At 43.2% G+C, this 144179-nt stretch overlaps 1 protein-coding gene and 1 long non-coding RNA gene across 2 annotated transcripts; one reads left to right on the top strand and one right to left on the bottom strand.

The window, feature by feature from the left end:
• Positions 1-26570: 26570 nt before the first annotated feature.
• On the top strand, positions 26571-28502 carry LOC128117321 (uncharacterized). The gene is made up of 2 exons (XR_008220789.1): positions 26571-26883; positions 28304-28502. It is a non-coding gene; the product is annotated as an uncharacterized LOC128117321 (long non-coding RNA).
• Positions 28503-59144: 30642 nt separating this feature from the next.
• On the bottom strand, positions 59145-109896 carry Cpo (carboxypeptidase O). The gene is given in 16 exon segments (XM_052750599.1): positions 59145-60142; positions 72186-72261; positions 72365-72720; positions 75385-75613; positions 75616-75707; positions 76511-76595; positions 83307-83408; positions 83411-83511; positions 85243-85333; positions 86507-86623; positions 88184-88207; positions 88210-88290; positions 90723-90763; positions 90766-90823; positions 93810-93857; positions 109867-109896. Coding segments are annotated over 13 exon segments (1011 nt in total). The 3' UTR covers positions 59145-60142; positions 72186-72261; positions 72365-72720; positions 75385-75472.
• Positions 109897-144179: the final 34283 nt, after the last annotated feature.

Below are 144179 nucleotides of genomic sequence, written 5' to 3'. Positions count from 1 at the left end.
AAGTTGACAAATCTCCAGGTTTATTTGAAATTATCTTCCTTTTTTTCTGATAATATGCAGCATTGTAAATTTACTTTTAAAACCACAGAGAAAATTAAAGTTCTTAGAACCTATCCAGAAACAGCCACAATCCCAAATTATTCTACCTATTTAAAAAAATTAACATATACATTAGCGTACTTGGGATCTTATGTATGGACTGTCTGTAGGATCCTTTTTTAAAACAATGTGTTGACTACATTTCTATGATAATCCATGCTTCATTGACTCAAAGGTGCCTGCAATTTTAAAATTACCTGCCCGCTGAAAAGAAGAAGTACTGCTCATTATCACTGGCAGATTCCTTTAACCATAAGAAACTAGTTTCAGCGGTATTATACTAGTTTATAAAAAATTATCTTATAAATGATAAACTACCTTCCCCCCCAAAAAACGGACATTTCTGTTGGTTCACAAACTTCTTTTTTTGTTTATTTGCTTTGCCTTTTGGTGACAGGTTCTCATGTAGCTTGACCACAAAATACTACGCAGCCAACGCTTTCCTTAATCGCCAATTCTCCTCTGCCTCCCTGGGACTGAGATCGCAGATGTGAGCTACCAGGCCTGGTTCTCATGAACTTTTAAATGTGTGTTATCTTTGCACACTTGTCTTTGTGCTTCCTCGGGTTAAATGCCTGGAAATGTAACTGATGGAGCGCAAATGTGAATCAGCTTTGTTCAGCCATTCTACCATTTATACATATTAAATATAGACAATTTTTGTTGATTAAAAAATTATTTAATCCCAGCACTTGAGAGGCAGAGGCAGGCAGATCTCTGTGAGTTCAAGGATAGCCTAGTCTACAAAATGAGTTCCAGGACAGCCAGGGGTACACAGAGAAACCCTGTCTCAAAAAAAAAATCAAAATAAATAAATAAAAATAATTAAAAAAACTATTGAAAAGCCTGGTAAATTAAAATGATGAATCCTGCCCGTTCTGGGCAACGCACATTTGAATGATTACCAGTTGTATTTTGGAGTGCGTGGCCCCTTAGAGCCCTTTAACAACCAACAGCCCTTTATGTAAATCTAACGTACTCAAGTAGGAGAACTCCCAAACCATTTTTCTCATGCATTGTCCCTACAGTTCTTGTCTTTTGTCTTGGTGTCTCCAGGACTTTGAGACAGTGACGCCTGCAGTGGATTCTCTGATAAAGGTTAAAGTCTGTTCATTTTCAGGGAGGCATCCTTAACAACGGGAGTATTTTTGATAATCAACTTGCCCGCCTTTTATCTTGCTGCCAGTTAAGGACAAGTCTGGGGGGGGGGGTACCATTTGCAGGTGACAACAATCACAGCACCGGGAACTAGGAGATGCTTTGGGGCCACTTTCCTAAGCGCTTTTGTTCATTCGATCTGGGGTTGCTGAAGGCGCCCCGGGTACTGAACTGTGGGAAATGAGGATAGCCATGGACAATCCTGTAATCGGGGGTGGTGGGGGGTAAGATGCGGCCACATATAAAGTCACAGAACAGCAGAAAGTCATGATCTTTGGTTTTAGGAGACAGGTTATGATTTAGTATCAAATGTGTAGACATTAAGTCCAGAATTAGAATATGATCTGGAGACAGAACTCCCTGTCCCTCTGAAAGGGACCAAGACAAATGCTAATTTGCCGTGACCCTCTGGCAGCTCAAAGATGACACATGGTCTGTCCCTTTACAGGGAGCATCTGTGTCCCACAGTGTCCCTCAGGACTCTAAGGCACATCAGCAAATGCTCGATCTTTTCCTGGAGCATCTGAGGCACAGCTGTATCTCTGATGTCCTGTATGTCCTAGAGGGGAGGAGCAGGGCCACTCAACTCTAGTGTGAGGCCCACAGCTCCAGGATGCTGAGAGCAAATGACCTGGGAGCTGCCACTCTAAGAAAGCGGAGATTCAAAGAACACATTTCCGTGTCCGGTGGTGTGAAAACAAAAGTCTCGCCCCCAAAGCAAGCGTCTCTGTGCCTCAGCAATTCAAGCTTGTGGGCATGTGCTTCCCACACCAAATTTTATAAGGAAGGGGGAAAGAGAGATAGAAGGTTCTTTAAAAAATACAGAAACAGTTATTGCAGGCCAATTCACACGGCTTTTTAGAAGCCCCACACTGCTGTCTGGCTGCAGGGCTCTGATCTAATAAGGATGGCAAGAGACAGACCACTCACTTGCCCATCCTGAAGCCGAACACATGCACCTGCCCCCTGGCCCTTCAAGGCAGGGCATATGTTTGTAAATGACAAGCAGGCTGTAAACCCGAGGGTGGAGCCCCCAGATGGGGAGGCAGGAGAGACAACTGGGCCATATGAGTAAATCTTAATCAGAACCATGCACCAGAACACCCCAGGGCATTTCGGTATAGACACGGGTCCCAAATACACCCCAGACTTCCTGAACCCGAATCTTGGGCCGGATTGAGCTTTATTTTTCCAAGATTCTTCTGGTAACTCAAGCACGCTCCTGTGGTTAAGAATCACTAAGCCTGGAAAGGTCAGAGAGGGCCAGGCAGCCTCATTTCTTATGTATCAGGGGCTCTTGCATAATTAAAAAATGAAAAGTGAAAAATAGAGCTTTAAAATTACCCAAGTAGGTAAGCACGTTTTAGATACCGTAACCTGTGCCTACAGTTAGCCAAATCGCACCGACTATAGATTGCAATGCCGTTTAATATCACAGGATAATTAAAAGATTTATGAAAACAATTCTTAGAAACCATCGGTAGCGGGATGCAGAAATGGAATGTAAATTTGAGGCTGCATGTGTACTTGATGGTTTCTTTCAGTCTCACCAGGTCCGACTGAAGGACCACCTCACCTGGAGAAAGGATTAAAATGCAGTGATGACCTTGTCTTTGGCTTTGTTTTTTGTTTGTTTGTTTGAAACATTTTTAAACATCTTTTAATGATTTATTTATTCTTATTTTATGTCTATTAGTGTTTTGCGAGCATGTATGTCTGTATGATGGTGTCTAATCCCCTGGAACTGCAGTTACAGACAGTTGTGAGCTGCCATGTGGGTGCTGGGAATTGAACCCAGGTCCTCTGAGAGAGCAGCCAGTGCTCTCGACCACTGAGTCATCTCACCAACCCCCGGCCCTGTCTTTCCCTTCGTTAATGGGAATCCCAGGCTTAGCGAGGGGGGGCGGTGGGGGTGGGGGGGCCCTTTCCATCCTGACCCCTCAAGCATCCCTGTCTCGAAAGTCCTGGATTTCAGCCGTAGTGATGATGCCAGAGTCTTTGGCTTTAGAGTCAATAGTAATGCTTTTGGAGATGACCATGTTCCTCCATGGGAACATTGTTAATGTGGATTTCAATGAGAGCTGCTCATGTTTGATGTGCTCCTGTTATCTTCCAGGCTCTATGCTAGTGTCAGAGAGTAGATCTTCCCTTCCCACCCCAGTGGTCCAGATGTCTGAGAATACACAACTCAAGAGAAGCAGCTTATCCCCCTGGTACAGGTGTCCTATGATTCCTGTCTCAATGGCGACGATGATGCTTCTCTGCCTGGCTTTTACGTGATCATCACACCTATGTCAAGCACTCACGTACCATCCAGGTCCTAAGCTGATGACACCAGATGAAGTCTTAAGATTTGGTGGGCAGAAGCACACAGAACTGGAGACACAGAACTCTAAAGTGAACAGGGGTTTCAAAATGGGATGAGAATCACAGGCTGGCAGGAAATCTTACAAGTGCGTAGGCTGAGTGGCAGATCTGGTCCTTGTGGGGACAAATCTTTGCCAACTGCTCCTCTGCCTGGAGCCTTTTCTTTCTTTCCACTTTGACCCTTTATGAAGTCAATGCACTTACGTTCTCATTCAAGGATGTCTCCTCTGAAAGGAATCCCTCTGCTGATGAGATGTGTCCCTAGCCACATCCTTCAGACTGTTCAAATTCTCCTCCAGGACCACCCCATGGACACTCACCCTTCAGACCCATGTGAGAGCAGCATTTTTAGCTTTCCACTTCTTTCAGAAGGAGGAAACAAGAAGGCGTCTCTCCCCATTACCTCTGTGTATTTTCACGACATCGGGTGACAATCTGTCTTCTGCTCTCACTGTGCTCTGGCCCTGGCCTCAGCCCTGCCAGCATCCCCTGATGATACCCAGCTCCTCCAGGCTTTGCTGTAGCATGTCTTTCTCTGTCCACCAACCAGCTCCCAAATAATGACACGGAGACTTCTTATTAACTATGAAAGCTTTGCCCTTAGCTTAGGCTTAGCCCACTAGCTCTTATAACTTAAATTAATCCATTTATGTTCATCTACTTTCTATCATGTGGCGTTATTTCTCTTCCATCTTGTACCTCCTGTTTCCTGCCCGTGTCTCACGCAGGCCTAGGTTCCTCCACCTCTTCCTTTCGCTCCCCGGAAATCCTGTCTATACCTCCTGTCTAGGCTATTGGCCGTTCATCTTTTTTATTACACCAGTCACAGCAGTGCATTTCACACAGTGCACCACTATCCCACAACACCTAGCTGTGTATGGGATGTGAGCTGCTGAGTTCCTGGCCTCCTCAGCCTGCCATGTTGGTCTCCTTTCTCTGCTCCACTGCTCCTTTGGATCTATTCCTCTTCCTGGTTTCTAGATATTCCTAGATATCGTGATTTGCAGAAGTTCTTCCCTCTTATCCCCTCTGCTGTCAATTTCACCTACTCCCACCTCTTTCCCACTTGGGCTATAAATGACACCTATATCTGCCCATCTCATCCCGGCTCTGGACCAGTTTTTCCTACCTCCTCTGTAAACTCTTCCCCCAAACCACACCTTCTACTATAGAAAGATCAAACTGATCATTTTTCCCCACCCCGAAACCCAAGCCATTATTTTCTCCCTGAAATTCCCAAATCTTATCCCCTTCTCAATTTTGAAGCAACTTCAGGGAGTTTCAGATGTGCAGGGATGGAGAAGAGCAGACTCAGCTCTGTGCCAATCAGGGACCAGGTCATGGCCAGGTCATGAAGATGCTTCCATCTTGAATGGGTGACATACCAAGAAGTCTCAGATGTTGACATCCCAACGAGGAGATATCTGTACAAAGGCCAGGTTGGACAGCAACACACAGCATTGTGCCTGCATTTCACTGGCTAAATTTGGCCACCCAGCCTAATAGCAAGGAGCTCTCTAATGTTACCTCACTGGGGTTCCAGGAGGGTTTCAATGAGTGACTGCTGGTCTCCAAGTTTCCCTGAAATCTGTATTTAAAGCTATGAAGGGAAGTTCCCTCTCTCTTGAATTCTTCTCCTTTCTGGTTGATCACTAGCTCCTCTACACTAACACTCCCCATATTCAGCCTTATGTTCCCATCCCTTAAGTCATCAGCTCTCAGCATCAGCTCTCAGCATCTCTCAGCATCATCTCTCAGCTCTCAGCATCTCTCACCTCTCAGCATCTCTCAGCTCTCAGCATCTCTCATCAGCATCTCAGCTCTCAGCATCTCTCAGCTCTCAGCATCTCTCAGCATCACCTCTCAGCTCTCATCATCTCTCAGCTCTCATCATCTCTCAGCTCTCATCATCTCTCAGCTCTCATCATCTCTCAGCATCAGCTCTCAGCTCTCAGCATCATCATCTCTCTAACTTGACCACTGTGATGATCTTTGAACTCGAGCCTTTCTCCTTTTAATCTCTCATTTACCAAACAAATACTTCTCAAGTAATGTGTTCTAAACACCAGGTTAAATAGCGAGGAGGAAATGAGGGAATGGATAGATTTATAATCCCGCCTGGAAGGCAGAGGTGTATATGCTCTTATCACTTGCTTCTTGTTGCCTGTGATGGGGAAGGACAGGGCACAAGACATGTAGGGAAAGGCTCCTCCTTCTCTGACTACTCCGTTAAACAGGATACATGCCTGCCCTACTCACTGCCCCTCACTGCCCTTAGGATAAATGCCCCTCACTATTTCCATCACAGTCCCTGCCTCCATGCTGAATTATCACACATGTGTTTGTGCATTCTTGCTGAACTTGTGTGTCGTCCCACCAAACTGGGCGCTCCACAAGTGCAGGGACTGTGTCTCATTTGCCAGCGTGGTCACCCCAGAGTGCAGAACAGTGCTGGCACATGGCAGGAAGGAAGCTAGTCTGGGGGGGTCAGATTAGCTTTCTAAGAGAAAGGAAAATTTCCAAGGCTGTAGCCAGGCTTGTGATGTGGCAAAGGAGATTTGTGGGTTAAGTGCTTATTCGAGGCTAAGAGGGAGTACAGCTGAGGTTCAGGCTTGAGGAGGAAGAGAGTTGGGACTGGAAACTGCATTCTGTAAACTCTGTGTGTGTGTGTGTGTGTGTGTGTGTGTGTGTGTGTGTGTGTGTGTATTGTGGTATGTGTGTGTGTGTGTGTGTGTGTGGTGTGATGTGCACTCGCTCATGCATTTCCTCCAAAGTGATGAGAAGCCACAGGAAGACCCAGTTAAAGTTTTAGATCTGTGCTGCTCTTTCTAGAAGCAGTTGGAGGAGAACAGGTTGAGGCTGGACAGCCTGGGAGAACACAGAACAATCTTGGTAGTGTGAGCAAAACAGTTCCAGTGCGTTCCACCCTGGTTTGTCAAAGGGGCTGGCTCAGGTGATACTGTCCATACAGGGAAAAGTCTCCAAATGGGGAGCAGTACAAGAATTTGGGTGGTTTCTATACCTTTAATGTTTCTATTTTGACTGACTTTCCAAATCAAACCATGCCTCCTCCAAGAGGCTTTCCATGATTGACTCTTACTCCAAATCATTCTAAGTTATCATAGTTAGATAAATCCATTTGGTACAGGTTAATGGTCCTCTATTTCTGTAATGTTCCTTCAACTTCTAACATTGGCAAAAGTGACCCATATATGTTATTTCATTAAAATACTGCTTATGGTGAGCACACTAATTAATACTAGGGTATTTGTCACCGATTATGGGTGCTTTCCTTGTTTCCTGAATCTTAAGGAGCAAGGGAACTTAGCTCAGTCTTCTCGAAAGCATGTCTCCTTGGGCTGTCCCACAGCACACATGTAACCCGTGGCTCTGCTTCAGTTTGACAAATCATTTTTGATGGACTCTCTGGCTGTCTTGGAGAGACCCTTAAGTGAAAGGAGTCGCTGTCTCTCTGCCAACAGTGCCCTCCTGGAGGCCCTGAAGTCAGAGTCCGCTTTCCTGTAGGTCAGGAATTCCCTCTTGCCTGGGGCCTTTTCATGTGTCCACATTCAGGTATTCTAGCAGGTCTGAAACGGCTTCAGGGAGCACGTGGCCCTTTGTCTGGGTCTTTGATTGACAAGGCTCACAGAGCAAGGCAGCAAGGGCCTATGTTTTAGTCCCAGGTGAGGCTGGAGGGCTGCGCAATTCTGAAATGGAAATTTCTCGCTCCCCTCGGCCTCTCTCTTCCTATTTCCCACCTCCAAACTCTGGCCCACCCAGGCCAGCCTGGCGAGGCAGAGGAAGAAGACAGCTGGGGAGGACCCGGTGGGGTTTTATTTCTTAAGTGCTTGTGCCGTGATGGAGAGAGCAGAATTCTGTTTGGAGCAAGCAGAGTAATTGACACCTGGGAAGCCGGTTACTCACAAACTCCAGGAAGTCAAAATGAAAAAGCCCTTTGTATCAAGCCTGAGTCTCCCCTGTCAGGGCAGAATCTGCCCGTGATAATTGCAGCCAAGGTGAGGCTCGCTGGGCTTGAGACATCCTTTATCCCACCCCACCCCCTTCCTTTGTCTTTCAGACCATGCCTCAGAGCCTTCTGTTTTCTCCATCTGCTATTCTTCTTTTTTCTTTTTAATAATAATTAAAATCGCAGGCGCTTCTGTTTCATAGGACTCTTCTTTGAATGGCTTCCCTTTTTCATTTTAGGTGGCTGTGTTTACATGCACGGGCTCCCCTCGTCCTTTTTAATAAAACCTCCGTCCCTGATAGCACTCAGGACCGCAGTATTTGAATCAGGACCACGCCTGTTGGCTTTGGGGTGTAAAAAGATGTGACCATTCGGAGAAGGGTCTTCACCAGTTTGAATGAGAAGATAAATAAGAAGACGCACACCAGCCCCTTTACAGTGCTAAATGGAAATGCCCACCGGTGTCCACCAGACACAGGTGTAAACTGGATTTAATTGGAAAGGTCACCAAATCTCATGATTTTTTTTAATATATTCAAAAGCAGTTTTTTGGTGTACTCCGCGTCAAATGCGGTACAAAAGGGCAATGAGAAGCCGCGTCAGTGCTGATTAGCGAGAAGTAGTACGTTCCACTCCTAAGGCTGGGCTGCTGGGATTCTGATTTCTCTCTCATTGCCCATATCTAGGGATAGGATTGACAGCAGGGAGCAAATCAAAGAATTGTTATCAACCACAAAGTGAGTTGCCCATCCCTGGGGCAATCAATAGTTGGCCATGCTTTCTTTCTAGACACACCTCTAGACTGAAGGAGCAGAAGCCGTTCCCACACTTTCCAGATCCCCGGGATCCTGCAGGATCCCCCTTGTGCCTGTCCCCAGAGGCCCAGGTCGCATGCTAATATACTACATAGCCGTTTTAGATTGTATACTTGGCAGATTGTCATTTTGTTTTCCCAAATCCTGAGAGGAACATGAACTTGAACCGTGCCATAAATCAAGTTCTAATACACGGTGAGAGTCTGAACCCTTCGCCTGTTCTCCCCTGTGGAGCTCTGAGCTCTCTCTTATGCTTCCAATACTATGGAAATGATTCAGACTCAAGCAGAATTTTTTTTTTTTTTAAATCACTGGGTCTCTAAGGCAAACCATAGAGCTCACACCCTATGTTTACATATGGAAAGAGAAAGACCCAGAAAGGGAGAGAGGAATGCTTTGACAAGTCAGTCTTTAAAAAATTAAAATTAAAAAAAAAAAAAAGCTTTTGAGAAAGAAAGGAAAGGGAGGGGGAGCCGGTGGGAAGGATGCCACCGGGGTCTAGAAAAATCTCCTTTTGTCTACAGTTATTCCCCTCCCCCAATTAGAGAGGTTTCTTCTCTTGCTCTTATTACTGTCCTCTGCTGCTCCCCCCTCAGCTTTTAGGTGTGGAGGACCAGGGCCTCCACCTGTTCCAGAGGCTGCCGCTGTCCTGTGGCACCAGCTGACACAGAGCTCTGTGGCCCAGAGTGCACCACGGACCCCAGGCCACACAACCTGTGCAGCAGGCCGAGGGCTGTGTGCCCAAGGGGGTTTGCCGTCCCTCACAGGCTCCCACGAAGGCTGGTTGTCTCCTTAGCAATCAGCATTTGTCCTTTCCTGTGTGTCTTGAAGTGTCGATATTGGGTCCCAAGCTAGATGTAAATTTTAATGCCTCTCAGCAGATAAGATGCCCTCAAAGGACTAGAGTAGGGAGAGCAGTGGTTACTCCAAAGGCCTGGGGTCCTTAATGGCCACTCTCCAAAATTCCTGTCCCTTTTCAACATACTTAGGGGATGTTATCACAATCTTCAGAGTCAGTATGACACAGGTGTGCTGTGTTATGGCTTTCCGTTGTTTGTTTGTTTGTTTGTTTTGTTTTGTCAACTTGACACAAGCTAGAGTCACCTGGAAGACTTCAGGATGTTTAACTCGGTGAACTTTTGTTTAACTCGTGAAGCTGTGTGACCGTGCCTGTCTAAAACACCTGATGGTCTAATAAAGAGCTGAACAGCCAATAGCAAGGCAAGAGGGAGAAATAGGCGGGGCTTGCAGGCAGAGAGAATAAATAGAAGGAGAAATCTGGGAGGAGAAAGGAAAAAGAAGGAGGAGCAAGAGAACAAGGAGAGGAGGATGCTAGGGGCCAGCCACCCAGCCACCCAGCCAGCCACAGAGTAAGAGTGAAAGTAAGATATACAGAAGTAAGAAAAGGAAAAAGCCCAGGGGCAAAAGGTAGACGGGATAATTTAAAGTTAAGAAATTTAAAGTTAAGAAACAAGCCAAGCTAAGGCCTGGCCTTCATAAGAAATAACAAGTCTTCGTGTGTGATTTATTTGGGAGCTGGGTGGTGGGGCCTCCCAAAAGAGCAAAACCAACCAACAGCAAGGGAGCCTTAATTAAGTGATTGCCTCCATAGGGCTGCCAATAGGCAAGTCTGTAGGGCATCCACTGTGGGTAGTTTACCCCTGGGTGGGTGGTCCTGGGTGGCATAAGGAAACAAGGTGAGCAAACTATGGAAAGCAAACAGTAAGCCATGTTCCTCCAGTCTCTGCTTCGGTTCCTGCCTCCAGGTTCTCGCCTTGAACTTTTGACCTGGCTTCTCTTCAGTTATTGACAACAGCCTGTAAGGTGTCATAAACCTATTCCTCCCCAGTTTCTTTTAGTCATGATGTTTTATCACAGCAATTGAAAAGCCAGCTAGAGCGGGTTGGGGGCAGGGCGGGGGCGTCACAAGCTGAGGGCTCTAAACGAATGCACTTTCAAAGGAATGGGCTGACAGTTGTTACCTGTATGACCATGTCCAAGTTATGCAAACGCTCACAGTCTCAGTTCCCCCCCCCCCATTGATTAAAAAAAAAAAAGTAATAAGACAGCAGTGGGGGGAGCTGAGGATAATCAAAGTGCCCTATGCATGGGTCTCAAGATGCTGGAATAAACCCATTCTATTATACAACCAAGCCTCACAAATAAAAGTGAATGGACCCATTATTTTGTACAACCAACATGCAATCAACTTTAAGAAATGAGGATGCTCATAGTGATGCTTAGTTCAGGATGCTTTGGGCAAATGTGAGCAGTGTGCTTAGCTATTGTTACTGGCTGTACCTAAGGATGCTGCAGATCACAGCTGAAGACTGACAGATGCTGTTCCTGTTGTTCCTCTCTTCATAACTTTAATTTTTGATGAGTTGACTTGAAATTTGATTAAAGATTTCATCTGGATCTCTGACGCTGAGATAGCGTCCATTTAGAAAAAAATTGAATCCTCTCGTAGTACTTAGCAGAGGGTAGTTAACAGCAGAATTCACAGTGCACGGGGTGGAAGAAAGGAGAGGCCACACAGGAAGGGGTGTTGTAACTCAGAAATGAACCAGAGCAGAAGGCGCTGCCCTACTTAGGCCCCGAGAAGCCTAGGGAAAGGCAGTGTTAGGGAATCCAGCAAGGGACTTCAGGAAGGCAGCTAGAGCCACAGAGGACACATAGCCATTAATGTAAACTGCTAGCCAAGGCAGGCAGACTTACCCCATTCCTCTGGCCCTGGGAGATCTCTCATGGACGGAACCTGGCCTGCAGTCTGGTGATAGTGAAGCTGGGGAAACCTGCAGCTTCCTCAGCGTCGGCAAACTCAACAGAAGCGGGTTTCTACCTTGAAGCTCTTCATAGCTATGAGGTTGAGTGACTTACTCGATACCATGTGTAAGATGCCAGAAGGAAGCCACTTAGATCTGGGTTTCAGTGTTTCCCTGGACTGTCTGAAGAAATGGAAGCTTGAATCAATGTGATTGTATTTGAGGAAGTATGAACAGCAAAGCTAACAATCCCTTACTTTCTGCGACACTTCTTTTTCTCCCCTTCCTTCTAGAGAGTTCTTATGTACAATTGTTTAAAAAATTCACAGTAATAATTGCTTTTCTGTGACTGAAATCACCGACAGAAACAGCTAAAAAGAGGAGGATTATTTTGGCTCACAGTTTCTATGGTTTTAGCTCATCATGGACGTTCATCTCAGTTCACGGTTGTGAGCATCTTTGGTGGTCCATTCACTTCTCTGGACTCAGAAGCTGAGTAAGGCAGGGACTGGAGGCCAGGGATAACTTTCAAAGAAGCCCTCCCCCAAATTTCCAGATCTTCCCCAAACAGTGGCACCAGCTGAGGAACAAACATTTAAAACATGAATTTGTGCTGGGACATTTCAGATTCCAACCATAGCACTTGCCCAGAGGCTCCATTCTTAACCCATCCATGCTGGCTGTATAAGGTTTTGGTCAAACCATTACTGCCCACAGTGAAAGAAAGTAATTTTGCCTATGTCGAAGTCTAACAGTGAGAAAAATAGCTAGTATCTTTGCTTCTGCAGAGTTGTTTCCATAGAGGGCTGTCTCTTCGAAAATGGTATCGGTCTTAAGAATAAACACGGGCAGTCGATCAAGATTCAAGCTGCTCTCTGCTGTAACTGCCCAACCAGCACCTTGCCTTCATCTCTCTGTCCCAGACCCTAAATAACACTGTTTCTCACAAAGTACTGGGCTCTGGCTCTCTTCCCAGCATAGGATGGGCTCCTTAGCCATTTCATTATCACAAATTACAGCAATCATCTGCCCAACTGGGAACAGCATTATCTGAAACAGGATTGGAAGTAAACTAAAAATGGAGGTGGTCTCGTCCGCGATAGCTAATCAGAAGTGTGACTGGCTGGCACATCACATCACATCTGAGAAATATCACAGGTTGCTCCTATTGGTAGAAACACCCTGATCACCACCCACACAGCTGGAAAGAGTGAAGCAGTTATATTTCCTTCAACATAGGTGTTGATGTGGGGAAGAAGAGGAGGTCTGAAATCATCAGGCCTGAAGACTGTGAGGTTCGTATTTCCTAAGGCCTGTGTGTGCAGCAGTGATTTGGTCTGAATCCAAGTCAAGACAGGAAAATAATCTGAAAAATGGGACTACTCAGGTCCAGAATAATACCTAGTAATTTAATGTGGTAGCAGGACACCTGCTTCAAGGAAATAGAGCTGGAGTAGTTACCCTAGAAGAAGCCAAGCACCAGAGTCCAACTGTTTGTGTACCTGCAAATCAGGTCCCTGCAAATCCAGATGAGTCATGGGGACTGTCCTGGTCTAAGGTCACTGACTCTGACAAGACAAAGTCCCTTCTCATTGAAGCAAAACAAACACATGGGGAAAGGAATCGCACACTTGCTTGCCATGAGAACAAGATTGTCCCGAAGTGCATTGTTGTATGTGGTTATCATTGCAGTAATGAAGCCGTGTGATGGTTGGTAGGAGTTTGAATGGATGCTTTCTTCAAGTGAAATGAGCCAGGACCAAGTGGTGTGGCAGCAAAGTGAACCGTCATATGTTATACACTGAAGGAGGAGGAGGAGGAGGAGGAGAAGGAGGAGGAGGAGGAGGAGGAGAAGGAGGAGGAGGAGGAGGAGAAGGAGGAGGAGAAGGAGGAGAAGAAGAGGAAGAGAAAGAAGAAAGAAGAAGAAGAAGAGGAGGAGGAGGAGGAAGAGGAGAAGGAGGAGGAGGAGGAGGAACCTTGACTGTCAGTGGCCTTTCTTCAGGCTTGTGAGAACCGGTAGAAACTGCACCATGTAGCCGCTGTTGGTTGCAGGAACCAAGAGGAACATTTCTGGACAATGACTGGTAGATGAAGCCAGGCCTGTGACCAGAGGAAGCATGAAGAATAATAAAAAGAAGAATTAGTTTGTATCGACACTCTCCATGCATTAAATATAAGAGCTGTGTCCCCAAATGAATTGCAGCGTTTGACAATGATGTTCTAGGAAAAAGAGCAAATATTGACACTTCAATAATGTTTGCCCAGCAATCAGTGAGTGGTATACAGCTTTCAGGGTATCTATGTTACTGGAATCAATTAGGAAAACAGAGAATTGATATCCTCCAATGAGAAACATATGGTAACTGCTGACATTAGGGATAACATTGGCTCTGCAAATCATTTCTGGTCATAGGACTTTCCACACTGCCATCCATGTGTGTGTAAGGACTCAGGCTGAGAACACAGTCTTCCTTCAGGGCCTACTGCACACTGCACATACCACACACACCCCTCCAGTAGGCAGTTTCCATCCCATGCATGCGCTGCCCATCCCATCTAACTCCTCTGTCCTCCCTCCCCTTCCCCCTTCCTCCTCCTTGCCTTCCTCCTTCCTTTTCTCATTTCCTCGGCCTTCATCCTCTTCGTCTGCCTCATTGGGAGCAGCATTATCTGAAACACAAACTGGAAGTCAACAGAAAGTACAGGTGCCCTGTGACAGCTAACCAGAATCGTGACCTTCTGGTGTCTTCCTTCTGGTCGTCTCCGTTTTCTCCCTTTCCTTCTTCATCGCCATCTTTCTTACCCCTCTCTCTTACTTTCTACCTCTCCCTTCCTTCCCTTCCTCTCTCTTCCTCCTCCCCCTCCCTTTTCCTTCCTTTCCTTCTTCTCTCCCTCTCTTCCTTTATTCCCCTTCCTCCTCCCTTCCTTCTCTCCTCCCTTCTTTTCTCTCTTCCTTTACACATTTGTAGGGACCCCTCTTGGTGCTAGCACTATTATTTTAGAAAGGGCAAAATCTCTGTTGGAAAAGGAAGGAGGTTATGAAAAATAAAAACCACAAAGTAAAACATTTTCATTGAAATTTTTGATAGAGTCTTCCATACAGTAGATCCAAAATGGAAAGACCTGAGATGTGCAAGAGATCCTTCTTATCAAAAGGGATTATTTCAAAATACCCAGGAGGTGCAACCACAGGTAGTACAAAGCCCTATATTATACTATGTCTTTCCTGTACGTGTGTGTGTAACTACTATATATGTGCACATATAAATATATACACTGAATACATAGTATTTAAATATGTGTAGATCTAGTATAAGTTTTAATTCATAAATGAAGCAGAGCAAGAGATTAATGACAGGAGTTAATGATTACAGAATAATTAAAACAATGGGCTGCGGTAGAATTGCCAGCCACATCATTGTAGTTCCGTGTGGCCGTTATTAAATGAAATAAAAGGTTCTTGAACTTAAGTCCTGCGTCACACAGGACAGTCGGCCTGACGACTGGGACAGCTCCCAGGGGACTAACAGGTAGATGGCACACACACCTTTAGGTATGCTGGACCAGAGTGTCATTCAGGTAGGATGAGGCAAGACCGTGTGAGACTTCACACAAACACCATTCAAACATTAATTATTTCCAGAATTTTCCGCTGAATATTTTTGGACTACAGTTGACTGCTGGTACCTGAGGATACAGGGAAGTGGAACCTGGATAATGTCTCTTTAACTGGGCTCTCTGGTTTCTTGGGGAGTTTTAGCTGCTCCTTGGTCTCTATGTCCCTCAGACTGATTGCTTGTGTTTTCTTCCCTTCCTCCTCTCTTCCCGCCCCTCCCCCTGCCTTTCATTTTAATGCTTATCATATAAAGCTTATCTAACTGTCCTGTCCTGGTTTTTCCAGGAAGGCTATAGCCATGAAAACTCCACGTAGAAAAGACTCCTCTCTCATTGAACTTGTATTATTGTTGTTGGTGTCTTCTCTTCTCCCTCGCCCTTCTCCCTTCCTTCCCTCCTACCTTCTTCCCAACTGGATTTCAACTTCCTTGAAAATAAGGATATGCTCATTTGTCTCACATTTTTTTTTAAAATAGATTTCCCCAAATGGTGAACACACCATGGGGCAGGTCGGAAAGGTTTTATGCAGTAAATATTGACCCAAACTGAAATGTTTCTAGCTTAAGTTCCTTGAGCTAAGTTTGCCCACTTACGGGATGTCTTCTTGACTGCTGTCCTGGTTGTCATATTTATTCAGTGTGTCTCCAGGAAGCTGAATTTTCAAGGTACTTTTTAGTCTTGGACATCACCTCCCGTGTATCAAGTCTCATCCTGTGAAGTAACTGTGAACATCCATTGGTAAAGGCAGCCCAGTGACAAGATTTTAAGCAAGGAGTATATATGTACAGTGCAGTCAGGCTGGATGAGGCTTACAGACAAGAGTTCATTAATTCCTCTTGATAAGAGATAACTCTTGGCCGGGCGGTGGTGGTGCACGCCTTTAATCCCAGCACTCGGGAGGCAGAGCCAGGCGGATCTCTGTGAGTTCGAGGCCAGTCTGGGCTACCAAGTGAGTTCCAGGAGAGGCGCAAAGCTACACAGAGAAACCCTGTCTCGAAAAACCAAAAAAAAAAAAAAAAAGAGATAACTCTTATCATGGTATCTATGGAGTCTGGGGGAAGCCCGAGTCCTCAGCTTTTGGTGATGTTGAAGTTTTCTTTTCTTTTCTTTTTTTTTTTTTTTTTCCCCTCGCTCCTCTTTTGTGTTAGAGAAGGGAGTGTCTGGGTGTTACCGGGGTGGGGGTGAGAGGTTAGTGTAATCCTCAGCCTGCAGGGTTCAGGATCACAGCTCCGGCCAGGCACCCTCCACCCCACGTAGATGAAGAGGGTTTTCACAGCAGGGGGTGGCACCAGAGCGATCGCAGGGTTGCTAAGGATGTCATTATCACTCTGATTGCAGGAACCGGTGAGTTAATTGGCATGACCTCATTCAGGTCCTCGGGGCCTACCTGTTCACAAATTATAAAGGAGACAAAAAGTTGATCTTTTTATAGTGTCACGAGGCAGCACCTGTTAGCATTTAGCAGAGCATTTCAAAGAAGCTGGGGTACACAGCACTTACCTACCCGCTAACTTTCTCTCGCCCTGCCTTCTTTCCCTGGCACTGAATAGCCTCCAGACACAGCCTTCCAAAACTTTCTTCCTGGCTTTATTTTCCTTTGTTCCCTCTAGAGGAAGTGGGATTTTTTTTTTTTTTTCTGGTGGGAAAAATCAGCCATTAAACGGAGGAAGGCTTGAGGAAATGAACTGAAATGTCTTGGAGGAAGAAAAATAGCACTATGAAGATGAAAAAGAACCGGAGATAATGGAGATTGATCGCTTGATCTATCTGTGGCCTCAGATAAAACTGATTGGATTTAGCATGTTGGGTTACAGTTAAAAAGCGCCGGTGTTTCGGTTGGGGTAATGTAGTTTCAGATTTTCACAGGGAGCCATTTATTTATTTTTGCATTTGTGAGTCATTTAGTCATTCCCTTGTGAGTGAGAATACATTTATTTCCCTACTCCCTGCTGTTAGGCGTTCTATTAATACCACACTAGTTGAAATAAATGGAGCAGGAGAAACTGTTTGGTGGTGAATTTGTTTTTCGAAAAAATTTTTTTGAACTGCTATTTTGGTAAAGCCGGCTTTCCAACCCTTCCCGTGGATTAAAAAGAGGTAACTTCTCACCCTTTTCGCATCCCCTCCCTCCTCCCGCCCCGCTTCATCTTGGTTTTTTTTTTAATTTTACTTTTTTATTTTTCTTTTTTGCTTTTGTTTCCATATTGACAGCATCAAGGCCCCCCCGCAAAGCCTTGCAACGCGGTCAGTGCATGTAGGAGAACTGACGGGCGAGTGGTAAAACACCCGATCAAGCGGTCGGATTGTCAAAAATTACGAACCAAAGTGGCAGTTTTCTTAAGCACAAGTTTTCTCGCCCTGTCTTTTGAACTGTGCCCCCAAGGAAACTCCAGCTTGAAAAAGCAGGGGCTGGTCCTGTAGGTTGGAGGGAAGTGGCCGGGGTCAAGTCACTGTGACTGAGTTCAGGCACCCTGAGCTGCTTTGCTCATGCGCAGTACACCTGAGCAAAGTAGAACGTCCTTGTTATTCTGGAGGGCTAATTACTATCAGTATTTGTTTGGGGGCAATGAACACAGCGTGGGATAAAGGCACGTTTGGGGTGTGTGTGGGGTGCTGTTGTTGCTACAGCGGGGAGGAGGGAGGGTTGGGACCGCTCTCTGCCCTGAACCACATCAGCCCAGCAGGCTGATTCCCCAGAAGGCCGCTGAGGACGGGTTCGGAAAAAGCCCTGGAGGACTGCAGAGAAGCACGTGAGGCAGGCACTGTCCCTGTCTGAAGAAAGTCAGGCAAACCCTGAAATCTCTCCCTGGGCCTCCGCTTTCACATTCTTGACTGTTCGGATGAGGATGGGGGAGGGGAGAAGACAGGATGGTAGTTGGTGTCCCTCTCTGGCCAGGGGGCGGGGAAAGGGGCTGGCTAAGGACATTCCGTCCATTTGCTCCTTTCCCAGAAACCTTGAGAAGTGACAAAGAAAGAAACGGCATGCTAGAAACACATGTTCTCTCTCTCTCTCTCTCTCTCTCTCTCTCTCTCTCTCTCTCTCTCTCTCTCTCTCTCTCTCTCTCTCCCTCTCTCCTCCCTTTCCCCTCCCTGTACCCTCCCCCCTCTCCTCTCCACCTTGCACTAGAGTCAATAATAGCAAAGATAATTTATGCTTAAACACCAACCCAGGAGTATAACGTAGGTAAGGGACTGAGGAAGGACTGAAGGCAATCCTTTGCATAGCTAAGTATTTGGCTTCCTCCAAGGTTTCAAATTATGTACATCCAAGTTGGTATAAAGGGGGCATCACCCGAAACTGAACAGACAAGGACTCTGAGGCTCAGAGTTCTCCAAGGACATGGGTGGGTCACACATTTAGGGACACAGAGACGAAACCTGAGGTCTGCATCGTGAGCTGATGTGTCCCTGAGGCTACAGGGTGCTGAACAGGTGGCAGTAGATAAGGACAGCCTGCTTCAGGAAGGATGGCAGCCAGGGGCCTGTGCAGCCTCCTCCGCCTCCTTCCTGAAGATGCTTGCCTCCTGGCCAGGGTGGTGAGCTTGCTGATTTCTTACACTTGTTTTATGAAACCAATAAAGCCAAAGGCATGAAACTCTTTCCTGGCAGTTTCTGGGTGTGTTCTAATTGGCCTGTAGATGAGATTCCCATTAATGCCAGGGAGAAATCCAACCACTCCAATGCCCTGAAAGTGACCTAGGGTAGATTTCCGAGGCATAAACAGGAACAGGGGTGGAGGCTTAGCATCCCAAAGCCATTTTCTTTGACTGGGGTGAGGGAATGGAAGAGTTTTTGCCGTTTGTTTTCTACCTACATTCTTAAAACTTTCATCAAATTCCTAGACCTCTCAGGGCCTGTCCCCTTCAGAGGTAAGCTATCACTTTCTGCTCACTCCTCAGGCTGGCTGCTGGCCTGGGGGGCCAGTTCTTACGTTCCCTTGTTTCAGCCTCTCAAGGTTGGTTAATGGAATTGAAACAAAGCTCTAGCCTCATGCCCGAGGCCACGGTGACTCTGCACTGTGCTGGGGACAATGAGGGCAGTGCTGACTGGCAGTGGCTCTCACAAGCAAATGTCACAGAGTACAGTTGGAAGGAGTGTGCTTTGGTGAACGCCGCCACGCTATAGGAACCAAAATTGACTGGGAAAAGGGGAAGAAACAAGAGTTTTCTTTTTTATTGTTCAAGGGCCAGTCTTTGAGTTGGCTCAAATCATAGTGTGTGTAGATTTTTGAATCTTGGTCAAATTATTTCACCTCTTTTGTTCCTTAGTTCCTTCATCTGTAAAAGGAAAGGATACAATTAATACCTAATTTGCAAATTTATTATGAGGACTCTATCATGTTGTTTGTACAACCCATTTGCAGAGCCTGAAATATAATTAGTACTTAACTAATGTTAGTTGAACAGCCTTCCTCTCTACACATCTAGTATTTCAGCTGTCCAGTCATATCATATATGTGATGGGTAGTATTCGTTGTCAACTTGATGAGAATTGGAGTCACCTAGGAGACACACCTCCAGAGAGGTGTACCTGAGAAGGAAGACCCACCTTTAATGTAGATGGCACCACCCTGTGGGCTGTAGTCTCAGACAGAATAAGAAGGAGAAAAAAAAGAGGGAAAGCAACAGAATGCCACCATTCATCTCTCTCTCTCTCTCTCTCTCTCTCTCTCTCTCTCTCTCTCTCTCCTTCCTGGCTGCTGATCTGTAATGATGAGCTGCCTTGCACCATCCCTTCCCAGCCATAATGGACTGTATCCCCTTCAAATGGAAACAAATAAGCCCTTCCTTCCTTAAGTTGCTGTTGTCAAGTGTTTTGTTAGCGCCATGATAAAAGTAAATGGTGCAATATAGGTAGAGTTTGTGAGGAAAATAAGGGCTAAACCATGGTTGAGGTTTTGCTTGTTTTTATGGTGCATGGTTGATGTTTCTTCTGAAGAGCGCCCATGGAAGCTGTAGTGGGAATGGCCAATGCAAACTGAGGTCACTAATGTGAAAGGAGGGGGACTTGCTTGCCAATGTTGACTCCCCGTTCTGTTGAAGATAAAATAAGGTCATATAATGGAATCTAATACAACACAATATGGGTGATGGGCTTGTTGTTATTAAGTAAATATTTTCAAGGACCCTTGTATCCCCACATGTGTTTTGGCAATTTTGTGGTCAAAAATGAAGAAACCCACTTTGATGGGGTCAAGACAGGATGTTGTCCCATAGTTAGAAGCTCCTGGTACTGGAGAGAGCTGGAGCAAAAAAGAAGTGTCAGAGCCTTGCTTGCATATGCCCTAGGTTCAGCTGCTTATATAAAGCCCACCCATTAGAGATGGCTGCAGCAGGTGATTAATTAGCCCTACCACTTGGCCATCACTAGAGAAGTTAAGCCAGAGGGTCAAAGACAACACTCTGAAGGGATGAGGAGACAGCTTACTTGGTAAAGTGTGGGCCATGTAGGCGTGACGACCCAGGTCTGGATTATCATCAAGCATGTAAAAATCCCCAGCTTGTTGGTACACACCTGTAATCCTAGCAGTGAGGAGGTGGACACAGAGCAGCCTTGGAGTCTGTGGTTAGCTAATCTTGCCAAACCAGTGAGCTTCAGGCTCAGTGGAAGACTCTGTCTCAAAAGATAAAATGAAGTGTGATAGAGGAAGAAATTGACATGGGTTCTACATTCACACATGTGCACGTACCACACATGCATGTGCACACACATGGGCCTACATATACCATGAAAGGAGAGGGGAGAGAGGGGAGGAAGGGACACCATGAGAAGGTGGACCCTATAGTGGAAAGTTCAAAGCTTTGCACATTCTGGCAGCTAAACAGCATCAGGTGTGTTTTGGAGAAGAAAGTAGGGCATAGACATAGTTTCCTTCCCTGACGATAAGGGGAGGAGGCACTAAAAGTCCTTGTTCTAGAGAAACTATCAAGCAAGCCATCAAGACAACAGTTTGGACTTTAGGTTAGGAAGCCAGCTGCCCAGACTGGAGAACAGGCGGGGACTAGATCTACAACCCACAGTGGAAGGAAGAGCGGGAGTATGAGACACAGGAAACCATCCATGACTTTAGATACAAGCTCCAGCTTTGGCTAGGTTGGTGCAACAAATCCACTCGACAAGCCTGTAGGTAGAATATGGTTATGCTCATGATCACTTTTCAAAGGAGGAAACCAAGACTTATGGAATACCACGCCCATCTGGCTCCAGAGCCATCCTCAGCCCCTGCCTCAAACAGCTTCTCAGAGCAGAACCTCCCCACAGCATCCTTTAAGGACTCTGGTACCCCAGAACCTGGGCCGTGGCTGATCCCGCAAGAGCGATGGAGAGGTCCCAGCTGTGGGGCAGGAAGGGCCCAGGATTAGGGATTCGACCAGATCTGATACTATGCTCTAGTGTCCCTTGAAGAAGAGCATCTCAGCTCTTCCTAATACATGGCGGGTTCATGCTTCAGTCAGGGGCCACATCTGGTCTAGTTAGGACTTTGGGATTTCGACTCAGCCCTCTGTCTTAACCTGGAGATCCCCCTGGGGACCTGATGAGTTCTGACACTGCCTGTTCCAGAATGATCAACGACCCATCTGCTCAGCGGTGGATCGGAGTGAAGTTCCAGAAAGAAAGTGAACAGGCATTGTCTGGATACCAGTGTGTAACTCCCTCACTGAAAAATGCCATGCACTAATGGAGGGGCTGCTGTGTGCCCTTGAGTCTAATACTGACGGCGCAGCGGTTCCCTCAGCTCACTACAGCCAAGTATTGAAACTAGGTGGCTTAGAACAAACAGATTGGCCTACAGTTGTGAAAACTGGGAGTCTACAGTCAAGAAGATGCCAAGGCTACATTCTTTCTGAAGCCCTTGGGGAAGGACCCTTGCATGCCTCTTTCCAGCTTCTGGTGGCTTGCCAGCAATCTTTGGCATTCTGTGGCTTGTAGAGTCATTCCTTCAACTTTTGTTTCCACAAGATGTCCTTCTGCGGTTCTCTTTCATCTTCCACCCATGCCTGTGTCCAATACTCACCCTATTTATTTGCTTAATTTATTGTGGTGCAGGGTGATGGAACTTAGGTCCCTGTGCTTGCTAGCTAAGCACTCTATCCCTGAGCCATATCCACAGCCTAATTCCTCATTCTTATTGGGACACGAGATACATTAAAATATGACCCACCCAATGACCTTATCTTAATGTACGTAAAGATTTTATTTCCAAATAAGGTCATGCTCTGAGGTTCTGGGGGTTTGGACCTTTGGGGAACTTGAAGTTCTGTACTCCTCAGTTCCCATCACACTGCCTTTTCCACATGGCAAGACGTTTCCTCAGTTTCTTAAATGGTAAGTTACCTTTTTAAGAATGAGTGTGTTTTGCTTGTGACATTCTCAAACTAGCTGCTGGTGCCGCTTCACACCTCTACTTTGAACAATCCTCCTGTTCTTGCTGCTGAATAAACATGATGAGAAACCCACATTCTCCAGGGGAGCCCTACAGAAATGTGTTCTGGGCATCTCTAAGAGTGAGTTTCAGGAGGTCTAGCCTCCTCAGGAGAGGTCTTCATATTGTATGAACAGCGGGTGCCATATGATGTATTTTACCTCAGGAAGGTGTATTTGTTGTGCGAAGAGTCAGTCGTGGAGAGATAATCCCATGTTGGCACCTGGTACCTCAAAATGAAGTATGTGGCCTGAGGCGACTCACTTAACCCCTCAACCTCACCATCTGGGACCTCCAGGAAATGTTGCCCGCTCGCTCTCTGAAAGCACCGTTTTCGTGGCCTTTGAAATACCTTAGAAGGGGTTTGGCAAGTAGATATGCTACTCTGACACCAGTTAACTGAAAATAATTGATGTTCACAGAACAGTATTCTTAGGGAGTCCAAATTTCTCACGGCTTATCTCCATTCCCAAGCCCCTGGAATTGGAAGGATTGACCTGGGAGTGGGCCAAAATTACTTCTTGCCGTTCTTTTTTCAGTGAGAATCTGATTCTACCTGAACCTGAGCACTGGGTTAAGGGAGGCTTAGGGATTAGCTCCCACCAGTCTTTTGAAAGGGAATGTGATCCCTTATCAGCTTTCTCTTTGTATCCCTTCTTTGATAAAATGTAGCACTGCTTCTCAGGTCCTCTCCTTCAGTTTTTCTGCCTCCTCCAAGTTATTTAATTATATTGTTTTCATTATCCTTTCCCGTCTGGCTTTCAGATATCCATGTAATTATCAGATTAAGTCCCATGTAAAATCCTTGTTTGTGGTTTTCCTTCCAATATGCTAAATATACACCTAGTGGCAAAGAGCTGGAACTAGATCATTAAACAGCCCAGGAGAGAGGAAAGCCAGATGTAAAAATCTCCTTGTGTGTTAGAGCAGAGGCTTGCGGGGGGGGGGGGGGGGGGGGGGCACCTCAAAGGTAGAGTGTAACATGAATCTTAAAAGTTCTTATTAATAAAAACAAACCTGGAGCTGGGTATTGGGGTGAACGCTGAAAGATCAGAAAAGCAGAACAAGCCACAGCCACCTCACCTCGCCAATTCCTCAGCTGATCCTATTTCCTCAGACTGGAAGTCTCTGAGTCCTCATGCAGAATGAATCTCAGCTGAACTGCTGCTCAAAAGCCTAAAAGCTTAACCAGGCTCCAGTTCCTGGTTTTCATGCCTTATATACCTTTCTGCTTCCTGCCATCACTTCCTGAGATTAAAGGCATGAGTCACCATGCCTGGCTGTTTCCAGTGTAGCTTTGAACTCACAGAGATCCGTATGGATCTCTGCCTCCCAAGTGATAGGATTACAGGCATGTGTGCCACCATTTTCTGGCCTCTATGTCTATCTAGTGGCTGTTCTGTCCTCTGACCCCAGATAAGTTTATTAGAGTGCACAATATATTGGGGGACACAATATATCACCACAGTAGAGCACTTAGCTAGCTCGTACAGGACCCTGGGGTAAGTCCCTAACCCTGGAGAGAGCACGCAGGAGAGCAAGAGCGAAGAGTGTGAACCCCAAGCTGCAGAGCAGTAGATACTGCCTCTGCTGGATCTCTACTTGGAAGACCCCCACTTCACAGCATGACTTCGCACAACCAGTCCTATTGACCTATAATTGCAAGCAGCGCAGTGACAGGTTTAGAATCAGGAGGAATCTGTGAGCCCCGTTTTCTCTAACGCGTAGGAAAATGACTCCGTACAATTAGTTGAGGTGCCACCTCTGATGCCCTGCCTGAGCTTACTACTCGCCGAAGGGTCGTGCCCTCTTTAATACATCTATTGCTTTAAAAAGGAGATGGAGAGAGCTCTGGAGCGGCCTGACTTGTGTAAGAACGTTTTGAAGCTGCTCATTTCCTGGCAATCAGCTATTTGGCCAGAAACGGAGCCATTTGATAGAGTGTTTAATCCTCACATCATGGCCACTGAACGAGAACAAAGGGAAAACAATTTCACTTACACAAATACCATTGTTCAATCGCTCATCTGCAGCAGACTCCTTCAAACCACTAGAACAGGCTTCTAGATCAGCACTTTCCCCCTGCTGCATATAAATGCACAACAAGCCAAGAAAAAAATCTATAAATGGTCTTGTTTTCCTCAATTCTGTGTGCTCGCTGCTGCTGTTGGACTTCTTTGGGACCTTGAAAACAAAGTTTCTAATCACGGCACTTTTCAAAGTCGGAGAGAGAATTGTTTGAGAGACACAAACAGTTGTTTATCAGTATACGCACCTGGGAGCCGTGGTTTGTGGAACGCTGCTCTGCTTGGAAGGTGCTGATTGTTGTTTATTTGTTTTGTTTTCTGGTTACTGGATTAGGAGTTTCCTCATTGATGTGACCTAGAACCCAGGGAAAAGCAACTTAGTGGAGGATTGTTTTGACTCAGAGTTTGGAGTTTGGCTCATCAGGGCAGGGAAGCCATGGTACCAAGTACAGCCGGAGCTGTGAACGCTTGATCTTGAGAGAGCTTGTAATATCGTGTCCTTAGTCTGGACACAGTGGGTAGGAAGTGGGTGGACTATAAAACTTCGAGATTATCCCCAGTGACCAACCCACTTCAAAACAAGGCTCTAAGAAGGTGCCACAACTTTCCAAAACTACCATCATTTGGGAGCCATGAGGCTATGGGGATATTTCACATTAAAACATGTTTCTTGGTTGGTCACTACCCTCAATACTCTCTGGCAATTCCATCAATAATGTTTCATAGATCTTTTCAAATCACCTCCAGTGCATTTATTTAGTGTATATAGAAAATGTACACTTTTTTTTATATGTTTCATAAAGTTTTGAAGATAGGGATTTGGGAGATGGCTTGGTAGGTAAGAGCGTTTGCTGGGAAAACCAGACCTGAATTCAAATCCCCAGAACTCGCATAAAACCTGGCACTGGCGTGGGTGTCAGTAGCCAAAGCCTTGTGGGGAAGGGCCAGGAAGGTCCTAGGAGTCTGATGGCTACCCAGACTAGCTGAAGCAGTGAACTTCAGGTTCAGTGAGAGACTGCCTCAAAAAAAAAAAAAAAAAGTGGAGAATGTTGATACTTAACATCTTGCTTTGGCTTACACAGACACACACACACAGAGACAGAGGGAGGGAGGGAGGGAGGGAGGGAGAGAGAGAGAGAGAGAGAGAGAGAGAGCTATGAAAAGGGTAATATACTAGAATTCTCATTCTTTTTCTTACTTTTTATCTACAATCATACTTATGAGATCGATACATTTTTCTCAGTGAAATTTAGTGTACTGCTCTGAGTCTTGCAGACTGATGCAATATGTATATAATGTTTCTGACTTTCCCATGTAGCACATTTCATATATTCACCACCCTAGTGGATATCTAAGGTTACCCAGATTCTCTAGTGGGTACTTAGCTGCTTCCCGAGTGTGGTGCCTTGATCATGTTATAATCATCCTCTCTGGCTATGCTTCCTGGTGGATCTGAGAAGTCTCTAGAACATACTCCCTGGAGAATTTCTGAGTCATAAGGGTGTACTCATATTTCATTTCACTAAATGCTCTACAGGATGTTTTCACCCATTTATAATTCACCACCACTGAAGATGAAAACTTCCCCACAACTCTGTCAGTACTTTCGGAGTTTTATCCATTGGGTGAGTGCATTCTGCAAAAAAAAAAAAAAAACAAAAACAAAAACCGGTATCTCATTTTGTGAAAAACAAACAACACCCTTGTGAGTCTCTGATTACTAATGCGCATGCGTATCTGTTGTGTGTATGGTAGCTGTTTCGATTTCCCCAGCTGTCAGTTGCCTGTTCCTGTTCTTTGCCCATGTTTGTTGTTGTTGTTGTTGTCTGGATTTCCTGTCCTTTTCTTGCTTGTTTGCAAAGTTCCCCGTGTGTTTCAGAGATCAGTTCCACATTGCTTTGTTAAGATCTTGACCTAACGTTTTGCTGATTTCTCTATGAATAAATAAAAGTCCTTTGTCTAGATGGGTCCCCAAACCACTACTTTTCTTACTTATCCACGGCATGCACACTCCTTGTGTGACTTTTCTTCTGGTACTACCTATACTGCTAGTATCAAAGGAAAGGCATTAGTACGTTAAGACGTGTAGCACAAAGGCAACAATAGCAAACAGCCTATGTTGTTTGGGGGGTTCTCTTAGACTTCCCTGACCAGCTCATGAAAAGAGGTGCTTCATGCCAGCTGCTGTGTTTCTGTTAAATGGCCCATGGCTCTTGGGGAAAACAGTCATCCCAAGCTCCATAACTTTATTTCAGCTCTATCTACATATGTGTATGTACATTTATATGTGTTATATGTAATTTTAGGTAAATACAAAAGAGTATGTTTCTTTAAGGTTTTTCCAAATATCCTTAGTGTTATTCATCCCTCCTCCCCCTCCTCCCATGGTGACTTTCCTCTCCTGCTTCCAGTTAAAGCCTTCTCCCAGTTTCCCCCATTTTCTTCTTCATATCACTAATATCTTGCTATTCGCCTCTCTACTGCTGCCTCCTGCTATGGTTCTGTTTTTACTTCCCTGGTTTCTTTGTTTGCTCCAGGTTATGTACTCACGCTGGAAGGTTTGGAGCTAGGAACCTAAACGAGAGAGAACATGCGGTATTTGTCTTTCTGGTCTGGGTTGCCTCACTCAGTACAGTAGAGGTTGAAGGTAAGTCCTTATTGCTGAAGACACCGGGCACTTCAGACACAGATTTCATTGGCCTCGACCTGGAAATACCTGCGGGCCTCCTTCCTGAGGACGGTCTTTCATGGCACCAGAAGGTGCTATGTAAGCTCCCAAAAGGAGAAGCAGTCAATAGTACTACCCAGATGTGATGCCTATGACACACAGCAATAACAGACATGGCAGGATATATCTAAAGGTACAACAGTGGTGCTCACATCTTGAGAGAAACTGACAATTATCTAATTTAGACTTAAGGCCCACAACACAAGAAGGGAATACACCCTGTAATGGAAACACAGCCACCTACCCCAGGCTAGTGAGTTTATGCATCTTATGGGAGAACCTGCAACTCCTTCTTTACCAGATTCGCATAATTCCTAACCACATCCTAAATACTTACCTTTATACCCACAGATAAGTGTAGCACTCACCACCCTCACCCCCATCAAAGACGCTTCTTTTTGCAGCAAACTGAGACTATTACAGAAAACTACAACTGGCCATACACAAAACAAATGATTGTGGGGTGCCTGGCTCCAAGGGATATGTCTAGAACTTCTTCACTTAAGGCTCAGGGGACACTGAAGAAGAGGGGCTGGAAAGATACTAAGAGTCAGAGGACTGGGGAGTTTGCCATGAGAATGTGTCCCCTAGAAATGACAGTGAAGCTCTACCCATGATACTGCAGTAATATGGCTGCCTTAAGGAGACCCTAATAGCGACAATACCAATAAATTTGCTAATGTGGAAGGTGGAAATCTCAAAGGACCCGAACCCTAGACAAAGATGTATAGACAACCAATGATTGCTGAGAGAGAGAGAGAGAGAGAGAGAGAGAGAGAGAGAGAGAGAGAGAGAGAGAACACGTCTTTCTCTGGGATGAGCTCCTAATTTGTTATACCATAGAAAGTGGTCAGTCCTGAAATCATATACACATAAGCAACACTAAAAAAGATGCAGGAGGTTGTATTCACATATTTATGCATACATATATGTAACAATAATTATCAAAGAAAAAAGAGGCCGTAACTTTGAAAGGGAGTGTGGGGGGGGAACATGGGAACGGTTAGAGGGAGGAGATGGAAGGGGGAAAATGATGTAATTATACTCTAATTAAAATTTAAAAATATTAAGAAAAGAAAAAACCGTGGCACACACAGTGAAGAGCGGGACTGGGTTTCATCCCCCTTCGTTTTAGACTGTAGCGCGTTGACATTATTGACCACGCCGCAGTGTTACTAAGAGGAGAAGCCCTTTATGGCTCACTTGCACTGTGGGTTTCGCTTCTCTTTGTTTAAAAAAGAAATAAACAAAAACTCTATACTATAGTGGGTAGCCATTCCAGCTTTGATCTGGAAGTTCTAACCCCCGTTGAGGCTTCGGTAACTGTCACTCCTACAAGGCGAGGCCGAGAGAGGACCCTGAAGACCTGAGATCTGGATACGCCGTCTCTCTTGGTTCCTGGATCCTGGATGCTGGAGGTAGACCGAGCAGAGTTCTCCAGAGAACACCGCCGGCCTGCGCTACACCTTTCCCAGACCCTGTAACCTATCCCTTCACTTGTAAGTTACCCCACAAAATAAACCTCCCTTTTAACTATGTGGAGTGGCCTTAATAATTTCACCAATACTATACACTGATGAGTTTTCAATAAAGAGGGAAATACGTTCTTTTTGTACTCCTGTTCTCTATAATGAATATGGACATGGCTAATTACAATTATTCATGGTGGCACTCCAACTCTCTGCTTGCTTGTGTGTGATCGGTCCCCTTCTATTCCTACTGTTGTCTGCCCTTGTTTCCTTTAGGAGTTTAGATATGCAAGATTGCTTAATTGTACTTCTCACTTTATTTTATTGCCAATATCCACTTCTGCACTTGCTCCTTACTTTTACAACTCTATGTGTCTATCTAGTTATTTGCATATGCACACAAGACATCTGTATCTATCTACCTACTGTTATTGTAGATGGAGATATTGATGACAAATATTTAACTTTTCTGTAGTGATGTTATATATTGTATATCCATGCTCATGCCGTAGTCCTCTGGTGGGGAGACATTCTTTGACTTTGGGCTTGGCCATACAGCTTGTTTTGGCCAGTAGGACATTGATACCATTCCAACAGCATAGTTGGGATCATTCATTTGAGCTCCTGTTCACTGCAGAGCATACCTGTGTTGGCTTCTTCTGGTCTAAGAAGAATGAGAAACAGAACTCTCCTGGAGCCAACTATAGCTTATAAAAAATCCTCAGACTAGATAAGCCCATTCTGAGACAGCCTACAGATGTGTGAGGAATAGACTTTTGCATTGTAAATCACTGAAATTCTGAAGATTATTAGTTAACAATAGTTACCTAATGCTCCTTCTTCCTCTCTTGCTTCCTTACTTCTTTTCTTCCTTGCTTCCTTCATTCTTTCTACTGTGTCCCCTGCTTTATTTTATCTTGGTATCCTTCATAATATCACTGTCATGTTCCTCTAGCCAGGCTAATGTGCTTTATGTCTCTCTTTTTACATGAATAGATTATTGAAATAGATATAAATATTACTCTTTTTTGTATGATTATTGTGACGGTTTGGGTCTGGAATCTTCCCCCAAAGACTCCTGTGTTGAAGGCTTGGTCCCCAGGGTAGCAGTATTCAGAGATGGTTGGATCATGAAGGCTCTAAACTCATCAAGAGATTGATCGGCTGATAGACTCATTGTCAAGAGACCTGCTAGGAGACAGAAGGGACTGTAAGAGGCTGGCTTCACCGAGGGACATAGATCACTGAGGGTATGTCCTTCAAAAGCATATTCTCTTTCCTGTTTTCTCTATCCTTCCTAGCCACCATGATGTGAACAATTTTGCTTCACCATGATCTCTCTACCATGATGGCTTGTCTTTCTACAGGACCTCAACAACGGGGGGAAAGCAACTGTGGACTAGAGTCTCTGCCCCCTATTAAATTGTTTTTCTCAGGTATTTTGTTACAGTGACAAAAAGCTAGTTAATACAATGATATTGTATTATACATCTCCTATTTATTTACAATCTTCTAAAAAAATCAAGTGTAAATCTAATTATTTTTTTACTTTAAAATTCTATTATTTTTAATTGAAAATTCTATTAATTTAAAAGTAACTGAAAACAAATGTGTAGATAAAGCACCCATTGCTTTGGTTCGTGATAAAACATTGGAGAAACTTGGTATAGTGGATACACTGAGACATATTAATTACAGTCTGAGCTCCATGAATAAATGTGCTTGGCTTTAATTCATAGTTCTGCTATTTATTGTAACAGCTTAGTCATCTTTGTATTTCCAGGGTGTAGCCCAGGTTTTGGTACATAGTTAATTTTCAATAAATGTGTAGTAAATAAAAGTTATTTAGCATCCCCAAACATTAGTTTATTTCTCTTAAAATAGGGATGATAAATCCCTAGCATAATGCTTGACAGAGTTTATATTCAATAAATATCAATTGCCGTTCTTCCTTTCCATTCCTTGATTCAAGTAGTTCGTGTTGGGCAGATGAGAAAGCCTGTGTTAACTTGCTGTCGTGATCTCAGTTCTTAGAACAATGCAGACAGTAATGATCTTTCCCAGCTGTTATTCATACAATAATTTCTTGAAGAGTAAATTATGAATGAATCCAAATTACAAAATGCAGTCTAGAGTCTGAATCAGGTTAGAAAACACATTAAAGCTAATAAAATATCTAATTTGGAAACAGATTTGGGGTCTGCAAAGCTAAGGAACTGACATGGTCTGACACAGAATTCAAAATTTATTTCATTCATGATTTCCCAGACTTTCCTTTGTAAGGGGACAGTGATAGGAAATGTCAATAGGAAATATGATCTAGGCTTCATTTTTGATGTTAGTGATAAACATTACTTACTTTTTAACAACAGAATTGGCTGGGATACGGAGACTGCCATTCAGGGCACAGAACACAAAAAGGCCAGTACTAGAGAGGGTTAAACATTGAATCCTTCTTCGAGGGACTGGGAGACTAATTGAGAGATTCCATGACTCTGTTTATTTTCTCCCCCTGGATGCTTCTGAAAACAACGCAAAGGAGAAATGAAATCAATGTCTGATTAGTTCATCCCTCACACCACATGGCTGCTGCCCTCCAACCTCAGTCTTAACACTTCTGCTTCCTGTTCATCTTAGCGTCTTTAGAAGAGAAACTCAGGGTACTTGGTTGCAAGAATGGGGGCTGGATTTGACTTTGAGAGTTTGTGAAGGAGGGAGGGGTGTATGGCTGGGAGGGAAGGAGCAGGGTTGATGCAAAGACATGAAGTAAAGAGCAGGGAACAGAACTAAAGACAATAAGACAAGTAGACTGTTTTAGATTCTTCATTTGCTGTATTTGGAGGTGGATCTAGGCTCTCACCAGACTCTGCTGGGAACATGCATGAGCAGCCTGCCCAAGCATACAGGAAGGACTGGCGGAGTTCTTTACACTTACCCAGCGAGGGGGGAATAGTTCCATGTATAACCCCCACCTGAATTTATATATATAGGGGAAGTATGCTTTCCCTAAAGAAAATTTTGAGAGCTGGGTGGCAGCGATGGTGCATGCCTTTAATCCCAGCACTCAGGAGGCAGAGCCAGGCAGATCTTTGTGAGTTCGACTTCAGCCTGGTCTATAGAGCAAGATCCAGGACAGGCACCAAAACTACACAGGGAAACCCTGTCTTGGGGGGAAAAAAATTTTTTTTTGATTCTCTTACCAAAAGAAGATTCTTTACCAGATGAATTTTGGGTAATCACAAAATTGTCCACCATATTGTATATCATTCTAAAATAGATTTAAAGAAGACAAATTTTTTCACCAAAATGCTTCATAATGCATCCATGGTCATGGTTTAGATCTAACATCAATGAGTCATGACTTAAATTTAGTATCCTTTTATTTGAGTTATTGGGAATAATTTGGGAAAGCGTCATAGTATTTATAGATTGGATAAAAGATGGGAGCAATTCCTCTGAAAACTAATTTCCGGTGGAGCTAAAAAATAGTGGTTACAACGGTGAAGGAGTTGATCTTCTGGGCTTCTCCATTAACCAATTTCATAATTAACACTACATAATTCAAATTTCCCAGTTTTCCAATCACAAATAGTCAATAAACAAACAGGTCCCCAGAAAGTCTGCCTGTCCTGTAAAATATGCTTGTTATCATTGACTCTTACCAATACTCCTCTAGGTCCCCAAGGTTTTTCTTACGGATAAACTAAGAAGACACATGTGTTAAGATATGTAAGAAGCATGACTCAAACATATCTCTATCGTGGCTGCACTAGAAGTGAGGTCCTTTCCAATACACAACAGAAATGCTTAGATCTGGGAAGGAGGCAACTGTTTTCTCATAAGGCTTAACATAATTTCTTCCCCAAGCAGATGGCAAGAGGTGATTTTTCCAAATAAATTAATCTTTGCGTTCTTTGGGGTCCATAATATGTTCTCATTTTACTGGGGCATTTGCATTATTGATCATCTTGTGTCTTCAGCCCCTAGGAGGCAGATTGGAGGGATTAATGTTTTTGAAGTAGTTTTTTTAAAAAAAATCACTTTGTGTGTGTCCTTCTACCAATTAGTATTACTAGTTGTTTTCTTAATCTTGACTATTCTGCCACATGACATAGTGACCAGAATGACAAGTTACACTTTCTCGGAGGGCTAAAGGCTTTCTAGGAAAGACAGATAAGGGGCTCTCAATGTCACAGAGTAAGCCAGTTTCAACATGTTCAGAGAACCTTGAGCACAGGCAGCATAGACAGTGCCCACTAGCTGAACGTCCTCCAGCAGTTCCGTGTTCAAACCTTTGGAGAGATTCCATCCCATTTGCCACCCAGGCACGGGGGCCCATTGGAACTAGGCAAGCCTTTAGAACTAACTTAAATATTTAAGAGGAGAAGGCGGTTGATGGTATAGCAGTCTTCTCTGAGAACCATGGAAGCCATGTAAGTTATGAAAAGTCTAATGTGGAAGGCTGTGTCTGCATTCTTTTTGTTGTTTGTTTTGTTGAAAGCCGAGTCACGCTCTGTAGCCCAGGCTAGCCTTGGACTTGGGGCAATCTCTTCTGTCAGCTTCCTAAATGCAAGGATTATAGACGTAAGCCTGGCCACCGTGCTTTTGTTTTGTTTCCATTTTGTTCAGTGCCGAGGCTTGAACCAAGGGCTTTGTGTACACTAGGCTCAGACATTAACCCTCAACTACATTCCTAACCGCCCTCCCTCCACATTCTTTATTAAAACATCAGCGTCACCAATGAAGTATCTCCACAGTTGTTGAAAGTATCTGGGGATGTGGGAGGAAAAGTGGAATGCTTAGAAACGCCAGATTAAAAACTCCTTCTCTGTGTTTGTATATCTGAGAACAGATTACACATTTCTTCTTAAAGCCCTAGTTCTTTTCATCTAGAAAACAAGGGAAATGTATATTTCAGGCATTCTGGTAAAAATTAAATGACTCAAAGGCTTGTGAACTTCTCAGCACGTCACATGAGTTCAGGATGTTATAGCTAGTAGGAAAGAGATGGCAGGATGAAGATTAGGCCTCTATTTACCTTTTTCCACAGGCAGATCCCAGCCTCCTCTTTTCTCCATGGAAAGCAGAATAGGTTCTCGTTCATCATGCACCCTAAGCCAGCTCTCCTGCAAAGATGTTTCCCTTTCATTGCAAAATCACCCTTTTCTTCCTTTCCTAGCCCCTCATCCTCCTCCATCCCTCTCTCCACTGCATATTTAATTACCTCATAGCTTTACTCTGTTGTCTGCCTCTCTTTGTAGTTAGTACCATCCAAGAGAGACAGTGTATTTGATGATGTTTCTCATTCACTGACGTGTTGATTCAAATGGCTACAAGGTCTGAAGAGGTGGTACTCTTCTCGTCTGGATCACCAATGGCTAACAGCCATTACGCTAACTTCAAGTATAGATTACTATTATTATTGAGTGCACAGCACCTTGGCTGTTTGCCCAGCATGTCCTTGCAAACTCAGGGTCACACACACACACACACACACACACACACACACACACACACACACGATAATTTTCTGCCACAATTCAATAAGACATGGGATCTGCATGATTAAAATGACCTTAGCATTTGGAATCCTGAAATAATGGTACTCCAAATTAAATTAAAAATGGGTTAGGTTGCTAGCAGTGAGTAATTGCTATTACCACATAACATTCTTCTTACCTCCCTCCAAAGTCCTTATTGATTTCGTTGTTGCTCAGATGCTGAGGATGTCTACCCTATTGTTTGGGAGAATTTAAGACTCTGATAGAGACTCACAAAATTAATGAATTAATGGGAACGAGGTAAAGGAGTATAGAAAATGGACACACACACACAAACACACACACACACACACACACACACACACACACACACACACACACACACACTTCCGAAAGAGCTGCTGTGATAAACATTTTCTTTGATAAAGGCACAGCAGAATTCTTTGTTCCACATTCTCTTTCTGGGTGGATGTGCTTACTCAGGACACGAGGCCGCTGGCCCTTGGACAACTCCGTTATTTGCCCCATAGCCATAGTAGTACCATGCAGACCATTTTGATAATTAAATTCCCAGAAAACCTGTTCCGAATCACCCAATAATTAACTAAATTTGTATTTGGACCCTGCTGCCGCTGAGGCTAAAGCAGCATGCGATAATGCTTTCAGTTTCACCAGGGTTTTATTACCTTCTTGGACCACCAGGGACCTTGCACATCCCTGGAGGGACACTTTTCAATTTAATTAACCTGTGGTCATTTAACCTAAAGAATAGTAAATAAAAGACAAATACTCCCCTTCCCCCCATTTGTCTCTTATGCAGCATTACTATTACTAATAACACAATAATTAAAATCCAAAATAAAACCGCCTAGCTTGGGGGAGGAGGAGGCTCGTCCGTGAGGAAGGGAGAAAGAAGCGTGAGAGCTGCCTGGGAACACGTGCACACTGGGTGTCGTGAAACAGTGTTCTCCTTGGCTTCCGGCCGCGGGCTCAGAGGCCTACGTGGGTAGGATTTCATCAGCCCCAGGAAGGGCCCTCACGTGCACCCGCCTCCGTCTAACAAGCTCACAAAGCCCGCAATCAAAGCCATTCTTCTGTTGTTACAGAGAAGGCTTGGAGTGTGAAGTCCCCCCCAGGCAGGCAAAGAAGGGGGATGATGTAAACTCATTAACGGAGAGACTCCACGGACCGATGTCACATCCTCTCCTGAGAGCACATTTGATGATGAAAAAAGAGAAGGCTTGGGCTTTAAAGAGAGCAAGGAGGGAAACAGAGTCCAGGGTTTGCTGTTTTATTCAGGATTTTACCGAGTACTGTTTAGCTCGTGAAACTCCCCCCCGCCCTTCATCATCTGAAAACCAGGCTACTGATGTAGACTATTAAGCACTTAGTACATTTTGGGTTCTCTCTGATAGAGTATCCCACAACACTGGTATAGACAGGATGGCTTCCAAATGGCAGAGCAAGGATTAGAATTAAGGTCAACCTGATCACCAGCTCACAGGCTCTTTCATCCCTCCATGACCAGGCATGATGGAGCGTGTGCTTAGGAATGGCCAGTTTCAAAGTGCCAACCAAGTCACAGTTTTGAAACTTACTTTGAAATTTAAGGAAGGGGTCAGAAGAAATGAGTCAATTTTGTGGATAAGGCTGAAAAAAGGGAAAACACACAGGAACCAAGCCCAGTTTCTCCTACAGTCCAGAAGGGAAGTTAGATTCAGTGATCTGAATAGTATTCTCCAATGCCTATTTGAACTCGCTTTCTGGGCTCATGTAGGTGCCTTGAGTCCATTTGTGCACAAAAGAAGTCATTGTGGTGATGTATTGTGTACCCTAATAAACTTGCTGAGGATCAGAGGACAGAGCCAGCCACTAGATTAGACATAGAGGTCAGGCAGTTGGTAGCACACACCCTTAATCCTATCACTCAGGAGGCAGAGATCTGTCTGGATCTCTGTGAGTTCAAGGCTACACTGGAAACAGAGCCAGGCAATAGTGGCACATACCTTTAATCCCAGTACCGGGAGGCACATACACCTTTAATCCCAGGAAGTGACGGCAGGGCAGAGAAAGGTATATAAGACACAGGAAACAGGAACTAAGGCAGTTCAGCTGAGACCCTTTTGGGTGAAGACTCAGGATTTCAGTCAGAGGATTCGTGGAGTTGGTGAGGTAATAGATGGTGGCTGTGGCTTGCTCTGCTTCTCTGATCCTTCAGCTTTTACCCCAACACCTGGTACTGGGCTTTTTATTAAAAGACTATCTAAGATTTGAACAACAAGTTGTCATCTTCAATTGGCTATATCACCTGCACTCCATTCCTGCACTAACGTATGCCCTCTTGTATGTCTTCCCTGATTAATGGACATCATCTTTCAGTTCCTCACTTAAGACGGTGTTGAACACAACAGCAGACCCCAGAGGATGGCTCTTCGTCACGTTGAGTATCATGAGCATGCAATGGCGGAAACATAAACAACATGTTTATGTCTCTCCTCAATGTCACAATTTACTAAACAATGGGGAATTCACAAGGTCCCATGGTTTTATTAGCAGCAGTTTGACAAAGAGACCCATTTTCCTTGGTAGTACTGGCTGAGGCAGGCACACATTCTTTTCTTTCCATCTTGATTACTGATCTCAACTCTCAGATCACACAGTGCATGTGTGTGCGTGTATGTGCATGCATGCATGTGCGCGCATGTGAGTTTGTGTGTTTATATGACTCCGTGGCAGGCAGGAGCATGCAATACATGGTTAGAGAGACAGGTTTTCAAAGAAGCCTTAGAGGCCAAATAGCGAAGCTGAAAGAAAGCTAGGGAGGTCTTTAGGGTGAGGCAGTGAACCGTGCTGGAGGTTTACTACTGTGAGTCAGACCATGGAAGGTCACAGTTTTGAGCTGAGTTCCAGTGTGGAGTTCAACTACAGAAGTGAACGGGAAGGACCCGATCCAGACAAATGGTCAGGTAGATGGATGGCAGGCCCAGACAGGCAAATAGGAAGACAGGCTGGCGGCAAGGCCCTGGAAGAGTTAGAGATTCTCTGTCTCTTGGTCCTTGATGTACATACTGGGAGGTCAAATACGGGGCAGAAGGGGCTGTCATGACTGTAGGTTTAGATGTATATCTCTTTAAGGGACAAATTGGGGAGTTGTACCCTTTCTCTGGTCTGCTATGTCTGATGAGTTCTCAAGCCTTGTTCTCCTGGTATGGTTTTAATATTCCTAGGTACTCTTATGGTCTTAACAAATGAATAGGATGGCCATCTTTTACTTCTAGGAAGATGTTAGTTATCGGTCTGTACCTCATGGGTGGTGCCAGTCAAATGGTGCTGGATTGTGTGTCTAGCAAGGTGCACAGTCATCCTCCATTCTTAAAAAGGAATTAAAAACTGCTTGTGAAGTGGGGCCTCTCAGAGCAAAGCAAGGTCTGAGAACCAAGAAACTGTTCTACACAATACAGAATAATTAGGTCAGGGCACAGCCCAGCCTCAGTACTTTCGAGGGAGTAGGCAGTATGGTCCTGCTGGCTTTCTCCCCTGCCTGTCTGTCTCCTATCCCTTTTTCCTGTCTGTCATAGGAACCAGAATTCTGCTTCTCTGAGGCAGGACCTAGAAAATCGAACTCTTTCTTCCCAACGCAAACTATGAACCCTGGAGAATGTACTCTCTTTTCTCGAAGACTCTTGTTCCAGAGAGCCCTATGCCATACCCAGGAGGAAGGAAGGCTGAAAAGAACCCCAACAGACAGGACTTTCTAGATTTCCCTCCTAGCCAGTTACCCTTAAATCATATTCTCTTTGCACACTTATGTTTCCACACAACTGACCGTTGAACCGAAACATAAAAATGGCCAGTATTCCCCGGGCCATTGGCTCTTCATCTCTGAAGGCTCCATTGTCTTAAAGCTTTGATTCAGTAGGTCTGCTACCCTTTTCTTATTAACCTGTCTTTTGTTATAAGAGTGTCAGTGTGACCCTTAAGATGAGTGACACAGATTGCCAGGCCTTTTCTGTCTCTGCAGTGGGAGCCTGGAAGTACTTTCTTGTTTCTCCCCCTGTGGGTCCTCCTCTACCTCAGCTGTATCTAATCAGCCCTGCTCTGTTAGCATCCCACGAATTTCTCCAGAGCCCAAAGCATTGTGTGCAGTAATGAATGAACAAGGGAATGAACGAGCAAGGGAATGAACAAAAGGCCAATGGCCAAATGATCAACAACTTAAAGACAAATGGACTCTCAAGAACAGCTAACCACGTAGTAAGAAACCACCAAGAAGAAGGCAAGTTGCATATGCACCTTTCAAGTTTTGTAACATACACCCACAATGAGATCTAAGTCTCGAGGAGAAAGGGTGGTGAATTTTGCCAACTGGCACACACATGTAGATGACACCCCCAGCCAGACTGAGAACAGTTCTTTTGTCCTGGACATTTCTTCGGTGCCTTTACTTGGTGACGAAGGATATTAATCATTTTCCCACATTCTTGTTGGCCATCATCATCATCTCCTTTCATGAAATGTCTGTTTTAAATCTATTTTAAAATGGAGTCATCTCTTCGTTGTGAATTGGTAGGAGTTCTTTTTAAACGACGAATTTGAACTTTGTGAAATGAACTAATGTGAGTATGTTTTCTGAGCTTTGCCTTTCCATTTACTTAATTGTATTTTTGGAGGAAGAGAAAACTATGAATTTAATGATTTCCATTTTGAAATGATTTTTCTGAGTGATACTTTTGAGTTGTGTCTCAAAAATCTTAGGCAATTCCAAGACTGATTCTTTTTTGTTTTCTTCTAGAATGATGTAGAGTAAGCCCTTTAAATTGGATACTGAGGTTGTTTTGAGTTAATTTTTTGTATATTGAGAGCAAAGTTCATAGTGTTTTGATTTTTTGTCAGCAATATTTTTTTTTTAAAAATATCTTTTCCTTATGAAATCAGAGAAGAAAATCAGTTGACTCTGTATGTGTCCGTTCCTGAATTCCCTTTGACATGGCTCCTCCTTTGTCTATCCCGATGACAGCTCCGTGTTGATCATCGCACCTGGACGGCAAAGTTTGAAAACAGGCCCTCCAAGTGTCCCAGCTTTCTCAAAAATTGTTTTATCCCAGACTTTTTTTTGTCTTTCTAGCATTTTATAAACTGTTGATTTTCACAAAGAGAAGTCAGTTGGGATTCTGACTGTCTGCATGTAGCATCCTCACAAGTTTATGAAGAGTTATCGAATTAATAGCGATTTTTCTAGCATGGTGTAAACTTGGTATGTTTGTCCATGTCTTCAGACAAATTTCATTTATTTTCCAGTATAATTTTAGTTATATTTATTTTTGTATTCTTGATGAGTTTTGAAGCAGTGACAACTATTTAATTTTTTTAGTTTTTATTTTCTGCTAGTATATAAAAATATATTGAGAATCTTATACACAATCATGTACATATATGAATAAAATTGCTTTTGACTTTCTTCCTTTCCCAGTTTTTATGTTCCTTATTTTTTTTTTCTTGTTTTAAGACTCCCAGTACGATTTAAATGTAAGTGGTGGGAATCTGCAATGCTCATAATACCAGATAGAGAGAGCCAGCCATTCATGCTGAGTATTATAGAAACCGAGTTTTTGTAGATCTCACTTACTGTGTTGAGACAAATTTCCATGTATTTTTAGCTTACTGAAAATGCTTATCACAAACGAATGCTGAATTTTGTCAAATATTTTTCCTACATCTTAAAATGATCATATTTATTCTCTTCTTTGATAATGTGCTGTTACATTGGTGTGTTTTTTCAATATTCCTGGGCTAAACCATGATAGACTTCTTTATGTTTCACTGAATTCAGTTTGCTAATATTCTGTTAAGGGTTTTTGAGATGTTGACCCATAATTGTCTTATAACTAAGATCTTTCGATAGATTTTCTGTATGAGGGCTATGCTGGGACCTTAAAGTGGGTTGAGAATTTGTGCCTCTTAGCTTCCTGATCACTGCCATTTTGAAATATGTCTTCACCAGTTTGTGGTGTGTTTATTATCGCTCTGAGCTAGCGATTCGGAAGCCATCTGAAGTCAAAGTTAGTGGGCCTCTTCCCCAGAGCTACTGACCTAATACGTCTGGGAACAGACCAATAATTTGCATTTTGAAAAGAGTCATTTATTTTATTTTTAAAATTAGCATGCAGGATATTAAAAACCATGACAGCATTTTTCCAACAGGGTGTCTTCACGATTCCCCTTCCCCCTCATCTCCCCTGTCCCCTACACCCCCCACCCCTGCCGGAACCCCTCTCCCACTCTCCTCCCTGATCTCATGTCATACATATCCTTTTGATGGCCCCTCTTAAGTGAGGCAACCCCAAATCAGGAAGATAAAAACAGCACGTTCTCTCTCATAGGTGGATGCTAGCGTATAATACATACATGCATAGCTACACATGGGTATAAATGTGGGTGAGGCCTTGAAAGCCAGACAGGAAATAATTTGTGTTTCAGTGAGTTATTATGTGGTACCATTGCTTTTAATCCATGGTCTGAACTTGGAGGGCTACTTTTGCAGAGGTGAAAACATGTATCCTTAGTTCATCATAACCTATTTAGAATTAATACTCTACTTCTCCTCATAAGGTTTGTGAGCACCACGACAATAAAGTTCTGCATCGACCACGTTTTTCTCTGCTGCTGTTTCCATATGCACCCTGGTGCTGAAAGTTTAAAAGTCTGTTTCTATTTTGAGGATCCTGCTTGCAACAAAGTTAAGAAGTGAAAATATATTTTATAATTGATACCATATATGATTTTATATTTTCTCTCATCTTCCTGTAGATACGGATTTTTAGCTGCTATTGCTTCACTCAAATTTTAAAAAAATGAATTCTTTGTCAGTTCTTAGAGTGTCCATATGTTGGAGTTCTCTCAGCTTCACTTGTCTGAAAACATGTATTTTAGCCCCATTTCGAAGAATGACATTTCACAGTGTGCAGACTTGGTGGAAAGCATCATTCTACTTGTCTGGAGCACTTTAAACATGGCCTCACATTGTCTTTTACCCAAGTTGTGTCTGGCAACCAATATACCATTTTCCCATTTGCCTTTTCTTCCTTTGGCCTTTTAAAAGTTTTTTTCTTGGTCATTTGGTCTCAGTCATTTGCTGTGACGTATTTATGTATTTATGTGATAATAATTATACATATTTATGAGGCACAATGTGATATCTTGGACTCTAGTGATTAGTTATCAGCCCAAGATAATAAACAGATCCACTAACCTTCAAGTTTCATAATTTCCTCATGGTGAGTAAATTCAAATTCCTTTCTTGTATTTTGAGTTCTACAATGTGTTGTTATTAAATTCATGTATTGCATCATAGGATACCAGTATAATCCAATGCTCAAACAGTGATATCACCCACTGTTTGATACTCTCCCATCTCAGATAGTCACGGGTCTGTGTAGCACAAATCCTAATTGGTCTTAATAATAAAAATCTGGAGCCAGATATCGAATAAATGCTGAAAGATCAGAGAGACAAAGGAGCAAGCCACAGCCACCTCTCGCCACACCAACTCCTCAGCCGAAAGGGGGAAATCCTGTCTCTTCGAATCCTCAGACTGAATGGGCTGAGATCCTGTCTCCACCAGCCTTATATTTCTGTCTCCACATCCCTAGTGCTGGGATTAAAGGTGGGAACCACCACCGCCACCACCACCACCACCACCACCTGGCTCTATTTCTCTTTTAGACAATCTTTTGTAGCCCAGGGTGACCTTGAACTCCTGATCTTCCTAATTCCTCCTCCCAAGTGCTGGGATTAAAGGTGTGTGCCACCACTGCCTGGCCTCTAGCGGCTGGCTCTGCCCTCTGATCTTCAGGTAAGCTTTATTTGTTAGAGCACCAACAAAACCTCACCACAGTTCTGGGCTCAGCTTCTAAGCAAATAGCATTCGAAAGAGTCCACTGATGTGTTAGATCACATGGTGTTTGTCTTTCTTGAGTTTGTCAAGCTTCTTAGCTTCTGTATTTATTGATACGTTTATCCAAATTGAGGTCACTTTTGGTATGAACTCTTTATGCACATTTTTTTTCTTCCTTATTCTTTCCTTTGCTGCTACCTCTCAATTTACACATATCCCATGGACTACATGATGCCCTCCAAACCGAAAAGCTTTGCTCGTCTTTACCCCGTTTCCTAGGTTCTTGTCTCTTGACCTGTCTTGAGAGCCAGTCTCTCCTCTACAGTCCTCAATGTGCTATTCAGCCTAACCAGTGACCATTTCGTTTCCTCTTGCACTTTCCACCTGCAGAATTCCATTCATTCTTTTTTACAGTTTTCACCTTTCTGCTGATATTTTCCAACAGCCCAGTCATTATGGCCACATTTTCTTTTATGTCTCTGAGCATAGTTATGATAGCCGCTTTCATGTCCCTGTCTCTCTTGTCTAAGCTAATTATCATTTTTGCCCTTTATTGTGAGTCACGTTTTCCTGTCTTTTCCAGGGTCTATTAAATGTCTTTCGCATGGTGGGCCTTGTGAATGATGGGATAGCAGACCAGAATTATATCATCTTACAAGTGTGTTGAAATTCGTTCTGAGAAACAGTTATGTAACTAGAGAGTGGGTGAGGTTCCATCAGGATTATTGACTGATTGACTGTTGACTTAGTTGACTTAAGACAGGTATATTTTAGTTTCAACCTTAATCTTGTGGTGCGGTCCTTTCTCTAGGATGAGGTCTTTGCTCCCTTAGTGTGGCCTTTTAGGGTTCTCAGCTTGAGTGTCCAAATGCCCTGTGAGTCCTTTCTAGGTGGTCCAAGCTTCCAGTATTTCCTAGCTCAGCTTCCTTCCTAGCAGTTCTATTTAGCTCTCAGAACTTCTCCTGGATCCTGTCGTGAAAAATGCCAGCCTAATCCACCGAGGGTCAACAGTCAATCCCTACAGAGATTTAGGGGCGACACCTTTTAGAAGTCCCTCTCACTGCCTGTTTAATGCCTGACACCAGAGGCCTTCTATGGACTTATCACCATTGTCCTTGATTGTGGAGATGAGCTGGTTTACTATCAGATATTCTCTAGAAAGTCTTTGTACCTGTCAGATGCACTGGACACTGAAGTTTGCCGCTGCCTCTCCTTTTCCACCTTCTCCCAAGCCAACCATCTTCAAGTCCTAAGCCCTCGTTACAACGGAGGGCCCCTGAGGCTTGGACTCTATGGTGTCTTCGTTTTTGTTTTTGTTTTATTAACTCAAATTTCCACTGATAAAAAAGCTGAAACATTGCAGCTAAAAGCCTATACTTTATACTTCTTTTGTAACATGGGAAGATGTAGTGCAATGGATGTGTGTGACACTGGTCGCTAAAGTCCAAGGCAGTCCATTTGCTTTGAATGTGTTGCCTGTCTGATTCTAATCGCCACTTGCATCTGTGACCCCTGTATGTAGGCTAATATTCTCATACCTAGGGAGCGCGCCTATAATGTAAAAATGATGGATTCATCGCAATTACATTCCCCATCATTGCTTCCTTCTACAGCAGCACCCAGTTTCCCCACGTTCCTTCTGGGAATGCAGATGTCTCATTAAGGAAGAGGTAAAGAAACAGAGAGCAGAGACAAGGAATGAAGCTAAATTTGACCAGTGCTTCCTGTCCTCATGCAGGCGGAGGTTCTCTAATCAGTGGTCAGAGGCCAGCCATGCTGTCTGATTCCATTCTGTTGCCGAGGGTAAGATGTGTTTATGCCTTTGAGCCGACAAACCTCTCCCTTGCTTAAAAGCTTCTTAGCTATTACTTTCCTGGAAATTCAATTTGGCTCTGCTCTGAATTTTATACCCATATTTTTGCTTGAAAACTCAAGGAAATGGAAAACCATAATTGTTTTGTTTATGTAATAGGGATGTTGGCCTTTGTGTTTTACAATCAAAACTGCTTTTTAAAAAATTTACTGTGTGTGGGCTGGAGAGATGGCTCAGAGGTTAAGAGCACTGACTGCTCTTCCAGAGGTCCTGAGTTCAATTCCCAGCAACCACATGGTGGCTCACAACCATCTGTAATGAGATCTGGTGCCCTCTTCTGGCCTGCAGGCACACATGCTGTATACCTAATAAATAAATAAATCTTTAAAAAAAAAAAAAAATTTACTGTGTGTATGTGAACAAATATTTGGAGGAATAATGATATCAGCTTCCATATTTTGACTATTTGCTCTGAATAAGGCACCCTGTTCGGCATTTTATGTGAACAGTGCCATTTAACTGTAGCTACTACCCTATGAAGCAGAAATGAATTTTTTTCCTTTTGTTACAGATGAGAAAGTGAGGCCCATAGGGGTTCAAAACATTGTCCAGGATCAAATGGCCAATGAGGAGTGGAGCAGGAATCTCAAATATCTGAGCTGAAAATTCCTGAACCATGTGCTGGCCAGGTTGCGTCCTCTGATGCCTGGAGCGTAATGAGGACAGAGGCTATATCAGAATCAGCTGCAGGCTGCCCACCTACTGGTGCTCCAGCCTGCAGGATCTCAAAGTCCTTCATATCCGGAGCTGCAGAGCAATGCAGGCCCTGCTCACTCAAGCACTCACTATGAGAAGGGGAGCCCTCACGTGTCATGTCTTTTTAGAGTGGAAGTCAGGAAAACATTCAGAACAAGCCACCAAATGTCACAGTGGAATGTGCAAAGCACGTGGGAAGTGGGTCTTCGTGGCTGTGTTCTCCCTGACTCTGCAGCTCTCGCTGTGTATTAACCTCGCATCTGTTAGCCCTAGAAAGCAGGAAAGACTGGGGCTGACAAAAACCCTTTTTAGTGTTCTCTCTGCCAAAAAGCCATGGAAAGGCTTAGATGAAAAGACTGGGTGAACCTGGAGAAGTGGTGTCTCTTCGCGCTCTGGGGGATGAGCATTAGAGCCGGAAAGGGCCCAGTGGACATTTTTCTCCAGCCCTGTCATATTATAGATAGGGCAGCTGAAGGCCAGAGATGACGTGTATCCCTTAGCTACTACCTGGGTGACAGCACAATCAAGACCCCACCATCAGTCTTGAGCCCTATGTTCTTCGTATGACACAGGGATGCTTTGGATGCGGGGTGGGGGGGGGGTCTACTCGGAAGGTGACCCCGCACTACCTTCTGGCTGCGGAAACTGGGTAGAGTCGGGGCACACAGGAGGTAGGAGCTGGCAGTGGGAGGGCGATGATGAGTCAATTGTGAGCCAAAATACCAGCCATTAAAAATAGAGCCAACTCGCCCTTCTGTGTCAACCAAACTTTCATTGACATTTCCAAGCTGTCTTTAGGGATTGGAAGTCAAAGGAAACAAGATCTTACTTTACTTTGTGGGTTAATTCTCTAATGATTAACGGCAGAACGTAAGGAAAGTTAAACATACCGGGTTCGATCCGTGTAATCCCTCTCACTTGCCTTGGTGGTTTGGCATGAAGCCTCTGGCCAGAAACTCTTTTTATGTGTGGTACCCCATCACGGGCAGTGAGGAAAATGGCCACACACAGGTGACTCCCGAAGATGGTAGATCTACTCGGTCCAGAGATAAGATCATGAACTTGCATGCATCTACCATTCTTTCTATGAGCCTCAGCCATCAAACCAAGCACCATATACCTGCATTTAATGGGAATATCAATTTGAGGGCAAATTTTGAGGAGTCGGCCGAGCTGGGTAATTATATTCATAGGCTCACTAACTGTGTGTGTGTGTGTATGTGTGTGTGTGTGTGTGTGTGTGTGTGTGTGTGGCTGGCCACATAACTTCCCTAGGCTTTAATTTTTCCACTTGCAAAATAATAGTGATACTTGACTCGAGAGATGAGTCTTGTGTAATATTAGCAGGACCAGCTTTAATATTATACATCCCAGGGGCTCAGGAGAGAGAACTACTAACGGCGAGGACTATTTTCAGGAAATAGAATCTCAGCACACTGAGCTCTATAGTTCACTTGCTTTAATTCCTCTGGTATAACATCCTATATACACAGCTTCAGTTCTATTCTTGTGCCTAGCTCCTTTCTTGCCTGATTTCCCTATCTATTACTCCCTCTAAGTTCTATCTTAATTTTCTCATCTTAATTCTGCCTCACCTAGGTCCTTTTTATCTTGTTCTTACCCAGCTAGTACTTCCCCATCTGGCTCTTCCTCATCTTCCATCTCATTCCTCTAGTACTCTCTTCTAGCCCTTCAATCTAGTTCTTCCCCATCTCAGTTTGTTCTTCTCAAGTTCTTATCCATCTAGTTCTTCTATTCTCTTTTCTCTTCTCTGTCCCCTCATGCTCTGGGAGTCCCGGTATATATACACTTACAAGCAGTAATCCCTTGGCAGTGCAAAGCCAGGCTTCCAGGGTCAAACGGAGGGGTGATAAGAATCACAAAGAGAGGCAATAACCGTTAATTATCATTTGCAACCCCAAAGGGAAGTGACCAATGGGGAAATGAATTAACTAAAGGCTAAATTCAGGTAATATCCAAGAAGAGGGCTCTTATGTGCTCAACTATAATCTTAAACGTGATTGGTAGAAAATGTTAAGAATCTATAAGTTGCTAGGTCAATGGGAGAAAATAAAACTGTCTTCTTTTTTCCTGTGGCTCCTATCTGTCCAAGCTATCTGCCATTTTTCTGCAGGATGGGGGAAAGTGTGCTCAGTCACTAGGCAACCTGTGTACAGCTAGATGCTTCTGGTGATAGTTAAAGGGAGATCTGGAACTAGAGGTAAGGTTTGGGAAAGAAGGAAGTAAAGCTTAATTGGCACATCCACCAGGCCTTCTCAAACAGGTAGCCTGAATGCTTAAGTCTGTTCTTAGAGAGTACAGAGGTATCTCTGATAAAGTACTTTCCTCCATCTGGGGATGGACCTGGCCGGATGCTGCCAATGATGATAATTACAGGGAGGCTTGAACTGGGGTTCTGGCTGAGCATAGCTGTCAGCACAGAAGATTATCTAAATATTCCTAGAAGTGGTTAGGTAAGGAGTTAAAGGTCTATAAAGTTAGTAAGGCTGTAAGAAAGGAGGGTCTGAGCTAAATTGTGTAAAGCTATTACTTAACATCCACCTGACCTAGGAGGTGTCTCCTTGTGGAGACCTTCATGTGAAGTGTTATTACTGTTAGTCCTTGAAAGTGGCTAAGGTAGATATCTGATTCCAGAGAAAGCCTTTCCTGAGGCTGTTCTCCAAATACCTGGAATGTGTATATCCAGAGAGAAATCAGTCCACACTGCTAGCCCTTCTTAGGGAAAAATCAATTGGGAAAACTATGAAGGCACACATGATTTTCATAACAGAAGACAGCTGATATACAACAAGCCAAATAACGCCAGAAGCTCCTTGGAATTTGGCTTCCTCTGGAGGAATTCCCTGATCCCTCCAGGTAGTGACTTTGCCATAACCAGCTGAGTTCTTATGATATATTCCTGCGGCCCGCAGCAGATGAGTGCAAGGATTAAATGGTTATCTTTACATCTTACAGAATGATTTGCACATATTAAATGTTTATGAAATAGATTCTACTAATTCCTCATATTAGCACTCAAAATGTTCAACAGAAGCAAAAATAAAAGACCTATAATGGTGTGATCCAGGCATCAGTAGGAATTCCTCATCCCGACTGCAGTGTGCTTTGAGTCAGGCTTCTTCATGGCATGATTAATCATTCCATTTTCAAATGATGCTGCAGGTATTCACCTTGGCATGCAACAGGTATAACACGGCTCTTCAACCTTTCCCAAGCTTCTTTGTTTATCCAGAATTAGAAATTCTCCAGGTAAAGCCACATCCCTGCTGATTTTGGTATGGTGTTAGTACGTGAATGGGCCTCAAAGAGAAAAGGGTCAAAAAGAATAAAGATTATCAGTAGACCACTTCCCCGCTCCCGCCCCAGGATATAAGCTTTCTGATATACTTCTGTCAGTCATGCCTTCAAGTTTTGGAAAAGAGAAAGATAAATCATGGAGAAAAGGATAAAGATAAAGTTTATGGTTTTTAATCACAGAAATGATCAGAAGTAAAAAAAAAATCAGCAAATGGGAATATCATGAACTAATTGAAGCAAGTTCTCCCTCTCCCTCCCCACGCCCCCACCACCCCGCCAGACAGGGTCTCTCTATGCAGTTCTGACTGTCCGAGAGCTTGCTATGTAGACCAGGCTGGACTGGAACTCACAAAGATTCACCTGCTCCTGAGTGCTGGGATTAAAGGTGTGTGCCACCACATCAAGTTTATCAAAAAAAAAAGACATATCATGCCTTTTCTGAGAACGCTCCACCTGTTCAAATGGGTGAACTTTTGGTATTGTATTACAATAATTAATGATCCCTGTACTTGTCAGAGATGGATAGCTGGCCCAATCTGAGGGACTCTGCTGGGATGTTGGACCCAGGGTGATAATCAGTTCCTTGAGAATTTCCATTTGGGGAAAGGACATGGCTTTAAGGCTACCATGGGAAGTGAGAGAAAGGGAAAGTTGGTGCCTGGAAGGAGAGAGGAGGAGACCAGTGACCCGCAGCCTCAGGAAGCCTGGTTGGGATTCTGCAGGTTCTTACTGAGCTTCGAGTCTCTGTTTCCTCTCTTCCAAAAGTGCCGGGCTGTCTAAGAGAAAAGCATGGACGCTTCCAACAAATCCTCATTTTCCCACATCTGAATCTGTGGGTTGCTTGTATTTTAAAAATCCCTTTCCTGAGACAGCACCTGTGAGGATTAAGTGTTGGAGGCTGTTTCCAACCACTCTGTATTGAAAATGGCTGGCTGAGAGGAATGCATTTCAGATGTGGCAACACGGAACACAGGGCCGTAGCCAGAACACAGCTGTGATGTCTCCATTCAAGGTCACCTGGGGTGCAGCTCCAGTTCCTCTTCACCAGTGTGGCTCCTGCCCCACTACTCTGGAAGCTTCTTTGAGACGATGACTCTGCATCCATTTTTTTTTTTCACTCACTATAGCACCTACATTGCAGTATTGACTTTTCTGATGGTGTTTATATAAAGATAGAAAGGAAAAACCTTTTCTACCTCAATAATTTTCTATTCGGGTAAAACTTCCCTTGCCTTGATTTAGGAAATAATTGCATTTCTTTCTCTTTTTGCTGTAACCTGGGTCCCTTCTCAGCTTTGTGTCAACGAGAAGATAGGTTTATTTAGCCAGTAATTTCCACTGCAGAAAATCTTGGGCCCAGATTGCCCTGCAAAAGCAATATGTTCTGTTTTATTTTTATATTACATTATATTTATTTTAATTGCATTCTCCATCTGGTCAAAGATGGCATTAGGCACTGTAAATGAAGAGAAGAAACAAAGAGAAAGCTAACCACGATAATAATCAAGATTATTCTTTCTAAAAAGAAATCCATGTGGGGCACAGTAACCTCCATGAGTGGGCAGGTTCCATGGCCCTCTTAGAAGAGAGCTCTGGGGGAATTGTTAGGAAGAAGGAAGATGAAGATAAATCGATTAAATGGTTCCTGGTGTTTTTGCATGGCCTGGGATGGGTTCTTGCACTCTGCCCCTTCCTAGGTCAGTTCTTAGACAATTTGTGTGTAAGTGTGTGTGTGTGTGTGTGTGTGTGTGTGTGTGTGTGTGTGTGTGTGTGTGTGAGTGAGAGAGAGAGAGAGAGAGAGAGAGAGAGAGAGAGAGAGAGAGAGAGAATCATAAAATGACATGAGTAACTCCTAAGCTATCTTAGATGCTTTGATTATTTTCAAAAGAGTTCAGAAGGATGTAAATGCAGTTTCAACAAATTATTTTTAATATAAACTTTAGAAAGGACACACACACACACACACACACACACACACACACACACACACACGAGAGTTCATTTTCTGTTCAATGTCAGGAGATGTCTCTGCTGCCAGTAGGACTGCAGCAACCAGTGTTCCAGACTCCAAATTCTTACATCAGACACACCCCGTGGAAGGCAAGGCCCTAAAAGCCAGGCCAGGATGCTGCTCAAGCGATGATCACGGATGCTGGATCGTCTGTTCCTGTTTTTGAACGTGAACAAATGACAGGGCTCCAGGGGAGGGTTTGCACATGAAAGTTTGCCAAAAACAAGTGGGTGGTGACATTCCCAGGCTGTAATCCATTCCTTCTCCCACTCCCGGTAGTCTATCACTTAGGATAGTTTATGTTTCAAAAAACAAAGCCTTATTTGAAATGGATAAGGCAAATAGTGTACTCTTTTTTGGTTCATGCACAGATGGATTCAAGAGACTATGACTTTAGATATGGCTGAAGGCAGAGACCTACCATATTCTGAGGGGTGACATGGCTATGAGGGCCTTTTGTCTCCCTGAGTAGACTTGATACCCTATTCGCATATCTTTCCTCCAAGGCTAGTCTCAGGCTCGGGTTCCAGAAATGGCTTCACAACTCTGATATCACCAATGCCAGTCAGAAGAGAGAAGAAGGTGGAGGGAGAGGGTGGAGACAGATGGGAATCTTTCTCAGTCTTTAAAGAGGCCAAGGAAGCATTTTCCACTGGGTCCCCTAGCAAGAGTCTCCCTGTGTTTATGGCTCCAAATCGGATCGTGTGTGTTCACTTCAAAGGCAATCCTTGTAAGTGTGCAAGTGTGGGCAGCTGGAAGTGATAGGACTCCATCCTGGAGCGGGACGGCATCTGTGCCAGGGATCAGGGCCCTTCCCAATGGGAAATCGAGCGCGCAGTCAGGGAAGAAGAAGAAATGGACACAGGCAGCAAAATTGTAGGTCCCCAGGACAAGATGAGAAGCATGGCGGACGCCATCACTTCCCGGGGTCTTATGTAGACTCCTCTTATCTTCAGTGTGTTCTACAGAGCAATAAAAGGATTGATGTCATTACCAAAGTCAGAAAAGGGCAACTGGTATTTATCAGGTCCTCTGTGTTTTGAGAGATTTGATAGGCTCTGTCCTTGAAAGAGCATGTTACAATGAGGAAGAAAGTTATCATTACAAGAAATAACTCTGGTGTAGACCATCTTGGTACCCTATTCACAACCTTTTACCTCGTTCCAAAGTCCTCCCCCAGCTTCCGGTCACACCGGTGGCTCACAACTTAAAGCGTCACTCTTTCTCTAGGGTGATGTGAAGTGGCTGGTCCCGGCTTCCTCTCTGCCCTGGCCATAAAACTGGGACACCAAATCCCATTCCCCTCTCTTCATTCTAAAACAAATCGATGATGTAGTTTATCTCTAGAGCATCCTGTACCTTAGACCAACTTAAGACCACCTAAAACTAACTCTTTGTTCAGATTCCTCTTCCTCTTCATTGTTTCTTCCTAGACAACTTCTTCTTGAATTCACATCTCCTCAAACAAATGCATTGCTGAATCTCTACCATGGCTTCAAGCTCTACAAATACCTGACTCAAAACAGAGGCCCCTGGGTAGAGAGGAGTAAAACACAAACTAATAAACAGATGGAGCAGGAGTTAAGAGGGAGTCACCTTGGTTCAAGGTGGCTTTGATGAACCAAGGGGTTATGAAAACTAGAAAGTACTTGAACTGATTTGGGCTTTTTGTCTTCAGGTCATGACAGTTCCCACCAAGGTGACTTAATATAAAATAGAGGCTGTGTTACAAAGCCTGAGGATGCCACAAAGGACTAAGGCCATCTATGCGCACAGACTCTTCCCATTTCATCTCTGTGTCTCTTTGTGGTTTCTTCTCTACTCTTTAGGCTTTGGGAAAGAAGACTCATAAATCCAGTGTTCTTAATCATTGTGCATATTAAGCCCCTCTTTCACTCAGAAGACTAGACCGGACTCCAGCATCCCATTTTTTTTTTTTGTTCAGGAGAAGGAATTTTGATTGATTCACTTGTGCCAAGGAGACTTTGAGCCAATCAATTTTAGGCAATAAGCAAATATTTAGCGTTCACATAGCATCATAAAACTGCATTCCAGAGGCAAAGCCGTTGTGTTCTCATAATAGTGTAGAGATGGTTCTCTAAATACCTTATAAGTGTTCACCACAGTAATGAATGCAACATGCTCTGGGAGTCTACACAACTCTACCGCCCTGAAGGTGATTTCCACCTCTCTTTTAGCCATCATATTTGGTAATGATGGAGGCAGCATATGGATCACTTCTTCACACTGACGCTTCAGTTGGAAGGAATAGCTAATGTACTAGAGGACAGAGCAAGGGCACGGAAAAACTTCAGTGGACTTAGTGCCCTAAGCTATAAGATCACATGTAACAGGATTAATAAAGACTCTTTAACTAGATTAACACTGAATTGCTAATAACAGCTTGAAAAAAAAACATGACTTGACAATAGTCAGTTACAAAAACAAAATCTGGGGATTTCACAAGCTGATTGTTCAGTGACTTGGTTCAATGGTAAAGGTTTGTCATTCCAGTTGCATTTGTGAGTATGGCATCCAGGTCAGAGGAGGAGGCACGGAGGCTGGAGAAGGTCATTGTCATTTTTCAGGGTTCTGCACTTGTCAAGCCATAGGTATGTTCAGCTATAGAAACTGTACTTTAAAGACCAAAGAGACATGAACTCAAGAATGTCTGTTCATGTCATGCCTACTTGTTGCTAGACACTGTTGACAGAAAGATTTGAAAATACAGGCCATGGTTAGATGGATTACCTGGAAATACATTTTTAGGGAAACAAACCTGGAAGTGTCTGGTTAGTGATTTCTAGAAGCCACGGAGTTGCTGTGTTCTGGTATATGGTGAGTTGTCATGTGAGGGAAGAAATGAGACTGGTCTTGGCTGTTTAAGGGAGTGAACACATGAACATGGCCTACCAGATGTCTAGAAGAGAGAGACTGAGATGGTGTTTGCCTGGAGCTAAGCTGTGTGGTGTTATTGTGTTCCCCAAAATATTGTGCACCCTAATAAACTTATCTTGGTTCAGAGAACAGAACAGCCACTAGACATAGAGGCCAGAAAATGGTGGCACCACACGCCTTTAATCCCAGCATTCCAGAGGCAGAGATCCCCTGGATCTCTGTGAGTTCAAAGCCACACTGGAAACAGCTAGGCATGGTAACAAGAGCCTTTAATCCCAGGAAGTGATGTCAGAAAGCAGAAAGGTATATAAGCCATGAAAACCAGGAACTAGAGCTGGTTAAGCTTTAAGGCTTTTTAGCAGCACAGTTCAGCTGAGATCCATTCAGATGAGGACATAGAGGCTTCCAGTCTGAGGAAACAGGATCAGCTGAGGAACTGGCGAGGTGAGGTGGCTGTGGCTTGTTCTGCTTCTCTGATCTTCCAGCGTTCACCCCAATAACTGGCCAGGTTTGTTTTTATTAATAAGACCTGTTAAGATTCATGCTACAAAGCTGGCCACCGTTCACGGTGCTAAAAGGAGCTCTGTTGGCTCCTGGGTAAGAAAAAAACATCAAGGTCTTTCTCACTCAGCTGTGGATCCCATGTCCCACAATGCTAGTGGATCCGCCCTAGTGCAAGATGCTCTCCCTGGTGCAACAGTGGTATGACTGTTTTGAGGTAACCAACCACTTTATGATTAGATTTTAGACCTGCTCTGCAGGAAGAAATATGGACGTAGTAATATAAATCTGACAAAAGCCTATGTCTGGAGATGTTGCAGTAAAATGGATATGGAGTCAAACTATCTAGTAAATACTTCAATTTACACCTTTAGACCAGCACTGCTACCACCATATATTATAAACATATATGAAATTATCAAAAACTTGTTTGAAAAAAGTACAACTGGGAGGGGGAAGGAAGGAAGGAAGGAAGGAAGGAAGGAAAGAAGGAAAGAAGGAAGGAAGGGAAGGAGGGAGGAAGGAAGGAAGGAAGGGAAGGAGGGAGGAAGGAAGGAAGGAAGGAAGGAAAGAAGGAAGGAAGGAAGGAAGATTGGAGAGGTCATTTGTGATAGAATAAGCTTTCTCCCTAAGAAATTGGCCTACAGTCTCTGGAAGTACCAGGAGTTCACAAACAGCGAGCAGCAAAACTCAGTACCGTGAGCTGAACAGCCCCTATAACTCAGGCTCCATGGCGAGTGAACATTCCCTACAGCTCAGGCTCCATGGCGGGTGAACATTCCCTACAGCTCAGGCTCCATGGCGAGTGATATACATTCAATATCTTCAATTCTCACAGCAATCTTGCAAGACTGGAAACAAATTATTACCCCTGTTTTACAGAGAGGGCTTTGATTCTGAAGATGATCTCATTATGTATAAGTTGAAGCACCTGAATTTGAACATGTGCCTATAATTCCGGTAGGAATGTAGCTAAGTAAATTCTTGCCTTAGAAGATTTACTTAGATAATTATAAAGGATTGCTATTATATCAGTGTTACTAATTTACTGAGTCTCATTTTCGGCCCAGTTAAGTCCATGAACTTTGGAGTTTTTGCCAAACATAGCATACCGTAATTCTAGGTAGGACTGTTTGGAAGGGTTAAGGGGATAATAGACTAGCTATGCTTCTTCCACGGTGTCAGAACAAAAGAAAACAGCTGTATTAGCAAGGCTCAGCTAGGTTAGACAGAGGAAATGAACAACATCCAAATCGATGTGGCTTAACTCAACAACTCCAGCAGGACTGGCAAGGGAGTTGTCCTGCCATACTCAGGGACCCTTGCTGACCGAAGTTCTGACCCATCCCCTCAATGGGAGGGCAAGGTCCTTCGGCAGTAGAAAAGTCAGGTTGACTTACACTGGTTCTTACACTTTCTAGCCGGGGTGATGTACATCCTGCCCACACTGCTAGCTCCACTCATACTTCACAGATGAGGAGCAATGTCTGAACACTCTCTAGTAGAATGTCCTTCAGATTTGGGATACACTAGTATCTTCTAAGATAGGATTTTGATGGCAATAAAGAGTCAGGGTTGGTCTCCGAGTTAAAAGTGTGATTGACCATCAAGAATTCCTGGAAGCGGCCAAGTATGGAGGTACACCTTTATGATCCCAATATAAAGAAGATTGAGGTAGGAGAATTTTGAGTTCAAGATAATCTTGGGGCTACATAGTAAGACTTCTTAAAAACAACAACAGCAACAAAAATCCAAAAGGAATTGTGGCATTTATTTTCCTAAACTTTAAGAGATCAATAAATTTGATGTCCCCATATCAAATTCCCAGAAGATGAACTAAGTTAGTGGGTCTTCTGCTTGTGGGAATCCCTCCAATGCTGTTATAAGAACAGAGGGGGCTCTGGGGCCAATCATTCTTTTGTCCTCTACTTCTTTTATATGATTTATGTGGTGGTGATTTGTGTGTGTGTGTGTGTGTGTGTGTGTGTGTGTGTGTGTGTGTATTCATGTATTTTGTGCCTGTGTCTGAGCAGCTTGTGTGTCTGTGTGTACATGCATGCGTGTCTGAGGGCTACGTGTGTGTGTATATATGTGTGTGTCTGAGTGCTGTGTGGCTGTGTGTGTACATGCATATGTGTCTGTGTGTGGATGTATAGAAAATCCCCTCTTCTGTGACTATTTCATTAGCTTTTTTTTTTTTTTTTTTTTGCCTATAACCTGATAACCCAAGTTTATGACGTAGCACTGCACTTTGTCCCACTGCTGAAAAACTAAGGTTTGGGACAGGATGAATTCAGATGCTTCCCATAGTCCTGTGCTTTTAAGCTTAGAAAGCACCATGGAAATGCTTCTACAGATCTGGAAGTTAACATAGCACACAGATTACCAACAGGAAACATGGAGAGACCAAGATGAGTGATACACTTGATCTAAAAGCATCCCAGTGTCCTTCAGCAATCTTCCTGTACTGTCCTGTAAACAGAACTCTTTCTCAATATCCAAGCATTTAAAAGCTCCAGGTTTGCTCATATGCTGAAGCTCCATTATCTAGGATTCCCATACTTGAGGCTTCTCTCTGTGATGGAGAAGAGGGACATTGTCACATGTACTAATTGACTTTAAATGAGATGCTTTTTAGGTTTGTGCCCTTTCTGGACAATGGGGACACCATTTTCCATGAATAATTTCTACCATCCTGGCACCTCCTCAATCTTCCTGGCTGATATTTATGAGTTTAAATATAGCTAATGATATCACATGCCTGCCAGATGGTCAATAGGAACTACCTGGGATATTTGAGCATCAGGCACATGTTTGATTTCTTGAATTAGGACTCAAGTATGAAGCCATTTTTGGAAGATAATTTAATTGCAAGGATTTATAAACCTTGTAAGAGGTAAACAGAAGCGGCCAACACAGATGAATAAATCAAGAAGTCTCTGAAGATGGACTGTGTATCCTTCTCACTGGGATGTGTAGATCTGTCACACTAATGCAGGCTCCTGTCCTACTGCTCAGCTTGTGTGTTTTAGGACTCCTGGTACCACGTAGGCTGAGAGCTAGCGTGCTTTCTTCTGTGACCTATCGTCTATCAATTTCCCTTGCTCAGAGGGCCTTGTTATCTCTCCACAATGTCCATGGATTTCCCCCAATCATTTTCTTCCATAATTTGTACTGCATTCCTGCTGATCGTTATTCTTTGAAGTGGTCTAGATGTTCTGTGTTCTGGGCTACCCAAAGGACTCTTCTTGGTCCATCCGCTTTCCATGGCAACTCCACATGGAATGTCTGCCTGTCTGGGTAACTGTTCCCCTCTCCCTTACTTGACTATTGATGGCCTTCTTTGAGCTGCCACTAACTGCATTCTACAGCCGTGTCTACAGTTGGCAAATTGTTTCTCATGCCCTGCCAACTGAGTGCTCCTTCCTGCTTACCGAGGATACAGTCTGATTTCTGTAAAGTAAGATTGGTCTCTTGGTGGAAGACGTTGAAAGAGTGTCACTCAGCCCTCAAAACCAATTTTCTCCTTTTAATTGCATGTGCATTTGCTTTGTCTCCCGACTTGAACATTTGCCTGGTGGGTGTGGCAGCCTACTTGTGATGCTAGCATTTGAAATCTGGAGATGGATTCTCTGGAGCCAGCTGGTTAGCCAGACTAGCCACATAGGTCAACTCTAGGCTCAGTTGAGAGACCCTGCTTCAGGGAATAAGGTGGAGTACTCAAGGAAAACTCCAAGTATCAACCTTGGCCCTTCACATGGACCCACATATGCATACACATGTGTGTCTACACACATACAAGAGTGCATACCAAATAAAACAAAAGACGGTCATGAAAAGGTAGGTGTATTTCAAGGGCTACGGGCAGAGCATACAAACGGTCCTTTGTGCATTGTAAGTTGGTTATTCTTAGAACTACGGATGGGTATGCTGTAGGGAATGTTTTCCAGAAGAAGATCTCTACAGAGAATACAGAACAAGGTTCCAAAGGGAGAGGGTCAGGGAAGACAGAAAGCAGCTTGAACAATGCAGTCTCTGGTTGTGTCTTGGACCGGTAAAGGCTAAGCCCTTTTTCTTTAAATATCAGTCTCCTGTGTGGATTTCCCAAGCAGTTCACCTGGCTGGCCTTATTGTTCTCTATTTCATATCAGGGTCTCTGACAGAGTTCAGAGAGCTATAAGCAAACAAGTACACAAACAAACACAAGAAATTTGAAAAGAGGAAGTCAACCTCCCTAGCTGTGAACACCCCCCAGACCCCCCCCACACACACACCCTTCCCACTCCAGAAGCTACATGGAGACATGAAGGGTCATGACAATGTCCCTTGCTCTGGTCTTAACAGGCTCATTCATTCTTATCGTTGTATCCATGAAAACCAGGACCTCCACCAATAGGCCGAAGCTGGGCAAAGCCCTCTCCACCCTTCCTTGTTTCTCTCCCTGGATTGGCCCTGAGATGTCACCCCCAGGCACTGGTAATCACAGAGGAGAGATGCCTCACAGGCAAAGCTCTTCCCTCTCTCATCACTCTGCTTCCTACATCTCAGGGTGAGACAGGTTCACCGTGCTCTTCACCCTGGACCAGGAGCCAATTCACTTAAAATGGAAGGCTGCTGGGTCTCTGAATTAGGGTAATGAAATCTTTCTTGTAAACCTAGAATTAAGATGCAGACAATACAAGAGTCCTTCAGCTTCCTTTTATTGGTCTTCAGATGGGAACCTGAGAAGAGCTGTAAATATGTATCAGGGGGAGCCCCTGGCTTTTCGGAATTGAAATTCCGTTCACAATAAAGCCAAGCGTCCCTGATTTGTCTCCCGGAGCCCCCTCCCACTTCTGCCTGGTGTCGCCCAGGCTTCCATCTCCCTACCCTGGTTGCAGTGACTTTGAGACTGGCAAGAAGCATTCTGAGGTGACACTCACAGCTGTGTGGTCTGGAATGCATTATGATGCTACGTCTCAATGACAATATTCTTTGGGTGATGGAGGAGGCAGGCACAGCCAGCCTTAGAGCGTACTGCCACCTCCTGGAAAACCCCTGCTTCGTGTCTCCTCTAATACCACCACCGGGGGGAAAAAATGGGAACTCAGACATGGCCTCCTATCTTTAGAAGCAAAGATCTGGGTGCACAGAGCCATGTTCTGCAGCCCCTTTCAAATGGGAACACGGCAGTCCCTGAAGGAGATGAAAAGGCCTTGCATTGCATCTTAATTAAAAATAAGTAACTAGGTCGGGGAGGCCACTGGCGTGGAGAGCTATCATTATGCTTGCCTTCTGCTCCCGAGGCGGGCAACAGACGCTCCTGACTGTAATGAGTACCTGGCACCAGTAGGATTCTACCCTTGGGATCTCGGGAAGAGGCGCCAACCTTATTTACACCAGGAAGGACTGGACGGAGGACAGAGGACAGAAGCTGAATGCACAGGCAGAGAGCATCGGAGTGAAGACAGCCCTGAGTCCATCGGTCCTTAGAGCCACTGTGCATGGGGAGTCCACCTGATGGGCTTGTTGGGATAAATAATGATCTATTTCCAGCAAACACTGAGGACAGATGAGTGACAAAGGTTTCCAATTAAACTCACATCAACGGAAGGCCAGCTTCTGTCCCTGAAGAGAACCTTTAAGGATTGCAGAGGGTTAGAGGCTAGGATTGGGCCAAAAGAGTGAACTCATTTGAGAAGTTTGACTGGTCGGTGTGAAAAACAGTGGGGTAACAGATTTCTCTATCAACAGTTTTCCTTGGAAATAACAACAGCAAAAAAAAAATTACATAAAGACAAAATATTCTCATTAAATGAATTAAACTCAGCTAATGAGGCAAATTGCTTAAATTCACCTAGTGTCCCTCTGAGTCATTAGTTCCTGCCTTTTGAATAGAAGGGTGTAGATCCTTTGAAAAAAGATAAAAACCTGAAAATTATTCTTTCTCTAGAGAAGTGCATTCCCATTTTCCTTGTTATTTAAAAAGGTGGGTTGGCAAGATGGCCCAGACAGTGAAAACGTTCGCTGCCAAGCCCAATGTTCTGAAAGTTGAATCCTTGGAATCCACGTAGCCAGAGAGAATCAGCTCCCCCAGGCTGTCCTCTGACCTCCATGCATGTGCTGTGACCTGTGTGTCATGCATATGCTCGCCCCCAAATAAATAAATAAGTGTAGAAGTTCTGTGGTACCACATTGCAGCCTCGCCCAAACCAAAGCGACTGGAATGACATTTAATTAAAGATGCCCTTTGCAGGCAGTGTCCTTTGGAAGCCCGGGTTTAACTTTGGGGTCTCCTGGTTGCCTGGTGCAGGGAGGGAGAAGCCAGGGGAATATTTGCAAATGAGTGCAGTTCTACTTTTGGCAGCACCCAAGAGTGGCTAGGGTATTTCTACGACTCTTCCCTGGCCTCATATTAAAGCAGTTACGTTTTCATCCTTTAAAAACCCTGGACTTTCTCAGAGGTGCGCGTCTGAACAGCTCTGATAACACCTGGCTTCCGCCTGGCCCCAGACAAACAAAGCGGAATCAGAGCCCTGCCTTGGCACCTGTTTGGATGTGCTCTTTGTCTTCGCCCCTGGAGAGAAACCTTAATGAAAGCTTTTTGGGAACGCAGCCTTGCTTCCTCGTGGCGGGAGGATCACACACAGCCTATTCTGACAATGTCATGGCGATAGCCCCACAGCTCTCGCAGGGACTCCAGGAATGATAAAAAGTATGAGATGAATCACAAGGACTACATTAAAATAGCAGGAAAAGGCAGGCACGGGGGATTTATTCCAAGACTGAACCCGTTCCTCTCGGACCCAGGTTCCTAACAAATGTCTTTTCTTGCTTTTGGTTCTGAGCATCTTAATCATCAATTCCTGGAAGGAAGCCTTTTGTCTTCCCCAGCTAATCTGTTGAAAGAGGCCACATGGTCACACAGATAGTTCCTCATGTGAGCTTCTGAAGAAGCAGTAGCCCCCCCCCCCAGCTTCTGTTCTTCCTCAGCCACTTCAGAATGTCCTTGAGACTAACTCATTCTTGTTTCTCTCCCTGAAAATAATGGAAATGACAGTCTCAAATTCACATGGTACTTTTCACACATACACACATATGCATACATACATACATACACACACATATATACACACATGTACACACATACATATATACACACATGTACACACACACACACACACACACACACACACACACACACACACCAAATCTCCCATTCAACCTCATCTCTGCACTTAGCAGATGGGAAAGCTGAAACACACATAGATGATGATAATAAACCCAAACTTCCAGCACACAGAAATGATAACAGCAGATAAGCAGTGATTTGGTCTTGGGCTCTGCACTTCTCAACCATTGTCTTATTTCTCCCCCAAACCTCTCTTAAAAGGATACAATGTGGACTGGTGAGACAGAGAAGCAGCTAAGGGCATTTTCTCCCAAGCCTAATGACCTCACTTTGATCACCAGAGCCCACACAGCAGAAGGACAGAAGTGACTCTTCAAAGTTGTCCTCCGAACTCCATACTTGTACCGTGACACATGAGCATGTGCCCATACGTACACAATCAGGATAAATAAATGAAATAATAAAGTGTCTAAATGGCTACAATTTGGGCTCCTTACCTTTCAAGTTAGAAAACTGGGGACATTTTAGTTTGCTGATGTTGCCATAATGCTGCTTAACAAATGACCACAGAGTCTCAAAGACATACAAGTGAAGCGATTATTGTGGTCACAGAGGTCCATGCGTTTCTAGGAGGTTGGCTACACTAAGTTATTTTCACATGTGGTGGCTCCATCCTGTGCCTCTTTCATCCTCATTGGACTGTGGTCTAGCCGAGGTGTGTTCTCCCATGATGGCAAAGAGGATACCCAGGAAGCCACGGACACTTAGAACTAGTATAGGAACACATGCACCCATGCAAAACCAGCCAGCCAAGTCATGTGGCATCTGAAAATTAAAGAACGAGGGTGCTTAAGATGGAGCTTGGCAAAGGGGGGTGTTGGCGAGGGTTACTAAAATCCAAGCTGGCTAAGGATAGGGTCTGGTTTTTGTAGCAAGGTCACCTGGCTTTAAAATCCAAGTTCTTAGCTGCAGTTACATCCAGGGAGACTTCACAAGGGGCTGTTATTGTTATTTAGGAAACTCAGATGGATCAATGGAGATGAGCAAATGAGAGTGGGCAAGGATATGTGGAGGAATAGAAAGTGGGGGATAAGTTGAGGCTGTCACTCCAGGTGCCCAGTGTCCACTGTTACGGTAGCTGGTCATCTTTTACTTCTCTGTTTCAGCCCAAATGAACAAAATGCCCCATTTCATCTTCTGAGATGTTGATAGTGACACACACCAAATCACTCGTAGTGATAAACGGGGAGATGGGTGTTGTTATAATATTGTGTCTGACTTTAGTGTTAGGGATGCTGCTCTCCCGAAAGACTGAAGACACCTCAAGGCCATGCTCCAGTTGAGCCAGCCTCAGGAAACAAAGTCAGCCCCACAAAGCAGGGAAAGACTTGCTGAAGGGACCGGAATGACATTTCAAAGTGACCTTTGAGGATAAATGGATTTGCAGAGAAATAACAGAGGCAAATGGAGAAACAGTGGGTGCCCGGACACACTGAAAGCGTTCACCTGCCGGGGGACGGATAATCTATTTTCTATTTCAGGAAACTAAAAGACAGTTTAGTTAGTAGTGATTGGGGTAGCATTTTGCACCTGTAACTTTGGACCTCAACCTGGAGCAAGATTGCTGGTGTCTGCCAACCATAATTTCACTGGATAGTGACCTGTATCAAGATGAGCCTCCAAAGGTCATCCTCCAGCAAGAAGCTGGTAAAGATGTGAAAGCACCCTTCCAAAAGAGAGATGACTGACTCCAGGCCGTCTAGTGCCTTCCGGCTGGATTATGACTTGTGACTTTTGTTCTCTCTTTGGCTGTGACTTATTTGGATAACTTCAAACAGTGATCCTATCAACTGTGTCTTTTTTTCTCTTTATCTGAAATAACATTTAAGAAGCCACTGATAACCCACTCTTGATTTATACTAGATGTGCATGTGTGATCCAGAAACCCAGTTTACTGAGAGAAATGGAGAGCTAGCTTGCCAAACACCAGAGATAACTGTGGGATAATCCCAGTAGAGGCAACAAATGGGGCAAGGTCAATAGTGGTTCTTTTGGGAGGAGAGAGACAAGTTATCTCTCTCTGGTGACATCAGTGAAGAATGAGTGGGAATGTGAGTGCAGAGGCTGAGCAGGTAGCAGGGATGCGGAGGAGCACTGTGATGTTTGGGGAGATTCCTTCATCTGCACTTGGTCATTTTTCCTTATACCACTCAGCCTTCCATTTCATGTGTCTTTCTTGAGGGGCAAAGTCCTTTTTAGTGATACCTTATGTATTCCAGAATAAGAGTATTGGAGCCTAGGAGGTAAAGGAGGGAATATTGGGAATATGTGGTCCTTGAGAATCCCATCACACACAACAAAGCATGCACCATAAGTGAGGATTGTAAGTAGTTGGGTGTCCCGAGATGCTTTTATTTCTACTCTTAAATAACTATGAGAATTCACTTCCTGGATTGCACCTTCCCTATGAAAACTAGGGAGGAGGAAATAAAAATCATAGTCTTTTTTTTTTTTTTTTTTTTTTTTTTTTTTGGTTTTTCGAGACAGGGTTTCTCTGTGTAGCTTTGCGCCTTTCCTGGGACTCACTTGGTAGCCCAGGCTGGCCTCGAACTCACAGAGATCCGCCTGGCTCTGCCTCCCGAGTGCTGGGATTAAAGGCGTGAGCCACCACCGCCCGGCAAAATCATAGTCTTAATGACCAATATTTGCTGTACCCTTATTCTAGGATGGGAGAGGTGGGCCAGGATGCTTCAGTAGCTCTGCCCTGAAATATCAACATCACTGAAAGTATTTTCCAAGACCAGATCAGCAGGTGAAGGTGTTTGCAATCAAGCCTGACAAACTGAGTTTGGTCCCTCAGGACTCACATGGTAGAAGAGCAACACACACACACACACACACACACACACACACACACACACACACAAAAAAAAAAAAAAAAAAAAACTTTATAAACATTAATTGGTTTAATCTCCTACAAAGCTGTTTAAGGAAAAAGTTCTCCTCAGAATTTTGCCCTTTACACTTCTTGAAAGCATCCCCCACATACATGAAACCCAAGCATTGTCCATGAATCTGTGTCAGAGTACACTATGAGCAGAGGACTCTGTCTTACCTTCAGGGGACTCTGAATCTGATTTTGGGTGTATGCCCAGCACACATTGAAAAGCAAATTAGGTTTTTGTTTTTTCCTTTGAGAAAATGTGATACTCTGAATCTGGAGGTGTGGATTCTGAGGCTGTGGAAAGCCCTGTTCTTTTCCTGTTTCATTTTGATTAGCCAGTATATTCCCACTCTTTTTCCAATAAGAACACCCATGACATCATTTCCTGTCTCAGTCTGTGGGTCAGAGAGCTGGTCTATGAATGAGCATGTGACCTAGGTACAGACAGTTGCATATTCCAGCATTGTACTTGAACCCGGGAAGATGATGCAGTCCATCTTTGAGGATTGTATCAGAACAGTGAAAAAGAGAAAGAAGCACCTTCTTCCATGGGCCATACTGAGGACGAGATGAAGGCCCAAAGTTGCTGAAGGGGTCACTACCTTGTTTCCACAAAGAAAAAAACACTTTGAAATAAAACCTTCAGGAAAAAAAAGCCATTACAAAGTTAAATATGGAAACCTGCTAAATCTTATAAGACCTCTAGACTCCGTGGATCCTTCTGTTCTGGGATTTCCTCCAAGTTTGTTTTAGTTCATTGGACCAAGCCCATTCTTCTTTCTGTTTAAACCATGTTGTTTTGAGTCCCAACTCATTATACCCCAAACCCTTCTCTTCTGTTATATCTATGGATCTGTAGAAGAAGGCACATCCCTCAATGCACGGCTAAGAACTCAGTTTTCTAAGAGCGGGGATGTGCAAATTTCTCCCTCTAATGGGAACAGCAGCTGCTTGACTTCATCAGAAGCAGAGAGTCAAAGACAACCATGTGTTTCTGGGTCCAGTTCTAACTCCCTGGCTAGGAAAGTTATTCCGGGCTCATCTTCTCCTCCCCTGCTCTGCCAACAAGCCCCCGGACTCCCAACTCTCCCTATCCTACCGACCTCAGGTATTTGAAATTACAAAATAACTGTGATTACATTGAGAGCCCATGGCTATTAACAGAACCCCAAACTATGGATTCTTGCATGGATCATAGGTCATTTTGGCAGTCAGAACACCTTCAGATTCTGCTGAAGTTTTAACACAACCAGGAGACTCCCTTTCTATCTCCCTCCTATCCAGCCCACCTGAAGTAAGTCAACAGCTCCTGTCAGTCCCTTATGTGTGGTCTCCATTTCAGTATTTATCATTATGCTGTTTTGTTTTTCTTTACTTTGGGCTAGATTCTGAGATAAGAGACTCTTCTTCTTGTATTTTATCCCATTTTACTCGAATACATAAATAATAAATAAATGTACCCCTGTACACCTAGTGGCAGCTTTATGCTGATTGTGAACCAGTTTCTCCAGTTCTGACACCACATTCTCTGAGGAAATTGTATTGGCCTCATCTAGGAACTTGTTAGCAATACAGATTCTCAGGTCCCATCCACTGAAAATGGGGCATAGCACATTGAACAAACCTTCCAGATAATTCTGATGCCTACTAATGTTAGAAATTCATTGCTCCAGCTTCCCGCTACTTGATGCATAGGCGTCTAAGGACCACAAACATCAGCATCTCTTAGGAGCTTGTCAAACACTTGAAATCTCAGACTTCACCACTGACCTATTGATGTAGCCAAGAATCGGTGTCTTAACAAGTTTTCCAGGTCATTTATGTACTCTGAAAACCACTGAAGCGATCTAAATTATCAAGCACATCCAAAAAAAAAAAAAAAAAAAAAAATCTTTTTTTTCTTTTTTAGAAAACTAATGCTTAAGAATCCAGCTCACTGTACGCTAAGACCAGTGCTATCAGTCCATGTACCACATCATAAGTGAGTGTAAATTCTCCAGGACTGCAGAAAAATTAGGGAGGGAGGGTCACTCCAGACTCACCATCAAGCCTTTACCCCCAAATCAGACAAGACAGCTGTGTTCTCTGACTTACATGCTGTGCTTCAAGGTAAAAATTTATTTCAAATGAGAATTCTCTACTAAACAAATCTTTTAAGTAACAGCCTTAGAGAAAATAGTCAACCTTTAAAGTGATAGACTTGCAGACCTAATTATAAAGTAAATGTTATAGGGTAAATTAGCGTGTGTGCGAGAAGAAGCTGGTGGTGACTGGAGATGTTAAATTTTTTAAAAAGTTTTATTTTATTTTATTTTTTTTGCCAAGTCTCCATATTGAATACAATTTGGAATACAGGGTTGAAATGAAAACCACTTATGACTGATTTAGAAATCACTTGATCTCTAAAAGAAAGCCAACACTGGATCTCAATTGGCACTTCAACTGGACAATCTGCACTTCCTACTTCCTGTCTCAAGCCAAATGGCTCCTCATGTTTACCTGTTGCTCTCCTCTGGCTTCTGTGCATGTAGAAGTCAAGTTTAAGCATTTTCACATCTTCCCAGGCAGAGATGGAACACAGCTCTCTTGGTCTTGCTTTTTTGTTTGTTTGTTTGTTTGTTTTGTTTTTTTCGAGACAGGGTTTCTCTGTAGTTTTGGTGCCTTTCCTGGATCTCGCTCTGTAGCCCAGGCTGGCTTTGAACTCACAGAGATCTGCCTGCCTCTACATCCCAAGTGCTGGGATTAAAGGTGTGCTCCACCGCTGCCTGGCCTCTCCTGGTCTTGTAACAGCACAGTTTTCCTAGTGACATCGACTCCTCTTTTCTCACATCTCCATTTCAGATGGGTGCCACATCTTTTTGAATAATACCTCTGGTTCTCTCTCTTTGTTTTTATTTTTATGGCCATCAGCTCAACTCATACCTTCCTCGGTTTATGTGGGCAGGGTATAACATTTAACTCTTTGCACTCCCTTTTCCCTTACAACTATTTGACTTTAGTTCATTTTTCCACGTTAATCTCTCTGCAAAATATGCCACACCCCCGCCCCTTGTCAAGTGTGTTGGGGATCTCCAGCGCCTGCAGAGGTATGTAGATTCCTGGCTGGTGTTGGCACTTCCAATTTTACAAAACAAACACTAAAAGACATAAAAGGTCAGAGAGGTCCTGATATAATGATGGTGGGAGACTTGACTGCCCCTCACTCATCTTTATCTGCTGACTTATTTTTTCATTTATTTATGTAGCGTATGATTTGTGGCATATGGATGTTCATGAGAGTGTATGCAAATATGTGTAGGTGCACATCCACACATGCGCAGGTGTATATTGAAGTCAGGTCAATGTCAGATGTCCTCCTCAATTGCTCTCCAGCATAACTTTTTGAAATATGATCTCTCACTGAATATAACCTAGCTGAACAGTGAGTTCCAAGATTCCATTTGTCTCTGGCCCTCTAGTGTTGGTATTACAGACATGTATGGCCACACCAAATTCTTTTTATGGGGGTGCTGGGGATCTGAACTCAGGTCTTTGCATGGTAAGCACTTTATTGCCTGGGCCATCTCCCCAGGTCCCCACTGGCATCTTTAGATAGGTCTCCTAAGCTAGAATTCAGCAAAGAAACCGGAGCTCAATTAGACTTAACAGATAAGTATGGAAGGTTTGACTCCACATTCTCTTCAGTGATGCGTGGAACTTTCTATAAACTTGATCACTAGGCCACAAAATAATTGAAATAGTTGCACCCTGTCAGATCATAGCAGAATAAACCTGGGAATCCTAAAGGAAAATGATAGAAACTGCACAAATACTTGGAAACTCAACGGTACACTTCTAGTCATTTAAGATATTGAGGAGGAAATTTTAAAAATTCCTAGTATCAAATGAGAAAGATAGTACAACTTACAAGAGTCTTTGGAATACAGCTAATGCAGTTCAAAGGGGAGGATTAACAGCTGCATGTGCTTCAACTTAATAATCAGAGAGATCACAAGTAAGTGTCTCATGATGCACTTCGACGTTCTAGGAAAACAAGAAAAAGCCAACTCCAAAGGCAATACTTGGCAAAAGAATCATAACACTCAGGGCAGAAGCTAATGAAACAGGCTAAAAGAATAATACATAGAAGCAATTAAACAGAGAGTTAGCTCTTTGAAAAGACAAACAAGATTGATACATTCCTAGGCAACCTAACCAAAATGAAGACTCAAATTAAAATTAAAACTTAGTGATGTAAGGGGAGTTGTTACAACAGACTCTAAAGAAATCCAGAAAATCACTAGGAATACTTTGAACATTTCTATTCCCAAAAGGTGGAAAACCTGGAGAAAATCGATAAACTTCTAAATACATGTGACCTACCAAAATTAAATCAAGGGGCTACAAACACTTAGACACAGACCAAGCAGCAATGTCTAAGAGGTGATTAAAGGGGTCCCCATGAAAACTGAGGACAGAGGGGTTCATTACTGAATACTATCAGACTTTTAAGGGAGATCAAACACAAATTCTTCTCAAACTGTTCTGAAAAAGAAAAGAAACACTACTCTATTGGTTAGGGTTTTTAATTGCTGTGACAAAAACAACATGACAGAAAAGCAAGTTGAGAAAGAAAAGGTTTATTTGGCTTACACTTCCATATCACTGTTCATTGGTGGAGGAAGTCAGGACAGAAATTTAAAAAGGTCAGGAACCTGGAGGGAGGAGCTGAGGCAGAGACAATTGAGGGGTGCTGCTTACTGGCTTGCTCCTCATGGCTTGCTCAGCCTGCTTTCTTAGAGAACCCAGGACCACCAGCCCAGGGATGGCACCACCACAATGGGCTGGGTCCTTCCCCATCAATCACTAATTAAGAAAATGCCCTACAGGCTTGCCTCCAGCCTGATCTTATGGAGGCATTTTCTCAATTGAGGCTCCCTCCTAGCTGATGATACTACCTTGTGTCAAGTTGACATAAAACTAGCCACTACTACTACCAAAGTCACTCTATGAAGCCAGCAAAACTCTGAAAACAAAAATAAATGAGAACTCATTCCATCCTGTAAATAAAAAGAAACAAAAGAAAACTATAGACTGATTTTCTTGATATCCATGAATACTAGAATTCTCAACAAAATATTAGCAAACTGAATTAAAAAAAATTACAAAGGTCATACATCATGACCAATTTGATTTCATACCAAATGAAAGGTTGGCATAAATCAGTAAATGTAATATGTTGCTTGAATAGATATAATGACAGAAATCACATAAGTATCTCAATAGACACATAAAGGACAACTGAAAAAATTCAGTGTGCCTTCTTGATTAAAGTCCTGAAGAAATTAGAAATAGAGGGACACAACTCAACATAATAAAGGATACATACGACAAACCTATAACCAACATCACGCTAAATGGAAAAAAACTCAAGACCTTCCCACTAAGTTCAGTAACAAGATGAAAGTGCTCACTTTTCATCCAATGTAGAGCTGGAAGTTGTAGCTAGAGCAATGAGACAAGAGAAGGATAGAAAATAAATACAAACAGAAAGGGGAGTAGTCAATATAGCCCTATTTGCAGATGATATGATTCTATACATAAGATACCCTAAAGATTCCACCAGAAAACTCCCTAGAGCTGATAAACACATTTAGAACAGTGGCAGGACACAAAATTAACAGATGGAAAGCAGTAGCTTTCCTGTATACCAGTGGCAAACGTGCTGAGAAGGAAATCAGGGCCACCATCCCGTTCACAATAGTCTAAAAAAGAAAAAGTTCTTTGGATTAAACTTAACTGGGGAACTGAAGGCCCTTTACAATGAAAACAGGGAAGCACTGAAGAGATTGAGGCAGACACTAGACAGTGAAAAACTTCTGGATACTCCATGGACAGAAGATTCAATCTTATAAAAATGGCCATCTTTACAAGGACCATCTACAGAGTCAGCATGATCACAGCAAAACTTCAAAGAAATTAAAAAAAAAAAACCTTTCAGAATTAATGTGGAAACACAAAAGACACCACCAAGTCAAAGTGATCCTGAGCAAAGAGAGTAACATTAGATGCACTGAAAGACCTAATTTCAAGTTATGTTACAGAGCCGTAATAATTAAAACAGAATGGCACTGTCACAAAATCAGGTAAGTGAATAAATGGGTTAGAATTGAGGATCCAGATAAAACTCCACACAACTACAGACACCAGATTGTTGACCAAGAGGCCAAAAGTGCACACTGGAGAAAAGATAGTGTCATCAAGAAATGGTGCTCAGAACACTGGATATCTACCTGTGGAGGGATGAAACTAGATCCTTATTTCTCATCCTGCACAGAAATCAACTGCAAATGGATCAAAGACCTCAACATAAGACCTGAAGCACTAGAGGAAAAAGTTTAAGTAGTACATATCAAGATATAAGCATGGGTGCAGAGTTTCTGAACAGGACTCCAGTCAGCAGGAAATGAGATCAACAATTGACTAATGGGAACTCATAAAATGAAAAAGCTTCTGTGTTACAAAGAAAAGTGTCGAGTGAAGAGGCCACCTGCCCAATGAGAAAAAAACCTTCAAGAGCGACTCATCTGACAGAGGATTAATAGGTGGCACATACAGAGAATTAAAAGAATAACAACCAATGTAAAAACCAATACTAGAGAGACTTCCCCAAGAGAAACAACAGAAATGGGTACATTTTTTTTAAATTTTTCAACACCTTTAGCTATGTAGGCCAATTAAAACTACTTTGAGATTTCATTTTTTATCATTGTCCCAATGGTTATCATCAAGAAAACAAACGACAACAAATGCTGGTGAGGTGTGAGGAAAAGGGACCCCATATTCACTGTTGGTGGGAGTCTATACTGGTGCAGCCATCGTGGAGATCAATATAGAGGCTTCTTAAAAAGGAAAAATAGAATTTCCAAATGACCCATCAATCACACTCCTTGGCATCTATCCAAAACACTCTAGACCACTGCAGAGAGATACTTGCACACCCGCAGTCATTCTTGCTCTACTCACAATATGTAGGGCATGGAACCAGCCTAGATATCACCAACCAATCAATGGATAATGAGATTGTAGTATGTATATACAGTGGAATTTTATTTAGCTATAAAGACAAATAAAATCATTACATTTGTGAGAAAATGGATGGAATGGGAGAACATTATACTGAGTGAAGTAATGTGCCCAGAAAGCCAAAAACAACATGTTGTCTTTCATATGCAGATTCTAGCTTCAAATTCTTAGATTGGTATGTTTAACTTGAAATTCCTATAGCCAGGAAGCTTAGGAAGGAACTACTAGGGGAAGAAGGGAAAAAAGAGGCCTTAAGTGGGGACATAGTAGAATATATGTATATGAAAGTCGAGGGAAAATATTAAGGATGGAAAGGTTTAAGTGGAGATTGGGGTGGAAGAGGAGAGGAGAGGAAAGCGTGGAGTAAGGTTAGTCAAAACTAAGTATACTCAAAAAATGTCATATGGAAATTTATTATTTGGTGAATCTATTTTAAATTATACTTTTTTTAAAGTTTAAATGAAGGTGCTTTAAATGGGTGGGTGATGCCCTGCCTGAAGCCACAGATTGCTGAACAAAACTCCCAGTGATGGATAGGAGACACTTCACTAGGAGCTGTTGGTCATTAGAGGTCCCAGAGGACACAGAGTTCCCTCTCAACAAGGTGAGTGCCATTGCTCTTGGTTGCCCACCACAAGTAGATGGTAAGCCCCATCTGCTCACGCCATCACACACTTGGTTTTAGGAAGTAGAGAGGTCTGGCTGGAACTGAGCTGGAAGGCTATGTTCTAGCTCCCATGGTGCCAGAACTATGTCAGATGCTGGGGAAGAGGTCATCAATAGTCTTACATAGCTCTAATCTCTGAAAATGCAACATCAACCTTTCAAGCCAACGGATGCACTGGTGCGATAGTGGTATGACTATTATGGGGTTAACCAACCCACTATATGACTGAATTTAAGACTCACTCCCTGGGAGGGAACTTATATCTGATATTGTAAACCTAGTCAAAAACTTGTGACTGGAGAGGTCATATACCCCAAGGCCCATGGAATTAATAGCATCGGTCTTAGCTTATAGTGTGTTGAGTTGTTCATTTGCTAAATGATAATGTGTTTGTATCCATAGATTAGTGCTGTTCTTGGACTTGGTCAAAGAAGCTTCTTTTTTACGGTGGGCATTGGTTAATGTAAACACTAATAATTGGTCACTGTGCTGAGAATAAGTCATTCGTAGTGTTCAGCCCTAAATGTTACAACTATATCACTCCTTCCAAGGCTCAGTGAACATTGTGGAAGAGGAAGCAGAAAGAATGTAAGAGCTGGAGGACAGAAATGCGCCACAAACAATGGCTTCTAGATACGTCATGCCATCTCACTCATGAACTCACCAGAACTGTGGTTACCTGCACAAGACTGGGCCTGTCAACATTTAATCATGTGTAGAGGAAGGGCTTGTGATGTCCCCTGGGGAACTATTAGTGGTTACCAGTCGCTGGGAGAAGGTATCATTTTTCTTTAGTAGTGTGACTGCTGATAAGTTGCCCATGCTTCAGTAAATAACCACTCCACCCATGCTCATGCAAGCAATCCTAATTAAACTCAGTGGGCCGCAAAAAAAAATTAAGTTTAAAGAAAAAAAGATAACCATGGAAGTAGGAGGGAACTTGTTGAGGATACTTTGAGAGGGAGAGGAGGGAGGATGAAAAGGGGGCATTAGGGAGTTAGAAAAAGAATAATAAAAGAAAGAAGGAAACGAAACAAAATCCTTGTTGGGAGGAGGGATTCTTCCGGAAAGGAACGTGTTGACAAGATGGGAATGAACACATCCATAACTAAAGATTTCTTTACATTATTTTAAATGAATTAATCCTTAGAAATAAAATTCCCTCTTCAGAAGAGTAAGAAAATACTACACAATCTCAATTACAGGGGAGCAGAAAACTGTGTCTGTGGCTATTATTGTCACATAATACCAATTACTTCAAAAATTCACTAACCTGTAAATGTGAACCTTTCTTCCTGACAGTTTGGTGGGGAGAAATAGAAACAGGAAGCATGGTACAGTCAAACATCCTAAAAAGAGGGAAGAAAAGTCATTAAGGAAATGGTTTTATTAGCATGGACATGACATTAAGTTGAAATGTATTCAATTATCAATGCTCAAGTTTTTAAAAACCTTTGAAAGCAGTAATTTCCTGTGATTCCATCTGCTGCAGGAAGCCTCTTGGGAGACAGTCCTCTACTGACCTCCTTTTCTCGGACATCCTGTTGATGATGCTAAGAATGCTGGGAAGACCACTCCTTACGGGGTCAGCTGTCTGTCTTCAGCAAGCAAGCAACCCGGTGGTTAGTGTAATGAGCAAGGATCTGTGAGATGGAGATCAGGCTCACTGGCTGCTTGGACCCAAGCTCAGTGCTCAGAGAGAGAGCAAATCTCTCTGTATATGGCACTGGGCTTCACGGCATCATCTTGTTGAGACTAGAGTGCAAGACATGGATGTAAATATGCCCGAGTCTGTGTTCATGGATGTCCTGTGAGAAAGAAAAAATGGCCTTGGCTTTGACTTTGACCCAGGAATTTCATGGCCTCTAACACCCATGAAAATAACAAAATAATTTAACTTTAAAGAAGGGTCAAAATCAAATCCCAGCATAAAAAAAAAAAAAACATAGTACAGGCTACTCTCAAGATTATAGATTATAGGCATTGAACTATTATATAGATCTCTCAGTGATTATTTAGAACCAGGAGTCTGAAAATAACCTTAAGAAAAACTTTCCATCATCTCTCCAACCTTATCCTTTAGGATCCTTTCACAAGAAGTGAAAAGCTGCAGGGAGAGACAAAAAACAGGCCATGGCCCCTGAGCTTCTCTCTTAGACACCATTTCATTTTTCTAGGCAAGGGATCCTACAGTACGCAGACATCCAAATCATTTTATTTTTAAAAATCACAGGCACTAACGCATGGGGGCTACATCTCAGGCAATGACCTGAGATTCTAAGCATGACTGCCTGCTTGCCTCTTGAGTGTAGCATCGAGTGGGTCACATCAGCTTCCTTCTTTTCTAGGCTGACCATTGATGAAAACTAACTGGTCCTCCCATCCATCCCCACCCCCTAACAATGCCACCATTGTGGAGTTGGCATTTTTATGTAAATCTCCGCTCCTTGATTCATGCAACGCCATTGCCCTTGACATTTCCTTTCTGACCCTTATCAGCCGCACACCAGGAAAACATGGAGAAGTAAAGGGGACAAAGAAGGGCAACAAAGACGTTACAACCAGGAAGTGGATTGTGACTGTGGCCAACAAGGAAATTTGGAAACGGGTGACTAAACACGGAGGCCATCCTGTCAGCCTGTCACAGCTGCATTTACTTGTTCAAAGCCTGTCAAATGCTTAGCACCATTTCAAGGTGTCACTCCGAGATACATAGGGAATGACAGTCTTGGAGGCTGCTTAAAGAGCACTTGAAATTTAATGGACGAGCCAAGGTAGTTAAGTGCCTAGATAGCCTCAAACATACAAGCTGGCCCTTTTCGCTCTCCACTCTGTTTCTTCATAGCACGTGGAATATTTAGTTTACTTCTTTGTGTTTTTGCTGTATTGCTTCCACTAAGCTGGGATTTGCCCTGGATGAGACAGTGTGTCCGTTCCAATTACTCATGGCTGCTATTTGGATCTCACTCACTGTAATATGAAATCCAAACGCGTGTGGATCATGCCTATCTTAGCCACCATTGTGAACTCCTAGCCATTCAAAACACACCTAGGAGATTCTAAAATAATAATAATAATTAATTAATAAACAGAACAATTAGATAAATATTTAAAGCTAGAAGCAACTCTAGAGACAAATTATATAATCCATTTTCTAGATGCTGCTACTAACCCATGGATAAAAAGGATCAAAGGCACAAGCAGATTTCTAAAGCACTGAGATGGTACCGACTAAAACCAGGCCCAAGGAACTTACTTGTGCTTCCTTTCCTTAGTGAATATTGAGATCATAAATTCAAAATAATAAGTAGAACACAGACCCTGGTCAGCTGGTTTCTAATTAGATTCCGAGCACAGTGGGGTTCTTCTGCACAACACACAGAATCGTAAAACTCGGAGTTGAATGTGTGTCCCTGCTGAGCTGTCTCACCTCCAAAGCTAAACCATGAAGCTCAGGGCTGTGACACTCAGCACCAAGTAGAGTGCTTTCAATGAAGACCCCAGGTTTTCAGCATGCCTCACATTGCGCTTGGCCCCACCCATTGACTCTTACTCAGACAAGTAAAGTCCTTCATTCAATGGTGTCATGGTTAGGTTTCTATTGCTGTGATAAAACACACGAGTCGAAGCAACTTGGGGAGGAAAAGGCTTATTTCCCTCCTCATACTTCCATGTCACAGTCCATCACCAAAGGAAGTCAGAGCAGGAACTCAGGGCAGCAATCTGGAGGCAAGGGCTGGAGCAGAGAGCATAGAGGCATGCTGTTGACTGTCTTGCTTCTCCTAGTTTATATCTATATCTATATCTATCTATCTATCTATCTATCTATCTATCTATCTATCTATCTATCTATATATTCCTATAGGACCACCTGCCCCAGGACAGCACTGCTCACAATGTGCTGGGCCATCCCCCTCAGTCATCAATCAAGAAAATGCCCTACAGACTTACCTACAGGCCGATCATACAGAGACATTTTCTCGACTAAGATTCCATCTTCCCAGATGACCCTACCATGTGTCTAGTTAACATAAAAATCTAGCCAGCACAAATAGGCTGTTAACAAGTGTGATGTAGTCAGAGGTTTGAATAGTATCTGTAGGCTGGGGCTTGATCCCCTCCTGCAGGTCAGGCCAAACTGGCTGAAAGAAATAGGGAGTATGAATATAGCCCTCATCCAAGTTCAGACTGAGCCTGATCAACCAGCTGCCTGCCACTTAGCTCAGATGCATCAGTGAGCACCACCAGATCAGCAGAATTTTCTCACTGGTGTCCAGGTGCATGCACCACTGAATTTTAAAAGGGTTTAGTTTATAGCTTTGTGCTTGTAATAGCTAAGTAGTACAATATTCTTCTAGAGCAATAAAAATTAATTACCAGCAAAACAAATGTTTAAAATGCTAACATGACCCTTTATTAGAATAGAGAGTATTTTTAATTTCATGGTTTGGTTTCTGTACAACAACACGTACCTTCACCTCAACCATATTCCCATCACCGAGATGAAGCAGGCCAAGGCAGGCGGCACTTGGGGGAGAGCTGTGAGGAAGCACACCGTGGTCAGTGCCAAGATTGTGGTTGTCGCCTCCCTGGCACTGTGGGTGAGTCAGTAGCTCTCACACACACACCATCACGGAGTGTGAGCATAGCTTCCATGGTCTCCTCACGTGTGGGCTGGATCAGAGCTTCAGGCAGGAAAAAAACCCCTGGGTCCCATTGTCCCTCAGCTCAAATGTGCGTGCGAAGGGGATCCCAATGTCTCGAGCCCAGTCTTCTGAGGATCCTGACGTAGCATCTGTAGATGAAGAAAAGGAGAGAAATGGAGAAATCAGGCTTTGAAAGTGGGGGTTCCATCGCCATTCCAGGGAATAAAGGGGTCTTCGTAAAATGAAGGCATTGTCCCTGATCGGGACCCCTCTGTCCTGGGTAAACAGCCTGTATTGTATTTGGCGCCTTGCTTTTCCGTGTGCCTGGAACATAGCGAAGACTTAAAGTTTCTCAACAGATTAAAAAAAAAAATATATGAAGCAGCCTCAAACTGCAAGGCAAGAATGAATGGGCTAATTCTCAGAAAGGAATTTCAAAAGAAAAACAAATCTCAAATGAATCACAGGAAAATTAGGACACAAATATTAGGTAGGTGGGCCCCAGGGGCTCCGGGGGTGGGGGGCATGCTCTAGGCTGGGAGAAGTACTGCGCCCTCCTTCAGCTGAACTTTTCCTTTTGACTCTTTCCCTAGTCTTGCCCTGATGTGCCTTCCTGGCAGGTGGATCCTCTGGGACTGTAATCAACTGACCAAGACTTAAAGGACAATACCCTTCCTGTTAACTCCTGTGCCTTCTAACTAGCCAGCTCTTTTTAACTCAAGCCAGGGAAAACTCTGGTTTGAGCCAGTGTATCAATTGTTTTTCCTTTGCACTCATACTTTATCCCTAGAGAGTACAGTACTGAATCACACAGTCTTCCTTTGATCCTTGGTCCTTTCGATTCGTCCAGCTCTCTGTGGGTCGCAGGAACTCCTGCTCTTGGGCCCATCTCGCCATCTCGGCTTCATTGATTTCTTCTGTGCCTTAGATACCATTAAAAAAGTAGTCTTACATAAAATATCTGCACTCGATCCAGCTCTATAATTGGTTCCATGCTTTGCTTTCAATACATCTGCCGCCTTCTGTCCAACTTGAATCTGTAGGTGGGAGATGCCAAGAGAGTCGGTTTTATTTTAAAATAAACCCGACGATCCCAGGGTTTTGTGTCTCGTACAGATCTATCCCCGAGGTTTTTAGACTGTCTCTCTAACCTCCCATTGGGCATTCATGTCCAGGTGGCCTGTTGGTACCCCCACACTAACCATACCCCCATTGCTTTCCCTTATGTCTTCCATCAATGAGGCTGTTGCTATTTCTGGTCTTGCATATGACTACAGCACACATGTAAAGTCCTGTAGATATCTTTAGCTCCTTTATTTTCCCCTTCAAAGTCACCAACGTGGATTTTCATTGCTGTTACTCCTTGTCAGACTCATTACCTCGGAATTGCGGTAATGTTGTGTCTTCTAACACACTTCCCTTCCTCCCACCAGTCTTTATCCCAGTTGATCCCACATGGCTTCCAGATGCATCTGTGTTCACGGTCCTGATGAAAAGCTTTCAGTATCTACTCATGGCCCTCAGAATGAAATACAGGCTGCCTAGCCTAGATTTTGAGATTCTCTATAATGTGGTCCTAATCTACCTTTCCAATACTGTAATCTACCTTTCCAATACTGTAATCTATCTCTCCAATACTGTATCCTGTCCCCTTACCCTACATTGTAATGAAACAGGAGCCTCCTAACTGTTCTTTGGATGCGCACCATGTTCCCCAGCTTCCCGCTCTGTCTCAAGATCTTCCCTCGACCTAGAATCTCCACCTATTGACCGAACCTTGAGGGACTTGCCCAAATGGTTTTTCTCCAACTTCTCCATCCATCCGTCCTTTCCTGATGTCTCTCTACTGGATTCTCTTTCCTCCCGCCTTGTCTCTTTCACGGCCCTTTGTTCATTGCCTCTTACGGTTTTACCTCTTTGTTTTTCTTACAGATTTTTGATACATCTCTGTATTTTCATGTCTCCTGATTCTACAGGAAATCTCTCCAAACTAGAAGATCTGTCAGGTCTCAGTCTTCCTTTCTGTGAATTCTTTCCTGAGACCAGTCATGATTGAAGGCCAACACTTATTGGACTTCTGCTAAGTCCTGTGTTTACTGACCTCCTGATAAATCTTTTTAAATAGTCTGTTGATAGACCTAAGTATTTCTGATTCCAGACATCCCAACATGACAGTCTGTCCTCCAGGTACCACATCCCACAGCATCTCCTCTGAGTCTACCCAGACACCACCAAAACCTCTTGTCCCCTGACAGCACTATGGCATTGGTCCTAGATATCAGGCTGCACTTAGAGGTGTATCATGTCCCCTGACTCTCTCAGCTAGTAATGGCCTAATTTTAGACACCCTCTTTCTCCTTTCCTTTTCTGTAATTCACAGCTGAGTGCTAAAATGCAACAGAGAGGTGTTTGAATAGAGGTGGGAGGAGCCCAGAGAAATTCCAAGGAATTAAGCAGGCAGCAAGTGGTGGTAGTGAGGTCACCAGCAGTATCCTTTAGGTACTTGAGACTTTCTGCATGTGCTACACACACACACACACACACACACACACACACACACACACACACACACACACCACGCACACACACTTGAACACATTTGCAAGCTTCTTACTTCTCTCCCCTCACTGCTGGGAATTCTGCCTTTTTTCACTCACCGATTCTTTCTCTTTTCACTTAAAAACGGTTCTGAGTCTGTCTCAGTTCCTGACTTTGTGTGGCCGAGAACAGAGAAAGGGGTAGGAAAACGCCGACAAAATGCAAGGCGTAAAGCAGTCGCATCATTGACACTGGGAAGAGGACGTCGTGAGAGGAAAAGTTCTGCTAAGAAAATGAGAGTGGCCAGGGGAAGGACTCAGGGAGCCGCCGTGTGTCATCCAGGAAGCTGAGAGCGGTTCTGGGGACAGGGACTTAGCGGCTACACTCACTTGTGAAAATCATCTAGCAAAGAAATAAATTGTTCCTAATCACTTTCAATTCACATGTGCCCCTGTCCTTCCCTGGATGGAATTCCATGCCAACTGGTCTGAGAGGGTCCTATTCGCTATTTATGTCACGTGAATCAGCTTTAAGCCACATTTTTCATCCAAATTACTCCTCAATTTTTTTTTTTTTAATTTCCGAAGCTCACCCCAAACAACTATCTCATGACCAGCCTTTACTTATCATATTCTCTTCAAATCTGAGCTGTGGGATAGCAAACTCATTTTCCCTAGGATTTTTCCTCATTATTAATTACTGTGAAGAAGTAGAAAAACAGAATTTTGATTCTCTCTCATAGACAGATTTGGTCCTTTCTGAGAAGACAAAACAGAAACGCCACAGATTTCTTTGTATTGTTTTGTTTAATTTTTGTTTTTATTTTTGTGTGTTTGTTTTCATCTTTTTAAACTTTTTTTTATTTGTTCTTTGTGTCTTTCAAATCGTTCATCTCCCTGTCCTCTTGTATCCATCCTCTGCCCTGGCAACCTCTCCCCCAAAATAAAATAAATAAAATTTAAGAGAAAAAAAAAAGAAAAATCTCATCATGGAAGCTGCCGTGTGACATATTGACTCATGCAGTATACCCTTATATTCATATATCTTCACTTGCAAGTGTTCATTGCAAAGGGTCGTTGGTCTATTTGAGGCCTCTGGTTTCTGCTACGCTATCCATACTGGGTCCTCACTGGGACTCCTCTTGGACATCCTGTTGTTGTCCTGTGTCATGGAGGGAGACCCTGCAGCTCTGGGTCTGCAGGACCGGCCCCTTCACATTTAATATTTCTTTGAGACAGGGTCTTACTGTGTAACTCTAGTTGGCCTGGACTTGATTTATAAACCAAGCTGGCCTTGAACTCACAGAGATCCACCTGGCTCTGCCGCCTGAGTGTTAGAATTAAAGGTGTGTGCCACCAGACCCAACCCTCCTTGGATTGCTTCATCTCAGGGTGGAGCTCCGGACTAGACTTTTCTCTTGAACTGCACTGAGGGGCCAGAGAAAGCTGTTATGTTTGTGTCCATCTTTGCTACTTAAAGATGCTTGTAGCATGAATCTTAAAGAGTCTTATTAATAAAATCAAACCTGAGGCCAGTTATTGGGGTGAATACTGGAAGATCAGAGAGACAGAACAAGCCACAGCTAACCTCACCTGGCCAACTTCTCAGCTGGTCTTGTTTCCTCAGACTGGAAGCCTCTGAGTCCTCATCCAGAATGGGTCTCAGCTGAACTGCTGCTAGAAGCCTGAAAGCTTAACCAGGCATGCTTAACCAGGCCAAATGCTTCTAGTTTCTGGTCCTCACGCCTTATATACCTTTCTGCTTTCTACCATCACTCCCTGGGATTAAAGGCTCACTTTCTGGGATTAAAGGCGTGTGTCACCATGCCTGGCCGTTTCCAATGTGACCTTGAACTCACAGAGATCCAGAGGGATTTCTACCTCTGGAGTGCTAGGATTAAAGGTGTGAGTGCCATTTTCTAGCCTTTGTATCTAGTGGCTGTTCTGTCTCTGACCCCAGATAAGTTTATTAGGGTGCACAATATTTTGGGGAATACAATACCACCACAGATGCTCTCTAGAAAAAATGATAAAACCTACTTTCCAGTGGAACATGATATATTGCTAAAGCCCTCTAGACCGCTCAACAGCTCTTTCCTTGGGCTGTAAGGACATATTTACAAGCAGACGCACAAATTCTTTGATGGAAGGCCCTGACGTGTGGAAGAAGAGACAGCTTGAGATGGAGTACGACTGTAAATAGTTCCAGCATGTAAAACATTAAAATTCTGATAGGTGTTCTAATTTCAAAAGCAGTTTATAAAGTGGATGCACACACACACACACACACACACACACACACACACACACACACACACACACATACACACACTCCTGCTTCTTCTAAGTAGTGACTGCCAAGGTGTCCCTCATGCAGTATTATATTTACCATGGCTCTAAAAAGCTTTGGTTTTGTAAATATAGAGTCACTGTAAATAGTTCTAGAAATGGAAATCTCCTTGGATCAAGGGGCTTGGTTCAGTGTAGCGCACAGTGGTACAGCTTCTCCCCAGGAACCCGAAAACACTGCCAAGATTCAGTAAGATTAACACAGAGTGCAAAATTTTCATATTTCCTATCAAAAAGTTTGAAGATGAATGCTTATGCTTACTCTTCAGCACCTAAGACTGCGAAAGACACAGGAAAAGTTTACTGGTTTCTGTGTGTGGAACCAATGCTTTACCAATATTTTCATGTTAGAATCACTTTCCAGCAGTTCCTAGGCTACTGATCCAAGCCTCTCTCTCATACCCTCTTAGCCTGTGGCCACAGGGCTCTAACATGGGCCATCCACAAGAGAGCCTCTGACTTTTGGGTACAGATCATCTAATATGTGTATTCCTGCACCAAAGGGAATGACGTTCCCATGAAAAAATATTGAGGTATTATATTGAAAGATGATACCATCCATGAAGACCTTTCCATTGGTGGAAGACACCTTCCCACTGAAGATTTACAATGTCCCAATGTCCCTGGAGATTCATCTGGCTTTGTGACAGTTCTCTCAAAGAGAGAAGAAGTCTATAATGACTATCACAGAAGCTGGGGAATGAGACTAGCTCTGGGCTTCATAACTAACATCCACATCTCTGCAAATTTCTCTATCAAAGGAAAAAGTGCCAGGGATTATGACTGAGGACGAAAGAGCACATGGTTGACTGGAAATCTAAATTGATTAATGGCTTCAGAAAGTCAAAAATCCTTTCTAAGCAGAGAGAGGCTTTGTGGGGATGATAGGAATGCTTCAAGCATGTGGAGGACCAACCCAGAATCCACCATGCTCTCTCTGGGGGGTTTCTGGGAATGTAGCTAACTCAAGCTCTATTTATATATTCCCAAAGTGAGTGTATTACATCATCACAAGAATCAAATGAGATAATGGCTTTAAAATCCCTTTGTGAGTTGTAATAATCCAAGCAAATGTTAGGTATTTCTACATATTTCAAAATGACCGTATAGTATGAATTTTTGTAACCGCGGAAGGAGAAAATGACTTTGAGAAAGGTATTTAGGCATTGCTGGGTATTTTTGACTACTGGGGACTCTCTTCAGCAAAGGTCTTTAGGGGGTTATCTTTTAGTTCTTGCCTGTACCGTATGGATTGTGCTCCAGTGGGAAAAGGATAGGAGATGTAAAATAACCAAGAGGTCACCTGGCCTCTTTAATAACAACAGGGTATGACTTGCCCTCATCTACCCTGTCATCTGCACATGATGAGGACCCTCTTTTTAAAAATTAAGTTTTTTCTTTAAATAATAATAACAGACATTGGCAAGACTATGGAGCAGTGTGAGCTTGTGCACTGTAGGTAGATATTTTAAATAGTACAACCAATATGGAAAGCAGTAGATCAAACTTCAAAATCAAAAGTAGAATTACCATGTAAGCCAGAAACTATACTTCTAGGTATGTCCAGAAGAAATGACAGAGGTATCTTGTTGAGAAACCTGTGCAGCTATATTCTTAGCAGCCCTGGGCAGAAAGGTAGGACAAACCCAAATGCCCACTGATGGGTAGACAAACAGAACATGATATATACACACAGTGGAATATTACTTGCTCTTAAAAATGAAGGAAATGCTGATCTGGAGAGATGGTTTGGCGGTTAAAGGCTTACAACCAAAAGGACAAGAAAGGAAATTCTGACATATCCTACAGGAGATGCACACCAAGGATATTGCGCTGAAGTGAATAAGCTAGCCCTAAAAAGACAAATCCTTTACTATTCCACTGATGTGAGGCATCTAACGAGTCACATTCACAGGTTCGGAAAGAAAACTGGTGTTTGCCACAACTGGGCATAGAGGGAAATGGGGGATGTCATGTGATGGGTACCAGGTATGTGCAATAAGACAGTCCTGGGGGTTGGTACCCAACGCTGAAGATTCTGAACTCCACACCTCAAAATGGTTGCCATTGTATGTTTATGCTAAGTGTATTTTACCATAATTAAAATAGAAAAAAACACCTCAGTTAATATTACTCAATATTACAACAATTCTGCACTCGCTCTCCCTTCGATATGTGACTCTGGTCCTCAGATTCACAAAAGGGCAAAGAGCCTAGTTCCTTGCAGCGAGCCTGCCCACCTGAGTTTGAGTAAGCACAGCTTCAGGGAAGAACCTGGAAAAAAACAAAAACAAAAAACAGAGCACAAGCTCCTTGCCCTGGCTTGCATCCGCACGGCACTTCCTCTTACAAATATTCCTGGGCAAATGGCGCAAGAAGAGTCGAGAAGAAAACACAGCACTGTGCTTAGTAGAAAAGAGAGCAGATATTATTTAGCCGTGTTATTTTAGACATGCCATATTCCACTAACAGCTGGCAAGCTGTTTAGGCATGGTTCAAAAGCTGTAATAGCTGAATGGAGCTTCGACATAACGCACAGAAAGGAGAGCGCATTTCTGCAGATTATTAACATAATCATCTCATTTATATTATAGCCAAACACCTAAGATGTCTCCCAACTTGACACTTCATGAAACAGGTAGTTAATTAGCGTAGGTAAAGCAGCATTTAACCTAGAGTCTTCCCGGCAGGCATCTGGCAAGGTATAAAAAGCAGGAAAAAGAAAATAAGGATGGCGGGGGGGGGGGGGGGGGGGGGGGGGGATGAAGAATGGAGCCAAAATCCCTTGGAAATGAAAATCAGAGGAAGGAAGGCAGTGGCCCTGTGGAGGTTTGTCTAGAGGCCTTGGCACTTTGGACTCACGAGTTCTTCGTAGTTACTTGGTTTATTTTTGGTGTAGCCATATGGTGTGAGGATGAGCTGCCCATAAGAGTGCACGGTCAGGAAGCACGGGATGTCTCTTTTTCCTTGCTTTCTCTACGGCTTGAGACTGTTTTAGTCTCTAGTTGTGACACCAGTTCTATCCCACAGAACGTTAAATCTTGGCAGTTTGTTATTGCGCCCATACCTGGGAAATACAGGAGGTCACGGAAACACGTCGTAATCTCAGTTTACAAATGAGCCAGGGTGAATAGCAAACCTTGCTCAGGGTATGCCAGGCCTGTCCGTGGCTGTCAAGTCCGTCCCATAAGTTAATCAACTGCATAGTCACTAAAGTGGCCACCTGATGAGGAGCTTAGAAAGGCATGAGGGCTGGCCTGAAGAGCTAGACTTCAACTGCGCAAACTCCATCCTTTTGTGGCTCAGAAGGGAAAATGCAAAATGAAATGGCAGTGTGCTAATCTATTCTTAAACCTGTGGTGAACCGGGGGCGTCAGGGGCAGGGCGACTGGGAATCAAATATTAGACTTCTGCAGGGCGGTGGTGGCGCACGCCTTTAATCCCAGCACTTGGGAGGCAGAGCCAGGTGGATCTCTGTGAGTTCGAGGCCAGCCTGGTCTACAGAGCGAGATCCAGGACAGGCACCAAAGCTACACAGAGAAACTCTGTCTCGAAAAAACAAAACAAAACAAAAATCAGATTTCTATGGCAGCTTCTCACAGATTTGTCAGCCACATCTTGCTTACCGGTTTCTGTCCTATCAGAGCTATTTTGTAAGTACCCAGGCAGTCTGCCCACAATAAAAATAGTAAAGTCCCCTACATGTTAGACCAGTGACCCTCCTATGTGGCATCAGATTTAACCCACATCATGGACTTTGGTTAAAATGGGATTATGTGACCAATGTTCTAAATACAAAAAACAAACAAACAAACAAACAAACAAAACTCCACTGAGATGAAGCATTTTTTCTTTCAAGACCACCAAGCAATGAGGACCGCATCTTAATCCTTGCCGTTCAGAGAGAGCCAGTGTTCTTACCCACCCCTGATTCTTCATCTGCTTCCAGTGCTTTGAGTGTATCTAGATTTGCAGACACAGAAGTGCTGTAAGGAGAAGGAAATATTTACTCTGCTTGCTGTCTGCCTCCTCCTGCTGTAAAAAAAATACCCAAAGACAGCACTCTGGCTTTAATCTGCTTGATGGTGAGCTATATATCTTAAAACCAAGTGATGGCTTAAAACATACCCTGACTGTTTATGCTGGCTAGTTTTATGTCAATTTGATACAAGCTAAAGTCATCTGAGAAGAGGGAACCTCAATTAAGAAAATGTCACCACAGGCTGGAGAGATGGCTCAGCGGTTAAGAAAATGCCTCAGTAAGATCGGGCTGTAAGCAGTCCTGTCGGGTATTTTCTTAATTAGTGATGGATGTAGGAGGACCCAGCCCATTGTGGATGGTGCCATCCCTGGGCTGGTGGTCCTGGGTTCTATAAGAAAGCAGGCTGAGCAAGCCAGTAAGCAGCACCCCTCTATGGCCTCTGCATCAGCTCCTGTTTGAGTTCCTGTTCTGACTTTCTTCCATGATGAACAGTGATATGGGAGCATAAGCCAAATAAACCCTTTCCTCTCCAACTTGCTTTTTAGTCATGGTATTTCACCACAGCACTAGAAATAGACCTAAGACCTAAGACATTGGTTTAGGTCTATTCTGTCCTGGTTTAGCCAATCTCATTTGAAGAGAGTTCTGCCCTTGAATACTGTATAGATGATACCATCTCTTTAAAGGAAATAAAAGTAGTCAGAATGCTCAAGAAGCTATATGGGTTTTTCAAAGATGGTTATGTTTAGTAAGCCACCATGCTTCTCAGCCCTTGGTCGTAGTTATCATCAGTTTATCTACTGAGCAGGTATTTACCACACCAGGAGACACTGAGATTTCAATTGAGATTTGTTCCAAAGCATGTGCCATTATTACGGAATGAGCAGGGCTTCCTCCAGAGAGGATCCTGAAACAGAGGCACTGAGAGATGTTGACACGCAGAGGCTTCATAAATCAGTGTCAGTGAGGACAGGTGGCCCTCGAACATAGAAAACACTTCCTAGAACTATCTGAAAAAAAAAAAAAAGCCTTTATCGTTGTAAAATTTGTGTGTAGGTGAATTTTAGTTTTGCAGAGAGGCCAGCAACACCCAATATTAGGAACATCTGTGCAAACTAAAGTGAACAGATGTGTAAGCCATCCAATTGAGGGCTAGTTTGCCCTTTCATTTCTGAGTAGATAAGCTAGGTCTATGGACACGATCTTACTCATAGAAGCTTTGGTTACATTTTGAGATTGAGTTATTCCAAATGTCAGGCAAACAGCTTGACCAATGGGAAAGGCATTCCAGGTATAGCAGAAATGTTTTTGTTTGTTTGTCTTGTTTTTTTTTTTTTGTTTTTGTTGTTGTTTTTTGCTTTGTTTGCATTTTTTTAAGAAGACTGCTAAGTGGAAATGCAGGTAAAGACAAGTGTCACCAGGAAAGTTTATGGGGGTGGGGGGAGACTTAATTCACACACAAGGCCAGAATGACTGAAGGGGTCTAGAGAGCTTTGGAGAGGGATGGAGGAGGGGAAAGAGGGAGTGATTTCTAGAAAGGGGGAACTCTGAGACGTGATGGAGGAGAGGAAGAAAGTGTTCTCTAGAAAAGTGCTCTCATTCAGAGAGTAATGTGCTTTATCAATGCTGTATGGAGAAACTTTTCCGCTATTTACTACATTACAAGCCTGAGACATTTAACCTTCTGAATGATCACATTGAAAATCAGGTTAGTTTAGTACTTAGATGCTGTTTGTTCCCTGCCTCATGCTTCTAGAACTGATCTGAGGTATGTGATTTATATATCAATACAATACTAATCAGGTAGTAGGCAAATCATAAACACTAAGAAGATGCCAGAAGGAAGTCCAAATGGAGAACTGGGTAGATGGAAAACCATAAATGAGACCCACCCTAGACTCTAATGCTAAGGAGGAATTAGGCTTCCACATCCTAACATTGACTTTGATTTAAAAATGATCAGATGGGGCTTCTTTCTTTACATGGCTATAAAAGATTTTCATAGCTAGAATGGCTGACATCAGAAGAACAACCATAGTAGGGCTTCAGTACCTGAACACAGCTTCTGGCCCACACACACTGTTCACCCTGTTGTCCAAGTGTAGATGTAACTGTCAATGTTGAGGAGTGGAGGCACATAGAAGTCCAACTCCTTAAGGGGCCTGAGCCTTGTGTTGTCTTTATCATTCTGTAGAATCTGGAAGTTAAAACAGAAACATCTAGAATGACTCTTGTTGTGGGATAATCTTTTTGTACACTGTGAAGATGTATCTCTGCTAAGGCATCTTCTGATTGGTTTGATAAAGAGCTGAATGGCCAATAGCTAGGCAGGAGAAGATAGACACAGGACTTCCAGGAAGAGATAGGAACTCTGGGAAGTAGAGAGGTAGAAAATTCGACAGCTAGACACAGGGAAGTTGGATGTACAGTATGGAGTAGAGGTAACAGCAGAATGTAAATTAATATAAATGGGTTAATTTAAGTTATAAGAGCTAGTTGGGAACATGCCTAAACTAAGGCCAAGCTTTCATAATTAATAAGAAGTCTCCATGTCATTATTTGGGAGCTGGCAGTCCAAAGAAAGTCCTGAGGGAAAAATCTTTCTTTTCTAATTTTCTATAAATTTCAACTAAATTACAATAGATGACTGCCATCACAATTTCAGCCTCCAGCTCCTCCTTAACTGTCTTAGTCTTTTATAGTAGTGGCTCTCAAATTTGACTGCAAACAGAATCACCTGACAGACCTGTTGACGCACTGGTGTGGGTGTGGAGGTACACCTGTAACCCCAGCACTCTGGAGACAGAACAAGGCTTTTTAAGACCTCAAGTTCATGGACTACATAGTGAGTTTGGAATCACCCTGGGCTAAATAGTGAGACGTTGTCTCAAAACAGCAACAAAACACTGACGGCCCTACTCCTCTGTCCTCCTCCCTGGCTCCTTGAAAGTTTATAATTCACTAGGGGTGAGATGGAGTTAATTTGTATTTCTCCCAGTTGACATTTCGGCTGTCGGTCTTAGGAATGACTCCTCCCGGGTTATTTTTTTTTTGTATTTGTGTTTCTCAAAAGATTAACAAAAATATATCGTTTTAAACGTTGTCTTATTCCCTAAAGGGGAGAGAAGAAATATAGGAAAACTCAAAAACTCACCACACTACGTGTTTCCCATATGGGAAATCTCTTGCCCCACACAGCAGACACCTGGGTGATTATTTCCAAGCTCCCTTAATAGAAGAGAAACTTGGTGAAATGTTTCTCTCAGTGTTGGAAATTTTTTTGCCAATAGTATTTGACAGGATTCAATATTATCTCTGATTTCCAATATGCGTCTTCTTCTCTACACTTAGGTAGGTTTACCTTCCAATAAAAATAATTTTGGAGCCAGGCAGTGGTGGCACACGCCTTTAATCCCAGCACTTGGGAGGCAGAGCCAGGCGGATCTCTGTGAGTTTGAGGCCAGCCTGGGCTACAGAGTGAGTTCCAGGAAAGGCGCAAAGCTACACAGAGAAACCTTGTCTTGAAAAATAAAATAAAATAAATAAAAAATAAAAATAAAAAAATTGGGTGCAGTGGAATGGAGTTAAGATATTCAGTTTTTGGCAAGGCTACTCACTAATTCCATTTCACTCAAAGTAAGGGACGAATTCAGTACAGTCAACGGTTAATGGGAAAGAAGCGCTCTGCTAAGGAGCTTGGCAGTGACAGGTACTCAATGACGTGATTTAGCGTTATGAGGAAACTGAAGACACTTACCTCTTTCACAAACCATTGGCAAAAAAGCAAAGGGCAATCCATTCTCTGGCATGAATTCCACAGTCCATCCAAATGATCTTCTTGGGACTGTTGGATGGTTTGCTGATCTGGGGTGTGGGGGGGACATTCAGGCTCCATAACCAAATGCTCGCTATTGTAAGAAACTGCAAAGCCACCATGTTTCATTCCCCCACAGTGCCCTTTCTTACTTCCCACTGGGGTTCGGGGATGGTGGCAAGGATTCTAGTGAAGATACCCACCAGTGTGGTCCTTTCCTCTCCTACCTTGTTCTCCTGCCCACTGCCTTGATGGTTGTTCTTAGGACTGGACACTGATTCCCCATTCAAAGAGTCATTCCCCCCTGCATCCTAAAGCAAATAAAAGCGAAGTCAATAGTGGCTTTCACCTGACAGACACGTTCAACACTGGGTATGGTGACACATGCCCCTAATCCCAGCACTCTGGAGAAAGGCGAGGCAAAAGGACCTCAAGTTTAAGTCAACTGCACTACAAGCTAAGAGGCTAAATGTATACACGGCTTCTATGTTTCTAGGCTTTATACACATAGCTCACCCAGAGAGGCAAAGCATGTATCAGCTGTGATGTTCAAGAATCAAAAGTATTTCTAAATGAATCAAACCTTCACTCAAACTTCCCCAAACTATAAGTAGATCAAAGTTCGTACCCTGTGCTGTGCTTATTAAATTCTCCAGCTCCTCCTCCACCCATAGCCACCCCCATCTTCTTCCTTCCCTGCCCATCTGCCCTCTTCCTAGAAGTGGGTGGGGATTACACTATTTTAAGTTCTCTCTGGTGGAGAAGGGCTCTAAACAGTCCCAGGCTATAACAGCTGTATCTGTCTTGGATCTGTTAATGGCCTACCCCAGGCTATATGTCAGTCTTGGAAACTGAACTGACTTTCCCTCTGTCTGGTGGAAGATCCACCTCAACTCCCCTCCCCTATCTCTTTCCCTAAACCCGCCCCTTCAAAGCCTGCCAAACACAGCTCTTCCCCAGAGAGGCTCAAGACCACTCCCACAGGGTATATAAGCTGCATCCCAGAAAACAGACACGTGGTTCTTCCAGTCTCTCGTCCGGTCTCCTCCCTGCAGGCCCAGGATCACCTGGGAACGCTTTACACATTAAACCGGGCCTTTTCCTAATTTGGTCTGATTTGGATTGTTGCTTTGGCAGAGAGGCCTATCAGGGTGCAAAAACCTGTCACCCTCCACATAAGATACTTACAAGCTGAGGCAAAGGCATGGCTGGGGTTGTCAGAGTCAAGGGACTTTCTTCTTGCAGCTTCCCCTGTCCCTCAAGGTTTCCAGGACAGTTCCTGACGGCCCCCTCACCCCCAATTTTCTTCTAAAATTACCCTTTGAAGACCATTGTTTTGTCGGGGATGACGGCATAGGCATATATTCCAAGTTATTTGTGAGAATATGTCTGACATAAAACATAGTCAAAAGGGATGGGGATGCAGCTCGGTGGTAGACAGCTTGCTTAGTGTGTGAAAGATGGCAGCTGTGTCCCCTGTACGACAGAAATGGGGGAGGGGAATAAGGAGAGAAGGGGGAAAGAAAGGTTACTGTTTTAGTGCAGTTAGGCTGACCTGGGAGCTTTCAAGGCATGTCATGCCCTATCTTAGAACAATCAGGCCATCTCCTTGCGAGGGACTGAGATAGAGGGGTCATTTGGCCGCACTCCACAGGTGATTTTAATGTCCAGTCAGGATAGAAATTCCCTGATCTGGACCTAAAAGCTTAGAAATTCTGGCCCTATGGAAGAGTGACAGACCCCAGACATTATTTATTTATTTATTTATTTATTTATTTTTACCACACAAAGAAGTAAGAGAACTGGGGCACTAACTACCTCTTTGGTTATACGATTATCTGGTTACGGGACCTTGACCTTGTATTAATCACCTTACTTCTGTAGGGTTGTTTCCTCTGTGGTAAAGCCACAGAATAATAAATGAAGGCTTTCTGTGTTTTAAAACAATTTTAGGAGTGTGTGTGTCGGGGGTTCTCTTTCTAAAACAAAACATTTGGACTAACAAGATGGCTCTGCAGGAAAAGATACTTGCCCCCCACCCTGTTAACCTGAGTCTGATCTCCAAAACTTACATACATAGAGGAAGAAGAGAACCAGCTCCTGGAAGTTGTCCTTGGTGGTCTACAAGCATGCCCAGGCACATGAAGGGGAGGGGAGGGGAGAGGAGGGGAAGGGAGGGGAAGAGAGGGGAGAGGAGAGGAGGGGAGAAGATAAAGAAAAAACCACCAACAATAACAAAGAACAGAGGAGATGAAAAATGAGCCAATTCTAACGAATCCTTATGGAGTGATCCACTCATGGGTTCTCCTTCGTTTGGATCCTGTCATGCCTCAGAACCCTAGCTCTATGAAGCGGGTGTGGGCAAAAGCCCAGTTTGGTGGAAAAGGCTCTTTGAACTCTCCTGCAGTTCTGACAGAGCCCCTGCAGTGCCTTCTGACTGGGCAGATTCTGCCCTAAGGTCAGGCTCAGTCTCGGCACTCACCTTCAGGTAGGACGTGGGCCAGGTCTCAGAGGTCATTCCCGGAAACGCTGTGTCGCCACTTCCGCATACTTCTTGCTGACCTGGTTCATCCACTGATAGATCTAAACTGATCCAAAGGACCACGCTGTGACCAGGCTCACGAGGCAGGTGATCAGGCTCACGAGGCAGGTTGCTTGATTGTCTCCAGTTGAGATAAACGTTCTTTCACTCTGACCCAGAACTCTGCACGCTGCTCTAGACTGCGAAAGTCACGTGACAAGCAAACCAGAGAACTAAAGCCATGATTTATGATCTCGCACCTATCACTTCCTTTCAAGACCTCCTGGGCCACCAAGGACCCCCCCCCCAACCCACCCCATGGACCTTTACAAACAAGTAATTGAGGATGAACAGTTTTGATAATCCACCAGTGACCCTTCAGAGGCTGTGTACAATAGCACACCCTTCACACAGCCATCAGAATTAGCCTTCCTGTGCCACACACAATTTTTTTTTTTAAAGTAGGATCATCTTTCCTCCTTAGGAGCATAAGAGCTATGGACGGATGTTCTTTCTGCCATAGAGGTTCATTTGGCTTGGCCCCTAGTATAGCAATGTGGACGGTTACAGAACCTTGAAGAAGTGTGTGTGTGTGTGTGTGTGTGTGTGTGTGTGTGTGTGTGTGTGTGGTGGTGGTGGTGGTGGTGGTGGTGGTGGTGGTAGGTCCTTAGGTCATTTGAATCCCTGTCTTACACAGGGAATACTGGTCTCCTGGAGTAAGTGTTCTTGAGAGTGAACTGAGATAAGGTTTGGAGCCTGACGCCAGCAGTTCCCTCTGGCTTCCTGATTGATGATATTTTTGCCATCCACCCTGAGTCGATGCAGCTGAGGTAGGTGGTCCTCACCAGAGGGTGACCCAAACTGTTTGGACTTTCAGCTTCCCAAACTGTGAGTTAATTAAAGCACTTTTGCTTATAAAGTTGTCCTGCTTTGGGTATTTCATTAGAGCAATGAAAAGTAGATTAATAGACCAATAGCATCCTTTGCTAATGTTCTAAGATTGGACAACACCCATGTATGCCCTTCCCAGAACCTGCTTACTGAAGTTTCTAAGTCAGACCCATGTTAATAATTTTGATTAAACTTAATAGCCCTGAATAGATCTGATTTAATTATAGATCATATATATCAAGCTTTGAAGGAATCTTATACCATGACTAATAAATCTATAACTGGGATTCCATAAGAGCAAATGCAGTAAAAAATGAAGACAAATGAAGGCAGCCATTAGCATGTCTCAGGACACATGACACCTGAGTTTCTATGTAGCTGACCTTGGACAATTCAGAACTACAGGAAATAGTAGTTCACTGGAGAAAACACATTATTTTTAAAATTTAAATCTTAATTGGCATAGAGACTATGGAGAAAACTTGTTAGTACCTTAATAAATACTTGACTAAGGGCAGTTTCAGTTCAATCTGTCCACTATGGAAGAATAGTACTTCATGGCACAGGTACTGTAAGCATCTGTGATGGGCCAGAGAAGGACACAGATAGCCAAATCTCAATAAAGCTACAAACGGCAACAACGGGAAGTGGCAGGTGTATGATTACTTATTGCCTAGTCGGTGGTAATGCAATCAACTTTATGTATCATTGTCACAATGCTTTAAGATAGACGTTACTATTCCAGTCTCAAAGATGAAGAAACTAAGAATTAAAGAGATTAAGTAAGTGCCTTTATCAAGGTCCCATAGTCAGCAAGTAGCCGAGCCAGTGTGATCCTATCATGGAAACCAGATGTCTTCATTACTCTTCCTGTTGCTGTGATAAAAACAAACAAACAAACAAACACCACTCAGACAAAAGCAATTTAACGGAGAAAGGACTTATTTGGGTCACAGTTTGAAGTACATTCGATGGTGACAGAGAAATACTGAAGGTAGGGCTTGGTATCTGGCTACCTTGTGTCCACAATCAGGAGGAAGAGAGTGATAAATCCTGTGCTCCTGTTCCATGCACTCCAGGACTCAAGACCAGGGACTGCTGTCTTCCCTTAGGGTGGATCCTCCCACCTCAGTTAATCTAATCAAGACCCTCAGGCATGCCCAGAGGCTAACCTAATCTAAATAACCCCTCACAGGCATGCCCAGGGGCTAACCTAATCTAAATAACCCCTCACAGGCATGCCCAGAGACTAACCTAGTCTTAATAACCCTCACAGGTATGCTGGCAGCTTGTCTCCCAGGTGATTCCTATCAAGTTGTCAACACTGACCGTCACACCAGATCATCAGGTTTCCGTGGGCATACAGCATCTTGTTCAAAGCCCCAGAGCCAACAGTTCTTTGAGGTAATGTCTACAGGGGAAAGTGTAAATTCTTTTCAGGATTCTGAACAATTATTCTGGAAAAAATAATATTATATCCTCAAATGCAGAGAGTATAAATTGGTAAAATCTATTTGGAAGGCAGTTTGTGCATTTATGTACACCTTTTAGATATGTGTATCGTTTGATCCAACCACTCTATACCAAAAAAAAAAAGTGTGTGGTATCATTATAGGCATACACACAAAAGCCATTTCTTTTCCACTATCTACTCTCGGAAGTCACTAAGCATCTTCACAGCATTACAAATGCGTCTTTGCAGAAGGCTTTTGCTCTGAGAACTACTGTGGAACCCCTGGATCCAGCAAGGAAAAACAACATTTTCAGCTAAACAGGAGCCACTGAGGACCCATCTCTCCTTGTGTTCCACACTCACACAGGTGCCATCTCTGTGCTTCTCAAATCTGCTAAGGACACAGCAAACCCAAAAAAGTGTTCATTACCTTTCATGTTCAAATTAGGCACCTGGGACTGTTCCCTTCCCTTTTCTTTGTGTTATTAATTTGTCTTTTTATTTCATTTACCAGGTTTTGTAGTTTCTGTGGTGGCGCTAATGGTGGAGGGAGCGATGTTTGGAAATCCCTTCAACTTAGCAAACAGGCAAATCGTCAGCTCACAGTTTGAGCCAATCTAGTTTGTGAATATTAATATTAAAAGTAATCCATCCTGATATATCCTAAAGCAACATCATCCTTCATACTGTGTGTCCTCACTCACCTCTCCCATGGGGAGATATCTCTCATAAAAATAGGTCTCAAGGCTCCTCTGTGGACGGACAACCTCTTATCTGTGCTGTGCTGAGGATCTTGAATAGAAAGAAAGATATGAAATAGTGAAGACATCAGGACTTCCTGAGGAATAGAAGACTGATTTAAAAGGTCACAAAGAGGCTGGAGAGATGGCTATAAGGTCAGAAGCATTTAATTCTCTAGCAAAAGACCAGAGTTCAATGCCCAGCACTCACATCAGATAGCTCACAATTGACTTATAACTTCAGCGCTAGGTGATCTGACTCTCTCTTCTGGCTTCCATGAGCACTTACACACACGCATGTGTGCATGCATGCATATACACACACAAATATTTTTTAAAAATATAAAACTTCAAATGTCATAGAAGGCAGTGCACACAGGATTTGTAGTTCCAAAGCCAATGTTGAAATTATAGCTCTGTGATTTACCTGCTATGATATCTCAGGCAACTATTTAGCCACTGTGAAATGCAGTTTCTCTGTCTGCAGAGTGAGGACAATCATGTCAACCTTGCAGGGAGGCTAGAATAACTCAATAAGGCATTGAAGATAAAAAGCACTTGTAAGTTTGTAAAAGATGTAATAGCTAAGATTTATTGAGCTGAAACTTTTTATGAGACAAGCACCACTCTACATAATTTAATTACCATTTACTCCTCTCTAAAATGTTGAGATAGATTTCTTTTTAACCTCTGTTTCAGAGATAAGGAAACCAGATCCCAAGGAAAGTGTTAACTGGACCCGAACCCTGGCAAGCTGATTTAAGAGCCTCTAATATTAACCACTGCTGTACATGTGTGGGGAGAATGAACCCCTATGCAGCAGCTGCAGCCAATGACTCTCCATTGAGACATCATCACCCAAAGTCATATTAGGATTCATTCTTAGTGTTGTATATTCTATGGGGGTTGACAGGTGTTTGATGTCCAGTGTAAACCAGTCTAGTATCATACAGAGTGATTTTAGTTCCTAACTGTCCTCTGGACTTTGCTCATCCATCCTTCCATTTTCCAACCCTTGGTAATTACTTCTCATCACTTAATCTGCATCATTCTACATTTCCCAGAATATTTATAGCTGGGGTCACACTGTGCAGGCTTTCCCGACTGATTTTTTTTTTGCTTACTAATATGTGTCTTAGTTACTTTTCTATTGTGATGAGACACTGTGACCATGGCAACTTATAAAAGGAAGCATTTAATTGGGTGCTTGTTTACAGTTTCAGAGGATGAGTCCATGACCATCATGGCATCAGGCAGGCAGGCCTGGTGCTGGAGCAGTAGCTGAGAGTTTACATGTTGTGACAACAACCATGAGGCAGAGAGTAAGCCAACTAGAATGGTGTGGTCTTTTTGAAGCCCAAAGCCTACCCCTTCTGACACACCTCCTCCAATAAGGCCACACCTCCCAATCCTTCTCAAACAGTTCCACCAACCAGGAAACAAGCATTCACATATATGAGCCTTTGGGGCCTTTCTCATTCAAACCACCACAATATGCTTAAGTTTCTTCTGTATCTTTTCACAGCTTTGGTAGCTCCTTTCTCAGTGCTGGACAACATTCTTTTCTCTGGATATGCCACAGTTTGCCCATTCATATGTTGAAAGACACCATGGTAACTTCCTATATTAGCAGTTATGAACAAAGCTGCCATAAACACACACGTGACTGATTTTGTGCAGATGTGTTCCTAGTTCATTTGGGTAAAAACTAAGGAGTACAATTGTTGAACCATATGATAAACATATTTTTTTTTTTCTGTAAGAAACTGATAAACCACTGTCCAAAATTGGTGGAGATAGTTTTGCATTTCCATCAGCAACAAGTGAGTTCTGGTTATTCTACATCCTCACTAGCCTTTGATGCTGGCCTTCTAGATGTGGGCTGCTGTAGCAGACTGTAGTGCATCTGGTAGTTTGAATTTGCAATTTTCTGGTGACAGACAAGATAGAGCATCTTTTCCTAGGTTCCTCAACTCATTGTGTTTTCTTTGATGAGGCATCATTAGGGCCACATTATACTTACATGTCCTTTTATTAATGTTTGAGTTTCAGTGTTCTTTATATATTTTGGATCACATTCTTTCTTCAGATGTCTCTTTCATAAATATTTTATCTCAGTTTCTGTCTTCTGGTTTTCTTGACACTTTCTTTCAAAGAGTTAGAAGCTTATACATTTATTAAAGTTTGGCTTATCAATTTTTTTCATGGGTTGAGCCTTCCCTGGTGTGTCTAAAATGTCAACGTCATACTTAGAGACATCTAAACTTTCTAGTCCATCTTCTAGAATTTTATAGTTTTGTATTTAAAAGTTAAGTAGAGTACTTTGCGTGTGTGTGCGCGCGCGCGCGCGCACACACACACGCACGCACGCGCGCGCACATACACATGTAGATGAAATGAGAGTGCATGTGTGTGTATACATGTGCATGAAGACCAGAGGTCAACTTTGGCTGTCATCCTCAATAATATTGTCCTCCACCTTGGAGATGAGATAAGGTCTGTCATTGGCCTAGAGATTTCCAGTTAGGATAGATAGGCAAGCGAGGCCCAGGGACCTGTCTGTCTCTGTCTTCCCAGAGCTGGGATGGCAGGGGCTTGCCACCATCCAGCATTTTGGGCTAGGTTCTGAGGATCAAACTAAGGTCCTCATGCGTGGCAAGCACTTACAGACTGAGCCACCCTCCCGTCCTGGTGACATATTTTTGAGTTACTCTCTCTGCTCTCTCTGTTCTGTATGTGAGTGCCTGGTTCTTCTAGCACTCTCTGTTGCAAAGAGTTTTTGCTCTGTTGCATTATCTTTCTCCTATGTCCAGATCAATTGGCTATGTGCATGTGGGCCTGTGTCTGGGCTCCCTGTTCTCTTCTCCTGATCTATTTGTTTATTCTTTCGTCAATACCACACTGTCTGACGACTGTAAGGTTACAGTAAATCTGAACGAAGGTAAAGTCAGGCTTCTGACTTCATTCTCCTGCAATACTGGGTTGGCTATTCAGTGTCTTTTATTTGTCCACAAATCTTTAGAATCAGTTTGTCAATAATCACAAAATAATTCCCTAAGATTTTGTTTGGGGTTGCATGGTGTATATAAATAAAATTCGGAAGAGTTGATATCCAGACAATACTGAGTCTTCCTTCACGTGACCATAAATATTCTCCCATTCATTTACTTCCTTGGTGCCTTTCGTTTAAGTTCCTTACATTTCCCTGAAGAGATGTATCACAAATATTTCATTCTGGGCACACTAGTATGTGGTTTTTTTTTTTTTTTTTTTTTTTTTTCTGATTTCAAGTTCTACTCGCTCTTTACTATGTATAGGAAATCAATGGGCTTTCCTATGTCAGCCAGCTGGCTCTGATGGGTTCTTGGTTCCAGGATGATTGTTGTTGATTCTGTTTTTCTACCTGTCTATTCACGTTCCCTTTAAACACGTGCAGTTTTATGTATACCTTCCTAAGCTATATGCCATTTGCTGCCTTTTCCTGTTATATTGCTTTAGCTAGACCTGCAGGAGCTCTATTGGAAAAGAGCAGTGAGTGTAGACCCTGTGCAGAAAGGACTGATCTCTCTGTGAAAGCTTCCAGGTCCTTGCCTTTAAGGATAACATTAGCTGCAGATGTGTGCTGGGTGCTGTGAAAACCTTTTGTAGACCTACTGATAAGATGCTATGACTCCCCTTCCTCAGCCTGTGGAGGTGATGGAATGTTGAACCAGCTCTGTATGATTGGGCTAAACCCCCTTCAGCCAGGATATACAGTTGTTTTTATCCAAAGGTAGGCTGCATTGGTTGGTATTTTTTGAGGAGTCTTCTGAGTTTATGAAGGCTATCAGTCTGTACTTTTCTTTCCTTGCAAGGTCTTTGTCTGACTTGGGGTATTAGATAAATGCTGTCCTGTAGGCTGGGTTAGGAAGTTTTCTCTCTACCCCTAACTTCTAGAAATAATTGTGGATAACTGGTATAACTTCTGCTTAAATGTTTGATAGGAACCAGTAAGCCAGCCAGGGCTGTTGTTTTCTGCTGTGGGTTAATCATAGCTTCAGGGGTTTTTGTTGTTGTTGCTTTGTGTATTTTTTGTTGTATTCTTTTTGTTTTGTTTTGTTTAAACAGCTACAGTATTGTTTTAACTGTCTACTTAGGATTTATCTTTCAGCAAACAGTTTATTAACCCCGTTCGGTGCTCACTTTATTTCAGGCATTAGGCTAGCACCTACAAAACCAAACACTTGTACAGTTTATAATTCAGTTCTCATTTTAACCCTATGAAGTGTGATCCGTAGCAAACAAGAAAACAGAGCAGGAGAAGAAAGTAAGTCACTTGCAAAGTGACTCATTAGCTAATAAGGAGCTGGTAAGTCATGGAGTTAGTCATTTGGTGAATGTTCCTAGCTAAAAGGCTTTATTGAACAAAGACCAGGGGTTTGACTGTTCATTGGAGATCACACTGATAATCCATTTACTTAATAAATATGTATGGGACAAATACTTTGTTGATAGCACTGATGTGTCAGCTTTAGGAGAAGCTGTGATGCAAATTTCTGCCTAGGGATGGCTCGTGCAGGGGAACTTGGACAGCTAATTAACCAGTGTTCTGGTGACTTTCATCTTTTCCCCACATTTTTGAGCTTCTATCTTATTGTGTCTCTTCCTTCTTGAGCCTTTGTTTCTTTCTCTGTAAAGTGATAAGAATAATAGCGCTTTTTCAAAGGGCTCTTATGAGAAGTACATAAGTTAATCCGTGTTTAGCAATGAGAACCCTCTCTTGTTGTGGGACACCCCTAACAACCAAGCGGTAAGCACACAGGAGTTCGAATGAAACACAGCACACACTGTATTTAGCTGCCATAATATTAAAAGCAAAAAGCACAAAGATTAATTTAGCCATTCAATAGGTAGTCTTCTTTTTATAAAATGTTTTTAATTGAAATAGAATTACATCACTTCCTCCTCCCTTTCCCTTTCGTCCCTCTAGCTCTCCCTCCTCCCTTTCCTCCCTCTAGCTCTTCCTCCTCCCTCTCCCTTTCGTCCCTCTAGCTCTCCCTCCTCCCTTTCCTCCCTCTAGCTCTTCCTCCTCCCTTTCCTCCCTCTAGCTCTCCCTCCTCCCTTTCGTCCCTCTAGCTCTCCCTCCTCCCTTTCGTCCCTCTAGCTCTTCTTTGTTGCCCTACCTTGAATCTCTCCCATGCCCCCCACTCTCAAGTTGATAGCCTCTTTTTCTCTGGTTGTATTTGTTGCATTTATGTATGCATACACACACACACACACACACACACACACACACACACACACATACATAATACACACACACACACACATACCTATATACAAACAGAACCTGCTGAATCCATTTTTGTTGTTTGTGTGTATATTATTTCAAGGCTGACTTCTCTGCACTGGACAACCACATCACAGATCAAAACTTTTCTCCTAGACTCATGGGGATGCAGGAGAGTGCTGCATGTCCTCACTACACCATTGTCAGATCCTCACATTCTGTTCTTTTCTTTCTCTCTTATCAGTATTGGGGGTTTGCTGGTATTCTTAAACAATGAAAAAAAACAATGCTTCTCTAAATAACTTTAGCTGTCCTGGAACTCACTATGTAGACCAGGCTGGATTTGAACTTATAGAGATCTGCCTGCCCCAAATGCTGGGATCAAAGGCGTGTGCCACCACCATCACCCTGCTACAAAATATCTTGGTATGATTAATTAAAGCACAAATTTCAAGCTGGTACATTTTTTGCTAGGTTCTGAGGGTCAAATTGGTGAGCATACACCTATGATTCCAGAACTCAAGAGACTGAGGCAGGAGGATCACAAGTTCAAGGCCAGCCTGTGTTACCCAGCAAGAGACTGCATAAAAATAAAAAGCAACAAAGATAAATAGACAAATACAACAAAGGTCCACTGCTATTTAGAATCATGTACTAAAAATCAACTACCAAATAGAATTCAGTTTCTGCACCTAATTATACTACTCAAAAATGTAGTTACATTTATTACCATTAATTATTATCAATACAACTATTAATAGTTTGAATTTAGCAGCTCCTTATCTTCAAAATTATAAATGTTTTATCAGATGTTGAGTGAATTTTGTCATATTTAGCTTGAACAAGTGAGAAGCCTGTAAGACTGTTTAAAGAATTACCCAAAATAAAGCGGTAGTGGTGCACCTTTAATCCCAGCACTTGGGAGGCAGAGCCAGGCAGATTTCTGTGAGTTCGAGGCCAGCCTGGTCTACAGATTGAGATCCAGGACAGGCTCCAAAGCTACACAAAGAAATCCTGTCTTGAAAAACCAAAAAAAAAAAGAAAAAATACCCAAAATAATGGAAAGGAGGTTCAAAAGTAGATTAAAAGAAACAAATGTTATTTAAATTGTAGTAGATGAAGACCAATATATCTCTTCAAGTTATCTTAGAATATCTACCATGCGTTGTGTTTTTTTTTATAAGCAATAATGCCTCAGAGTGAAAATTTTCAATGTAAAATGTATATTGGTATAAGTAATATATGGAAGTTGAATGCTTTATGGAACATACTGTCAGTTTATAAAGAAAAAGACAAATATCTCGTAGTGTGTTTAAATTCATATAAATACATTTTCAGAAACACATTCTATGTTGTTATTAACAAGTCCGTAAATAGCTTCTGCAAGAGCACTAGTTAATCCTCATTGAACAGTCCATGCTCGAATCTCCCAGTGCTTGATGTATCTATACAACGGCCCAGCATGTATGCATTCTAACCACTTTATACAAAGCAGCGACAGGTAATAGTAATACGAAGATTTATTTATTTATTTTCTTGATTTAAAAAATCTCCTTAATACATGAACATATGAAAAGCCAAACGGCACAGCCTTGAAATAGCAAAGTGTGAGGTGTGGTGATCTTGTGGCTGACTACCAGTCTAATGGCATGCAAAGTATATCAAAGCCCGGAAAAGGAGAATTTGAACTCACATCTGGCTAGCAATAACCAATACTCCATTAGCAATTGTGTAGGCTGGGACCGTTTTAAGACTTCCATATTCATATGCATACTGTTGCTTTCCTTGTAATAACAATGGTCTTTAGAACAAACGCTATCGATGCTTTATTTCCCTGAAGACTTAGTTACATAGATTAAACATTTTTAAGTAGCTGCTGCTGATTTGAACAACAAAGACATTAGCCATAAAGATCAGTATCAAGGAAGTTATTTAAAAAATGTAATTATTCTTTTGCAAGGGGAGGAGAGGGGCAAATGAAGAGAAAGCCTTCTGGGTCTCCTCTCATGTTTCCTCACATCGTTCATTCTGCCTGTGGAGGCCCCACCGGGAAAGGAGGCCTCTGAGGTTGTTTTTAAAGCAGCAGCAGGGATATGGGTTGTGGATGGCCATCCTCCCTTCAGGTAGTTCAGTAAATGTTTAGGCTTTGCCTCGTCAGTCATCTGTTTGGGAGTAGGACACAAATCCATCCCTGGGTATCCATGGAGATTAGTTCTAGAAGCACCACATGCAGTGCTATTGTGCTTTCATATAACCTACCCACCTCCTCCTGAACACTTTAACTCATCTTTAGATTACCCCTAACACCAAACACAATGTTAAAAGAGTTTATATGGAGCTGTTTATGTTTTTAGACCTGCTCAGTATAAAAGAAATTCTATTTTATGGATATTTTAGCTAGAGTTTCTATTGTTGCGAGAAAACACCCTGACCAAAAGCAACTTGAGGAGGAAAGGTTTATTTCATCTTGTAGTTTATAGTTCATCATTCAGGATGCCAGGACAGGAACTCAGGGCAGGCACCTGGAGGCAGGAGCTGATGCCGAGGCTATAGAGAGGAGCTGCTTACTGGCTTGCTCCCCATGACTTGCTCAGCCTGCTTTCTTACAGACCCCAGGACTACCAGCCCAGTGGTGGCCACAGCTACTGGGAACTGGGCCCTCCCCCATCAATCATCAATCAAGAAAATGCACCACAGGTTTTCCCACAGGCCAATCTTGAGGGCGTCTTTTCTCAATTGAGGTTCCCTCTTCCAAATGACTCTAGCCTGTGTCATGTTGACATAAAACTAGTCAGCACACTGGATATTTTCAATCCAGGGTTAGGAGTCTCACTGGGTGTATCCACGGGTACACTAAAGAGCAGGACTCCCATTGTTAATGTGCTGTGCTTTGAGTGGCTGTAATCCTCTAAAAAATGTCACAGCACACACAATCAATCACTTGAATAAAGGCAAACAAACCCCTCCAGCCCCAACATTCAGTTTTTCACCAACTGAAGTCAGCAAATACCTATTGCTTCTGGAATCCAGCACTTAATAGGGGGGTTCATCTAATATGTAAAACATAATGGTCTGGAATTTCAATGACAGCCTCTGATGAATAGTTATTATGATTTTTATGTAAAAGAAACAAAAACTCCGGACTTAGAACTCAAAATATTTAACAGTGAGTTTAAGCGAATGTTTACCGAGTTTCTTGCATGACACATAACACATGTCAACAGAGAAAGGAAAAGTTGATTACCAACCCCCCCTCCCCCTACCCCCCCTACCCCCCACCCCCCCTGCTCACAAGTTATCTCCACTTTCCTCTCACTGAGCAAATGAAAAGGTAATTGTCCTTTATGTACTTTATGTATTCTTTTTGAGGAGACATTCACCAAATGCTTAACAGAGACAACGCTCCTTTGGGGTACATTATTAGTAAGCACTGAATCAAAGAAGGGGCTGGTGGAATTTCAACTGGAATGTATAAAGAGGTAAAAATAACAAATGTTGAGGCAAATTTCATACTTTAAATACTTAGTGAAGAAACAGTAGCATGAATATTTCATGTAGTAAAGTATTTTCAGGTTTTTTCCTTATAAAATTAACATATATTAAAATGGAAAAATTAGAAAGTATGGAGAAAAAGGAGCAGGAAAAAAATTGTAAAAATGTTAGAATAAATCTCAATACTCCCATGCTCCCAAACTAAATAATGTTGACCCTTTTGGCACATTTCCTGTCAACCTTTGGTCTATGCACCTATTTCAACTGGTTATATTTATGTATGACATGTATACTCACTCCATTATATTCTATATCCTACCAGAAGCATTTCTTCACATTGACAACTCTTTTAAAATATTATTTTCAGTGGCCATATAACGCTTGAAAGTAAATATCTATTGTGTGCTATTGTTTATTGAAATTCTTTCTTCTGTGCAGGATAGAACCGTTTCTCATTGTAGGGGTGGTGGGTGAGTGGGAGCTATTGTAAGTAGTCCTGTGGCGAATAAGTTATGCAAATTTCTGCTCTCGTTTCTGATGATTTCCTTGAGTACATCCCAAGAAGAGGAGTGAGGTCAAATAGGAAGAATACTTTCAAGCCATTTGGTTTAAATCACAAAATTCCAATGATTTTTACAGAGTTATACTTTAGAGAGGAAGTGTATGTGTGTGTGTGTGTGTGTGTGTGTGTGTGTGTGTGTGTGTGTGTATAATAATTTAATGTTAGGGTTTTTAAACTGTTGTTTAGTGTATTCTAGAGAAGAGAGTTTCAAAAGTTATACTCATCTATGTTTAAAGTAGGGAAGTAAAAAAAAAGCCAATTTTAAAAGATTAAAAAATTTTTAGACAAAAAACACACATCTAGTTGAATATCCCAACTAGATACCACATATTAACAGATAAAAACTCCAGTACCAGGAATGGGTTATCTCTTTTTGAGTTGTCCAGTGTGGTTCCACAGACACCCAAACATTATAGGCTATTGTCAATGTTATTGATTACTCTGAAGAACCTGAGCCTATTGCTGAAGATACCACCTACTTGGGTCAAAGAATACGAAAACATCTGAAACTCACCTGGAAGTTTCATGCCTACTGGCTAGATTTCATGGTGTTGGAAGGTGCTCTGCATGCTACGGAAGGAGAAAAGCAATCAACAGTCTCACTCAGCTATGAAAACTGTAAGCTACAACAGTGACCGGTCTGACAAAATATGCCCACTGGTGAAATAGTGGCACAAATATGGAAGAAACCAACCACTTCCTGGTTGACTCTATGACCTGGTCCGTGAGATGAAATCCATTCTTGGCACTGCTAATAGGGCCAAGAACCTGTAGCTAGACAGGTCATAGTCCCTAATACTATTATTCCGCTAAATTAGTCTAGTGTGAAAATGACTCTTAATGATTTATGGCTATACTCATAGATCAATATATTTCTTAACTATCTTCAGAAAGGCTTCTTTTTATAGTAGATGGCAAATGTGGGTTTGAAAGAAAAAGGCCCCCAAAGGGAGTGGCACTAATGGGAGGTGTGGCCTTGTTGGAGCAAGTGTGGTCTTGTTAGAGGAAGTGTTTCACTGTGGGGGCAGGCTTTGAGATCCCCGATGCTCAAGATACTGCCCTGTGTCTATGACAGTTCACTTCCTCTTGCTTTCGAATCAAGATATAGGACTCTCAGCTCCTTCTCCAGCACCATGTCTGCCTGCATGCCGCCATGTTGCTCTATGATGATAATGGATTGACCATCTGAAAATGTAAGCCAATTCCATTAAATGCTTTTCCTCTATGAGAGTTGCTGTGGTCATGATGTCTCTTCACGACAACAGAAACCCCAACTACAACATCAACTAACACAGAGACCTTCAACTAGCCAATATGCAAGGAGTAAAAGACTGAAAGGTGCTTGACCCTAAATGGGTCATCTGTGTCATACCTTCCAAAGCTCTGCAACCTCACAAAGAGGGGCCAGGAATATTGTAAGAGCCAGAGGCGGTATATAATTTCAAACCAACAGTAGCTGCACATATAAATTCACAGTGATTATGGCAGGATGCGTGATGCTTGGGCAAGCTCAAGCCAGATAAAACCCCAGCATCGATGGGGGAAGGTAAGCATGGAATCCTGCTACTAGCTGAGGAGATGCTGGCATTTGATAGCATTTGGAGAGTTAGTTTTCTTGAATGATGTGAGTCCTGGTAGACTGACCACATGCTAGGATAGGTTCTGCTCCCAAGACTAGTTAGTTGAGCACCCCAAATTGAACTCAATGGAAAAAAAAATTGGGGACTAAACCTAAAAGTTGGGTGGGTGGTGAGGTGAGGGTAGATATGGGAGAAGGTTAGGGGAGGGGCAGATACGATCAAAATATGTTACATGAAAGTCTCAAAGATTTAGTGAAAGTGTTATTAGACATTTTTTTTCCCAGACAGGGTTTTACATGTGGCCCAGGCTGACCTCAAACATGTGACTCCCTAGCCTCAGTCTCTTAAACGTTGGTGTGACAGGAGTACACCATCATGTCCAGTTTGAGTATTAGTTTAGCACAGCAAGTACTAATGAAAATAAAAACACCCCAAAGGACAAGGTCAAGGAGCTTTGAACTGCTTTCCTCATATGCCGTCTGCCACTGGCTGGCCTATTCTCTAAGGTCGCTACCTGAGCCTATTCACTTCCAAATGGACCCTGGGCACAGCAGGCAATCTTTCCCTTTTATATATGTTATATATATAAGTGCTATATATGTCATAAGTGTTGTAAGTTTTATAAGTGTTATATGTGTTATTGTAGAATATTTGCAAGATGAAAAATAGCAGACAAAAGAGGAAAAGAAACCATTAACCAAAGGTTGTTTTTGCCGCCATTTTGGTATAATTTTTTCCTCTTATTTTTTTACGTGTGCCATTATCTTTTATATTATGCATTTATCCTGTAGTATGAAACATGATTTTTCAATGTTACTGAATGTTTTTCACAGTTACTGTTTTAATGAGTGAACACCCGTCTTAGTTGCCTTTCTTATTGCTGCATCAAAATGCCTGACAACCCAACTGGAAGAAAAACAGTTTTCTTTCAATCCAGAGTTTGAGCATGTATTCCATTCACATACACAGAAACAGATACAGACACCCCCATTTACCTCTACATTACAAATATATAGATATGAGAGAGAGAGAGAGAGAGAGAGAGAGAGAGAGAGAGAGAGAGAGAGAGAGAGAGAGATTCCATCCATTGAGCATGATGGAGAATGTGAGATGGTAGAGAGCAAGGTGGCAGGTCACATCGCAACCACACTCAGGAAGCAGACACAGATGAGTGCTAGTGCTTAGGGGGGTCCTCCCTTTATATGTTCCAGGACCCCAGGTATGGTATCCTAGCACTCATGTTCAGAGGGGAAACCACTCCTTCATTAAACATTTCTGAAAGCACCTCCATAAACACATCCAGAAATGTGTTTCCATGGTGATTTTAATTCAGGCAAGTTAATTAAAAATTAACTAATTCAATATCCAAGTGTCATACATTACCCATGAAATTTACATAGCCTAATATGGGACATTGATTTCCTAATACTATAATATTTATATTGTAAATAAAGCTGTATCCCGATGCATAAAACTATTCCACACTCCATTTTCTCAGTAAAGATTTCCAGAGGCAGGGATTCTGTGTCAAAAGATGTGTAAGAGCCAAGACTCTCTATCATTTATCTATCATGTATCAATCAATCTATCTATGTATCTATCTATCTATCATTTATCTATATATTTGTAATATAGAGGTAAATGGGGGTGTATGTATCTGTTTCTGTGTATATGAAGATATGCATGTAGATGTATATAAGTCCATGTGTATGTGTGTCTAGAGGTCAGAGATTGATATCTAGTGTCTTCAATATCTTTCCACCTTATTTTTTTTAAATTTTTGAGATTATAGTATAATTACATCATTTTTCTCCTTCCCTTTCTTTCCTCTTAACCCTCTCAAACCTATGGCTTCATTTTTCATTAATTGTTTTTACATGCATATATGTATACACTTAGGTTACTCGTATGTACATTTTCATGGCTGAGTATTTGGAACTGGGTAATCAGTTGGTGTGCTCTTCTCTGGAGAAGACTATTTCTCCCGCTCTCAGAATCTCTTAGTTGTGTATAGCTCTTTGTGTAGGGTTGAGGCCTCATGGGCTTTCCCTTGTCTGCTTCAGCATGCCTTTTGGTGTTGTTATTGTTCAGCTCACGTGTAGGCAGTCATGTTGGGGAACTTGTATGCGTGTAGCTTTTAACATTACTGGAAGACACGATCTCACAGCAAAATCCCTTCTCCTTTCTGAACCTTACAATCTTTCTGCCTCCTCTTCCTCAGTGTTCCCTGAACCTTAGGTGTGAGAGCATTTTGGAGATGTATCCCGTGGGACTTTGCATTTGATTGGTTGTGATTTTCTGGAATGGTCTCCATCTGTTACACCAAGAATTTTCCTTGATATGAGGTGAGGACTACACTTATTTTTTGAGATAGGCTCTCACAGAACCTGGAGCTTGCCGACTCAGCTAGGCTTGGTGACTGGTGACATCCAGAGATCCACCTCTCATCACCTCTTAGCACAGGGATCACAAACACATGCCACCACACCCACACGCCTCCACATCCAGCTTTTTACATGAGTCCTGGGTATCCTTAACTCAAGTCCTCATGCTGAAGCAGCAAGCACTTTACCTACTAAGCCATCTCCCCAGTCCTACCACTTGATGTTTTTAAGCAGCCTCTTCAATTCCATATTTTCCCTGTGAGATATGTATGTGTCGTCTCTAATTTATGGATGAGGAATCTCAGAAATGAAGATAAATGAACTGTTTGTATTAAGCCACACAAATAAAAGGTAAGAATAAGAAAGAAAATTCTACATGGTTTCACAGGTTGTTTAACAGTGTTCAGATTCCAGTAGTGAAACTCAAGGCGGATCTTTCTAGTCAGTGAGAGCAGACTTGTTGCTCAACTGGTTTAACCATGAAGCAAAAGAGGAAACAGCAGTTAAACCGTACATATTTCACAAAAATACACCAAGGATGGAAATAATGAGCTAGGCATGATCAAGGTTGATTTATATCTTATAAGACAACTGCACACAAACACACACAGTTGAATGTATATTGTAAGTTTAGAGAAATTATGATCCTCTGAGAATAGGAAAAATCACCAAAATGTGGGTAAATGAACAGGCAATATACAAAAATATTAAACTGAGTACAAAGGGAGATAAACTGTTTAACCTTATCATAAACCACTGAAATGCAAAGACTGTGAATAGTGAGGAGTTTTTACATATCAAGTTGGAAATACTTAAATAAAATGCTTTCATACCTGGCTGTTGAATGCATGAACTGGCACAGCCTTTAGTCAAGCCACTTTAGAGCAAGATGCTTAAACGTATTTTCCTAACCCAGTAATTGCACTTCCTATAACTTATACTGGAGTATGCTATTCAAAGATGTGAAAGAAATTGGCTGGCTGTTCATCATAATATTATTTGTAAAATTGTGAAAATAAAAGTTAACTAAACGATGGAATGTTATTAAGAATTGCAATATGCTTTAAATGGATCGTGACTGCCATAGGAAAATTACTGTGATTTAACTGAAAAGTCTCAGCAATAGTATTCTAAACATAATTAGCTATCTATCAGAAACATTAACAATGACTATCACTAAGTGAAATTATTTGACAATTTTAAACATTTTCCTCATAACTAGAGCCATGTGATTTACTAATTAAGAAACTATGAAAATAAGAGAGAGAAAAATTTTAATATAATTTCCTTTTCCTACTCATAAAATAGTGGTATTTGTGGTATTTGGTCACAAATTATACTAGGAAATGCTTGTTAGAAATTTATTCAAGGATTCTAAGGGTAATGCTCAATGATAAACCTTTAGTGCTCTTAGCTAGTCCCATCTCAAGGTGATATACATGGGTAGGAACTAGCTCTGATGATCATGAAGTAAATATTCCATTTAAGTAACTGAAATCACAAGTTGGCCCATCTTCCCACTTCCCATTCACCTATCACATCCTAGTCTGCCAGGAACCAGCAGTCCTAAAAGATAAAGGTATACTCACCCCTCCAAAGTCCATTGCTTTCTCTGAGCCTCATACTTTTCCTTGCTGTGATGTATCACATCATTTTCTTAAACCCAGCTCTTTTCATATCTGAGCATTGGAAATGTCCCTTTCTAAATGGGTTTCCCCCAACACCTGGTCTCATATAAATGACTAGCTCAAGACCTAAGGATTTAGCTTAGTGGAAGAGCACTTGCCTAGCATACAGGAGGTTCCAAGGTCCCCAGAACCGACAAATGGAACAAAATCCTATCAGACACCCTACCATGTTTCCCGACCTAGAGACCATAGCAGAGTCTCAGTGACCAGTAAAAGTAAAGTGTCTACTACAGGTCAAATTAAGCAAGACTAAGATGAGTATGAAACACAGAGAGGATTGAAGGAGCTATTACACAAGAAGCTGTGTTAGGAAAACATTTTCAGACTGTGGGACTTAATAACTGGGTCAAACATTTAAAAAGTAGAGTCAGACAAAGACTGGATAAGAAAAAAACCTTCAGATCCACGTTGTTGGTTGTTTTTTATTCTTTTGGGGGGTCTCCCATCCAGCTCCCAAATAAATCACACACGGAGGTTTATTATTACTTACAAATGCCTGGCCTTAACTTAGCTTGTTTCTTGCCAGCTTTCCTTAACTTAATTTAGCCTGTCTACCTTCTGCCTCTGGGCTTTTCCCATTCTCTTACTTCTGTAACTCTTACTCTTACTCCTTGGCTTGCTGTGTGGCTGTGTGGTTGACCCCTGGAGTCCTCTTCTCCTTCTCTGGCTCCTCCTTTCTCCTCCCAGATTTCTCCTTCTATTTATCTTCTCTGCCTGCCAGCCCCGCCTATTTCTCTCTCAAGCCTTGCCATTGGCCATTCAGCTCTTTATTAGACCATTAGGTGTTTTTAGACAGGCACGGTAACGCAGCTTCACAAAGTTAAACAAATGCAACATAATATTCCCCAACAGATCCAATGAGAGGAGGGTCCTGGGAAGAGTAAGGTTTGGGCAGCGGCAAAAGCCTAACCTTAAAGGACTAATGGGCTCTGTGTGGTGACGATCTTCCACATTTCCTTAGTACAGTTAACTCAAAAGTCTGGGATCTAAATTTTGACACTCAGAACAAGGATAAAATGGACCACCCACAGCATTCCTGCCCTCACCTGAGGAAAGACACGGTTGGACAGGACCATTGGTGTTGCGAATGCTGGAGTACATGTTTTAATGGGGCTGTCAGCTTCACAGACGATTGGGCCCAGAACCTGAGGGTCTTCTTTTCATTCTGTGCACACTTGGATGGGATGAAGATGAACACAGGGCAAAAAGGTGCACGGGCATTTTATATAAAAAGCAAGCTCACAGCGCTCCCCTGCCCCCACAATGCAATTCTACTCAGTCATTCTGAAATAATATAAATAAAACATTTTAAATACATGAAAACACGGAGTCAAATAATACAGAAAGACTGTCAGTAGAAACCTGTAAACATTTCTTTTTCAAGTGCCTTGTGAGGCCATTTGGCATTACTACACAGGGTTTTCCTAACACTTGCTGATAATTGGATTTTCCCCAATCCCCATGTCCAATTTTACTTTAATATGTGGGCTCCTGCCAACCCCACTGGCCAAAGATTATCTTTCTGTAACATTATGGAATGTGGGCAGTAACCCAGAGCCTCAAGGCCAGTGAGCTGGAACCCCAGGCTTCTTGCTAACAGGGGTGAATTATTATCACGTCTTTCCTGGTGATTAGATTATCCCTTATTGTCGTGTTTTATAGCTTTCTAGTTAGTCATCTCAATACAATTTATTCACAATAATAGTGTTTTTATTATTGCTGTTTTATAGTTCCTATAGCAGTAAAATTTATTCTCAACTCTATTATCACAATATTCAACTACTAATGGAATTCTTGCTTTTATTTGATTGTATTTTAAAGCCATAACAATAAAATTTACTCCCAAAATTATGACTGCAAGTTTTATGCTCTTTAAACCACTTGATAAAATGCCTACAAACACATGTGATTCCTTAAGCCCCATGAGAGAAAGCCTGCCAAAAAAATAAACACTGTTGGGAAGTGGATATGTGTGTCACAGGAGAATTGGTTCCTACTGTGCCGATATGTGTTCTTTGATTGATTAAATAATGGGATGAAAAAAAGACCTTACAAACACCTTATTTAAAGGACTACTAAATTCTAGTTGGCAGAAATATTTGTTAATACTCCTAATAAAAAATAATAACTATTTTTTTATTTATTATTATTTTATTTATTATTATTTTTATTACCTGCCAAACCCTACACATAGCTAACATCTTTATTCTCCAAAATTATGTGCTCTCAAAATACTGTTTGTGATTTCCCTGAACTCCACAATGCATGGCAGGTTGCCATATAGTTGGAGAAAAGTGGTTATGAAATATCACCAAAGGCCAGGGTCACTTTGAAAGCAAACAGCTTCAGTGGCTTAGGAATTGGAAGGCACGTGGCCAAGTCAGCGGGCCACTTCTGCCACAACTTAGTTGCTATTTTGACCCTGAACACAAGGACATTATAGTAAACCTCATCAGTTACTGTGCCTGGACCATGGAATCAAAGAGGTTAGAACATGGATTTGACAGTAATGTAAAGCACTAGCAAGAATCAAGCAAGAGCTATGGCAGGCTCGTGGCAGTCCAGGTGTGGTTAGGGGTTTGGATGAATGAGCTCACTTCAACGGATATGCTACTATCATCTAAAGCAGCAACTGAATCGATGAGTGGATGGACAGATGGATGCATGGAGAAATCTGTATCTCTGCTCTTGTCAGAGAGGCTTGACCCTCTCCAAACACATGTAAAGGTAAGGGTGCACCTTATTGTGAGAGACCACATTCTTCTTCCCACTGCTAAGCAAGTGCATAACTCAGATCTTCATTCAAGAGAGAAACTGTTTCTGGTCTCTGGCGATGGAAGTCTTGAGAATCTGCAACAGAACTAAGATATAACGTTACGAAGGGCTCCCATCTGTGGCTTGGCTCTGACAAGATGCTCCTAGAGGCAGCCTGCCTTGGTAGCTTCAATGGTGAGCCCTGTTCCACGCTGTGCTTGGTCATTGTTGGGGGCTCTTCATGTGGTTCACTGTCTCAGCCTGAATACTGACTCAGATTCTCAAGACTTCCATCGCCAGAGACCAGAAACAGTTTCTCTCTTGAATGAAGATCTGAGTTATGCACTTGCTTAGCAGTGGGAAGAAGAATGTGGTCTCTCACAATAAGGTGCACTCTTACCTTTACATGTGTTTGGAGAGGGTCAAGCCTCTCTGACAAGAGCAGAGATACAGATTTCTCCATGCATCCATCTGTCCATCTACTCATAACCAAAATCAACTTAGAGAGGAATGGGTTTATTTCACCTTACACTTTCCTGTCCCAGTCCATCACTAAGGGAAGTCACAGGGAGAACTCAAGACTAGAACCTGGAAGCAGAAACTGAAGATGAAGACACAGGAACTCTGCTTACTGGCTTGCTCAGCTACCTTTGTTAGATAATCTAGAACTACCTTCCCAGGGGTGGAATTGCCCCAGTGGGCTGTGCTCTCACATATTCATCATTAATCAAGAAAATACCTCCACAGACTTGCCCACAGGCCAATCTGATAGAGGCATGACTTAGGGTTTCTACTGCTGCAATGAAACACCGTGACCAAAAAGCAAGTTGGGGAGGAAAGGGTTTATTTGGCTTACACTTCCATATCGCTGTTCATCATGGAAGTTAGGACAGGAACTCAAACAGGGCAGGAACCCAGAGGCAGAAGCTGAGGCAGAGGCCACTTGCAGGGGCTGTTTTCTGGCTTGCTCAGCCTGCTTTCTTATAGAACCCAAGACCACCAGCCTAGGGATGGCACTACCCACATTGGGCTGGGCCCTCTCCACCAATCACTAATTAAGAAAATGCCCTACAGGCTTGCCTCCAGCCTGATCTTATGGAGGCTTTTTCTCAGCTGAGGCTCCTTTCTCTCTGATGACTCTAGCTGTCATCAAGTTGACAGACAACCAGCCAGCACAAGGCATTTCTCAATTGAGGTTCCTTTCCCCAGATGATTCTGACTTATTGACAAAAAACACTAGCCAGGACACTTACTATCCAATTCTCCTTTCTTCTTCCCGTTCACATCTGACACATCTGCATGGTGGATAGAAGGTTCCCTTTACCACACTCTGCTTTCTGTCTGTTCATTGTCTTTTATAATGATTTTAACCCACTTCCCACTCTAAGTCTTTTCCACGTTTAATACTATCTTGCCATCTGATTCTCCCATGATCTAATCAACACATCAACCAGATTCTAGGACAAGGGGAAAAAAATTAATGAATACAATTCACCAGGAGCCACAGAGGCCTTTGTGGACTGTGTAGGTAATTACATGCAGAAACAAAAGTGAAGTTTGGGAATCACTGAGGTTATTCTACATGGCCAAACAAGCTACAGAAAGTCATATACTAACTAGGTAGAACAGCACACTAGTTGGTTTAAGAAAAGGTAAGACAAGAAAGAAAATGTGTTCCCCAAGTCATTTTCTCACTTGCCCTATTTTTTTCCAGTTTACTATGTGGCACTGGCAAAGCCATCAACCTTTTATGAAGACAGACTTGGCTCCCTATTGGCCTTGACATATCTTCTATTCGGATCATCAGAAAGAAGGAGGTGCAGGGAAGAAGTGTGGGCTCTCCAGAGCTAACAATGGAGAGACAGGAGCTCAGGAGGAAGATGTGAGGCTGGGGAGATTCCCAGAGGAGCTTGGCTGTCTGCAGGCCCCTCGGCAACCTGCCTGGGCATGGAGTGGCAATAACGGCAAACACTTGGGAACCAGCCACTGGGTGTGTTTCCGTTGCTTTCCCAGCCGGGCAGTATTTCAGTCAGTATCAGACATCACCTACTTTTCCAACAGAACCTTCTGCTCTACCACCCAAGGTGGAGCTTGATAAAGATTATCATTCCAGGGCTCTGTTTCTGTCCATCGTTTAGCCAATTAACAGAAAGACATCCCAACTACAAATTCCCTTCCTTCCTTTTGCCTTAGGTTCATTGTCCCGTATCAGGTCTGTTGATATATTCAGCGGGGTCATTACAGATTATGACAGACAGGCATGGTCATATACGTGCACCATCCAGTATTAGAGAGGTCAGGTACAGAGCCCCAGGCTAGGAATCACGAGCCTTGGGTTCTGGTTCCACTATTTTACCAGCCATGCGATGTATGGCAAGCTTCACCTGTCTTCCTTTGTAAAGAAAAGGAAAATGATTCTTGTCTTGCTTCACACTTGTATTCGCGGAGCAAATTATAAGGAGTAATACAGGGGAAAGCCCTCCAAAGACTGGAAAACCATCAACATGCATGGTGTTATTATCCCCGACACTAATAACAATGGGCCGCAATTGGATTATGGGTCCATGCAGGGTAATTCCAACAGGAGGCCTCACAATACAGAAGAGAAAAAGCAAACTCCCACGGGCAGATTTCCTGGAACTGCTTTCTCTTTCACCACAATGGAGCTTATTTCCTAAAAAAGGGAGAATGGGTGGGGGCTCCCAAACACACACAGACACACAACACATACACAGAAAGAGTGGGGGAAGGGGGGGGAGAGGGAGAGTGGGGGGAGGGAGACAGAGAGGGAGGCGGAGATTTTAAATGCAGTGTGTATTTGGAATGAGCCAGACATTGGCTACTAAAATCAGCCATGTATGCTCTGCTTCATCTTAGCTCTGTTTAGAAAGTAACAGCGCTCCAGCATAATTGACTTTTTCTACAAAAATATCCTTAATCTGATGTAATTCATATACTCCTTTTTCTGTGAATTTACCCTATAATCGCTAAAATGATTTCTATAAAAGGAGAGAAAATGAGACTCCTACTTTATCCGATAAATTGAGAATTAATTTTATACACAGAAAAATAACTGCTGTTGAAACCATTATGGGTTCTAATAAACACACACTCAAGAAGTTCAACTCCACACCCGGAGACAACACAGATCCCACAAGCTTCGGGCTTGCTGCCTGTATTTCTGGCCGTCGGGGAGTGACCATCCTCTGCTTGTCCCTATGCCCGGCTTGCTTCAGTTTACACCCCTGAGCTCCCTTCATTTAAAAGAACCCACAGCGTTCTAAAAGGCTGGTAGCCTTGCTACGGAGCAGGCACTGACTATTATGTTTGTTCCTCCAACTCCCAAATTCCTATCCTAAAAATCCTCAGTGTAAAGATCCTGGGAAATGAGATGTTTGGCAGGGGGAGGATCGGGTCATGAAGAGAGAACCTTCTGGAATGTGATTACTGATCTTATAAATCAGTTCGAGGAAATGAGTTTGCTTCATCTGCCGTGCGTGGACTCGGCAGGAAAGCACTGTCTGTGAAGCAGAGGGTCTCAGCCATCCACATGTGGAATCTGCTGGTGCTCTGGTCTTGGACTTGCCAGTAAACTCCTGGTGTCTGTAAGTCACCTAGTTTGAGGTATTTTCTCACAGCAATAGGGAGGCAGCGAGCAAACAACTGAGCTATAGAATTCACACATGGATTGAGAGAGAATTCACACACGGACTAGCTGCAACCGTAGGTCCTGGGTGGACTCTCAGACTTCACCCCCAGATTTAACATTGTGTGTGTGTATATGCAAGTGTGCATGTGTGCATGTGTGCACATGTTCCGGTGTGTGTGTGTGTGTGTGTGTGTGTGTGTGTGTGTGCAGGCACCCATGTGTGAATGTGTGTGTGTGTGTGTGTGTGTGTGCGCGTGTGTGCATGTGTGCACATGTTCCGGTGTGTGTGTGTGTGTGTGTGTGTGTGTGTGTGTGTGCGCGTGCGCGCGCGTGTGTGTGTGCAGGCACCCATGTGTGAGTGTGGTGGCCTGAGGACAACCTCAGCTGTCAATTCTCAAATGCCATATACCTTGTGATCTTTTTTTTTTTAAGAAAAAGTCTTTTTATTAATTAAATTTATTCATCTATTTTACATCCGGACCACAGTTTCCCTTCCCCACTCTCCTCACAAGCCCTCCCCTCAACTCCCCTCTGCACTCCCCGCACCCCCAAATCTCTTCCTCCTGTGTCTGTTCAGAAACGGGCAGGCCTCTCATGGGTATCAACCAAGCGTGGTGTATAAAGTTGCAGTAGGCCGAAGCTCCGCCCTTCGTATTAAGGCTGACGGGGTCTCTCATGGTCCTGGGACTTCCTGAGTTGGTTAGGCTCGCTGACCAGGGAGTCCCCAGCAACTCTCCCTCCCTGGCTCCCTAACACGAGGATTACAAAGCATACACCCGCTGCACCTGGTTTTTTTGTTTGTTTGTTTGTTTTGTTTTTTAATGTGCTTTCTGGAGGACTCCAACTCGGATTCTCATGCTTATGGACTGAGGCACCACTCCAGCCTCAGTTTCATCATTTTAACATGACCCTTGGACCGCTTCCCTTTTGTTAGTGTATACTGCTGCTTCTGTGGGTCCTATTTGGTCTCATTAACAGTTCATTTCCTCTGCACTCACTGGTCTCAGCCTCTTCTCTCTTTCCTTTCCACTGTTTTCCCTCTATCATTTTTTTTTTCAGTACCGGGGATAGAACCCAGGCTCCCCCACTGAATGACACCCCTAGTTACACATTTCTTTGTTGAGGAAGCAGAGCCCCCCCCCCGTGTGCCTGAGTTCATCAGAAGGAGGCTGGAGGCTTTGGAGCACCATTTTAATTCTCAGTCCCTAGGACAGAGTGTGGCATGGCAGGCACCTGGTAAACATTTGCTGCATGAGTGAACTCTATTTCCATAATCATAATGTCACTGTTAAAAATTACCCCCAAACCCTTCAGCACTAATCCAGCTTTCCCTCCTTTGAATATTCCCACCAGCAAGTCACAGAAGCCCCTCTAGAGAAATCACCCGCTCTCACTAAGCCTTTGTGCCCTCATCTGTAAAACATGGGTGGGACAATTCTCTCACAGGGCTACCAAGAGGCCTAAATTAAGCCAGAATACATACATTGCACAGCTCAGTAGTTCACTAACTTGCTTCGTTTTAGAGTCGTGTGAGGAGCTTTCCCTGTCTCCCTGCTCCTCAGACCAATTATAGCGGAGTTGCTTGGGTTGGAGCCCTGGAATCGGTGTTTCTGATATCTCCGTAGCTGTTTCTAATGTGTGATTGGGTACAAGAACCATTGGCATCCGTTGCATTGTGCTGCGCATGCCAGATAAAGTTTAATCGTGGTGTTTTTCTCATCCAGGCTTTGTTGACGAGTAAACCACTCTGAGTGAGCCATGCTGACTCCCACCAGTTTTCCTCAGATTCAATCCCTCCCGTAGACAGCGTAAGTTCTGGTTCTTTTCCCCCGGGTTCTCTGGAGTTGTAGCTGAGAAGTTAACGCATCCCTGTCCATCATCCCAACCCTGATTTCCTTTCCAATGCAATGGCCACCTGAAGATGCTGATATGAAATCCACCCACTGGCCTGATTCATATGTAGCTTGCAGCAGGTCCCTGTGTGTTCAAGCCACACATCCCTTACGTCTCTGGCCCAGTGCTGGGTGAAGCTCAAACTACATGTTGTAAAAGGAGCTTTGGTTTAAAAAAAAAAATGTAAAATTGGGACTCTCATATAAAATGAACATGGATCAAAGATTTTATTTACTGCATCAATTAGTGAGAGAGCCAATGAGATGTTACAACCACTTCAAAGGAGAAATCAAAGAGCCACATGTATATAGGCAACAGGAGGCTTTGAAGTGAATTTACAAATAGATAGGAAGGGAGTCCAGTGCGTTCCACTGCGCACGTCCCATTTGTATTTCCATGGCAAAGAATCATTTGGATTGCTGTTTATTTTCTGCAATGTGCACCGTTTAGAAACAGATCAAAGCTGATGAGAGGCCCACAAATGCTGCCTTGAAAGACAGTGTCTTAGTTTGTCCATGCATATATACCGTAGCTTTTGTGCTCCATTTCCAGCTTCTCTCTCTCTTTCCCAACAGCAATCAGAATTACAGCCTGTCGATAGACTCTTGTTGGGAAGAATAGATAGGATGGCTAAGTGAACACACGCTAAGACATCTCAGGAATCTGAATGAGAAGCCTTCGGTTAATGGTGCCCCCAAACCTGCACCATGATGAAGCAATTAGAGCAAGTGTATAAATTTCACTGATTAAGATGTCACTGGAATGAGTTCTAATTATTACTAAACTAATGAACTCAAGGTTTGGGAATGATTTGGAACACGTCAGCCTGCTGGACAGAACCTCCATGCGACATCGATGGTTTCAGTATGGACCTACATCCAAAATCAGGATAATAATTCTGACCCAAAGCTACAAGAATTGAAAAGTTTAACCACAGGGTTGTGTAAATGTCACTCAGCAATCACGTTAGTTATTTTCTCATTGCCGTGATAAAATACCTCAAAGAAGTGGCTTAAGGAAGGAGAGATTTATCTCTACTTGAAGACCAAAAGCACGGTTCATCATGGTAGGGATGACTTGGCTAGAACAGTTTGTCACAAGGGCAGCTCATTGCAGCCACAGAAGGAATCTATGGGGTGGCTGGTTGAGTCATATTGGCTGGAATCAGAACTTGCCAGCTATAAGGGCCGAGGAAGACACTGTCTACATATGGGCTCCACACACATGGGCCACACATGCACACGCCACATGTGCACAAACACACACGTCATATGAGAGGGAGACAGAGACACAGATATGTCATACATACATACATATGAGAGAGAGACAGAGACAGAGAGAGAGAGACGAAGAACTTACCAGGAACTGGCCTGGGTAGACACTAACCCATAAACTCTGTCCCTGTTTATAAACCTTGACCTCGTGATTAAAATGTTCCACAACGCTGCCAAACAGTGCCCCAACTCAGGGCCAAATGTTCAAACATGTGAGCCTGTAGGGGACATTACATTCAAACCATAACAATTACTTTTGAGAAAAGTTTTCTGTAAACATTTAATGTCAATATTGTGGTTTGACGACCAAGTTCCAGTGTCTGTTCCTTGTGTCTCCAAGACTGTTTTCCAAATAGAATCTGCTCACTATCTAGATCTTTCCTCTCCTCACCCTGAACTATGGGAGTGCCCATCGGATTGTGAGGAATTCATCAGAAGTAGACCTCAGGGACCAGGGGATATTTGGGCCTGCCAGAGGTCACATCTCAGCCTTGCCTCAACCCTAACACTTCCTTTTAGTATTTCCCTCCCAAGGCCTCACCCTAGACTGGCTCCTCATCTGGACCAGGGCCACCTTTCACTTGCTGCTCAACCCAACCCTGCTGGAGCATCTTGTCAACAAGGCTCTGGTCAACACCCTTCACAGCTATACCCTTTGCCTCCCGTTACACCCATCCTACAAATCCACAAATCACCTTGGGTCGTTTACACCATCTCTCTTGCCTTCTCTCCCCAGGCTTCTGAGAGCTTCGGGAGCCAGATCACAACGACCGTATACGTAGCTGATGCATTTCTAGCCAGTATTTACTGAGTATCCACTATACTGTGGATTATAAATAATAGAAGAAGCAGACTCAGAAGGACAGAAGCATTGTTTAACTAACTTCTCCTGGGGAGATTTCAGCCATGCCTGTCAACCCTAGATAGGGAACCATGACAGAGCAAAGCAATGATCCCACCAGACCAACTTGGTGAAACAGTGAGTTTATTGGGGTCACTTACAGGAGTGTGCATGACCCAAAGGCAGCTATATCACTGAAAAGTTCACCCCACCATGGTGACAACTTAGAAAATCTGTACTCCTGGAGCTCCCTACCAGTTATCTGGTTTCAAGAGCTTCCTCCTCTCAACCATACTTAACGCTTGTCCAATCCTAGAGAAGGCCAAGTCAGTCTTGTTTCAGGAGCTTTCTGGGCATCTGAGGTTGGGGAGCCTCCTACATCTCATGAACCTCTCTTCCTGGATAGCATGATGCACTTGAGGGGAGCTGTAACCCAACAGCAGCAAGCAAGAGCAGAGTCTCTTCTCAGGTCTCAGACTGATTGGTGGTAGGAAGGCTAGAATTCAAGAACGGACCACAAAACGTATCAAACTAATCAGAGTGGGAGCTTTGAGTGTCAAGGAAGTCCAACACAGGGCTCCTCAGCTCAAGACTCAGGAAACCAGAGAAGGCTTTGCCACCTCATTAGTCGTGACCTTCAATTCAACTTCAGCTGAGCTGAGTCCTTGGCACAGCTTCACAAGCCGTTCATAGCTGTCTAGTCAGCTCCAAGAGGATGGACACACCATTGCTCTCCTCAGACCACCGCTCCCACTGTTTTTATTTATCCTAATCATCTCTCGGTGGATGACGGACTCTGACCGTAGTGAGGAAGTCTTGCCTCACGTGAAATCCCTCTTCATTCCAGCCCCATCCCTCCTGCCTCAGAAGAAGAGGTGTCTTTCTTTTTATCTTCCCACCCAGTACCTGTCGTTCATCTGGGACCAGGAGTCTCACAGCTTGTCCTATTTTCTCCGTGACGTACGTTTTCTTATGTTGAAGTTTTCCCTCCTAACTCTGCTAATAGATAAGCCTGTCTTATACAAAAAACAAATTACAAATAATTAAGGCAACATGAAGATTTCTAGGCCTCATTAGCTTCCATGTTAAGTAATAATAATAATAACTAATAACACAAGGCAAGAGATTACAAATGTTATCCAGAACTTTGTAGGTTATTCTGAGTCAACCTCCACCCACACCTGCCTCCAATTATCTGAGATTCCCAAGGGAAAGTGAGCCATGTGCTCACGGAAAAGGCTAAGTTTGTTGCTTGCTCGGCTGCCTCTCTAGCCACTGGCCTCTTCCAGTCCGTTCTAGCCCTCTCTGCCCCATGGTGAAGATCCATCATTCACCACTTGCACCATTGCCCATAAAAATCCCAGAGTGGGCAGCATTCCTCATTGCAGCTTTGCCTCAGCTGAGCTAGGGCACCAGACTCTCCAGCAGAGTCTTGCCGAGGGCTCTGGCCACCGGTGTTTGCCATCTTACGGTGTACTGTTCACTGATCTCCACCTTCGTGTGCCTGGAAAACAGAGAGGTGCAGACAGAAGTGAAAGTCAGAGCCCCTTCCCCTATGGCTTGTTCTTCATTAAGACACCCTATAGCAAGCATGGCCTCAGCGGGCCTGGTGCCTGGCACAGCCCCAGGGAACACGGCACACACTCTTTTCTACACGAAAAACATATCAAAGACTCTCTCTCTCTCTCTCTCCCTCTCTCTGTCTTTCTGTCTCTCTCTGTCTCTGTCTGTCCCCCTACCACACACACACACACACACACACACACACACACCCTACCAGAGGCAATCTTATCTCTACAAATCTCACCAGGTAGACATGTCACATACGTCTGAACCCATTTGTGGCTACAGCCCTAGGCTTCCCAGGCAAGTCCTCGGTCTCCTGTAAACAAAACCATGGATGTCAACAGAAATTTGCAGTGACAAGAGTGTCTCAGCCTGATATACTAGACTTCCACAAACTGGAATAGCCGTGACTCTGCCAGAAGAACCATGAAGCATCTCTCCTCAGAACTGAATCCAGGCCAACTCCCTTTCCTCCCTGCACCATCAAGCTTTCTCAAAAGACACAATCAGGGTGGGACCTGGGATTAGGAAGTCTTTTGGAACATCAGTGGACCGCATCTCTCTATAGGGGAGCACTGGGTGTCTATAACCTCCGTGTCATGAAAAATAAAAGGATTTCAAGATAAACATCCTTGAAAGATTTTTTAGTGTTGACCTGGAATTTGGAATCCATTTAACTCATCTGGAAAAACTGAAGGAAGGATATTTGCTGAGCTGCTTCAAAAGTGAATAGAGGCAGTCCCAGGAAATCCAGCTCTCTCGGTGTTGTTAGAGCAAAGGATGTGTAAGTATTTCTTTGGCCTTGGATGAGAATTTTGTAGCTGGAGAGTTTTCTCTCCGGGTCCCACCAAGCCCCAGCAGCCCGACAGCCCACTTATAAAATAAACACACAGACGCTTATATTATTTAAACTGTTTGGCCTAATGGTGCAGGATTCTAGCTATCTAGTATTTACATCTTAAATTAATCCATTTCTATAAATCATACCTTGCCACATGGCTTGTGGCTTACCGGCATCTTCACATGCTGCTTGTCATGGCGGCGGCTGGCAGTGTCTCCCTCTGCCTTCCTGTTCTCTCAATTCTCCTCTCTGTTAGTCCCATCTATACTTCCTGCCTGGCTACTGGCCAATCAGTGTTTTATTTATTGACCAATCAGAGCAACACACTTGACATACAGACCATCCCACAGCACTATACCAAGCAAAGAAAGTATAGATGGTCTGAATTTCTCCTTGAGGAAGATCTTGGAAAATCTGAAGCAAAACACTTCAGCAGGTGAGTGAGGACTAAAGGTCCAGTTATCATAGAGATGAGTCTACCTTCATGGAGAAGTCAGATTCATTCAGTGAGGTAATATGGACATCGATTTTTAAGAGTGCATGGAGGAACTCAAAAGAGATCAGAATACACACACACACACACACACACACACACACACACACACACACACACCCCAAATCTCAATTGGTCCAAGAAGCCATTTTCTCATCTCCTCTCTTTCCCATGTCTTCCACCTTAGAAAGATCTAGTAACAAACTGGAGGATGAATAACGGCACACAAACATACATATGAAGATAAAGCATTTAAGCACATGGTATACAAAGGATTGTGTGGCTAGAGTATTATCACACAGAGACTATTTGGAGATCAAGAACACTAATAGAGCTGAAGGGGAACCTTACTTAGTGATTAAAAGGTTATATCATGCAGAAGACATAGGAGCCATCTCCTGGGCATGCACCTGCTAAGAAAGTTTCAAAATAAAAAAGCTTTTAATAAGAGAATGAAAAGAAAAATGTTTATGAAGCCACAAATTTGAAAAATTTAGCACCTCTCTGAGTAATTGATAAAACAAATAGACAAAATAGAAATGATACAAAAAGCATAAATTTACTAACCATCACTCATTGACATTTCAGAAAAAATACCCACTGTCTACAGCATCAAAAATATATGGATTATTTTCAAATGTCTAGGCACTTGCTGAAGTGGATATAAGACATATGTTCTCAGCCTACAATAATATAAAATTAAACATGGACCACAGTAAAACATGTTAGAAGTCTTCAAATCTTGGAAAATGAACTCTACACGTTGAACAGCCAATGGGTCAAAGAGGAAAGCAAAGAGAAAACAGAAAATATGAAGTGAATGATAACGAAACTATAACATCACACTTTTCAAGAAACATTAGAACAGTGCATGCTAGGGTGTAATTCATTACTTAAATATCTCTGTTAGAAAATTAGAATGGTGTGATCCACCAATAATCCAAGTTAACTTTTCAGAAGCCAGCTGTGGTGGCCCTTGGTGATAGGATATACTGAAGAAGCCAGGACAAGAAGAAAAAATAAAAATAAACCCAAAGCAAAGATCGGAAACAATATCAGAACAGAACAAACGAAACAGGAAATAGGCAGAGAGAGAGGAAATCAATAGTCCACAGCTGTCGTTTAAAAAAAAAGTCATTAAAACTGATAAATACTTAGCAAAACTGAGCAAAGAATGTATAACTTGAAGGGAGATGATAAAGCCTAAGAAAGAGAAAATGGCACATGTTCTTCCTCGTATGCAGATCTATAATGTATGTGTTTCTATGTAAACAGCTGTAAGTATGGGCTTAGTTAGTATAACATCTGGAGAAAAGACAAAGAGAAGGTAACATTAGATAATGAAGGAGGGGAGCCCTGAAAAAGGATGTAAACCTGTTTTCCTGGATACAGCCCTGTCAACTCCCCCTTCCTCGTGGTAGACAAATGCGTACATATGTAGTTGAGAGTGAAAGTGTAAACCCATGGCTTCGGAATGGCCATTCTAAGTGTACAGAAGTCCCTTGAAACGCAGGGTCTGGGAAGAGGCATGAGTCTGAGTGGCCAGCTTGATCTGGCAGCGTACTGCTTTTTATTTGTGCGTTAACTGCAATAAAGTGATTTTTTAAAAATTGGTCAAAGAAAGAAGAGGAAGATAGAGTGGGGGGGAGGAGGGAGAGGAAGGGGGATGAGGGAGAGGAAGGGGAGGAAGGGGGAGGGACAGGAGTGTAGCAAGAGATTTCATTACTGATCTGCAAGTGTAATAGACGTCGGGAGTTAGCAGCGACTTTTCAAAATGTTCACTCATAGGCATTTGCTATTTTGTTATATTTTTTTGAGATATAATTACATTATTTTCCCCTTCCCTTTCCTCCCCCTAAACCCTCCCATGTACTCACTCTTGCTTTCTTTCAAACTCTTTTCCTCAGTTGTTGCCACGTATTACATGCATGTGTGCATGTACGTGCGTGTGTGCGTGTGCGTGTGCGTGTGTGCGTGTGTGTGTGTGTGTGTGTGTGTGTGTGTGTGTGTTCAACTATACAAATACAACCAGCTCAGTCCCCATAACGTTCCTTGTATGTGTATGTTTCCAGGGCTCACCATTTGGTATTGGATAACCAATTGGTGTGTTCTTCCCTAGGGATGACTCTTTCTCCAGCTCTCGTAGTTGTCTGTAGTTCTTTGTCTACAGTTGAGGCCTCCTGAGGGCCACTCCCACCTTGTCCACATTAGCACGTCTCTTGGTATTATCCCTGTTTTAGCAGCAACTTTTGCTGCTTATCAAGAACTGTGGAGGGTCTGGCAGGTCAGGAGCTGTGAAAAGTTACTTACAGTTGGGCTTACAGACTAGTCAGTCTGCTCCATGTGTGCTAGGCAGAGACATGAGACGTCTGTGACTCATCTCCTCATGTTCCGTGGTGACAGCTGCTCAGGTGGCTGTTATGTAATAGTTGAGCTTAGAGCCGGGCAGTGGTGGCACACGCCTTTAATTCCAGCACTCGGGAGGCAGAGGCAGGTCGATCTCTGAGTTCAAGGCCAGTCTGGGCTATAGAGTGAGATCCAGGAAAGGCTCCAAAGCTACACAGAGAAACGCTGTCTCAAAAAAGAAAAAAAAAAAAGAGTTGAGCTTAGGCCTGAGAGACTCCAGGGGCTGCAAACAAACCTTCCTGAGTGCAGGGGCTATGCCTTTATTATCCTAAACAGCAAATAAACCTTCCCTCCGCACCAGACGGAGCAAACTACCTCTGTCATCAAGAACACTCCCTACCCAAAGATCCTGAAAAGACCATCTTGGGAGAGGGTAGTCAATCATGTCATCTGGACAAATTCCTTAAAACATATAATTTACAAAAAGTGGAACAAAACTTAAAACAACAAAAAAAATGAAATAACTAGTTACCAAGTGAATAAATCTATCAGTTGTCAAGGATCTACATACTGAAACCACAATGAGGAGTTGTTTTACAGTCATTTTGAATGGGTAAAACTTTAAAGTCTGTCAGTATAAGCCAAGCCACAGACTATCTGGAAATTCCAAATAAAGCATACAGCCAGCGTTTGGGATGGGGGAGAACTCCACTAAATGTCCAGTGCTTAACAGGGCTACTTCAAGGTAAGAAGACCAGCTTCCTCAGACAATTACACATCCAAGTTCATCACGTATCTGCCAAAATCATTGTAAAATGCAAGAATTACTTTTTGCTAGGTAGTTAGGAGAAATAGAAAGAGTTTCAGACTTTATTGATTGGGCCAGTACTAACCAGAATATTCCGTTGGTGATTTTTCTTGTATTTTGTTTTGTTTTATCACAGGATGCAAACCCTGCCAGGCTAGAACACACATCCTTGTGCATGCTGAGCCAGGACTCTTCCACTGAGCTACACACTAGCCCTTGACATTTGAGACAGTGTCTCCCTGTGCAGCTTAGACAGGCTTTGAACCCACTGTTTGAGTGCCACCATGATGGTGTGTCTTGTTTTTTCAATGACATGTGATACATTAGTCGACTGGTAACAAGACAAGGGACCTTGCTTCCTGCAAAGACCCTATTCCGGTGCTGTAGCTTGTCGGTGAGGAGATTGGGGTCAGTGCTGCTGTTACAGCACATGCCTGACCCACAGAGAGTGGGAGCCTTCCCCCATGGTCACTAAGACACCAGAGAAACAAAGGCGAATTCTATTTTAGCTGTCGCCTGTTTACAGGCTTATTTTTGCACCTTCTACCGGGACAGGAAGTACTGGTCCACCTTAAGGCACATTTAGAGATGTGAGGGGAAACGTCACATGACAGAATAATCCTCCTGGCATTTCATAGTTGCATAGCAGAGACACTAAGTATCCTGCAGTATATGGAAGACCCCAGGACAAATGATTGTTCCAACCCAGATGGTAGCAGCGCTCTGCCTGAATCCCTCTGACTACCATGGCAAAGTACCTTAGACTGGGTGCTGGAAATAACAGAGCTTTATTTTCTCCAGTTCTGAAGGCTGGGAAGTCCGAGCTCAAGGTTCTGTCAGGGTTCTGCTTCTGGAGAGGGCTCACTTTCTGGCTCATAGATGGTGGCCTTCTCTGTCATCAGGGGCCTGAAAGAGGAAAGAAGACCCATGGCTCTTGTTATCAATGCAATAATCCCACCTTTGTGCCTTCCCTCACCTGATTGATTCCTTAGTTATGTGGTAACAGTGGGGGCTCAGAGCCCTATACATGATGACTTAGAAAGGGGGCTACAAGTCAGTACCCAGTTTGTGACTATTAAGATCAGCAAAGGATGGATCCTTGCAGGTAAGAGCTAAACCAGGACAGTGAAACTAGCACTGCTCCTTCAGGATGTAAATGACACCTTAGGATCAATCTAGCCACCTGACCACGGTATGGAAATCATTTGGTTACTTTTCCTGCTTCATTCTGACCAGATTCCCCAAATGGCTCAGTGTTTCCCCAATTCCATTTCCGCTTCAACCTCTATGTATTGCATGTTAAGAAGTCTCTTTTCTTTTCAGTCTAAGAGATGACTGCTTGCCCTTAGAAGTTTCAGCTCCCACGAGTCTTTGCAACATTTTCCCTCATCACTGTCATAATTATTTTCACTCCTGTTTTGAATTGTAAGGAAATAACAGCTCACCTCTTCCGGTGGGTCTTGAGTTCTTCGTTAGTAGCCTTTTACAATCACAAGCTGTGTGCTCAGCAAATACTTCTTCAGTTTCATTAAAATCCAACTAATGTTCATTGTGACGTCATGTACTTTTTATTTAAATTTTTTTTTCATTTTACATACTAACCACAGTTCTCTCTCCCTCCTCTCCTCCTGCTCCCCCCATATCCCCCACCATCCACTCCTCAGAGAGGGTAAGGCTTCCTCCCATGGGGAGTCAACAAAGTCTGGTACATCAAGTTGAGGCAGGTCCAAGCCCCTCCCCCTTGCATTAAGGCTGAGCAAGGTGTCTCAGCATAGGGAATGAGTGCCAAAAAGCCAGTTCATGTACCAGGGACAAATCCTGATCCCACAAAGAGCCACTCAACTGTCACCCACATTCAGAGGGCCTAGTTCAGTCCCATGCAGGTTCCCCAGCCATCAGTCCAGTGTCGGTGAACTCCTATTAGCTCTGACCAGCTGTCTCTGTGGATTTCCCAGTCATGATCTTGACACCCCCTTGCTTATACAATCCCTCCTCCCTCTTTTTGACTGGACTCCAGTTGCTTGGCTGTGGATCTCTGCATCTGCTTCTGTCAGTCACTGTGTGAAGGCTCTATGATGATTATTAGAGTAGTCACCAATCTGATTACAGGGGAAGACCAGTCAGGTACTCTCTCCACTATTGCTAGGAGTCTTAGCTAGGGTCATCCTTGCAGTTTCCTGGGAATTTCCCTAGCACCAGGTTTCTCCTTAACTCCATAATGGTTCCCTCTATTAAGATAACTCTCTCATTGCTCTCCCTCTCCATCCCCCGCCCCTACTCGACCATCCCGTTCCCTCGTTCCCTTGTGTTCTTATCCCCCATCCACTCCCCTCTTCCCCTCTCCCAGTTTACCCAGGAGATCTTATCTATTTCCACCTCCCAGAGTGATTTATACATGTCCCTCTTAGGGTCTTCCTTGTTACCTAGTTTCTCTGGGGTTGTGGATTGTAGCCTTGTTATCCTTTGCTTTACATCTAATATTCACTCACAAGTGAGTACATATCATGTTTGTCTTTCTGGGTCTGGGTTACCTCACTCAGGATGATTTTTTCTAGTTCCATCCATTTTCCTGCAGATTTCATCATGGACATCATGTATTTTTATCCCCAATTCTATCTTACATTTTTTTTCTTGACTTCCTCTTGTAGAAGATTATGATTTAGCACAAACAGCACCCCATGCCTTCACTTCTTCTCTCCATATCTTTTGATATTATTAGATAACTACTTTTCACAGAGATCACTTATTGCTTAATGTATAGTTACTTAGGTAAGCGATAGGTAATCGATGTTCATTTTCTTTTACCTTTTTAATATAAAATAAATTCTCTAAATCATAATCTTAGGTAAGACTTACTTTGGTCCTCAAAACTCCCTCCCACCAAAGTGTCAACGATGCCAGCAAGAACCTCTCAATAAAAAGTGTTGACTTGTCCCAAATCTGTGGTGATCGTTTCATTGAAAATTTAATCATATATATGCAAAAAAGGAAATGATATTCATAGTTTCCAAAGCAATGAGGAGTTCCTATTACAAATCTCAGGCTTTCTGATTAAAGCAAGATTTTAGTAGCATCAAAAGAATGGGGGAAGCATGACGTCCAGAGGTTTCGGGATCTAGAGAAGGAGTGTTTGATTGCTGATGTCCTGGAGTGGTTTCTAGAGAGAAGATGTTGTCGATTGTTGACCTGCAAGATCAAGGCTCCATCACCAATTGACTGCTTGGATCTGTTCTGTGGTTTCTTCTTCACTCTTTTGGACTAAGACAGAAGAACATCTTTGCTCCTCTTTGGGTGTCTATCAGAGTCACCCAGAGTGCTGTTTACAACACAGACTGCTGGCTCATCCCTGAGTGTGTCACCCCATAGCTCTACAGAGCGCGCCCCCCCCCTCCGCCCCTCCACGCACACCCGTACATCTCTAACTGGCTTCAGCATTGCTGCCGACTGGCGTGTGACTCTCACTTTGAGAACTCCCCCGAGCTAGCAAAGGGAAATGTTGAAAGAACACACAGGAATTGGAGTTCCTCAAGTTAAAGAACTGTCTTGTGGTAGCAACTTCCATGTTAAATTAGACTAGTGGTGGACACAGGAAAGCTAAATGACCTGAGCAAGAACCAAAGCAAACCACGGGAGTGTTAACAGAGGCTTACACATCACACAGTGCAAGCAGGTGTAGAATACCTGTCACAGAGCTGCAGCTGTACTCACGTGCCCCAAACCATAGCACAGCTACCTTTCCATTCTGAACTATCAGCTAGACAAAGGAAGCCAATTCTTCCTCTTTTGTAACCATTAAAATACGTGAATGAAATAAGATTTTAATTTCCTCTTCCTCCTCAGTGTCACACACATACATTGTGTCGTTGCTAATTAGCTCATCCATTCAAGATGGTAGTACATTCCTCATCTGAGCAGGCAATGTAATGCCTTAAGAAAAGGCAGATTCCCCTGGAGGGTAAAATGTGCATCCCCAGTCCCTAACACATGAAAGATGTATGTTGAAAAATCAAGGTCCGTGCCCAAATGTGGATGTATTTTTATCCTAAACCCATTCCAACATAAGAAATATGGTTTCAACTAGATTGAAGATTTTTCTTCTCCTAAGAAATGTGATGGTTGCCAGCTAGTGATGGAGTTTCCAGAATTCTTCTCCCAATGCTTCACAGATGAATTTATTGGACGGAAAAGTAAGAGCAAATCCAAGCTTCGCTGGAAGGATGCCCACACTTAGCAACAGTGATATCAATAAGTGTCACATGGAAGCATGCATAAAAGATGGGGGGGGAGTGAAGCCAACACAAAACCACTAAAAAGACAGTAACCTCGAGCAGAGCTCACCGTGATGGACCACTGGAGTCAGGGTAAGAGACTTACCAATCCATCAGCACGGCTTGGGGGCTCATCAGGCGAACCATAAGGAATGAGGGAATGAAGTATCGAGTGTTCAAGAACACAGCACGTCAGCCTTTCCATTCTCTGGGGAGATTGTGGCATCTCTATCCCGTCACAATATGCCTTCTGTACAGAGTGCTGCCGACTGCCCACTTTTGGGAAGCACCGATAGCTTCAAGAGAAATTCCCCCAAGTTGGAGATCATGCATGTATCTTCATGCTGAAATAATAGAAACTTCCTTTGTGGTGGGAGAAGGCGAGGAACTGGGCATAAATTCATACTTCTCCCTATTTTAAAGTCCAAACAGCTGACAATTGATAGCTCTCCCAAAGTACATTCTTTTTGCTTATTTCTAGTCACAGAACAGAGTCCACCAAGTGTGCACATTTTCAGTGAGAGGAGTACTCATTTGAACAAGATTTGATTTTAAAAGGTTTACTCAAGATCCAGCAAGCCCTCTGTAGGTAGAGGAGATCCTCTACCTACAGAGGGCTTTAGTTTAGTTTAATGGACAGTTCCAAAGTTCCCACATTGACACTGAATTCTGCACAGACACAACCTGTATCATTTCTTTTCACTAGGGTATATGCTAGACTGGTCTGATCTTAATGATTCATTGAACATGCTTTTATACCCACCCTGAATGGGGCATGACTCTCTCTGATCTCAGCTTCCTAAGTGAGTCACTCTGTGGCTTCCTTTCTGACTTCTTAAATGTGACATTGCACAATTAGAGTCCTATTCCTTTGGTTCCCAATAAGCGGGGACTTTGTTCCTTTTGAAAACTGTAAACAAGTTTATTCAAGTAACGCTGTTATTTAATCTTTTCCACCACTTAATCCACAGCATGTGACTGCTTTCCAAGAAATAGACTTTGGCTGAGGACGGGTAAAAAGCCCAGACTCTAAAGACCTGGGCCAAAGTCAGTATGAGACAAACAGGTCCTTAATAATCTTCACTTCACATCTGCCCAGCTCAGGGCTACAGGCCCAGGACTCCGTGTGTGTGTGTGTGTGTGTGTGTGTGTGTGTGTGTGTGTGTGTGTGTGTGTGTTTTCCAAGTGTCTGCCATTACTAAGTATGGTCCCCTTGCTGATGTGATTGAAATTACATGGGAGCCGTAGTCTCCACAAGTAGTATGGATTATGTAAGAGTCAAAATGGATATGTGATCATCTGTCACCGCCACCATCCCCCTAAAACTTTCCATCTCCATCAAAACCTGACAATCAGGTAAAACGCACTTCAGAGTTTACATGTTAATAATGTGAAGACAATACATTAAGGATAAGAATGGCTCATGGTGCCTCAGTCTGTCTAAATGCTATCTATGTCCTACAGAGAGCTCCTTGAAGCTTGATGATTCATGATAGACCCACTGTGCAAAAAAGAAGGGCTTACCTTAAAATTCACACACACACACACACACACACACACACACACACACACACACACGCACGCACACGCACATACGCACACAAATTCACTCTCTCTCTCTCTCACACACACACACACACATACACACAATTTTCTAGTCTTCACAAGCACCTAAAGTCATTAGCTTTTCTAATGGAAGCTTCACACACACACACACACACACACACACACACACACACACACACACGCAGTCTTCACAAGTGTCTAAGTCATTAGGTTTTCTAATGGAAGCTTCCAGTCCTTATTCCCAGAGAGCTACAGTATAAATCCACCTGAACTGGCTAGCTGGCTGCAGGAACAAGTTGGTACTCAGTTTGGAAATGATCACACACCACACAGACCCGAACAACAGAAAGGCAGGAGGTTGTCCCGGATGCCCTGACTCTCATAGTATTGCCTGACTGAGGAAAACCAATCTCAGAGACTCCATCAAGGCATTTCTTGGATTCCACCAGGATTCTCCCATGCACTAATTAATCAGTCCAGCTCACTGTCACTGTGGGGACTGACCAAGCTTTAGGACTGAGGTGAGACCAGCTTCACAGTAGTCCCACTTCAAGCTACAGTTCTGCTCTGGAGGCTACTGCTGTGTGGGACTCCATCTCAGCACCATGATGCTGGGGGACCCCAATGCTAGCAGAGCCTGTCTAGCATCACCCCTCCTTGTGGTCAGGGATCCACATAATGGATGGAAGAATCAAAGAAGGACTTGTGTACAAAGAAGAACTCCCTGAGGTAAACTTTAAAGACTTCTAACATGGTGATAAGCTTGGCTCATTCCCACAACGTCTCCTCTCAGAGGTACTACTCAGGCAAGAGTGACAGGCACCAAATGCACTCCCATGCCAGCCATCACACCGTTAGTGGAGACAAAATGCTCCTTCTACATTGAAGCCTCACATTGTGCCTGACATTCCTTCATTTTTGATGTTCATTTCTAGTGAGTGTCCCTGTCGTTAGAGGCATCGAAGGTGGAGAATTCACTACTCAAAGCATCTGTGCCCCAACTCCCAGCCCCACCCCCAACCCCCTACCCCACCCACCCAACCACCCCCCCGCCGCAATCGAGTTGCCCTGGTCTGTTCATAGCATGAGCTGAAGTGGGTCTTAGAGGCTTCATAATGGTTTGGTTTTGAAATTAAGAGAACTGAAGTTGAGAAACAAAAGTGATTTTTTCTCCAGGCATAAAATTAGCTAATGAGATGTAAAGAGGCATTTAAATAAACCAGACAGACCCAAACTAAGGAGGAATTGGTGGCAGGCAGGAGAGGATGAATAGAATGCTGGGAAAAAAAAACATAAGTGAGAGAGAAAGTGGCTTAATTTAAAGAAATAAAGCCAGGCAAGTTAAGACATTATCTATCATATATCTGCCTCCCTCGCTCCATCCATCCATCCATCCATCCATCCATCCATCCACCCATCCATCTCTGGGATATTATGAAAGAGTTCTGTCCTCTTCCGAAGCCACGGCATAAGTCTTATAAATTCTTCTCTTCTGGAGTTATAGAAACACTCAGCTTGCCTCTCCTCCTAAACCTTTCAACATGCATCGGCCTATAGTCAACACTCTGTCGCTTCTTCATCATCAAATTCAACCCAGTCTCGGATAAAGAAATATTTAAACACCAACACACCTGTAGAGAACAGGCACAGATCCTGTCTTGTCTTAATTCCTTAAGCTACAGTTTAGTATAGCGACTACGTGCATTGCATTCATGCCGTATTAGGGATTGCAAGTAATCCAGAGATGATGTGAAATCCATGGGAAGATTTGTCTAGGTTATACACAAAGGCCACATCATTTTATAAGAAGGACCTTGTATCTGAGGAGTTTGCTTTTGGCAGAGTGCTCCGAAAGCAAACCCCTAAGGATACTGAGCGATGACGACAATAATGGTGATGGGGACCAGGTGTTTAGTAACACAGAGCACAGAGCCAGGAAGACAAGCTGGTCTCTACTGTCAGGAACGGGACGGGATTCTGACGGTGGCTTTTCTCATGTCTTAGGAATGTGGTCTCACCTCTGGCGTTTGTTTTGCTATCTTGTATCTTTCTTTCCCCATATATAGAATAAAGCTTACTCCGTGAATCTCCCCACCCCACCACTCTCTCCTTCTCATAGAAGAGGGCCGTGAACATCATACTGGGAATAAAATGGCTTTCAGCGCTTTTATTTTCTAGGACTGATCCAAGAATACACACCAGGAAAGAGTAAGTTATGGAAATAGAGATGAATATTGTTGTGCATACTTACATATATTTAATAAACAGAAAACAAAAAGCATGACCTTGAGTTGGCAATCATTATCTCTCTCTTTTCCGAGCCCCAAATCAATAGACTCAGAGGCTAAAAAAATTAACTGGTTAGTACCAGTGAGACTATATTAAACAACATGGCTTCAAGTTATGACCAAATCGGTTTCTTCACACCCCTTCCCCTAAACCATACCCAGTGATTTCAGATTGACAGAGCAGACACCCCTCTACTAACTGCACAGAAGACCCTGGGAAAGATACATCATCCCCTTTTCATGCAGAGGCCCTGTTAACAGAGATAAAGTGAGTGAGGCCCCAAGGACATGCAGCTCCCACATGGTCACGGGACACCGGATCCTCGTCAACAAAACCAGTGGATAATTTCTTCTTTTGTGTGAAGGAGTCGGTAAAGAGAGGGGATCTCCTCCTCTTCTTCCTTTCCTTCCCCCTCTTCCTTCTTCCTTTTTCTTTCTTCTTACCCAAGACAGGCTGGCTTTTCCATTTTATTGGTCACAAAGAATGAGAAATGAAGGGTAGAATGTTTTTCTCATGGAAGCACCTCTCAGTGACTCCACTATGAAGAAGGATATGGTTGCAGCCTGGCAGTATGCTAACTTGAAGTACCTACTGCAGTGTCCTTGACAAGACGCCCTGCCACAGAAATGATGGCGTGCCTCTGCTACCTCTAGGCTGATCAGGACATAGAAGTTAGCATTGTGCCAGTTATGAGGAAATATTCCAAGAGATCAAGCGGTAGTTGCTGAGAGACGCCATCATCGTTCCCTACATGGTTAACTGGGATTCGGAAGTGAGAGAGTCTTTTTATAACTTTGACAGTTAAAGAGGGCAGATCTTCACAATATTGAGGAGGAAGCAGCTGCATGTTTTGGCAGCCATGGAGAGAAGAGTGAATACATGAAATAGAGCCGCAAGAATATAAAGGAAGAATCTAAATAGCCAAGACAAGAATGAAGAGTAGAAAACAGGGTACACAGGGAGTCTCCCTCCAATGTGGTCCCTCAGAGGTGGTGCATCAAAAAGCAGGAACTGGGGATCCAGGAGACAGGGATAGCGGCAAAGGGCTTGGAAGAGTGAGCACCAAATTGAGGGAAAACTTTCCTGAGAGACACTTAAAAAGTAATCAGAGAAACAGACTGAAGACCCAGAAAGGGCAGAGAGTGTCTGGAGCCCGCGATGGAAAGAAGTACAATGAGATGCCACCTCCTATATCACACTCTTAATGGACCGAGAAATCTGCTGTGCTAATAGCTCGGAGCCGATTGCTTTGCATGAGATTCTGACTAGTCCAAATGACTTTGTCAAACTTCAATTTCCCACTTGAAACAGAGAGTGAATGATCATCGCAAGGTGTGCGGCTTTGGGGCTATCGCATTCACTCACTGGGAAGCTGTCCTCGAGCGTTTTCACCTAGGATTCCAAGGAAAGCTGGATTAGTGGCTGTCCCTCTGGCCCCTCTCACCTTCAGAATGACCCCTCTTCTCAGAGGACACTGGTCACCACTTCTCTGTTCTCTCTCTCCCACCTGGTGGGTCCACCCCACTGATCTGGCATGACTACAGAGAATTCATGCTTGGTGTAAATCTAACAGTTTCTGTGACTTGAGGATGACTCTTTGTCCTTCAGCTGGCTACCTCTCTCTCTTGGGGAGCCGAACATAGATAATTCATATATAATCAGGTTGAGAATGATGCGAAAAACTGTCACTGCACTCTGAAATAAAAAAGCATCTCAAGTCCCAGCAGATAAAAGCGGGGCTCATTACTAGGAGATTAGTAACTCTGGACTATGACCGAGGAAGGAATCATTTAGTCAAGATGTGAGAATCTGAGTTCCTAAATGATGTCACCTGGCACAGAGTCTTCTCTGCAAGGCAGCCAGGTGGAAGAATAGAGAAGAAGACTGATCAAAATATTCTGCACTGTCTTCTGGAAGGAAACGAAAGTTTAATGAGACTCCTCTAAATGCCGTAAACGTTGCTAGCTAATTTTGTAGACTCCGTCTCATTAGAGCTTGCCATTGACACCTTCATTTGAAAAGTCTGTGTGCTTGGGATCAGAGTTTAAGTCACTCATTCGTATTCCCACCATTGTTCAATGGCCAAACTAGAATCCATGTTTCAGGCTATGGAACTCTAAATTCACTTTCTCAAGATCATCTCAACTGAGGGGGAAAAGGCACAAGGAAATTCTGGTGTGGGTTCCTGATTAAAACTCTTCAAGCTGAGGTGTGGAAGGAAAGGTCCTCAGCACCATGAGGGTTGTTTATGTAGAAGCCCACAGCTAACAACAATGCCGATGTGAAAGACCCAAAGGCTTCCCGCCGAAGCCTAGGGCAAGGCCAGGATTTCTACTCTCTCCAGATCTAGTCAGCCTGATGCTGGAGGCATTAGCAAGAACAGTAGGACTGAAAAGGAGTAGAGGTACCACATTAGAGAGAGAGAGAGACAGAGACAGAGACAGAGACAGAGACAGAGAGAGATAGAGAGAAAGAGAGAGCATCTTATAGGTGATAGGAACTTCATGTAAACACACACTTTACAAAATAACTTATTACTAAGTGAATTCAGTAAAGTGTCAGGATACAAAATCAATAGACAGACTCAGTAGAATGTTTAAATGCAGATAACAGCCTAACTGAAAAGAAAAAATTAAGCATCAGTCCAGCTCACAGTAGCCTTAACAAATTAAGAATGGTTTTAAATGAAGGCATGAGCAGTCTCTGTCCTGAAAAGTATAAAACATGGGTGAAAGAACTGGGGGAGAATATATAAATAATTGGGGAAATATCCCAAACCCATAGATGAAAGAATTAACATTGTTAGAATGCACACACTACAAAAAGCCATATTCAGAATCAAAATCCCAGTGTCATTCTTTATAGAAATGGAAGAAGCAGTCCTCACATTCCTATGACAAGATAAGGGTCCAAAACTACCTAAATAATTCCGAGAAGGCAAGACAAACTTGGTAATATTGTGGGTCTTGGTATTGAATTACTTTGCAAAGCTACAGTCATTAATACAGTGTGGCATGCCAGTAAGAGTGGACACACAGCACAGTGGAGCAATGTTGGAGAGCTCGGGAATGACCAAGCAGTGGAGTCAACGGCATTTGATAAAATCACCAGGAAGATACAGGAGGAAAAGAATAGTCTCTTCGATGAATGTTCTGGGATTGTCATATAGAAGAGAATGAAACTGGGTGGGGTGGCATGTGGGAGCCACCGTGTGGGGCCCATGTAGAGGTCAGAGGACAACTTGTGAGAGTCAGGGAGATGACCCCGAGAGTGATGGCACATGGCCACCCAGGCTGAAGACCTGAGCTGGATCCCTAAGAGTCCTATGGCAGAAAGAGAAATGGTTGGAATTCAAAGGGCAGGGCTGTTTCACAGGCCATGTGCTGGCCATGGGTGCCGTGCGTGTGGAAAACAGTGCTTATTTTGGGAAGGAAAACAGGACTTGAAACCAGAGTCTTGGATGATAGGAAGCATATGGGGATCTAAAAGTAAGTGTCTGGATGAAAGGGCAAACGGGGAATGCTTGGTACTTGGCAGGGGGGCGGGTAGGGTTGGAGTGAGGTGTCTAAGGAATGGCTTGGGAAGGTTCTAGAAAGAGGCCCATTCAACTAGAGAACATCTCATTTTAGGTCCTCATTGGATACACAGCAATGTGTGTGCCTGTGTGTGTGTGCCCACACGTACACATGAATGTGTATACATATGTGTGTCCATATGTTGATGTGGAGCCCAGAGGACATCAACCGTCATTCCTTTGGGTCAGTCTGCCTTGTTTTTGAAACAGGACCTCACACGGCCTAGAATTTACAAACTGGGCTGGCTGGCTGGCTGGCTGGCAGACTCCAAAGATCCTCTTGTTTCTGCCTCCCATGCTGGAATTACAGTTGTTATCATAACATGCCTTCTGATTTTTCTTCATCTACATTCTGAAGGCTCACACTCAGTTCCTCATGCTTTCAAGGCAAGCCCTTTACTGACTGGGCGGTCTTCCTGCCCTTGACATCTCTGGGTTTCCTGTTTGGACTATGGAGGATGTACTGATACCCACCCAGGATGTGCACATTTTATTTTGCTGGAGATGGCTCCGGTGCGCAGATTTGTAGCACAGCTCCTGATCGAAATTCTCGTCACAGCGATGTCTCTTTTATGTAAATACGAATGATACACATTTGAATTGAGCTTGAATCAAAAAAGGTTTTAAAATTCTCCCAGTGCTCCGATTTGAAAGAAGAAATAACAAAATGAATTCACTTCCATTTCATTTCTCAGAAGTTCGTTTCGAGCAATTTTTAGCTCAGCAATGCTCAGCCCCAAAAAACGTCGTTCTCTCTCTCGTCTTCCCGTGCATGGGGAAGATTGTGGTTGGTTCACAGTCACCTTCTTCTACCTCCGCAGGTAGCGGGAAGCTCACCCTCTTCTCTATCACTCCCAAACTGCTGCACTTCAAGCTTGGAATACTGTTGTAACCTCTGAGATGAAAACACCTTCCTTTGCTTGGCAATATTAGAATTATTGTGCAAGATATAGGAGCTGATAAACATCACTTCAGTTTTTGCTTCCCAGAAGAAAAGCCTTTCAAAACAGTGAGTCCTGTGATGTGTTGCATCAGGTCTGATGGGCAAGGCCAGCCCACTTCAGCTACCCCCAGGAAGTACAACTTTCCACAGACACAGCTAGAGTGACAGAGAAGTTGAGGCATCTCAGCTTTCTTTTTCTGGTCATCTTTGTGTGTCCCAAAAGCTATTCCTGAGGACAGTTTGCTCCTACAACACAATAGTAGATACAGATTCCACAATCACTGCAGAAGAAAGCTCCACACACGCACAGTTGCAAATCTTCCCCCAAAAACTGGCGTGAAAATTACTACACTAACTAGAGTAAGACTCAGAGCCTCCAGGGAGGGATTCATCAATACTCTGCAAAGTGGTTTACAGATGTCATGTTATTATTTCTTAAAATGGGTTAGGTAGGTGTTTATCCATGCTTTTTTATAGGCCAAAATAATTTCACATTCAACTCTGTCTCCCGTAGACTGGAAATGGTTATAGGCTGTCTCCAAAGGAGAAAATGAATGCATAAGAGTGCATAGCATGTCAGAGCTGCAGGGGACCTCAGAGTTCAGCTCACCGAGCCATCTCACAGTGCCGAGGCCAGGCAAGTTAAAGTGACTTCCCTCAGGTCACAATCTGAACACTTTAATAGATGAGGTTGGCCTCAAACTCAAGTCCAAGATGGGTTTTATAAAACCCACGGGAAGCAATGTTAATTCATGAGGGACTACAGCATCGCACGAATACTTGGGATGCTCTACCAAGTCAGTAACACCGTGTTACTCAAAAAAAAGATTACTATATAAATAATACACATCAAAAGTACAAAAATATAGAAAATAAACAAAATGAATAGAAGGATAGCCTGAGGCATCCATCTTCCTAACCTGGTACAGTCATTTATTGAACCATGTCCTTACACTTACATGTGCCCATAAACTGATTCTCTTATATGTGGGGACCACACTATAAACACCACTTTCCCAACCATCTTTCCAAGTGGATAGATCTCAATTGACTTTGTGTGTGTGTTTGTGTTTGTGTGTGTGTGTGTGTGTGTGTGTGTGTGTGTGTGTGTGTGTGTGTAAGAGAGAAAGAGAGAGAGAGAGAGAGAGAGAGAGAGAGAGAGAGAGAGAGAGAGAGAGAGAGAGAGTATTTTATTAGAATTCCATGGGATGACTGCTCCATTTTCTAATCGAGTTCCTAACATGAAAGTTCTATACTGTCTGTTTTTTTCTCTTCTAGAAATAACAGAAAGACAATGTGTTGACTAAAGGAGTCAGTGCCTTCTTTCAGGAGTTCCTGCAGAATTCTGCAGCTGGTTTGATTTTGGAGTGTTAGTGAAGGGGCGGTGCCTTTCCAAGCCGTTCTTCTTTACAACTGGTGAGCATAAACTCTGTGAACTGTCTGGGCTGGGCTAGTTCCTCAACTGGCATGCATGCTTCTTTCCTAGGATCACTTGGTGTCTCACACTGGCTATTTCATTGTGATTATATACTTAATATTATCATTAACAATCATTATGGAAAATTATTTTTTAAATGTGTGTTATTTGGTATATATGCATGTGTGTATGCAAATTTGTACACGTGGGAGCGCATATGTGTGTGCAGGTGACTGTGTATGTGTGGGCCTCTTGGTTTGGGGCATCTTCCTCAACTGCTGTCTACTCTATTTATTGAGGAAGGGTTCTTACCTAGCCTGGAGCTTGCTGATGCCAGCTAGTCTAGCTAACCAGCTTGCCCTTGGGGGCAGTCCCCAGTGTTCACCATCTGAATATGAAGAATACAGGTAGCCACCATGCCTTTCCTGCGTTTATGCTTCTTGTGGCTTTCATAGCAAGTTTTGAACCACTAAATTATCTTCTTCGCCCCTCAAGATCTCTATGCTTAAATCTTTGTACCCATTCTTGTTTCCAAGAACCAGTCTTCACATTCCCAAATAGAAATACATATACGTGGTTTTATCACCAAGTTGCCCTCTTAGAGAACTACACCACATTACCTTCTCATGAGGAGACCAGAGTGTGAGTGTTAACAAGATGTGATACTGTGTCCTCTTTGTCAGGAACATAAATCTGTTTGCACACACGCTTTAGAGACATTTGTATTTCATAACTCCTTCTTTTGACTTGCTTGTTTTTCACAATTTGATGTCTCTAGAATTGGTCATGAACTTCATTTCTGGAAGAGTCCTCTCAACTATAAGTAACATGAGGGTGGAAACTTGGGCTGTTGTCCTCATCCTTATTTTTCTTCAGAATGCATGCTTGTCAAGCACATCCAGTAGACATTGACAGAATTACTGATCAAGTGAATGAATGAATGAATGAATTTTACATGGCAACTACAAGAATGGATTCCTAGATGAGCTCCATGACAGTTGTCATGACACAAGCCAGAGGCTTGCTCAGTCTTCCCTTTATTTTAAGCAAAGAAAAGATACATAGGCTGGGACCCCAGTTCTGGTGGAACTCAGTACCAGAACCTCGTTCTTGCCGGGATGTTTTTTCTTCTCAGGACACCAAGCACACAGGCAAGGTAATTCACAATGCATCAGAGAAGCTGAGCCTGAGCAAACGTCAAGCAGATGATGTGATTTTAAAGTTTTAAACCTGTGTTGTGCACACAAGGCATGTAAACACGTTTCTGGGAAGAAGCAAACGTATTAGCAATCTATAGAAAGGTACGGCACATGAGCTGCTGTCCCTACCTTTAAGAACAGGATACTTTTCAGGCCTTTCAGATGTTATGAGTCTGGCAGGCAAGTGATGGTGGGTATGTACCAGGCAGGGGTTCCTGACCTTGTCTAAAAGGGATGCTTACCCCTTGGCAGTAGCATTACCAAGAACATGGGTTTGAATGTTATGTGAAATCTGATTGGATGTCAGTTCAGTCTTTAAACATTGGCTAGATGTCAAATAAAAGGCTAGAGCTGGCCCAGGGGGATAGGCTGCAACCAGGAAGCTAAACACTCACAGTAAATAAAGGAACCAACATGCAGGTGAGGTCAGGTGTGATGTGCAGGGATGCTCGGCAAGAGGGCTTTCTGTTTATGGAGGGACACAGAGGTAAGACACCAACCCCGTTTCCTAGGGTAGGTTGAAAAGATCATTCATACATTGAATGACTTGCTCCTCCTTTGAAAGCCTCCAACCAACAAAGAATTGGTGCATGGAGGTGGGGGGGGGGGCAAAGAGGAGGGGCAGCCAGTGTGCAGCATGTTAGGAGGGGATGTGTGATCCATTGTGAGTGGCTGTATAATCCAGAGGTAGATTCAGTAAGACATTAGGGAATGCCACTTTGGGGAAGACAACAGGCTGAAACCTCAGCAGAGTGGGCCCACCACAGTGCTGTAAGTACAGCATTGCTCTCCCACACTGTTGTCCTAAAAAGTACTCATGTCCAGGATCCTGGAAGGGTGAGCCATGGTCCCGTGCTATTCTTCCACCTGAGATCGTCCCAGCATCCAAGTCCCACGAGGGAGAGAAGAAAGAGTGCCCCTATGTGCAACCCAGGTCTTAAGGGTCCCCCCCCACAGCAGCCACGCCCCAGGGGCATGTACTTCAAGGTCATAGGCAGGTGTAACAGTTACCTGTTACCTCACTAGGGGCAGTGCTTCAAGGTCATAGCTAGAGCAGCTACCCACTACACACTCATCTTACCACCAAGCGTGGAATCCCATAAACAGGTGTGGTGAGAACTCACAAAAATCAGAAGCTGTGTAGCCTTGCCCTGCAGAATCTGTCCTGGCAGACTCCCAGGCTGCCATTTTCCAAGTACTGTCTATCTTCTTTCTCTTCAAACGGCGACTCGTGTATGGTGTGCTATTTTTTTCTGTTTGGAAATGCTCCAGCTGAACACTTGCCTGGTTGCTATGGCAACTATCAGGTAGCACCGTCTTTTTGCCTGGAGCTGAGACTGCCAGCAAGAAAGCCAATACACTAGTATATTGTTTCTTCCTGGACTAATCTTTTAAACTGTAGCCCATACTGTTCCCATAATATATTCGATCAGAAGCTTGAGTAGTTTATTGAATTTAATGCACTATGGCTCTCCTTTGACTGAACGATGCATTCAGTAGCAGGCCTTTATTCTGAGTTTTCTCCTTTGCAATAAAAAGTGCAAGACTTACTTTGGTGCATGTTTTGTGATTTCTACAATTTAATGGAAGAAAACGGATTTGCACACAAACACTCTGTCATTTTAATCTCACACTCGTTGAAGAAGTATTTATCTTATTTAGACAGGATCCAAGTGGGCCATTTGCCAAACATCTGATGTCAAGATATATATCAGCAGGAGAGAGCTAGTTCACTGATGTGGCTAGTGAACACTGTCTGGAGTACAGGCTAGTGGTTTCAAGCAAACCAGTGACTGTCTGTTCAAAGCCCTTCAAAATGCCTTCTTCCCCTGTGTCCTGATGGAGGAAATGTGCTTTCCAGTCTCCAGGAATGAGGTAAAGGAAAGTAGGGAGGTTGAAATGGGTCTCAGGCAGAAAAGGAGCAGCACAGGACACCATGAATGGCTGGCTTGTCTGGGGTCAATAAAGGTCAGGGAAGAATGAGAATTTAGTGAAGGCTGTTGTGTATGTGGGCTAGGATCTTCACATGGTTGAGAGGAAAGTGGGTAAACCCTGGGGCTTCCTTCCTCCACGCCTGTGTTTCTCCAGCATGGAGTCACTCAGGGCAGAACTGAACCATGTAGGTAATGACTGGGTATGCAATACAATCTTAATGGTATTTTCTCCTAATAATTTATTGATATATACAACTATTAGAAAATTATAAAATATTTATGGTCAGGCTTTCTTTGAATGGATGTTAGCTGGATACCTCTCCTGTTTTGACTTTGAAAATCAGACTAAGTACACATATACTCTGATCAGTTGTCCAAGCAGAGACCTCTTGAATAATTTGCTTTTCACTCATCTACTTATTAAGAGCTTAGTGAGCACCCATGAATCCATCATCTTCTCTTTATAGTTCTAGATGTTTTAAGTGTTATGAAACATACACAGCTGAAGGAAATGTGTTGTTCCTTTCAAGTAGTTTCTGATTTGGCAGGGAAGGCTGCTAATTGCCCCCAAAGACAGGCCCGTGCCTTTGCCTGTACCCCCAAAATAGTGACTATAACCTTATTTAGAAAAAGGATCTTTATAGGTGTAACCCAATTGAGGAACCTATCCCAGAAAAAACTGAATGGACTCTAAATGCATCCCCAAGCATCCTTCTGAAAGGCAAAGAGTGACATGACCCACAAGCCACAGGAGAAGGTGGTATGAAGCTAAGAGACAGAGTGGTACAGTCACATCCAAGAAATGCCAAGGAATTCTACCACAAGCTAGAGGAGCCACAAGACCTTCCTCATTGCCCCAAAGAGAATGCCACCCTGCTGCATCATGGCTCCAACTTTCTGGATTCCTGCTGGGAGAAAATGAATTTCTCTAACTTTAGAATATCAATGTGGTATTTATCTGGGGCAGTCCCGGGGTCTAATACATAGGATGGTATGATATGATTGGTACCATGATATGAATGATTTGAGCAGTTGCTATGGCAACCCCTATAGTAACTAGCATTTACTCAATGCCTCTTTGCCAAGCATTTTACTTAAACACATTCTTTTAAATCTCCAAAGGATACTACCAAGCATTTACTGTAACTACTACCATTTTATAAGTGGGTAACTGAAACTAGGTGTGTTAGAAAATTGTCCCAAAGTTGTGTACCCATTAGTAGCAATCAAAATAGTCAAGTATCAAGTACCTAAAGATTATATTCTACTTTCTACCCTATCTCTAATGGGAAAGAAATAGATAGATAGATGGATAGATAGATAGATAGATAGATAGATAGATAGATAGATAGATAGATAAAAGACTATCCATGTGTGTATGCTAAATTAAACTTTCTCTTTCTAGATTTATAATTAGAAAATTTCATTGATTTATTCGGTACTCTTAACCATACTCCATCTGGCGGATAAGAAAACTATGTCTACCTGACACAAAACTGTCCAAATATCTTCAGGAAGCATGAAGGACAGCAGTTTTGTGGTATGCTGCTCTTTGTATCCTATAGTCACATAGGACAGGGGAGGACAATTTGTGCATCCCAACCAGATTATAGATAGAGAACATCGGAAGTCCAAGCAAGGCTCTGGGCCTGATCCTGTAAGAGAAAGTGGTGGAGGTAATTTTAAAAAAAAAAATTGGTAGGC

The sequence above is a fragment of the Peromyscus californicus genome, unplaced genomic scaffold (genome assembly GCF_007827085.1).
Source record: "Peromyscus californicus insignis strain IS unplaced genomic scaffold, ASM782708v3 Scaffold_21__1_contigs__length_65335640, whole genome shotgun sequence".
Taxonomy (NCBI): domain Eukaryota; kingdom Metazoa; phylum Chordata; class Mammalia; order Rodentia; family Cricetidae; genus Peromyscus; species Peromyscus californicus.
The sequence above is the reverse complement of the archived record's forward strand: the minus strand, read 5'-3'. Positions and strand labels throughout refer to the sequence as shown.